The sequence below is a fragment of the Chiloscyllium plagiosum genome, unplaced genomic scaffold (assembly GCF_037043375.1).
Source record: "Chiloscyllium plagiosum isolate Xiang-an unplaced genomic scaffold, Cpla_swu_hap1 HiC_scaffold_33, whole genome shotgun sequence".
Lineage (NCBI taxonomy): Eukaryota > Metazoa > Chordata > Chondrichthyes > Orectolobiformes > Hemiscylliidae > Chiloscyllium > Chiloscyllium plagiosum.
The window spans coordinates 46,222,661-46,366,839 of NW_028270171.1; positions in this window are offsets into that span (position 1 = coordinate 46,222,661).

A 144,179-nucleotide genomic window follows, 5' to 3' on the forward strand; every position below is an offset into this window, starting at 1 on the left:
AGGTTTGGTGATTACAATGTCGGTACGTGATCGGTCTCAATGATTGATCTGAAATAATTGAAGCTCTGTGTCTGGGTGAGCTCGAGCCACCAACATTTCAGCCAAATGCGCTGACCATTTCAGACACAGAACGTGGCAGCAAAATCGGCCCTCTATGTATCCGAAAGCGGTCTGTTCGAATGGATTTGAGGAGGTTTTGGACAGGAGGAGCACTCACTGTTTTCACAGGTAGTCAATACGTTTCTCGCTTTTATCACCGAAAGCACCAGAGGCCTTCGGTGCCACACACATACTGAAATGAATAATATGAGTGCCTGTGTTTGCGGCTCCTAAGGCCTCTGGTCATTTCGGTGAGAAAAGCAAGAAAATTGCTGACGTGTATGTCATGAACCGCTCACATAAATGGCAGAGAGACAATTCCAAAAGGTGCTTCCAAACATCCTGGACATTTAGCGCATTGTCAGTTCCCAGAAATTGCTCAAGTAACAGAAAACAAAACAAAACAACAATGAACCATGAAAAGTGAAGATTTCAAATTCCATTCTTCATTAAATTCGGTCAACAATGGTGCCTCCATCTGATCGAGACAGCCAATAACCAGCCTCCCTCATCAATGCAGTAATGAAGGAAATTAGAGAAGTAAAGCAACGTTTTATAACGCGATTGCCCACCGTTTCGCCACAGCAACAAAAAACAGCGAGCAGATTCAACGCAGCATCTGGCTTCACAACAGCGTGAAAGAACGAACTCCATTCACTTTCATGGAAAAAGGTGTACAACACAAATAGTCTGGAATATGAACACCCAGCACAGGCTGCTTGGGTCCCCTAAACTGCGGCTGCCGTGACTTCCATATGAAAAGAGTGTGTTGGTGGCTGTCCATATGACAGTGACCGGTGTTGCCCTCGCTCTAACGACCATCCTTGATAGTGTAGGGCTTGGTATCCTCACTTTGCACGCGGGAGTTGAGGGTGCAATTCTCTGCGGCAAAAAATCATAGAGTTTTGGAGCAAAAAGATGTGAAGCTCCGGTCCTCGGACTTGTTGTTGTAATTTTCAGCGGAGCTGTGAAGAAGGTTTCCAGCCATTCCTCCCCTTTCTCGATGACATTCTCAGCGCTGCTGAAGCTCCTGTGAAACGCTGCGGTCCTGTGAGTGTTATGAATTGAATTAGTTTCAATCAATCGTTTCCGCTTCCGATAGTTGGGGTTTGAGAACACAAGACCCAATACCCATCAAGTGCAGGACAAAGTATTTGACGAGATTCCACCAAGGGACTGCACGAAACAATATATAGGAGAAAGAGGCTGACAACGTGCGAGCTGCATTCATAAAGTTCATCTAGCCCGTAAATGCCACGGACAGCTGTTCCTCATATCGATATGCAGGACACTGAGTATCTCTGATCCCGGGAGTTGGAACTGGGATTATATGACCGTTTTCAGCACTGGTTACTTCCTTGTGTGAAGTATTTCCTGATGGAACACATGTAAAAGTTTATTGCTCATTGAGAAATACATACAAAATAGTAGCCCAGAGCAGTATTTCTGTTGTGTTTCTGGTGCTGCTCTTGACATGCCCTACAACACTGTACTTATTCTGTGCTTTCTGAAGATTAAGTGAGTGCTTCTATGATCGTATTGTGGGCAGTAATCTGCGTTTTAACTTCAATAACGCGCGTGTGAAGCTTAGATCCACCAATGTCTTTTTTGTCTTTCTCTTTTCATGTGTAATTACAACACAGTAAAGAATCAATTAATATTGGAAGATGACATTCCGAGGATTGCGAAATGCCGAGATTTTATTGATATTTACGCAATGATTAGAGATTGCCTTGATTCAGGAAATAAGGATGTAAAATGTATTTTGTGTCGAGATAAGGAACAATGAGAAAAGAAGTTAGTAGCAGGTGTACTTGACAAGCCCACTCGCAGTAACCAGAGTGAGAAATAAGGTGTACAAGGAAAAGTACAGTGTGTGAGTGCTAAAAGATGGCAGTAATCATGGGTGATCTTTATTTCCCCTCTCTCACTCCCGGTTCTTTTGTAAAGAATGTTTGGAGAACAATAATCAATAAAATATGTATGGCCCATAGATCAAGACAAGCCATATCTTGGTCACCGATTACTTTACAGGCGACTTAGTTTCCGTCTTTTCTTGGAAACCATCTGAACTACACTTTTTTTGGGTTTCTTTCCATATTAATATTAGCTGTCTTTTGATTATTCCTAACAAAGTGCATGACCTCACACTCACAACATGAAACTGCAAGATTTCTCCACTCACTCATACTATCGATATATTTTTGCAGATTTGCACGTCCTCATCAAAATAAGCCCGCTCATTGATTGCGTATCGGCAGCAGAACTAGACACATGTCACTCTGTCACTTCCTTCAAGTCATTAAGACAGATAAATCATTGAAGCCCGATGACTGACCATTCTGGATTTCACTAATTATATGTTTTCAACTTGAAAACTGTTCAATAATCCCAATTCGGTGACTTCTTGTGAGTAGACAGTGGACAGTTAATGCTGATTTCTGACCTAACACCGTGAACTCTCTCAGTGTGCAATGATCTATTATATGGCTCCTAATTGAGTATTTGACAGAAATTCGAACGGACTATACCGAACAGCTCCCTTGATCAGCTCTGCTGGTCATGTTAGCAAAGAAATCTGGCAAATTGGCAAGTGTGATTTTCCTTTCAATAAATAATGTTGAATCAGTTTGAGTGCAAACATCTCTTCCTAACGTTGTGTTTTTACTCATTTTAAATAGTGTCTAGCATTTTCCAAATGACAGCAAAGATAGAAGCAATTTAGCCCATCAAGTCAGCGACAGCTTTCAATGATATCTCGGCTGATTTGTACAATCCCCAACTCTACTTTTCAGCATTATCTCCGTGGCCCTTGATGCGGGCTGACTATATAACTGTCTATCTCAGCCTTGAATGTACCCATTCTTGACAGATCTCTGTTGGATGCATTTCCACAGACTTGCTATCCTCCGAAAGAGAGAATATTTTCCTCACACCTGTCTTACATGTTTGACCCCATCCGCTGTGATAATGCCCACTGGTCCCACATCTTCCCAGGTGTAAATCAGAGCAGAAGAAACACCGGAAGATCGGTCTTCACTATGCAGAACCAACTGTGAGTATTTGAAACATTTTCATATCTTGACCTCAGATGACACAAACAGACATGAATTGCACATTAGATTTGCCAAAAGCGAATCTTCTTCAAGATCACATAGAATCATAGAGTCATAGAGATGCACATCATGGAAACAGACACTTCAGTCCACCCCGTCCATGCTGACCAGATATCCCAACCCAATCTACTCACACCTGCCAGCACCCGGCCCACATCCCTCCAAACCATTTCCATTCATTTGCCCATCAAAATGCCTCTTAAATGTTGCTATTGTACCGGCCTCCACCACATTCTCTGGCAGCTCATTCCATTCACGTACCATCCTCTGCGTGAAAACATTGCTCCATAGGTCTCTTTTATATCTTCCACCTCTAACCCTAAACCTATGCCCTCTTGTTATGGACTCCCCGACCCCAGAAAAAAGACTTTGTCGATGAATCCTATCCATGCCCCTCATAATTTTATAAACCTCGAGAAGGTCACCCCTCAGCCTCCGACGCAGCAGGGAAAATAGCCCCAGCCTGATCAGCCTCTCCCTGCAGTTCAGATCCTCCAACCCTGGTAACATCCTTGTAAATCTATTCTGAACCCTTTCAATCTTCACAACATCTTTCCAATAGGAAGGTGAACAAAATTGCACGCAATATTCTAACATTGGCTTAAACAATGTCCTTTATAGCCGCAACATGACCTCCCAAATCCTGTACTCAGTACTATGTCCAATAAAGGAAAGCATGCCAGACGCCTTGTTCACTATTCCACCTACCTGCGACTCCACTTTCAAGGAGCTACGAACCTGCATTCGAAGGTCTCCTTGTTTACGACACTCTATAGGATCTTACCATTCATGGCATAAGTCCTGCTAAGATTTGCTTTCCCAAAATACAGCACCTCGCATTTAACTCAATTAAATTCCTTATGCTACTTCTCAGCCAATTGACCCATCTGGTACAGATCCTGTTGTAATCTGAGGTAACCCTCAGTAAATCAGCTGGCGATGAAAGCACTGGACCAATACAACAACGTTTTTATTTTTTCGATCCATTGTTATGTTTTTTTGAATCTCTCTGCACATGAAAATGGATCCTTCCCATCCACTTTAATGGATTAAATTCCCTCCAGTGTGGCCCCCTTCGGCCCTACCAGTCCACACCGACCCTCTGAAGATTAACACACCCAGACTCATTTCCCTGTGAGTAATGTACCAAACACTATGGGCAACTTACCACTGCAAATTCACCTGACGAGCACATGTTTGGACTGTGAAAGGAAACCCACGCAGACAGGGGGAGAATGTGCAAACAGCACACAGACAGTGGCCCGACGTTGGAAGCAAACCTGGGACCATGGTGATGCGAGGCAGCAGCGCTAACTGCTGTGCCACAATTAGCTCTCATCAACGCGTGTAATTCAACTTGATCTCCCAGCATCCGACTCCGTTCTGAACCAAGCGAGGAGGACAGCGAATGCTGGGGTCAGGCTGCGGACTGGGCAAGCCAAATACTGGTGTTTCAGGTTGAAAAAATTCATTTCATGAGATGTATTAAGCACAGGAGGTAGATGTGTAGACAGGTCCGAGTGGGAAAGGTGATGGGTTAGATATCCATTGGGACTTCCCCATGCAGTTTCGAATTCTGCCGACTACGTTTTCAATGATTATGAAAGGACGATTTCGCGCTCAAACTTGAAAAAAGAATAATCTCAACAAACCATGCCAGTTGTTCGATTTGATTTTGTATCCTCGAGTTCTTAATCAGAACTGTGCCACGATCAAAACCTTGACCATTTCTCTTCCCACGGATACTGCTGGACGCATCGAATCTCTGCAGTATTCTCTCAATGAACTGTTCAAAAGTGCAACTTTACATTCGATTCCGTTAATCACAGTCCTCTATGTACTGACCCTGGACGGTGGCAAGTTTTCTTCCTGTTCGTCAAAGCGCCCATCCACACCGCTTCCTCCCACATCATTATAAACAGCCGTAGGAAATCTCTGGTTCACCTTCTTCGCCTCTTACCAGCCTCTGGACTCTCTCCTCATAAACGGAATTCTCATCCCCGGACATGGTGCAAGACCGAGAATAGTGAAGAGATTTTGGGGAAATATTGACATTTGAGAGCGGAACAATGTTAAGGAGGCAAAAAATGGAAACCAGTCTCCAGCTTTGTGGATCTTCAGAAACTTTTGTGAAGTGGAATCGGAGGGGAATGAGCAAGGGTGAACTGTCGGACTGAGCAGAAACTGTCAAGACACCTTTCCCCTCTTTAAGGGGACGGGACATTAACTCTGATGTTCTCGGGACATTAACTGATCTGAGACATTGAAAGTTTTCTCGTTTTTGTATATGAGGACTCCAAGACATTGAAAAATCTCGGGCCAACCAAAAACTGAGTGGCTGGAAGCCAGACTGTCCCGATTGTGGGAGAGAGGCTTCCCAGTGACATGGGTACGCCTGCAGTGAGTGGGAACAGACTGTTCCTATGTCTCCATAATGAGCGTCCCAGACTCCAATTTGGAAAAATACATCTGATAGAGGACAGTTGTCATTCTGGGAAGGCAGACTGAAGTTGAGATTCAGTAACCGCGTACTTTGGAGGATCGTGTAATGTGCTGGATTGCACATGTCAGCGCATTAGTCTGCTGAATGAAAGATAGCTGATTCAAGAGCCCCCAGGGCGACAGCGATTGCTGCCCTTAATGCATCTGTTTGCTTTGCTGCACTGTTTCAATTTCTACTGAGGTCAAAAGGTATTCTCCAAGTGGAAACACTATCGTGTGACGAAACACAATGACATTTCCGCATTGCTGTCAAGATTAATGTCAAGAACTGTGACTTGTGGGAATCTGAAACCAAAAAGAAACTGCTGCAGAAACGAGCCAATTTGGGAGTACCTGTGGGAGAACACACAGCGCTGATGACGTTCTGAAACATTGCCTCTTATTGTCTCTCCAGAAATGCTGCTAGACCTGCTGAGGGTTTCTTGCAAGTTCTGTTTTTATTTTAACTGAATTCCCATTTCATCCATCAGGATGATGCAGCCAGCCTCACCCGCACCGAAATTTTACACGTTTGGAAGCAGTGAAATGATTGGATTCAAACAAACCCAATAATGATTTACTCTTCCTCATCTCCACGTGGAAAGATACTTGCAAAGTGAATTGCACAGTGTCGTCCTGGAGGAGTGGTTAAGGCAATGGAATTGAAATTCATATGGCTTACACTATGCAGCCTCGAATCCTACTGATGGAGATGGAGAAATGCCAATAATTGAGAAGGGAAATTGCTCCCTGACTTCGACTTGAATAGTCAGCTTAAAAACAAAAATGGTCAAATTGGGCATGGTGTGAATCTGCAACCCACTGCCTGTCAGGGTGCAGCAAGCAGCAATTTCTAGAGAAATTTGAGACGCATTGATATGTACACTTCTACCACCAACTGCGTTTGAAGCTGTTAGCCAACTGTTGGAAAATGAGACGAGAACAGTCAGGGATTTGTGTTCGACTGGTGCAAACTTGTTCAGCTGAAGTGCATTTTCTGTGCTTCAGAAATCTTTGACATGCTGAGGTGAGGTGGTCGGAGAACTGGCAGATGAGAGCACGTTAAACTGGTCTCATCCTGACATCTCTTCTGCTCTCGGGGGATTTGTCTGTCTGTCCACCTGTGTGGATGAAAATGAGGTTGATTTCCTCAGGTCGATTACCATACGGTCTGACCAGTCAAAGTTCAGTCCTATGATTGTGTCATTTAAAGCACAGGGAGTATCTCATTGAAATTTACCCTGGAAACATCAGAACATGCAAGGTTAAGTGCCTCATGCTGGAAACTGGGACTAGAGGAGATGAATATCTGGTCTCCCGCACTGCAGATAGGCGGAAAGGCCTTTTCCACGCTGAAAGAAATGGAAGAAAGAAGGAAATTGATGTGCAGCTTAAATGATCACAAATGAAAAAATAAAAGGGGATTCATTAAGAAACATGCAGCACCATATTTCAATTTCCCTGGAAGTCTAGTGGTAAGGATTCAGTACTCTTACTGCTGTGGCAAAGGGAGATTTCCTCTGACCGGTTATCTTGTTGACAGCCTTCCCAAAGCAGGGAATGTTGTATGGTGCTGGCAATTGATGGAGTTTTGTCACAAACAGTATTCAGACTAGCGTAAAACAAATAAGTGCGAATCCTGGAAATCTGAATCAACAACAGGAATTGACAGACAAGTTCAGCCGGCCTGACAGCATCCGTGGAGACAAAAAGATTTAATTTTTCATATCGACAGAATCAGGTTACTTGTGCATTTTATTGTTTTTATTCCTGGGTAATTGCCAGTTTCACTTCACGAATCAGCACACATATCAGAATCTCTCATTAGCTGACATACGTCATCTGTAAAATGAAAAATGTCATATCTGCTGTAATGCTGTTGCTGTTCTCCTGAGTTGGTGAAATGCTGGCCTTACTCATTACCTTTATCTTGTCCTTTCTGTCCATGAGCAACAACGTTGAATGGAGAGCTTCTGTTTTCAGTGTCTACCTTCGTATGCTTATCTATTTGTCTCCCTTTGTCTCTCTCTTCCATCTCACTCTCTTCTACATTCTCCCACTCTCTGTCTTTCAATATCCCTCAATTTCTATTCCTACTCTTGGAAAAGTCTGAAATTCGGCGATAGTTTGAGAGTATACCTGTTTCGTGGCTTTCTCCACCTACCCCCCCAACCCGCCCCATCGCCAACCCTCCCCGGCCAGAGTGTGTAGAACTGGGCTCACAGTCTCCAGGTAATATCTCTGTCACTTAGGTCTGCGGTCAGGCGGCATTTCTTCACTAAAAATATGACCATTTACAATTGTAATTAGAATTCCTACCGACCAGAAGAAAAACAGTTTCTCTCCAATTATAGGATTTCAATGACGTCATTGCAGTTTGCCTAAAATTAATGAATGGTGACAGCAGACAATGAGAGCTGTCATCTCGCAATGGATGCTTTATTACCACAACATTTCCTGGCAAGTCTGCAGTGTCTCCTGCCTCACTTCATTATTTCAAAAAAAACTTGCTCTGATAGCTGGAGACTAAAAGTAGAAGAGATGGAGAAATCATTGTTGAACACTGTAAAGAATCTCGGCGTTGAATTCGCAGGATAGAACATTGACGAATGGGTCCACAGCAGGCGGCAGGGCTTGGTATCACGAAATTACAACGGGCTGAGCTCAAACACAAGAAACATGCTGAGCCATTACTGTCGCGATATTGGATCAACAACACGGCTTTTACAATAAGATTATGCAATGAACTTTCAATGTACGGAACATTTCAGAGCATTTGACACCATACTCGTCTGGTTATTACCAGATGCTTTAACTGACAAAGCCACATACGGTGTTCTTCAAATCCGTTTGTGCATAAAATTAACCATTTGATCACAGTAACTCGGTCTTCCTTGCAATACTAAAGCTGCTCGATGAGAATATATATCAACCTGCGCTTATGCAGAAAAGAACAGTTCACAGCTGGTCTTCCTTCACTGAAAATGCACCGAAAGAGGCAATCTCTTCTTGCTTTGCTTTCAAACTATTGCCTTCACCTCTGTAATCTGACAGGATAAAGAGGATGCGTTCATCCTTCGGGGCCTATAAAACGCGTGAATATGCACAGAGGGAATCTTATACCAAAAGATCAGGATAATTGTGGTGAATTTACCACGAGTGGTGTGTGAGCCGGTGTTAACAGTGGGTAGTAAGGGCTAACCCATTAGCACTGACGTTGAGCCTTGCACCAACAGCCCCTCACTCACTTCTTGTCTCACGTCTCCCAGTCATCATTGAATTTCAGTTTATCCTACTCCCCCTTCGAAACTTCTCACTTGTTCCCGAGTACTTTCGGATTTCCACTTCGAAATTGCAGCCGTTTGAAACGAATTTCTGGAGTATTAACGTCACTCTTTGGGATCAGCTTCACTGCCCATCCATAATTACTCCAGAGCTTGCGATCGTAAGTTACTTTACAGAATCGTGGAAGTACTCAGCACAGAGATGCATCCATGATGTCGCGAGGGAGGGAGTTCCCAGAATTAAAACAAACGACATTGAAGGAACAGTGAGATAGTTTCAGCTGAGAAAGGCGAGATCCTTAGAGGCGATTTGTGGTGACAGGTGTCTCGTGTATCTGCCGCAATGATCCTTCTAGTTGGAGGCAATCAATCACTGGATTGATTCTGGCAGATCCGCGTCTGTGCTCTGTGTGGAAGCAGGAAATAGTTTTCATTCAGATAAACCAAAAGAAGAGAAATAAATCTTTATTTCCTGAGTGCGAATTGGATCCAGGTCTGTGCGATTCCAACTCAGACTCTGAAGCAGGGATTCCACTGATGCTGACAATAACCCTTGAACTAACCTGTCCAAACTTTTGTGCCTATTTTCTTTCTCCCCACATTTAGGAACACCAGTCCTTGCCGTGTGTGGTGAAGGAGCGAACTACTCCCTCGCAGATACACAATTGGAGCCAGAGACCCATATATCTGTCCCACAGCGGGCATTGCTTTGCTCCGAACAGACAGGGTTTGCTGTGTGGGACTGAAACTGTGTTCAATCACACACAGACGCGGTGTTACAGCTGCCAGCAGATGTGGAGAAGGTTGGGGCGGATTCAGAAACATTCTGGGGAATAGACTGGACCCGGAATTCAGGGGAGCTTAGTGTCACAGACAGAAGTCTGGAGAATTGGGTCGGGAAAGATATCAGCCATGATCGAATGGTCGGGCAGACTAGATGGGCTGAAAGCTCTAACTGTCCACCGATGCCTTCTGATCCCTGGCCATTCAGAATCTAAGGAAATAGAAAGAGAGTTATTTTTTTCAGTTCGAAGTCCTCCGGTCATAACTGGGTGAGGTGAGAGATGGAACACGTCTGATGTAAGTTTAGAGACTGAGAAAATGTTTGGAGACGAAGTAAAAAAAGAGGATCTGAATATAAATTTGGAAGTCAGGAGATATTCAATGAAAAGGAAGTGTGTGTAAGGCAGAGGGAGATGGACATGGAGAAAGAAGTGTCACTGGTCTTGAAGTCTTAACTCTATTTTCCTTTGCAAGGTTCTACCAGACCTGCTGAGATATCCCCCCAATTTCTTTTGTTGGTACTGAAACAGAAGATGGGAGTGAGTTCCTGGAACCACCAGCTCTCTGTTCTGTGGGCGTTTGAATTCCCCGGTTCGACCAGATCACATCACAGCCACACGAAAACCTCATTATTCCTGCACCACCCCACCCCTGTTACTGACAATAAACTGTTCATTACGTAAACCCACGTGCACGCAACACCATCATTTTCTGAGTGAATTCGGAAAAGTTTAGGGAGAGTTCCATTCGGTTTCATTCAAAGCATTCGAAATCAGTTACTTTTGTTTCAGCACTATTTGACATGGAGCCGTCACTCTCAATCCCCCGAGCATGTGGCCATTCGCATTCCACGGCTCTGGATATTTTGGTTGGTGCATGGTTGGAATGGAACCTCACGTTTTGAAAGGGACATTGTTTACCGTATATTCGGCTGAACTGATAAACGTGTCTCTGGCACCTCCGGTACAGTGGAAACAATTTTCACTTAGAAACCAACACATGATCAAAAACAGTGGTAACAATGTGTCAACAAAATTTGCAACAGCGAGCGAATGCGCTCTTGTGTGGGGTTGCAACATTGCAAATTGAATGGAGAGCTGTGAACCTATTAACAGATAAAAGTTCCTCTACATGAAACTGCATCTGCCAAGACTTCTCCACTCACTCATTCTATTGATATCTGTTTGCAAACTTCCACATCCTTATCACAATATGCTCACCCACCTATTGTGTATCGGCAGCATTTCACTCTGCCACTTCCTCCAAGTGATTCAGTCAGATAAAACATTAAATCCGATGACCGAACAATCTGGATTTCACTAAATATATCTTTCCAACTTGAAAACTGCTCATTAATCTCGATTCGGTGATTTATGTTAAATAGACAATGGACAGACAATGCTGCTTTCTTATCCAACACCGAGAAATGTTTTCTTGTGCAATGGACTTTTACATAGCCCCTTATCGATTGCTTGCTAAAATTCAAATGAACTTTACTGAGCATCATCCTTCACCAAGTCTGCAGGTCATGTTACCAAAGAAATCAGTCAGATTGTCATCGTGTGATTTTCCTTTCAAAAATGATGTTGACTCAGTTTGACTGTAATCATCTCTTCTAAACTGTCTGCTTTTCTTAATTTGCAATGGTGGTTCACATTTTCGAAATGACAACAAAGACATGAGAGCAGATGGAAGCAATTTAACTCATCAAGTCAGCTACAAGTTTCAATGAGCTCACGGCTGATTTGATTAATCCTCAACTCCCCTTTCGGCCTCATCTCTGTGGCCCTAGATTCCCGAAGTGACCAAATTTCTATCTTTCTCAGCCTTGCATCTATGCAGCCTTGACAACCCTCTGTTGCAAACACTTCACAGATTTGCTACCCTCTGAAAGAGAAAATATCCCCCACACCTAAGTCTTACATAATTGGCCCCTTCCGCTGTGAGGAGGCCTTCTGGTGCCACATTATCCCAGGTGTATATCAGAGCAGAAAAAAACCCTCAAGGTCGGTCTCCACTGTCCAGTGCCAGCTCTGAGTGTTTGCAGCATTGTCTTTTTTGACTTTTGAATGAACAAATAGAGCCGAATCTTCTTCAAAAACACTTCATTGGCTGTAATTTCGCTGGCAGTGTGGTGCGCTAGAAAATCGAGTGCTTGATCACAAATATATCACTCTCAACATGTTATCTCTGTTTCTCTATCCACAATTACCGCTAGATCCGTCGGTTTTCTGCAGTATTCTGTGAATTTACTGTGCACAAGTGCTGCATTTCATTAAATTCCTTCAATCACAGTCCTCTGGACACTGACCCTGTTCCGTGACAATACTTCCTCCTGACCGTCAATGTGCCAATCCCCACCGCTCCCTCCCCCATCAAGATAAACAGCTGCAGAACAGGACCTCTCCATCCCCATTAATGACGACCGACTTGACACTGACATTTTTTACAAACCCACCGACTCCCACAGCTACCTGGATTACACCTCTTCCTACCCTACCTCTGGCAAAAATGACATCCCGTATTCCCAATTCCTCCGCCCCCGCCGGATCTGCTCCCAGGAGGACCAGTTCCACCACAGAACACACCAGATGGCCTCCTTCTTTAGAGAACGCAATTTCCCTTCCCACGTGGTTAAAGATGCCCTCTCGTCCACATTCCGCACCTCCGCCCTCAGACCCCATCCCTCCCACCGTAACAAGGACAGAACGCCCCTGGTGCTCACCTTCCACCCTACCAACCTTCGCATAAACCAAATCATCCGCCTCATCTTCCGCCCAGGGAGACTTCAACCCCAGGGCATCAATGTGGACTTCAGCAGGTTCCTCCTTTCCCCTTCCCTCACCTCACCATAGTTCTAAACTTCCAGCTCAGCACTATCCCCATGACTTCTCCGGACTTGTCCTACCTGTCTATCTCCTTTTCCACCTATCCACTCCACCCTCTCCTCCCTGACCTATCACCTTCATCCCCTACCCCACTCACCCATTGTACTCTATGCTACTTTCTCCCCACACCCACCCTCCTCTAGCTTATCTCTCCACACTTCAGGCTCACTGCCTTTCTTCCTGATGAAAGGCCTTTGCCCGAAACGTCGATTTAGAAGTTCCTTGGATGCTGTCTGAACTGCTGTGCACTAATCCAGAATCTGGTTTCCAGCATCTGCAGTCATTGTTTTTACCATCTTCAGTTAACTGTCTTGGCTGCAAAGAAAACCTCGGGAATCTCTCCAAATGCCAGGAAATCTCGACCCTGGACATGATGCAAGGCAGAGGAGTGTTAAAGAGATTTTGGGAAAATATTTTCAATTTGCAGGTGGAAAAAATGTGAAAGAGGCAAACCATATAACCCAGTCTCCAACATTGTGAATCTTCAGAAACTCTGTGAGAAGTGAAATCCAAAATCAGAAACTGCTGACAAAACGTTATCTGGTTTGGCAATACCTGTGGGAGATTATTGAGTTCTGATGAAGTTGTTAAATACTGTCCACGATTCTCTCTGCATGGATGCTGCCAGACCTGCTGAGTTTTGTCGTGGAAAAAGTTTCGAGATTCACCAGGAGACGTCGAGTGTTCTTCAAGAAGTCGGTCTGTTATTTGCAAACGAAAAACCGTGACACCTAGAAAGCAGATTCTCGAATGCTCTCGAACTTCATTGTCCATGTTTGCTTATCAGCATGTTTACTTTGTTTGCTTATCAGCATGTCTAAATATATTAATCAAAGTACCTCACACTCGCTACACAATAAACTAGTGATGTTAGTTCCCATCATCTCTTTAATTGTTCATTCTACTTTACGTTATTCTCATGTGACGGTTACATATTTAATGTCAGCTTTCGCAACAATGGGCGTTCATTCCAGACCCTACTTCATATTTTCCCGATGTCATAATTAGTTATTTATTGTCAATAATATCAATCAGGCTGACTCTATTAACTATTAATTAGATATTTAATGTCATGTCCCAAATAATTATGTTCCCAATCGAGTCATAATGATACTTAACAGGAAGCCTAACTTTACTAACTGTAATCTAATCTCACCATCGAGACATTTCAGTGTCAAACTTTCTTTGCTAATTGGTGTGAGAGAATTCCACTATTCTTATCTCATCCTACATTCTACAGACCCCTTGCAACAGATCGCCAGTGGGGTTCGTGCTTTAAGCCTTCCCTTACTTTCATGCTCTTTATTTTCCATAACAACATTTTGTCATTCTGACCAATGGCAGTAATTCCTGGCACTGGATATACTGACGGTGAAGGGTCAGTGATCAGAGCGGACTGTCCCTGCAGTTCTGCCTCCGACTCTCCACCTCCCGCTCTGTTAGTAACCTCTCAGTCTCCTGGGAAATGCATTGTTCCCAATTTTGCCGGATTCCAGACCTTTAACCTTGGCTGAGCAATGGTCTGAGGAATATCATTCCCAAACGTCTCATGTCCGAGGTAATAACAATTAATAACGATGTCTGTGTATCCTCCTCTAATCTGTGAAAATCATTGTTGCCGACTGTAGGAACATTTATTGACCGAAATTGAGGAGGTTTTGAACCAGATCAAACTCCTATGAGTTACGAAGATTGTCTCGGTCCCTTTTTCTTTTCTCCTGAAGGCAAATGTACGGCAATGCAATTCAATTGGTGAAACTTCCAGGCTTGAACCGAAACACAATTTACTTTCACTATCGTTGTAACACAAACAAAAAACAAAGTGTGTACTAACCCAACTCTATTGGAAAACTTAACGAAATGAAACATCATTTAACTACGAACAGCCAATGTTTGAATATAGTAACATTGAATAAACCATATAAATCTGGTCTTCCTGCTACCGGAATGATATTGTGAAACTTTAAAGGGATTAGGAAAAGTTATAATGTGATGTTTGTAATTCTTAAGCTTCCAAATGGTTTTGAGGGGCGAACGTATTTTAACCTTGAAGAAATTTGGCGCATTTAAACCTCCTTCCCGTCCACGAAAGAAGCTGTTGGATTTGTTCCGAATTTCCAGCGGCTTCTGTAATTGTTAAAGGTTTCTGACGATAGCAATCTCTCACTTTTCGAACAAAACAAAACGAAACTTATGTTGCGAACAATATTCAAATAAGCAATGGGCAGCAGAGAGGAAAGCTTTCGAGCAACGCTGCCCGGATTGTCACGGCAATTATCAGGAACCATCGCCATGAAAACCCGAAAGCAACCTGACAAATCCATTTCGCCACAGAATGCAATGTTTGTGCTCAAGACTTTTCCTTGCAAAACCACAGGAATACCCACAACACTGCCATGGCTGGGAACCAAACCCAGATCAACTGCTTGGAAGGCAGCTATGCTCACCACTACACCACCACCGCGCTAACAAGTCTGTTATCCCTTTTTCCACACACACATAACAAGGCCGTGATAGTCACCAACTGAACTGGGGCTGAAAGGAAAACAAGAAATTGCTTGTAAAACGTCAACAGGTCTGAAAACATCAGAATCAGAAGCCTTCAGCCCTGAAGAACAATCATTGGATCCAAAAGGTTCACTCCCCACAAATGCTGCCGGACCTGCTGAGTTTCCCAGCAATGTTTGTGCTGTCTCTCATATCTGCAACATCTGCAGTTCTTTGTCAGATAGAAAACCAACCTTGACCCATTGAAGGGGATATTTGATCAGTTGATAATCCACTTCATCCACAGACTTAGATGGGATGGAGCATAGGCTCATAAAATTCTTACAGTGTAAAAACAGGTTCTTCGGCTCATCATGCATCCCACCAAGTCTCACCCTCTACGCTATTCCTGTAACCTCGCATTTCTCATGGCTAACCATACAACCAACACTCACCTGGACACTATTGACTATTGAGCGTTGCAAATCCACCCTAACCTGCGCATCTTTGGACTGTGCGAGGAAACTGGAGCACCAGGAGGAAACTCACGCAGACACGGGGAGCATGTGCAAACTCCGCACACACAGTCTTCAATCAGACAGGGATCTGGGTAATTGGAGAGGTTTCAAGAGGGAGTGCAGACTGGTGTATGAATGATGGGCCGAAAGCCTGATCTCAGTGCTGTAAAGGCTCTACAGCAACATGAATCTCTACATCCAGCATTCAACACAGTTTGCATTTTGTTTTAATCCGTCCTGTTATTGACATTATTCTGAGTGAAATGTACAGAGAGCGGTTGTTTGTGCATTCACTCAGATCTCTGTTGTGATGGGTCAGCAGTAACATACAAAACAACAAATGGCGGAGGGAGAATTGAATTCCCCCTCCGAATCTGCCGAGGACATGCAGGACCTGGAACTTCTCTATCACCACTCACTCACTACCCGGTGCCTGGAGGAAGAACGCCTGATCTTCCTCCTCAGGAACCTCCAACATCAGGGCATCAATTGGCCTTTACCATTTGCCTGATTTCCCCCTCCGACCACCTTATCCCAGTTCCATCCTGCCTGCTCGGCACCATCCTCATGGCCTGTCCTACCTGCCAATCTTCCTTCCCACCTATCCGCTCCACCGTCCTCTCCGATCAATCACCTTTAGACCCACCTCCATCCATCAATTGCGCTCTGCGCTCCCTTCTCCGCAGCCCCACTCCCTCCCATTTATCTGTCCACGATGGACACTCGCAGCCTCATTCCCGATGATGGTGTTTTGCCCAAAATGTCGACTCTCCTGCTCCTCGGATGCTACCTGACCTGCTGTGCTTTTCCTGCATTACTCTAATCTTGACACTGATCCCCAGCATCTGCAGTCCTCAATTTCACCTCGCATGACTGAATTCCTGCCCCTTACAGATCGAATTGGGTCTCGTGTTTTCATCATGAATTTCATTATGTTTAACATATTTTATTTTAAAAATCATCACAATATATTGATGCCCTCATGAGCATGTAATGCATTTGGACAGAACAATGCCTCCTTTCTCTGTGAACAAATAGAATTAAAGGAATCGATTTGGAGAATGTTTTCACTCACAGAAACAGGAATAGGGAGTTATAATTCTCTCTGAAATAAACACAGGCCATTCAGAGGAATCTGATAAGGTCATGCAATATCTGCCGAGCGAAGGGAATGATTAGCTCATGTGTTATGAGAGTAGGGGAATGAAGCAGAGCGGTAGGAAGTTAGAAAAGTAATAATTACTGAATAATTGGAATGGGGTTAACGCTGAAGAAAGAATGAGAGGTCTATACAGCCTGTTTAACATGTTCAGTCTGTTCTAGTAGTCAATCCAATCAAAGCTAGACTTAGATTTCATATCCAGTTTCCTGTGCAATCCACATATCCCGTGACTCCCTGAGAAACCAGCAATCTGTGTCTTCCAATCTGAAATGCACTCAATGAGGTTGCATCAACAATCGTCGGGCACAGAGAGTATTAAAGACTCAGAGGCCTTAGAGTTAATCGCTCTCTCTTAATCTCATTCCCAAATAACCTGCCCTTACCCTGAGGGTGTGTCAATAATAACCAAAAGATCTGTAAATGGTGTAAGTTTAACACTGACTTCTCTTCACAGATTCTGTCAGACCTGCTGAGCTTTTCCGCAACTCCTGAGACTGTGTTATCGTGTTTCAGATGCCCAGATCCACAGGATCAATTTCTCACCATCTACCCTCTGAAGACTGTTCAGAATTTGCTGCATTCAAATGAAATCGTATTTCAAATTTCTCGAATATGGGCACAATTTATTCAAAAGCTCAGCATTGGAGCACGTGGGTTCCAAACAGTGACCTTTATTTTGTGGTTCATTAATGTGTTTGGCTCATTGCCGCTGGATTACCGCGTATTACTCAGATATAATTGTTCTGGCGAAGTTGACGATGAGTTAGTGTCTTAAACTGCTGCCATTAATTTTGTCCAGATAAAGACATCATGATGTAAGGGAGGGAGTTCCAGGATTTCCAACTAAAGGCACTTGTGGAACTGAGACCTTTTTCTGAACCAGGGTGGCGAGTGGCTTGATGTGGCACTGTCAACTGGTGTCCTGTGTATCTGCTGTGCTCAGTGTTCCACGCGATAATACCGTGGTTCTGGAAGCTGCTCTGTGAGGAACTTTGGGGAATTTCTACAATGCATCTTGTCAGTGGTATATTCCACTGTTACTGAGTGTGGATGGTGGAGACAGAGAATGTTTGTGACTTTGGTGCTGAGCAAGCTGCACTGCAAGTTAATTCTACCTAATTATGGGGAACATAACTACTTGCCATCATCATCAATCCATTTCACAGCTGGATATCCAGTGATTCCACGGATGTGGTGTACAAATCTGTAAGTTGCCCAAATGACCATGATCTTTTAACTAGATTCACCTTTTCACGGGTATTATGCTGAGAGACCTCACGCGACTGTTCCACTTTCTCATCAACATTTCATCTGTAAAAACTGGGAACGAGCTGACGGGACACAGATTGTGCTGCAGATGGTTAGACACAGCGCAGTGTCAGCTAGTGCACACTGAATCTGTTTGGCTTTATGCATGTGTTTCCCTGAATGTGTGTGTGCATTATCGTGTGTTCCTGTCTTTGTGATTCTGTGTGCGTCTACCCATCTATCTCTGCCTGACTATCTGTGCTTATGTGAGTGTGTTTGTGTCTCATTGTGTGTATTAGTGTGTGTCTCCATGTTTATGTATCTCTGGGTCTGTACCTCTGTGCAACAGGCTCTCTGTTATTTTTGGGACTGTAACAATTGAAATGTGGTTTAAACCCCAATATTTCTGTGCCTCTGACTATTCCTCTTGGGCTTGAAGTGATACATTGCTTTTTGTTATGTTTGAACGTATGTATGTGTGTGTGTGTTTTATGCCTGTCTCTGTGTGTGTGTGACAGACGGAAATACGTACAGATACTCAGACGCAATCACATATACAGAGAGATGTGCAAAGACACATACAGACAGAAGCACACATATCGACTTAAAAAGACACACGTGCACATACAGTCACACAGATATACACACACAAGCGCACAGATGTTGATGGAGACAGCACAAGTGATACAATTAGAATTTCTTGTTCCTAAAACTAAATGAGAAAGTAATAGATTTTTGGATTGTTGACTTTACAGGAAATTTGTCCATAATTTTGTCTGGACAGCTGCGCCTTTAACATGTTTTTGAATGAAATAAGAAAAAGGTGATTTAGTTAGTAGAGTGCGAGGTTAATGTTGAAAGGATGAAAGCAATTTGAATCGATGAATCTATTTTATCATCCCTGCGTTTTCCAGTCATTCCAAAATGGCCGCTGATGATTCTGAATTGGGTCGACGTGCTGTCTTGTTCCAAGATGATGAATTAGGAATTGAGAACCTGGAGGATATTTCTATTAGAATCAATACCGATCATTGGAAAAGTCCTCTTCCATAGGAAAGGGGACTTTGGAATTGCTGTTAGATCTTCAGCACTTCGAAGACCACCCAACAAAGAACAATGAAATACAAAATTAAACAGATTGTAATCCACTGGCCTTCTTTAAAAGTTTCAAATTAACAATACAACATATTTTGATGATGTTGTTTGTTGTAACTATTTTATTATACACATCACTAGGAAACCTAATGTGAATTCAGATATATTGTCCTAAAATACAAATGGTGAAATACGTAAAAGCTTTAAGAAATGTGAAGGTTGCATAACATTGCAAGAAGGGAGAAATAATAAATAGACTGCACTTATTATAAAAATTGTGCATCATCTATTTTGTAAGTAAATGCGTTGTTGAAATGGCATTTTAGTTTTCTCAGGGCGAATACATATAAAAACATTTTTTAAAAAAAGAATTGAGTGTAATTTTGGACTAAAATGTGAAAACAGCGACCTTATAAACAGATCGAAAGTGGAGGATAGCTGCAAGGTTTGACAGCAATTCACCTGGTAGTGACCCAATAATTGAAATGTGATTGGAGATGAACGGAGTTAGACACAGATGCAGCCTTTGTTTGTGACAAGGAGCTCATTGATTATTGGCTACTAGTTCACCACTGACAAAGGCTGTCTGCTACCAGCAACGATGTGATTGGTTCTCAGGCAACTAAACAGCTTGGGACTCTGAACAAGATACAGGGAAGTCTTCAACTGCTTAGGAGCTCTCTCTGTTCGCGGCAGTGATAGGTGCTTTAATCCTGAAGAAACCTGTTTTATTTTTGTTCCAGCTGTTCCTATCAGCTCTGCCTTTTTATGAGTGTGTTAGAGACTGTTTGTAAGTATTAACCAGTCATTCTGCATGGTGTAACTCAATGACAGCCTCCAAGATGCACTGTACAAATTTACCAAGGCTCTAAACAAAGTACATTCCAAAGACATGACAACGAAGAAATGGAAGGGCAGGGCAAGCAGATGAATGGGAGGGTTATGACTTGGAGCCAGTGATCAAACCTGGTTAAATGAAGCGGAGAGGACTTTAATTTATAACGTCAGGAAGTATGGGTTACAGTGAGATTTGGCGATCTGGATTCATAATTGGCTGGCTGACAGAAGGTAGAGAGTGGTTGTAGATGAAAAATATTCTGCATGGAGGACAGTGTTGATTGGGGTCCGGCAGGGCTCTGTTCTTGGGCCTCTGCTCTTTGTAGTTCTTATAAATGACTTGGATGAGGAGGTTGAAGAATGGTTTAGTAAGTTTGCAGATGGCACTAAGGTTGCAGGTATCGTCGACAGTATAAAAGGCTGCAGCGTGACATAGATAGGATGCAGACCTGGGCTGAGACATGGCAGATGGAGTTCAACCTGGATAAACGCGAAGTGATGCATTTTTGAAGGAGGAACACGAATGCTGAATATAAGATTCAAGACAGGATCATTCGCAGTGTGGAGGAGCAGAGGGATCTGGGTATTCAAGTACATAGATCCCTCAAAGTTGCCACCCAAGTGGATAGGGTTGTTAAGAAAGCATATGGAGTGTTGCCTTTCATTAAGGGGGATTGAGGTTAAGAGCTGCGAGGTTTTGCTGCAGCTCTACAAGTCCCTGGTGAAACCACTCTTTGAATATTGTGTCTAGTTCTGGTCGCCCTACTCTCGGAAAATGCAGACGCTTCGGAGAAATCGCAAAGAAGGTTTACCAGGATGCTTCCTGGACTGGAGGGCTTGACTTATGAAGAAAGTTGGAATAAGCTCTGACTTTTCTCTCTGGAGAGAAGGAGGAAGAGAGGAGACCTGATCGAGGTATAGAAAATAATGTGTGGAATAGATACAATCAATAGAAGAGACTTTTCCCCCGGACAGGATTGACTGGTATGAGAAGTCATAGTTTGAAGATATTAGAAGGAAGGTATAAAGGAAATGTCAGAGGGTGGTTCTTTACGCAGAGAGTTGGGAATGCATGGAATCGGTAACCAGCTGTGGTCATGGAAGAAGAATCATTGGGGACATTGGTGCGACTCCTGGACATGCACATGGATAGCAGTGAGTTGAGAGGTGCGTAGGTTAAGTTACTATATTTGACATTAGGATTAAATCTCGTGGGCCAAAGGGCCTGTTCTGTGCTGTACTTTTCTATGTTCTATGTTCTATGAGTGCATACACTTGGTATATCTAAAAGTAAGGTGTCAACCTGGTGAAGCTACGACACAGAAATAGTTGCATGCCAGAAACCATAAGAAGCAACGGATAGACAAGGGTAACTGACTTCAGCACTCACGGATCAGACATAAACTCTGCAATCCTGCCAGCTCCCATCATAAATGATGCGGGACAATATAATAAATCATTTCTTTCACATGAAGGTCGAGGCTAAGGGAGACTAAATAGATCCTTTCGAAATTATGACAGGCATGGAAGTCATGGATAATGGAAGTCTTTTACACAGACCACAGGAGACATAGGTTGAAGGTGTTATCGAGCAGACCAGACCCAGACGTATGGTATGCAGATCGATTTTGCTTGTTTTATGATAGTTATACATTCTGAGAAACAGTAAAGAATATTGTGTTGCATTCTCTCCAGTACAAATCATACCTTACATAAGGACATCAGTTTAATATAGTTCAACAGCTTTTGAACAGGTGCAGAAAAGGATCAACTCTATATATGACAGGTCCATTCATAAGTTTGATAACAGCACGGAAGAAATTGTTCCTGAATCCATTGGTGCGTATTTGCATACATTTGCATCTTCTGTCCGATTGAAGAGGTTGGGAAACAGCAGTGCGGTGGTGGGAGGGGACTTTGATTGTGTTGGCTGCATTCCTGAAGCAGTGGGAATTCAAGACTGAGTCAATGGAAGGAAATATGATTTGCACGATGGATTGTGTTAGGTACACGCATCTCTGCAGTACGGCAAGAGCAGTTACCATACGAAGCGTCTGGATAGAATGTTTTCTGCAGTGCAATATTAAAATTGATCAGAGTCATTGCCAAAATGCTAAATTTTCTTCCCTGTCTGAGGTGGTAGATGCATTGATGTGCTTTCTTGGCTGTAGAGTTGACATGGATAGACTGATTGTTTGTGATATTTATTACTCGGAACTTGAATCTCTCCATCACCTCCAAATCAGCACCAATGACAGAGTCCAATGTGTGTCCTGTAGTCCAATTCCTGAAGTCAATATCCAGTTCCCTTGTTTTGCTGACATTGAGGGAAAGATTCTTGTCTTTACCCCATGTCACTAAGCACTATTTCCTGTAGGAGAAAGTGAGGACTGCAGATGCTGGAGATCAGAGCTGAAAAATGTGTTGCTGGAAAAGCGCAGCAGGTCAGGCAGCATCCAAGGAGCAGGAGAATCGACGTTTTGAGCATAAGCCCTTCTTCATGAATGAGGAGGGTGTGCCAAGCAGGCTAAGAGAAAAGGTAGGGAGGAGGGACATGGGGAGGGGCGTTGGGAATGCGTAGGTGGAAGGAGGTTAAGGTGAGGGTGATAGGCAGGAGAAAGGGTGGGGGCGGAGAGGTCAGGAAGAAGATTGCAGGTCAAGAAGGCAGTGCTGGGTCCGAGGGTTGGCACTGAGATAAGGTGGGGGGAGGGGAAATGAGGAAGCTGGAGATATCTGCATTCATCTCTTGTGGTTGGAGGGTTCCTAGGCGGAAGATGAGGTGCTCTTCCTCCAGGCGTCTGTTGCCATGGTCTGGCGATGCAGAAGGCCAAGGACCTGCATGTTCTTGGCAGTGTGGGAAGGGGAGTTAGAGTGTTCAGCCACAGGGCGGCTGGGTTGTTTGGTGCAGGTGTCCCAGCGTGTTCTCTGAAATGTTCCGCCAGTAAGCGGCCTGTCTCCCCAATGTAGAGGAGGCCACATCCGGTGCAGTGGAAGCAGTAAATGTTGTGTGTGGAGGTGCAGGTGAATTTGTGACGGACATGGGAGGAGCTCTTGGGGCCTTGGAGGGAAGTGAGGGGGAGGTATGGGCGCAAGTTTTGCATTTCTTGATGTTGCAGGGGAACGTGCTGGGAGTAGAGGTTGAGTTGGTGGGGGTTGTGAAACTGACGAGGGAGTCGCGGAGGGAGTGGTATTTCCAGAACGCTGGTAGGGGAGGGGAGGGAAACATGTCCTTGGTGGTGGGGTCTGTTTGGAGGTGGCAGAAATGACGAAGGATGATACGATATCTGGAGGTTGGTGGGGTGGTAGGTGAGGACCAGTGGGGTTCGGTCCTCGTGGCGATTGGAGGGGCGGTGTTCAAGGGCGGAAGAGCGGAAAGTGGAGGAGATGCGGTGGAGAGCATCGTTAACCATGTCTGAGGGGAGATTGAGGACTTTGAAGAAGGAAGCCATCTGGGTTGTTCGGTATTGGAATTGGTCCACCTGGGAGTAGATGCGGTGGAGGTGAAGGAATTGGGAATATGGGATGGCGTTTTTACGGAGGGCAGGGTGGGAGGAGGTGTAATCTAGGTCGGTTTTGAGACCTACCCACTATCGTGGTGTCATTAGTAAATCTGTAAATGGAGTTAGACCTGAATTTGGCGGTACACTCATAAGAGGGCAAGAAATATTGAAGGGGGCTGAGTACACAGTCTTGAAGGGCACCAGTATTGCGTATTATTGAAGAGGAGGAGTTTCCAACTATCCTCATTCATTGTGATCTGCAGGTTAGAAAGTTAAATATCCAGTTCTCGATGTGAGGAAAGTCCTAGGACTCAGAAATGTCGATGAGTCTTGTTGGCATTAGGGTCTTAAAGGCAGAGCTAAAGCCAATATACAGAAGTCTGATGTAGGTGTCCTTGTTATCCAGATGTTCCAGAGATGAATGAAGTGCCAGAGAGATGGGGTCTGCATGGATCGATTACGATCGTGGCGAATTATCGAGGACCTCAGCAATCTGGGAGTTAATGTTTACCATTCCTAACCTCTTAAAGCACTTCATAGATGAGATCGGCCATGATTGTATTAAAAATCGGAGCAGGTTCGAGGAGCCGAATTCCAGACTCATGCTCCTATTTCTTGTGTTCATTTGTTCTGTACAGCTCAGAGGGAAACATGTTAACGAATGGTCCTGGCAGACAATGAAGATCCACACACACAAATCCCATTTCTCGGCTATAAGCCCATCATCCTGAAGGTTTCAGCAATGCATGGGATTATTGAAATACCACACACGTAATATGAATGCTTATGATTCAAACATTCATCCTGGTAATGATAGTGTGTGAGACTTTATGTTCTTCTGGGTGTCTGGTAACCGACTGTAAAATGAACCTCAGCAGGAACTGCAAAGAGGAGTGTATCAGAGTAAGGAGCACAAGCAGTCCAAGAGCTGCAAATGTTGTTAGGAAGAGGGCCACCTGCACAAGAACTACCCAAGACAAGGGAGGGGGGGCCTGGGAGTGAGGGTGTCGATCCAATATTACCAGAAATGTTAACGTGAGTTGATCAATTAATGAATTAATTAAAATTTGATGAAGCAATGTATCTGACTCTCTCTGTCACTGTCTGTCCCTCTTTTTTAAAAAGTGATAAAATGCCGCCCTCTGCTGGCCTCCCAGTGTCACTGTACAAGCAGCAGATTTTTTCTCTCTGGGACAGTTTGCTCCTGTCCCTGTACATTCTTTTATTTCTGACAGTCTCATAATGCCCTGAATGACGCAAAGGCGCAGGCGGCTGCGCAGTGACGTCACAAAAAGAATGGCCACAACCAGCGTGGAAAGTCTGACAACGAGGAAGGGAGAGGAGGCAACAGGTGACTCGTGCCAGGGCCGTGTGGTGAGGGAGAGCGATCCCCTCTGGCCGCTACGAGAGGAACCAGCAACCACTTTCTGAATGAAAGCAACTAGATATTTTTGGAGAATTAGGTCATTTATTCTCATTTCATCATTCCGTAACAAGGCAGCACCACTCCCTGAAATATTTCAATACTATCGTACAGGAAATGTGTAAATGTTAGGAACCACAGAACTATGAAAAAGTTTAACATTGTTGCTTGGACAGAATTTCAGCAGTGGCCCTGTTTTCTGCCTCCCTCCATTTTCAAATCGAAAAGTTACATTTGTTGCTTTCGAGTTTAAATGAACCTTCTTTGAATTTAATCAATGCAGAAAACAAAAGAAGTGGGAGAGCAATAGTGATAAGGGGATTGCATTGTTCGGGCATCAGGCAGATGTCTGTGACAGTGTAGGTGCGACACCAGGTAACACGCTGCCTCCCTGAGTCTGGCATGTCACTGAGTGGCTGAAGGACAGTCTGAAAAGGATACTAGCAAACACAAGATGTGGCAACGGATGGAGCCTTGAAAACAGTGTATAGGAAGCTGTGCGATCAATTGACAACACAGGGTTAAATACAAAGTAAAGTTCCCTCGACGATGCCGAACGAAAAATTTTGAAGATATGTATAATCTGAGAAGTGATAGAAGTTTAACTCACTCTCAACTATCACCACAGAAACACATGTGCATACGCGCGCGCGCACACACACACACATACACACATACACACAGACACACACACACACACACAGACACACACACACACACACAGACACACAGACACACACACACAGACACACACACACACACACACACACACACACACACACACACACACACACACACACACACACACACACACACACACACACACGCAGTAATTCTCTTGTTATCCAAGAGGGTTCCCATTTTCAACGAAAATAGATATATTCCAGAACTAACTCACAGAGTTCTTTACTGGATTGTTTCTGTTCAGTTTGGATTCAAAATTAGATTCCTGATTCGTAACATCCCCATGGACAATTATCCTCAACCCATGGGCTATGTCCTGCTAACAAAAACTGCATTTGATTCCAATACCGTATGTTGTTTGATACAGGAACCTTTCTGTGTCGAGGGGATTGAGTCTTGAGTCCGACCCAGGTGTGTGAATGTCCTGTTTATCTGACATCCAGGATTGTTTAATGAAGCTTTGATGTTTGGAAATCCCGATGTTATTTTTTTTACAGTCCCTTAGTAGAACTGTATTGATTTTCAGTCAAGTACTCCTTTAATCTGGATCTTATTAATTGATTCAACATCATTGTCCACAACCTTGGACACAAATCGGGAGAGTTATAGTGATGGCGTCACCACATATTGGGACAGTTTGGCAATTATGACCAGGACTTGGGCCGAGGGAGATAAAGACGTTTTACTGTGATCGTACAGGAGGTATGGACACCATGAAGCATTTCCAAAATGATAACGGATGAATGTGGCAATTCACAGATATTCTGGGCGAGCAGAGCGAAACAGGCAGACACACTGAATAAGGAACAGAGAGTGACAGAAGGATTTTAAGATTTTCAAAAGGCATCTGCTCAAGTCAGTCTTAATCCAAAAACTGAGTATATTATTGGTGAAACTAGTTTACAAGTAAATTGTGAAGTGGAAGTAAGCTGCTGTCACACAGATCGTTGTAGCAATGGTAAGTTAATGGGCAAAGCCCTGCCTTACAATACAAAGTGGAGAGTGTCAGGGAGAATCGACAGACACTTTAGTTTAAATGGGGAAATGTTATAGGACTCTGACGTAGAGAGGGATCTGTGTGTCCTGGGATATTAAAACACATGAAGTTTTCGTTTGTTCATCGGACGTGAGCATCACTGGCTGGGCTCAGCATTTAGCCCTCATTCCCATCAGCCCTTGAGAAGATGGTAGTGAACTGCCTTATTGAACTGATGTACTCCATAAAACTTTATTTTTGGAGAAACTGCAGCTTTTTGTATTCCCAGTCCCAATTTTAAACTTAACTGTTTGGGTGGCACAGTGACTCAGTGGTTAGCATTGCTGCCTCAGATTTCCAGGGACTCGTGTTTGATTCCAGTATCGTGCGACTGTAAATGGATTTTGTAAGTTCTTCCCGTGTTTGCATGGGGTTCTTTCGGATGGTCTGGTTTGCTTCGATATGTGCAGGTTAAGTAATATTGGCCATGCTAAATTGCCCATAGTGATCAGACATGTGAAGGTTAGGTGCATGAGTCAGGGAAATGTACAGTGATAGGGCAGGGGAATTTCCACCGCAGGGATTATATATTCATTCACTCTAGTCTGAGTGCGAGACTGGAATTCCATGTGTTGTCAGTAAACTGATGTACAGCAGAACAAAGTCTCTAAGCTCATTGACGGGAGCAATTCGTAGAACAGGGAGAGAATAGGGAAAAAACAAATTGCTGAAAAAAGCTCAGCAGTTTTGGCAACATCTGAACAGAGAATCCAGAGTTACCATGTCGTATCCGGTCACCGTTTATCTGAGCCAGACCTGAAACTTTAACGCTGATTTCTCTTCACAGATGCTGCCAGACCTGCTGAGGTTTTTCAGTTACGTTTGGTATTGTTTCTGATTGACAGCATCTGCAGTTCTTTCAGATTGTATTTAGGTAATGAATGGAGTTAAGTTCAGAGTAAAGCTGTTTGTGCACTTCAGCTTTTCTAACTCACAGGCCATGTTCACCGTGGAATTAGATAATGACGAAGTCAACCCCTGTCCCCACACTGTCCCTATCAAATGCACTTATCATAGTTATATCACTGGTTTATAGGCAGAATACATTTCCCTGTACACTTTCTCCACTAAACCGCCCAGGGTCCGAGAAAAATAGGGTTACATACAATGTACAGATGTGTCCACAAACACTCTCGTGTCAGGGGAAGCTCTATGTTAGATGACAGAGTAAAGCTGCCTCTACAGTGTCTATCGCAAACTCTTACATAGCTCATACGCACAGACACACTGTCATGCAGTCACACATGTTCAGTGACACGCACAGTAGAGCATTGCCAACTCCCGATCTCAGAACATCACACTCGAACACAACCTCTCACTCAGCCAATCTCAGCCACCAACTCTCAGTCAATCAGTCACAGACACCTCAAAGCCACACTCGCTCATTCACATACACAGTTACTCTTTCACAAATGTATACTAATGATACACAATCCGAGAGGCTTGCTTAATGGTAAATCAATTTCTTTATTTTTAGAGAACACAAAATTTGAAGACAAATTACGTCAGGCTGGTCCTTGATAAATGCCTGTTATCTGGATAAAATACATCTTACTCCATGCTAAACCTCTGACAGATTCTGAACAAGACCACGGACCTACAATTCAGTAGCTGACCTGTCATATTCCTATCGTATTTTCCTCTTGAAATTTGGAAAGTTAGACAGACTTTTAAAAATCTCAGTGCACGGACATTAAAAGGTTTCTGGAATTTGCATCTTAATCAATGGAAACTTTGAAACAGCGTTCTCCATATCCTGGTTTTACAGTTTAATTTACAAAATAACATTTCTACAATGTAGGAATGTATGAATGAAAAAAAAAGCTTTTCACACATTTGCCCCTCACCTGTGCTGACAGAATTCAGACTCAAACTGAAGCTTCTCTGCTCCTGCATCCAGTTTACCATTGTACCATTTGGTTTAGATTATCCCTCCTCTAACATCGAAATTGCATCGATTCACATCCCAGTTTATTTCATCTGCAGGAGGTCGAGAGATGAAAATGTATAAAGTGTACGATGTGTTTTACTCTGCCAAAGCAGGACAAATGATTCCAAAAGTGTCAGTAGCCATTATAGGTTTGTTTCAGGTCGCCATTCCATGTCAGCACAGCGTTGACAGCGACTTTATAAACAGGAAAAGGCAAGAACGGGTTGGGGACTTGGGAGTCCATTTGCAAAGGAATGCAGCGTAGATTCACAGAACTATAGTTGGACGGCACGGGTTCAATGGCCAAGGAAATGACACAAGCCCAGGGCTATGTCCCTGGAATTCTGAATGCTTTAAAATGATGAAAGTTTGAGAGTCAATGACAGGAACTGCAGGATTAGATAGGGAGAAAATATCGTTGTTGCTTCTGGAGTCTATAACTAGGTTCAATGTCGAGTAATCTAACAATAGACTGGAACTCTTTGAAAACTCAGGGCAGGTTCAGCATGAGGTTAGGTTTTGTTTAAATCACCCGACACTGTCCCCAGCAGTCTCTCACAGAAAAGCATCGGCATAGGGTTAACTATAGATTAAAGCCCAATTACACTGTTCCCATCAACCACTCCCAGGATAGGAACAGCACTGAGTTAGAGAAAGAATAAAGCTCCCTTTACATTTTCCACATCAAACTCTCCCAGGACAGGGACAATACTGTGCCAGATAGTAAACAACACATCGTTCATATAACCAGAAAATGACTGCATTCCATCTGCTGCTGCCTTGCCTTCTGTGAGTCACAGAGTGAGCTCCGAAACATCTCCAGGACAAGCTTATCCTGTACCTGTGTCTGTGGCTCTCTATCTGTGTCTGTAAGTCTCTCTCGGTTTCTGAAATTAGCTCCCATTCCCTCGACAATGCTGAATAATTTTCAAAACCGTTCAATTATCTTTAAAACATTTTAGGATACACTTAAGATATTATTGCAGTGTTTATAAATATCCATCCTCACGTTACTTGCAGATATCCAGTGTAATTCCTCTACATTTATTTGGTCCGTAATTCACAAAGCAAATTAACATCCAGGGTCTGTGAACAATCTGGAAGTTCCATGAAGTGTCTGTCTTTATTCTATGCGATTGGTCATCAACAGTAAGGAAGCGTTCCTATGATTTTTTTTCATTGAGACGCCATCAGGAATCCTGAGGACAACCTTGATTCTCAGACTGACTGTTCATCGTGACTGCAAAGAAAAACATAAATTTTCAAGATGCAGGAAAGTCTCAACGAAAACAACTACTGATGTGCTTCCCCAATGTAATCACTGATACTTTTTAGGATGAGATTTTCAGGAGGACATTTAGCTGACGGAAGCCAGGAGCAGGACGAAGCCATTCAGTCCCTACAGCCTGCTCTCCATTCAATGTGATCATGCCTGATTCCCTATCTCAACGCTATATTCCCACTTGCTCTCCAGAGGTCGTGGTGGAGAATGGTACAATTACAACAATTGGTTCACGTTTGTCGGGGGAATCGAACAGAAATTGAATGATCCCGTTGAAAATGTTGAGAAGTTATTAAACATTATCATTCAGGGGGATATATGGTATCAGAAATTTAACTGACAGTCGAGTAAATAATGTGAAGGACAATTGATAAAGAAGAGTACAGTGCAGGTCCTTCAGCCCTCGATGATGTGCTGATCGGTTAATCTACTTTAATATCAAACTAATCTGCACAACCTATCTTCCATATGCCTATCTAAGAGTCGCGTAAACATCCATAATGCTTCTGATTGAACTACCACCGCCACAGAGTGAGCTTACCTCTCACCTCCCCGAAACCTTTCTCCAATCACCTTTACATTATGGCCCCTAATGAAGATATTTCTGTACTGGGAAGAAGTCTCTGGCTGTTCACTCTATCTGTGGCTCTTATCATCATATACATTCTAATCAATTCACCCTGCATCCTTCTTCACTCTAATGAAAAAGCCCTCGGCCCCTCAATCTTACTTCATAAGAATTGCCCTCCAGTCCAGGAAGCATGGTGGTAAATCTTCTCTGCAGCGTCTCTAAAACTTCTGCCTTCAGGATCAATCTGGTCCGATTGCAGATTTAAAAAATCTGTGACTGATTCTGAATAAGCTTCACGTGGAATTTGCTTAAGAAATCTCAATCCCTCAGGTAGCTGGAGGGATTCCCATGTCAGAGTGTGATTTTGATTAAATACAGGAAATGTCTCTCCCCCACGGTCATTACGTGACTGTTTTGCTCTTTATGACAAACAGAAAGCTCTCGCCTCTCTCGTGTCTATTTCACTGGAATTCTGTGCTTCATATTAATTGGCCACTAACAATAAGGAAGTCTGGCTCTGACGAGTTCATTGTGAGGATCTAAGGAATCCTATGGACCACTTTCATCCTCAGAACGAATAGAAATAACTTATGCATGTGTCCTCCTAAATTCTCTACTCTTCTCTTCCCTGTTTCCTGCATTTTCAATTTGTGTCATCTGCAAATTCTGAAGACATGTCCTGTTTCTGGAGGTTGACAGTGAGTACATTTCGATGTCCACAACAAAGATTCCCAAGCCAAGCGTCAGCATGCTGACATCTCTTGATGCCAGTGACCAAGTCCTCACTGACAAAGTGGGAGTTTGAGATTCAGAAACTAAATAACTGTGACACTCTGTTCTGAACATTGACTCTCCACCCCTCAGTGAAAATCAAATAATGACCTAGTTCCCTGTTAAAAGGGTCGGTTGGAGTCACCGCCATCAGAACTCCAGCAGGGCTCTCCACACAAACACCAAGCGTTGTGTCAACAAAACATATCTCTTACTACACATCTGTTACTTTTGCAGATAATTTCAGCCTGTGTTGTTTCATTCTTGAACCATATATTTGGGGAGCAGTATCTCCCATGGGTCTCATGATTTTTGAAAGTCCCATCAGATTCCCAATCTGAAAAGTTTCATTCTTTCCAATCTATCCCCATGATTGAAGGTGCGGACCCAGGAACAAATGCACACAATATTCCAGTAATCTGTAGTGGTTAAGGAAGTGAGCTTACTCTCTACCACTTTCTCGGGAGGAATAAGTGACAGCACAGACAGTGAAGGCCACATTCGTTCGGAAGGCCTCCCCATCAGAGTTTTCAGGTCCCCAGTTGATTACCACAGAGTCTTTGTCCAGGTTTTTGCAGGGGCCTGAACGCACAGCCAGCCTGTGCTTCTCCAATAAATACCTGACCAATGGAATGATTCCTTTCTGAATGAGTTAATGCAGAGAAATATTGATGTTTTTCATTGTAAATCTCTGGTTGTACAATCGACTAGAATCTGCTGTAAATGATACTCTTCATTAGGTGTTTGGCAGTATGTCAGGTATTCGTACAGTAGATATTCGACCCATTTGAATGGCTGGATTTAACCCAGTGGAAGAGTTCCTGTCCTAAACACACGCAGTTCAATTCACAAGCAAAGTCACTGGGCACAGTTGTTACATCGGTTCCCTTGGAACTGGCTGTCCAAGCTCAGTGTGTAATTGTCAGTGTCCCTCTTTGCAGCCTATAGTGAGGCCCACGGTGACTCCTTCCTGGTCGTGCCTTGCCCCTTGGGGAACACTGAGACATGGAGATTCTAGAAAGGCTACGCTGTGGGGCCTGTCCCCTGTGTCTCATCACCCTGCGGCTGGGTCTCTGACCTCACAATGGGAGATAACCCTCTCTCAACTCGAGCTGGAGATTCAACAACAGCCAATAGTATTGGTCCCTGGAGCACGGCCGTTTAAACGAAGGAAAGGAAATCAGAGAAAGTTGCTCAGATAGAGAGAGTACTGGGGAGAGAAACTGAAGTTCTCACGTGTCCAAAATCAGGTTGGAGTACAGTGACTACAGCGACTCTAGCTGTTTTTTCCCATTTGAACTGAACTGATTGTACTGGAATCTGAAATATGAAAAGTAAATCGATGAAAATACTACGTGTCCATAAGGGGGAAAGTGGACTTTACATTTCAACATCAATAAGTGTTAAGCGTAAATTTTAATGAATCCTAATCATACTTTACTTATTATATTGCAAGTTAACAAATACTCACAATCTGCTGTAGACTCTTACTTTGTCTGAGTTCGAATCTGCTTTCGTCAGAAATTAAAAATGCAGCAATTAAAAGGGTTTCGTGACAAAGAACAAAGAGGGGAACGGGAGGGAATGAAAATAAAATGGAAGTGCAGGAATGATGAGATAACAAAACGATAAGGGTGCAAAACAGAACCTCTGCGTCCCAACCTTCTTGCCCAAAGTTGCTTGGAAGCAGAAAGAAATAGATCGGGAATGGAGTTTGTGGTAGAATTGAGCAAAAGTGCCAAAGTATTACTGGAAGCTATGAAATATTGGGACTAGGATTGGAATCAGGAGGTGTAGCCACATGGGCAGGGTAGGAAAAGTCTTGAATGCAACATTGTCAGAACTGATCAATTAACGATCGGTCAACAGGGGGCGTCGTTCAATCAATGTGGGCAGAGGATGTTCCAGTTCATAGAATGAAGCAATCATATTTAAAGGCTGTTACCTATACTAAAAACAACAGCTCTGGAGAGACATTGGCTACTAACAAACATTTAACATCAATTAGATTCAGGTTTCTCCCTGAATCATTAAAGTTCCTGCAGGTTGTTTGGGCACAGGAACAGTCCCTGTTCTATCAAGGCTGGAGAAGATCAATAAGTCAAAGTGGGCAAGTTCAGGTAGAGATTGCTGAGGTGGTGAGTACGTGTGGGGAACCTGGTTAAGTTGACAAAAAGGGATCAGCGAGCGGACATTTTCTGGAAGGGTTACAAAGTTAAACTGAAGAACTTACATGTGGCCAGAGATGAAAGTGAAATTGAAAGCAAAACACACCATATCCAGCCTTTGCCAAATTCATGGCAGCAGACTGTCCTTCCAAAAGGTCAGGGTAAGGAGGATCCAGTGTGCCCTGACAGGGTAGATCAGCTGCTGACTGCAGTAACTGGATTATGGGGAGTGGTGCTATTTCGGGGGAGTGGGTGTTGGGGGCCTCACAGACACTTCCTGTGACCAACAGCAGCTCCTCATCCACTCTGAAAATTACACCAGAAACCACGCAGAAAGCTCCCAGGTTGTAGGCACCCTCTCGTCCTCAGGCAATCAGAGGAGAGCCAGAATGATCAAAACCAATGGAGAAAACAGATAGCAGCTTGACATCACTTCAGCTGTCGGTGCAGAGGTGCAACATCATAGCACCCGCATTTGTTAAGAAGATCACCTTGAAGACCTTAGATTTCACAAGAATCTACTTTGTTATTACATGTCACCGTGGTGTGTCGCCATTTTCAATTAATTCTGGTGGGATGCATGACAAGTCGATACCGTCAATTTTGCAACCCTCTGGCAGCAGGGAGTCAGTGAACTGTCTACAGAAAGGGGCCATTGACAACAGGGCAAGTAGGGGTCGAGAAGAGCGCAGGCAGGTGAATTGGACCATGACCAAGAGCATCAGGAGCTTAGCTGGTCAGAGGGTTCAGGGCTATGTGAAATTACTGCCCGCAGCATCGAATAATGGACGTCCGCGTTCTCTAATGTGAGACCCTCAGAGAAACATTCAATTTATACAAGGTCTGCCGGCTCATGAGGGCGACTGGGCAAGAGGCTGAAATAATGGCAGCATCAGTCGCAGTGGCAGGTTCAATACTGGAGTTAATGGGTTAGGAGAGTGGCTCTGTTATGCGTAATCCTGAAAACCCTGCAGTGCAGAGGGTCTTGCAACTCCGATAATTTTCCGAGTTGGGAGCCGTAGACGGTTGGACAGACCCAGAATCCACCACAATATAAATGAGCAGCTCACCACCTCCACATCCATTATCGGAATTCCAGACGGGGCGTTTGAGAGACATATTGAGATCGCGTGTGAAAACTCCTACTCACGATAGCTGTAGTTAGTTTCTGGAGCACGGGGGAAGGGATTAGGCACAGTGTAGGCAGCCTGTTGAACCTGCCTCTGTTGTGTGGTGGACTGCTGTCGTGCCTGAGGGGAGACGGAGAGGGTAGATGGCCCTGGGCGACATTGCCTGGACCAGCACTGTGTCACTCAGTGTTCCAAATTCACACTGTTCCAGCACTGCCTTCTTTGAATTGCCCTAGCTTGCTGTACTGGCCTGGTGGTGTCCCTGTGATTGTCAGGTTGTGCGAGCCAGTCGAATGCCCCCGTCCGTTTTGGTGTAGTAAACAGCCCATTCCCGTCCAAGTCACCACGTTAAATTAAAGTGTCCGTCCAGCTCGTCGTTTGTTTGTGCAACATGAAAACGTGAGCATAAGTAAGGTCTGCACGGGCAAGCTTTTCGTTCTCTGCTAATGGAATGCCCGACGAGGAGTCCCCGACCTCCCTAAAGCGGACAATGACATCGAGCAAGTGCTTGGCTGCTCTGCAGACACTGGATAACAGCCCAAATTCGGCGTACAGTCTTGCACTGGCCGTTATTGCATCCTTCACGGTGCTGTCCAGCCATTTTTTCCACTCTGAAGCGGTGTCCCAGTGTTGGATGGGGATTTCAATAACAGGGCTAATGGTCACCCAGTGGGTAAAATGCGCAAGCTGTAATATGGTCTGCACATCTTGGGACAGACAGTTGTGTATACAGGAAATTTCGAGGACCCAATTGTAGAACGGGAGCAGTCAATTCAACGGGCCTGGGGCATCTTGTCGCATGGCCCAGGCCTCTGCGTGGATCCAGGTCTTATACAGAGGAGTGCACCCAATCATGATGCGGGGAAACTGACAGTTGGTGCCCTGTCAATTTCTGCAAGCAGTCGGGCTTCTTGTGAGTCTGGAGTTATCGTTTGTGTTGGGCAGCAGTGGTAATTCATACTGCGCGCCGGTAATGTGTCCCATCGCCGTCTTGCTGTGTAATGCATGGCAAAAAATTGAGCCACTTCATTTAGGCCCAACGGATCTGGCTTTGAAGACAGTATGGGAAATTTTGGGTACTGCGGGGCATAGGGCGGTGTGGCCGGATCTGGAATTATTGGGGACTCAGCGTCGGTTTTATTGCAGCAGTCTTTCGCCTTCACGGCCTGATACTGCTGGGCAACCTGTCGAAACTTTGCAAGACACTTCAGCATGTATAGAGGGTCACAGTAGGCGTCATCGTGCCCTCCCATTATGGCCGTGGTCCAATAATCAAGCTTATCGAATTTAAAGGACCTCCCATAAGGCCAATTTCCTTGTGGCCATGTATAAAGGTCTCCTGTAAAGTGGAGAAAGTGAGGACTGCCGATGCTGGAGATCAGAGCAGAAAATGTGTTGCTGGAAAAGCGCAGCAGATCAGGCAGCATTCAAAGAGGACAGGCCGCCTACTTGCAGAAGATTTCAGAGAACACCTCTGGGACACCCGAACCAACCAACCCAAACACCCCGTGGCTCAACACTTCAACTCGCCCGTCCACTCCATCAAGGACATGCAGGTCCTTGGACTCCTCCATCGCCAGACCATAGCAACACGACGGCTGGAGGTAGAGCGCCTCATCGATCGCCTAGGAACCCTCCAACCACAAGAGATGAACTCAGATTTCTCCAGTTTCATCATTTCCCCTCCCTCCACCTTGTCTCAGTCCCAACCCTTGAAGTCAGCACCGCCTTCGTAACCTGCAATCTTCTTCCTCACCTCTCCGCCCCCAAGCCCACTCTGGCCTATCACCCTCACCTTAACCTCCTTCCACCTATCGCATTTCCAACACCCCTCCCCCAAGTTCCTCCTCCCTACCTTTTATGTTAGCCTGTTGGGCACACTTTCCTCATTCCTGAAGAAGGGCTCATGCCTGAAACGTCGATTCTCCTGCTCCTTGGCTGCTGCCTGACCTGTTGCGCTTTTCCTGTAAGTGGGTAATGTAACCGCCATCCCCTGTGTCTTTCAGCACAGTGTCTGCCAGTGAACCAGGTATAACAAGAGAATTTCCAATCTTTATTTTGAAGTTAACGTATTTGCAAGGCGGCGTGGTTAGCACTGCTACCTCACAGCGCCAGGGTCCCAGGTTCGATTTCAACCTAGGGCGACTGTCTGTGTGCAGTTTGCACATTCTCCCCATGTCTGCGTGGGACTCCTCCGTGTGCTCCGGTTTCCTCACACAATCACAAAGGTGTGCAAGTCAGGTGAAATGGCCGTGCTAAATTTCCCATAGTGTCAGGTGCATTGGCGGGAGGGAAATGGGTTTGCACGGCTTACTCTTCTGAGAGTCGGTGTGGACTGGTTGGGTCGTCGGGCCTGTTTCTCCTCTGTAGGGAATCTAAATTTACATGCCTCCTCAATATCATCTTGGACAATTTCGGTCCTGGGCCGTTCTCACCACATAGTTGGGGTTGCCCAGCTAGCACATCCCAGCTGTGGGTGAAATTCCCTGCCCCCATGGCGTACTGGACGTCCTGCGTTGACTGCTTAGCATTGCACTTCGGCTTTCGAGGAAAGACAGAGGGAGTACTCACAGAACACACAAGCAATGAGTGATTGACAGTTCAAGCAATAAAGGATTATTGAGCGCACAATCGCTCACTGCACTGTAAACAAACACTTGTCTGATGGATAAACACACTTAGACGAGACACCTGAAACTGACAAGACATGCCGTCAGCAACCGCAAAACAAACAGACACATCCAAAGCAAATGATCAGAAACCACAAGACAGAAACAAAAGTGAACTGGTGGAGCCCCTGTCAATTTCCTTCGAACTGAGGAATCTCTTAGGATTGATGCGAAAACATTTATCAGCAGTCTCTCATTCTATTTTGCCAGGCTTCCCTTGCCCGTCCGGCTCTCCCCTGGCTGGATCCAGATTACGGCACAAGGTCTGGACATGATTAATACAATCAAGACACAATCAAGCATCCGGCAGCATTAATCAGTTCTAGAATGGGATCAGGGGGTTCCAGCTCTCTTCGTGGATATGTGAGGATGTCTCTTTCCTTGGCTGTAAGGTGATACCATTGTTGCTCTCCAGAGATGAGCAAGGTATTCTGGTGCGTCCCTGGCTGACCTGAGCTTCATGTGGCTTTGATATCACTGGTATTAGATTACACATCGGCCTTTGGGACAGCTGTGTTTATCGGGTCGAGGAAGCTTATTGGTAGTTTGTCTTGGGAAGTGTATTCCCTGGTTTGTGAATGACTGTGATCATGTATGTTTTCCCTTGTCAGCCTGTTTGGTCAATGCTGAGGCATTTTGGGTGTTCCTTGTATGGCTTGGACAGGCATAATTTTCTGTGTTATTATTGGCCATGCTGTGTGCAGGCAGGTTTACATGTCATTTCCCATACTGTTGAAAAATAAACTTTAAGATCTTCAAAGGTTTTAAATTCAAAATCTTAATTCAACATCAACCTGTTCACATGGGGACAAGCCACTCAGCTGTTCCATGACGGGAAGGTATTCACTCGGGGATCAATCCTAATGGCACGCAAACGACTTCAACAAAGGGAGAGAAAATATGTCTGCTCTGTTTGGTCAGTGATTATCTTCACAACCCCGCCTAATGTCACCCAATCGACATGACACTGGAAAGACACCATTCTTCTGCTCTGTGTATGAAAAAGAATTTATTAAATCAGCAAAGCTTCAGATAAACATGAATGGGCACACTGTAGAGAGGCCTGCACTGAGTGTGAAAAGAGATTCGCCTGGTCATCTCTATTCAGTGAGCACGAGCATATTCACACGAGCGAGAAAAAATTACTTGCTCCTTGCCTGGGAAGTGATTCACTCGGGTCTCCAATCTCAGCAGATATGGACTTGTTCCCACAAATGAGAGAAAATCTTCATGGTCTGACTTTGAAAAGAGCTGAAGGAGTAGCAATGATGTGATGGAACACCAGAAAACACATGAGAATCCCTGCAGTGCAGCAACAGGCCCTTCGGACCAACAAGTCCACACAATCCCTCCAAAGAACACTCAAACCCATTACCCTCCCTTATATTTACCCCAACTATTAACCTACGGTATGGGTAATAGATCATGGCCAATTCGCCTAACCGGCGCACCATTTTGTCTTGTGGGATGAAATTTGTGGACCTGGAGGAAACTCACGCAGACACGTGGAGAACGTGCAAACTCCGCACAGACAGGTCTCCGAGGCTGAAATCGACGCCAGCCCCTCATGCTCTGAGCCAGCAGTGCTAAACACTGAGCCACCATGCATGGAGAGGCAGCTAATTTGCACTGTGGGTAGCAAGGGATTCAATTACTCATTCGCACGCGTGACAGCCCAGACAGGTGCAATCTGTTACGCTCAGTTGGCTGCTTTGTTGGCTTATAAAGCAGTGAGATGCTCGCAGCGTGGTCCCAATTCCTATCAATGGTTTGATGTTAATTTAAAGGTTGTTCCTCACTAAATATTCGCTGACCTGTGGGCTGGTGGTGCTCTGGTTCAATCACCACCAGCCCCTTCTTTCTTAAATGAAGGCAGCAGCCTCTACAGTCTGTTAAGACGGTAATAGTGCAAACAATCCAGTGAGGTCGCATGTGAATGCGATATAGAGTTATTGCATCGAGAATTGAACTGTGTTGATTCTGTCAGCAGGGGTTTACTTCATTGGATGTGTTTAATCTCTTTAATTGATCTGGTGTTTGATTGGTCAGTTTTCAATCACATCAAATTCAAAGACTTTTTCCGCTGATTTCTGTACAATTAGAGGAGACTGGTAGATATCCATAGACTGCCCTGTTCTTGACACTTTTCTTCATTATTAAGTGTGGAATTGTATTTAAAAATATTTCGATGCATTCAGCATTTCTGAATGCTCTTCACATCTACATGAAGACCCTGCGAAGTGTATTCACTTATATCAGAGAAACAACAATCCTACAGTGAGAGCACAAGATTGTGTTCTCATCAGCGTGAACATGTTGATGGGACGTCAATTACTGGAACATTATAAAGCATTTCCCACACTGCGTCATTAAAACAAATTGTTGTCGCTGTGAACCCATTGGTGTATCAGGAGGAAGGCTGGCTGAAGTGCATCCTTTCCCCAATTCAGAACATATGAATGGTCTCTCGCCAATATGAATTCGCTCGTCTTTCAGTAAGTTTGAGAAATGTAAGAGCAGGTGAATGGTCTCTTTCCAGTGTGAACTCTCTTGTATTTCAGCAGATTGCCTGAATCAATTAATGACTTCAAATCACAGCGGACGAATCGTCTCTACTCTGTGTGAACTCACTGGTGTCTCAGCAGACTGAATCACAGTATGAATCCTTTCCTATTCTTCGAACAGGCGAACGGTCGATGTCCACTGAGTTCGCAGATTTAAAGTGAGATCAAATGACGGCCTGAACCCACTCCCTCTGTGAGAACACTTGAATGGTTTCTCATCAACGTGAACACATTGACGGTAAAACAGTTCGTGAAAACCTTTAAAGCCTTTTCCATACTCTGGACAATTAAATAGTTTCTTCTCCGTGTGAACCCACTGGTGAATCAGCAAGTTAGAAAACTGAGCAACTCCCTTTCCACACTCAGAACAATTGAATGGCTTATCTCCGGTGTGGTTGCACTGATGAATTTTCAGGGCAGACAAGTAATTGAATCGTCACCATATTACCGCAGTTTCTCTCCAGCGTCCCTCCAATTATGTCTCGATAGTTCAGATAGTGAATGCTTTCACTCCACTGTGAATGTAACATTCTGCTATCATTTTGAAAGGCCAGTGAGGTTCAGGCTACATGGAACAAAGCAACCCCATCAAATCCTGATGTGATGCTTCGTTTCAGTTTCCCAACAGCAAATCCTCATCTTTAATACCCGTCAAATAAATCCAGAAATATCTCAGTAAGAGAGAACTCCTCAGAACACCAAAGCATATGATTTTCATTCTTCATCGGATGTGGGTATTCCAGAACAGGTCAGCACTTATTGTTCATTCCTGATTTGACTGGACAATGTGGTGATGAGCTGCCTTCTTGAACCATCGTTTCCGTGTGCTGTCGGTAGACCCGAATTATAGGGGAGTGAAATCCACAATTTTGAACCAGTGATTCTGGAGGAACGGCAGTATATTTCTAGAGCAGGATGGTAAATGGGTTGTCTTTCGTATCTATCGACTACCCTTTTCCTTTTAGATGGATGTAGTTGTGAGTTTGTAATGTACTGTTTAAGGATCCTTGGTGAATATCTGCAATGCATCTTTTGGATCGTGCAGACTGCATGTCTCAGCGTTTGGTTGTGATGGGAATGGATGTTGGTCGATGTTTTATTAGTTGTGTGTTGCTGCTCAATTCAGCTGCTCTGTTCTGGACGGTGTTGAGCTTTTCAGTATTGTTGCAACTGCAGTAAGGAATCCTCAAGAAGGTTGTGATTTAAATATCTCTTGCAACTCAGATGCTGACTAATCTGCTGTGTTTCTTCTGTGCATTGTTTCTTTAACACTGCAATCATCCAGGCGAACAGGAACTATCCCATCATGTCTCATTCTGTATTGTAAAGGAGTAAACAGTTGGTCGGGAAGGAAGAAAAGAAAGAGAAGAACATTTGGTCAATGAGGTGAATAACGCTCTTGCTCGGAGAGTGAACAGCTGTTCGTGGAGACTGCCGGTGCCAAATCATAGGTGGCGTGTAGTCGCGAGCTATGTGTTAGACAGGCTTTAGGGAGTCAAGAAAATCTCTGACTATGTCCCGCTCTTGTGGCCACAATGCTATATGGCTGCTAAAGTTAGCTTCTCAAAGAAATTGTGACTTTCACTGCACCAAAGAAGGACTTTCGGCCCATCTTGCAAATGTCCGTCATGAAGCAACGATCCATTCTTATCCCGTGTTTTTCAGAACTTGGTCTGGAATCTTAAGCGCTGTGGAACTCCAAGTGATCAAAGAAGTATTTTCCTAATTCCACCACCTCCAGCGAAATACTGTTACCAAATATATATTCCCCTCCCCGCCCTTGTCCGCCTTCCCCAGGAACCATTCCCTCCGGGGCACTGTGGTGCACTGTGAGTTCTCTCTCAATATTTCCCCCAACAGCCCCATGGAAGCTTTCCCTAAAATCGCGGAATATGTGACTCATCCATTCATAGAACATGAGAACGAGGATCAAGACTATGCCATTCGGGCCTTAGAGACTGCTTCGCCATTCAATAAGATCATGCGTGATCTTTCCACGGATATGCATTCACTTAACCAACCTCTGAAGGTAATCATTGCTTCCTTTATTGTTCAAACAAAACTCAGCCCTAGAAAAAAAAACATTTTTGATGTAGCATCAACTACTTCGTTGGGCAAGCAGGTCCATACAGTAACAACCCTCTGGTTGAACAAATTCCTTATCAATTCAGTCCTAAATCGGCTCATTCTAATCTTGAGGCTGTGCCCTCTTGTCCTAGTTTCATCCGCCAATGGAAGCATGCTCTCTACTTCTATCTCACACATGCCCTTCATAATTTTATATGTTTCCTTTCTAAACAGTGATGTCATATTTGTGTTTTCCAATCAACTGGGACTGACCCTGAGAACAACGAATTTTGTAAAAATACCGCCAGCGCCCTTCATTTTAACACACCATCGTGTTGAATACCCTGCGATGCTTTCTATCACGGCCTGGAGACGTAACCATCCTTTGCTAAATTAGCTCCAACAATCCAACAATAGATCTTTTGTTATAATGACTATTCCCAGGTCGTCACCAACCGGCATCGCTTTGTCAACTACTGGCATGTTATTGATATCCTCCACTGTGAAGACCGACGCAAATGCCTGTTCAATGTCATGGCTATTTCCGCATATCCCATGAGTAAATGCCCCTTCTTATCCACGGAAGTGTCAACGTTTACTTTTGCCACTCTTTTTCATTTTATATTTTAATAGAAACTTCGGCTATCGATCTTTATATTCTGTGCTAATTTTTAATGCCATGTTCTTTCTCACATTTTTTCTGCATTAAATTCCATTTGCCAACTCTCAGCCCAGCTCTGCAGCATACCTGTGTCCCTGTGTAACCTACAATATCCTTCAGAACTATGCACAACTGTACCGAACTTTGTGTCTTCCGTAAATTTACGAACCCATCCTTCTCCGCCCCCATCCAGGTCGTTTCTAAAAAAATGACAAAAAGCAGTGAACCCAAAACAGATCGTCGCAGTACACCAAAAGCAACTGAATTCCAGGATGACGTTTTCCCATCAAGTATCACCCTCTGTCTTTTTTCATCTGGCTAATTTCTGGTCCAAAGCACGAAATACTCCTCAAGCCCATACCTCAGTATTTTGTGCAGTCACCGACCATGGCGGAATTTATCAAACGGCTAGCTGAAATCCAAACGTGCATTACATGAACGGCTTTATCCTCATCTATCTGTTTAGTCACCTGGCGAGTTTTGACAATATTTGTAGCTCAGGTTTAGCTTCCAGATGAAGATTTGCTTGCTGAGCTGGAAGGCTCATTTCCAGACATTTCGTTACCCTCCTGGGTAACATCTTCAGTGGGCTTTCGGGCGACGGACTGCTTATGATTTCTGCTTTCCATTTACATGTTTGGGCTTCTTTGGGTTGGTCACGTCATTTCCTTTAGTGATTTCATTTCATGTTCTTTTTCTCAGTGGGTTGTAGATGGGGTCTACCTCGATGTGCGTTTTGATAGATTTCCGGTTGGAATGACATGCTTCTCGGAATTCTCGTGTCTGTCTCTGTTTCACTTGCGCTCGGAGGAAGGCGTTGTCCAAGTCAAAGTGGTGCCTTTCCATATTTGTATATAAGGATACCAGTGAGACAGGGTCACGTCGTTTTGTGGCTAGTTGATGTTCATATATCCTGGTGTCTCGTGTTCTGCCTATTTGTCCACATGCAAAGCCTGATGACATTTACAAAATACCGTGCAAGAACTGTAACAAACACTACATTAGACAAACACGACAGTGGACTGAGACAACATATCCATCCTAGGACAAGCCAAACAGATACATCCAGAAGAATTCCTCAAGGCATGGCATTCCGACAAGAACTCTACCAACAAACACTTCGAGCTCGACGCCATCGACGACCACCTGAGGAAAAAGAACAGGAATGACATCACTAACGGAAATGACATCATCAACGCAAAGAAACCCAAACATATAAATAGAAAGCAGGAATCATGAACAGTTCTTCGCGGAGACCCACTGAAATTGTTACCTAGTAGGGTGATGAAACGTCTGGAAATGAACTTTCCAATTCAGTGAGCAAACCGACATCTAGTTTAATGACCTACTCAAAGAACTTAATAATGTTTGTGAGTCTCGACCTCCCATTCACAAAACCGGCTTGACTTTGCCTCATAAACTTATTCCAATCGAGATGATTACAAATCTTATCTCTTAGAAATTTTCCAACACTTTAGCCACAACCAACGGATGGGTCAATTGTCTATAATTTCCATGGTTTTTCTCTACTTCCCTTCTTGAATGAGGGAACAACGTTTACTACCCTGTAGTGTTCTGGTACTAGACCTTAGGACAATGACAACATAAAGATCAAAGTCGAAGGCTCAGAAATCAGATTCTTGGTTTCTCAGAGAATCCTAGGATAAATCCCATCCGGCCCACGGGAATTTATATATTTTCACATTTTTAGAGTTTGTAACACCTCGTCCTTGGGGACTTCAATCCGATCTCGTCTCGGAGCCTGTTTCTCAGTATTGTCCTCGACAACATTTTGTTTTTCCAGTGCGAATTCTGACGAAAGATATTGCTTTTGCGCTTCCCCCATGACCTCTGACTCCACGTGCTACTTACCAAGACTGTCCTTCATTGGCCATATTTTATTCCATTCATTGTTTTAATACTTACATACCGATCGAAAGCTTTAGGATTTTCCCTTATCCTATCTGCTAACAAATTCTCAGCTCCCCTCCTGGCTCATCTTCAATCCCTCCTCAGGACTTTCATGTTTAACTTGTAACTCTCAATGGCCTGAACTGAGCATTCACATCTCATGCTAACACAAGCCTTTTTTATCTTAACAAGAGATTCAAATTCCTCAGTAATCATGACTCCCGCGTTTGACAATTTCCTCCCTCTCTGACAGGTACATAGTTATCAAAGAAACACAGAACCTGCTCCTTGAATCAGCTCCACATTTCTATTCTGCCCATTCCCTGCCATTTCCTTGCCCAACCTCTGCATGCGTAATTTTATATAATCGCATTGCAATTTTCTTTCCCCCAGCAGTAACGCTTGCCCTCCGGTGTATTACTGTCCCACTGAAAAGCTCAAGTAAACATAACTGAATTTTGGTAACGATTACCAAAGTGCTCACCTACCGCCAAATCTAACACATTGCCGTGTTTCGTACCCAGTATCAAATCTAATTTGGCCTCTCCCCTTGTTGGCCTGTTCCATTGCACAGTATTTAAGGAGTCTATTGCAGATACTCAATACTCTCCTCGTCAAAGCTACCCTGACTGAGCTGCTTCGACCGATTGACATGTTGTTGAACATCCTGCTTGATAATTGCAATAACATTTTTTCAGGTGTTATTTATGCCTTTGTTTACTGGTCTCCCCAATGTGATCTTAAAATATGGAGGCGGATAGACTCTGACAATCAGTGACATTTTCTTCTTAGATCTTCTAATTTCCTCCAAATGGATTCAAACTTATTCTCCATAGAACGTATATCGCCTGTCAGCATCGGTCTGATTTTGTCCTTGAATGTTTGAGTTACACCACCTTCCTTACCATCCTTTCTGTCCTTCCAAATTGTCTCATGCCCGTGAATATTTACCTCCTAGTCTTGACTATGCTGTCTCCATGCCTCTGCAATGTCTACTAAATCGTATTCGTTCGTGATAATTTATGCCGTTATATCTCCAACCTTCTTCCGAAATGTACGAGCATTCAGGTATAGTGCCTTTATGGTCGCTTTCTTACCCATTTATTAACAACATCTCTAATAATATCTTCTACACTATCCTTTCTTCTTGCTTCTTGCTTCTCCTCACTTGTCCATTTCTGACCTCCCTGCTTAGTACACAAGTGCTCAAATACACCTTCCAGGTGAAGCAACTCTTTCCCTACACTTTGCACAATCCAGTTTAATAGATTCACTGCTCTTATTATGGTTGACACTACCTTGGGAAATGAAGTGTGGACTGAATGACTGTTTTGCAGAATACCAAGTTCTATCGCCAAAAATGTCCCTGAGCTTCAAGTTGACTGGTCCTTTCGCACAGAACCATGTGTCCGAGCCAACATCTCTTTCTCAGGCTTACTGCAGTGTTCCACCATAGCTCAGCGCATGCTGTAAAAGCAACAGACTATTTTCTGCTTGAGGACCCCTCAACCCTCCATATAAATTTCACTCATTTTAGAGGCCTGAAGTCTCCCATGTCCTGGCCCCCGACACCCCCCCCCAGGCCTAGTTAGAGCAAAGCAGCCATTATACACTACCTATGGTTAGTCACAAACAGTCTCCGTGAACAGTTGTTAATGCTCCAAAAAAATCATTATCAATTCCTATGCCCAACTGTTAGTTTCTCTCTTTAGGCTCTATCCCGACATCTTGTTTCCTCCTAATTACTGCGCCCCCACTTATCTTCTGCATGTATGCGAAAATTTTACTGGAAACCATCAGTGCTAAGGACGGCATCACTGGACCGAAAATGTTAACTCCGATTTGTCTTTCCAACATCTTTTGTTCTTGCCCTGAGGAAGCTTGATGCTGGGCTTGTGTAATGACCCCCTGCACATAAGACAGAACTGTGTTAATCCTGAAAAGTTCTCTTGTTGATGAATCCCATTATAATGTGAGCCATTGGCATCGACTTCGGAGATCAATAAATATAGAAATCATGTGCTTGTGATTTGTGCCGCAGTTCTGTTCTGCATATGATAAACAACAGAGAGCAAAATCTCCATCATGTCAGATGGGAACAGATAGGAATCTCCACAAGCGGTGGAATGTAGTGAATGTTTTTCAGTTAGAGAAAATGCAAACCATTTCTCACTGTAATAGCCTGTGGCTATCAAAGCAAAGTGTTTTATTACCACAAAGGCTGAATACAGCGTTTCCGAGTTAAAATATCTGAATGATCTCCGTCCAGTGTGACAGTACAGTTGTGTCAGCAAATGGGATAACTGAGTGAATCACTTTACCTGTTCAGCAAGCGAACATTCCTCTTGTGCTAAGATATAGGGGAAGAATTCAGGAAGAGGGATGGAAAGGTTCTGAAAAAGTTTTACATAGGGACTGAGGAAGTGTTCGTGGTTCTGACCGGCTTGAAGTGGGCATATTCCCAATTCAGGATGGACTTTTATCTTATGTTCCTCTCTGTGACAAGGGAGGAAATTACAGGTGATCTAAGCAATGTTTTACTTTCCTCTTTGGGTTTGTAGTGGATTGGACTAATGCATTCCACTTTTCAGCAAGATTGGGAGAGACAAACCAGAGAATCACACAGCAGTGAGTCTCACATCAGTTGAAGGGAACCTTTTGGAGCAAACCCTGAAGGAGAGAGTTAACTGCCACTTGTCCAGGCAAGGCTTCATCAGGAAGAGTCATTACGGTTTTGTTACAGAATGTCATGCCGAACAGATTGGATTAAATATATTTTATTGGCAAGTGATCGGGTTTTTTAACGAGGATGGTGAAGTTTGTGTGTTGTTTGTGTGGATTTCAACATAGCCTTTAACACGACACCACACTGGGGACTGGTAAGAGGATAAAAGTGAAAAGGGATTTAAGGTCCCCTGGCAAGTTGGATCCAAACTTAATTTGGTGGTGGTAGGAGACACAGGATGGCGATGAAGGCTGTTTGTGTGATTGGAACTGGTATTCAATGGTGTAACACAAGAATGAATGCTGGGTCCCATGTCTTTTGTGAATGTGTGTAAAGAATATAGAACAGGTTAGTGGGAAATGAGAAGCAGAGTTGTCAATGATACGAATATTAGCAAAGTGGTTAATAGACAGGAAGAAGGTCTTAGGATGGAGGAGCTCAGGGATGGATTTGTTAAATGTCAAATTCAGATAGGGGATGTTGAAACTAACCATTAAAAAACATGAAGTGATGCACATTGGAAGAAATACATCAACGGATGACTCAATGAATAGCAGGACACGCGGAAACCCAGAGGAACAGAGAGACTTTGCATGTTGGGCCACATATCCGTCAAGGCAGCAGAACATCGTGACAATCACAACTTTATCAGCCAAGGCAAAATTGATAAAAACCGATAAAGTGGTGTCAGAAGTAGACAAGATGGTGAAGAAAGTACTTGGCACGCTTTTTGTCATTCGTCAGAAAGTCGATTATCCAAGCTGGAATGTCATGTTGAGGCGATATAGAGCATTGGTGAGATCACATTTAGAATACTGATTGCAATTATGGTCAACTTCTACAGGAAGGATTTTGTGAAAATTGAAACTGTCCACGAATGATTTACAGGGATGTTGCGGAGATCTGAGGGCTTGAGTTAAGCGTCGAGATGGAGTAGGCAGGGGCGTTTTAGCTGGAATGTTCCAGGCAGCGCGTAACGTTCTCACCGTTTATAAAATCTTGACGGGTATGGATAGGCAACTGGCCTAAATCGTTTGCGCAGAATGGTGAAGTTCAAAACTAGAGGGCACAGGTTTATGGTGACAGGCACTGAGACACATTAAGTAAGTCATAGAGAGTGAGAGAATGATGGTTGATTTCCAACAGGCATTGCTTCAGCTCAGTCTTCGGTTTTAAAAATAAACATTTCTTTTCGTGAAAGTCGTTTGGTAGTTAAGTCGTGAATTGAACGTTAGGGGTACTAAAATTGAGTGATGTACCAATGAATAAGTGAGTGTGTACAATATTGTCCAATGCACTATGAAATGGAGAATGCCATATTTATAAGGAACAGTCAATAAAGATCATTTAAATTAAATGTGATGTTGCAGGACTCTGAAATACACACCGAACTGGCTGTGCTGGGTTTATGAGTGACATTGACTTTGCTGCAGGAGCATCACTGATTCGGAAGGCAAAATTATATGTTTCATCTGGTCAGCAGTGGCAAAGCCAATATATATTCCTCCTTTCCTATAAGCACTTGACAAGGTGAGCATGCATTGCCTGATCGAAACATTCCAGTTCATGAAACTCTTTTTTACTTTTGAGAAACGGAATGTAGCAGTTATTAAACTGCAGTTTTCTCTTTTCATTTACCAAGGTTAATATTCAAACATTCAGTTGAACTGACAGAATGCTGAATTCTGCAACAATTATTTCTTTTCTCTCAGACATTCAGCCTCTGCAGTTTACTTTTCTTTAGTGATCTGAATTACCTGATATTTATGGGGAAATGAATGTTGCAGTTTGTCTCGCATGCGACAGAAGAATCAACTGAGTGGTGACAGGTGCATCTTAATTTTCCTATGCAGTTGAGCTGAGGTGGTGTCGAGTCAAAAGTGTGGATCCGGAAAAGTACACCTGGTAAGGCAGCATCTTTGGAGTAGGAAAGTCGATGTTTCGAGCATAAGTTCTTCGTCAGGAATGTTGGAAACATTGACACTCCTGGTCCTCCGATGTTGCCTAACCGCTGTGCTTTCTAGCGCCATCCTTCCTGATTCTAATCTCTCACATCTGCAATCCTCGCCTTCTCCTCACGTGTGTGTAGTGTCAGATACAGTTCCTGAGATGTAATAACGTGTTCGTAATGATAGGTTTGATATGCAGTTGGAAGCTCATCATTGATGCAATTCATTCTCTCCCTCCCAATCTGCCAAGCACATGCAGGTCCTGCGCCTCCTTCATTGACATTCCCTGAACACCTGACGCCTGAAAGAAGAAGGCCTCATCTTCCCCTTGGGCCCTTGATGCCACAGGGGATCACCAGTTTCCTCATTCGCCCTTCTCTCACATTATTCTAGTTTCATGATTCCAACTGAGCATTCCTTCATGACCTGCACGTCACCTTTCCAACCTGTCCGCTCCACCTCCTGTCAGGACTAGTATCTTATTCTCCACCTTTATCTACTCCTCGTATTCACAGCTATCACGCCCCCAAACCCCCGAACTTCCCATTTATCTATCAGTCCCCACGGCCACAAACCTCATTCCTGATGAAGGGTTTATGCCCGAATCATCAACTCTCCCACTCCTCGCATGCTGCCTGACCTACTGTGTTTTCTATCACCACACTGTCGGCTCTGAGTTCTCGCATCTGCAGTTCTTACTGTCTCCACGGGGCAGTATAGTTTAAAGGTCACATTAGTGGAAAAGTGCAGTTTATGTGGCTTTCTAACTGGTTAATTTTGTTTGCTCAATCGGCTCTAGCTGGAGTACTGTGTGTCTTTCTGCAATTATCATTATAGCAGGAATGTGATAGCATTGGAAACGGTGCAGAACAGATTTACCAGGATATTGTCTGTTCGAAGAGTTTCACTGATGAAGATAGTTTGGATGGACTGGGCTCTCACAAAGATGTTCTCTCTTTTAAAAAGAAACGGAGCTGTATTTTTTCTCAAGGATAATGTCTCTTGATATCGTTTTTATCAAATGCATTTTAAAACAGTTCGGGCTCCGAATCGGATGAAGTGTTACAGAGATGAAAGTGTTCACTGTGAGGCCTTTCGTTTCTCCGTAAACAGCTGAGGCTTAAGGCCAAGGATTTAATGTTTTAGAAATGAACTGTATAATGGAAAAAGAGTGGTCAATCTGGAAAGTTGAATTCCGGTTTTTAGATCCTGCATCAGTGGTACACGAACTAACAACCTCTCTCCTTCTGCCCTTCTAATTTTTAACTGTAAGCTTCTGTTTCATTTTTACTGTGTTTCAGCTGCTTGTATTTTTAGGATTGTTGCGTATTTTCAGAACAGCATGAGTAAGTCTACTTTGGATAGACTAGGTTCTGTGGGTATCCAATATTCTGTTTTTTTGTTTTTCAATCCGTCATTTTGTGAATAATTTTTGTAAATAGTTTACTCGGGTAATTTTCACTGTACACTTAACGAAAAAAATATAACGTTACGGTCTGGGTTGTCTGCTTAATAACGTTTTGAATGGTTTAGCCTCGTCCATAACAAATTGGGAGGTAGTTGATGGATTAAAAGAGCAACTGATAGGTGCTTGCGTCTTTATTTCGGGTGTTGATTTGGATTGGGGTAGGCAATGCTTGGGAAAGCAATGTCTCATTTAGGTACAAAGAGTTGTCTTGCTATGGACGATGTAAAGTTGGTAGTTTTAAAAAAAATAATTCAGGCCGGGCTTCTGGAATTAGCAGACATACTGGGGTTGTATTTGTCTCTTTCTGTGAGGAAAGGAGAGATCATTCCCGCAGTAGCTCAGCATTTAACTAAGCTGGAAAATCCATGAGAATCTGTAGAAATGGTTAAAATTTATTTGAAAATGAAGCAGCTTGAGTTAGACTCGAGAGATAAGGAAAGGACACCAGATTTGAACCAGTTTGAGTTACGATTCGAAGTAGAAAGAGGGAAGAAGAGAGAGCAGCAGAGCAGAGAGAAAGGGAGACAGGGTTTGAACTTCAAAAATTGGCAGTTATTAAAGGAATTCACCTTAAAGCCCTGGAGATAAAGGCTGAAGATAAGCTTACTCTGGAAGAGCATATTGTTAAAACGACAAGGTTAGCAGCTGAAATGGCTGATTGTTATGAAGTGGTCCATAAAACAAGGATGGGTTTCCAGAATCATTTTAAGTCTGAGGGATCGGAATTGGGGAAAAGAGAAATCCTCACGTGGAAAGGGAAAGTTAAATCTCTGTGAAGATCATCAGGGTAACTTATCACAGGGTAAATAGGAAACTCTTGAAGGGAACAAGATCTGAGGTTTTCATTGCAATAAAGTAGGCCACATGAAATCAGTGTTGCAGAACTTGGGAAAGCACTGGAAAGTCAGATGCAGGGAAAAGAAACAAGCCTGGATGTTTTGTTGGCATGGCAATAGAAAGCACTGTGGAGTGTGGAAAGTTGCATCAGAGTGCACAAGCCGATCAGAGGTTGGTAAGGGGGAAGTGCCACATCTGCTTTAATAATATACCTGCAAAGTTAAAGTTTATTTACCTTGGCCAGGGGTAGCAGATAGAGAGGTAACAATATTGAGGGACACAGGATCGTTCCTGTCTGTGATGCAGAAGGAGAGAGAAGCATGTACTCCTGAAGAACTATGTATACGGGAATTCATGGTGGGATGAAAAATTGCTCAGTTATGTACAGTGAGGCTAGAGTTGGCAGAAAGAGTGGGGAATTTGTGGTGGGAGTTCTGGACAAACTCTCAGCTCCAAGAATACAATTTGTGCTTGCAAATGATATAGCTCAATCACCGGTAAGCGTGCTGCCTACTCCAGTTGAAAAGCCAGTCGAGATGCAGGCAAGTGCAGCAATGCAGGACGTTTATCAAGGAATTTTCCCAGATTGCGTCTTAACGCGATCACAGTGTCACAAGCTGAAGCAGGACAAATCAAAAGGCACGGATAAGGAAGCTGAAATATGATTACATTTTTTTTTTGTCAGGTAAGTGGGACACAGCAGGGTACAAGTGTAATAATGCAAGTATATTCAGCTCTGCTATGCGACTGAGTTACAGCAGAAAGATGAAAAATTAAAGCAGTTTGATCAGAAGACATGTACTTGGAAGGAGAGTGAATGCATCCCCGTGTGATATTACTTAGCAAATGATATGTTAAGGAGGAGATGGAGAGCAACACATATTCAAGCAAGTGAGAATGGGCAGAATTTATTTTTCCAATCGGGTACAGAAATTTGGTGCTGCGAGTGCCACATGTGCCACAAATTGAAGGGTACGTAGGCGTGATGAAAACGGAGGCTAAAATACAAAGACATTTTTACGGCCTGGATTGCAGGGGAATGCATTTGAATTTTGCCAGACGTGTCATACATTTCAACTAATAGGAAAACCATGGGAAATAATAAAGCCTGCACCTTTAATATCTATCCCAGAGTTCGAGGAATCTTTCTTAAGTGTCTTCATTCATTGTGAAGTTTCCCTACATCCAATAAAAGATGGGAATAAGTATTAATTAACAGAAAAAGGATGTATTGATGAGATTTCCAAATGTTGTTCAATCGTGCAATATGAAAGCTAAAAGGATAATGGACGAATTACGGTTTTTTTAAAAAACTAGATTAAGACTACCGCATCACAGATACAATTAGCTCAAGGGTCAAACTTCACATCCAAACTTTTCAAGGAGTGTATAGATAGCTTGGAAAAAAAACGATTCAAATCTAATGTGTACAATCCAGAATCACAGGGTGCTCTGGAGAGGTGACGTCAATTATTAAAGACTATGTTGAGGTTTTATGGTTCGGAGGAGCCAGATTATTTCCATAAGGGAGTTGCGTCAGTGCTGTTTGCGATCTGAGATGTACCAAAAGAATCCACCAAACTAAGTCCATCTGAAACCAATTTTGGGCATAAAGTAAGAGGATCATTAAAATTTATTAAGGAAAACTTAATAAGTCAGATTACAGAGACCACACATTTGGATGATGTGTCAAATTTTAGAGTTGAACTAAACAATGTTGTGGAGTTGTCGAGACAGTATTTAAAAGTATCACAGTAAATGGTGAAGCAGGAAGTGTATGAGAAATCAAAAAAATCACAATTTTGCCGCTGGGAATAATGCAATTATTTAAAATTCATTAATCGGTGAAACTTTAAAGCAAGGTTTAAAAGACCTTATCAAATTTTGAGAAAATTGAGTAAGGTTAGCTACTTGATAGGGACTCCAGTCATGAAGGAATCTCACAGAATGTGCGATGGGAATATGCTTTAACGGTTTTTTGGCAGAGAACGAACGCAAGAGGAGAATGCGTTATTGACTACGACACACTGGGAAGAACCAATGTCAGGGAATTCTGCATTATAAAATTGGACAATGCAAAAGTTGTCCAAAATTGGTAAAGTTATTCAGTTATCTTCCAGAAGAAAATCGAAAGAGTTATTACTCTTGCATGGGGAGATCTGCTGAAATACACTGGGAATTAATAATCTAATTGTAGATGATGTAAATATAGGAGATGCTGTTCTGACTCTGTAACATCCTTGCAGGCATAACCCTTTAAAGTTGTACAAGTTCAAAAGGAGATGTCACGTATGCACCAAAACGGCATAGCCGAAGTGAGTTTCAATGAATGGAGTTCACACAGCATCATGGTGCCAAAGCCAGGTAAGACCCAACAGTTATGTGTGGACTATCACAAAATCAATGTTGTTAGAAAGACTGATGCGTATACATATCTGTAGTTGGAGGACTGTGTGGAAAAGATTGGAGGAGCAATTTACATTTCTAAGTTGGACTTCCTCAAAGGTTACTGATAGTGAACTTTGTCAGAAAGATCAAAGGCAATTTTGTAACGCCAACTGGCCTGCAGAAATTTAAAGTAATGCCGTTTGTACGGAAAACACTTCAGCCAAATTTCAGAGGTTAACTGACAGGGTAATTGCCGAATACGCAACTGATTGGTGTATATTGTGGCTGGTGACTTTCAGTCTCTCGTGGATTGAATATTTACAGCATTTATCGGGCTTGTTTGATCGAATTCGGAAGTCAAACTGGTTTGTAAACCTAGCTGAAAGTGAATCTGCCAAAGCCAAAGTCACCGTCCTGGGATATGTCGTTGAACACGGACAAATAGCCCCACGGGATGCGAAATCGAAAGTTACAGGGAACTTTTGGACATTGCTGACGAAAAGAGCAGTACTACGGTTCCCCGCATTGAGTGGCTTTTACTGAAAGTTTGTGCTGAATGTTGGCAGTGGGACTACTCCACTCACCGAACTGTTAAAAACAGGCAAGAAATTTCAGTGAACACAAGACTTTCAAAATGTTGTTTTTCTCAGAGCAGAGCTGATTGTGAGGAGACATGATTGATGTGTACGAAATAATGAGGAGCAAGGAATTACAGATTGAAGGAAACATTTGCCCTTGATCGATCACCAGGGTTTGTAGGTTTCAGATAAAATGCAGAAAGCTTTGAATAGACTGGTAGGAAACCTTTATCAGTCAGCGGGTGGGAGACTCTGGAACTCACACTCTATAAAAATCAGTTGGACAGATAACCCTTCATTCTTCTCTGATTCCACTGGCCAAAGAATTTTGAAAAATGCTCAAAGCAGTGCATCACCACGAGCAACAGTTATTCGATAGGTGGATTTATGAAAGGAAAGATGCTCATGAGCAACGTGTACGACTATTTGGCTTCCCTCCTGTGATGACGCTGGAACATTGACTCTCATGTTCTCGGGGACATTTCATGAAGGCATTCCAGATCTTGCAAATGAGGAGCTCATACCTTATTTCTGATTCAGAAAAATCAGTTTTTAAGCGGGATTAAAGTCTGCTCTGCTTGCAAGCCAAATAGGATTCGAAACTACAATCTCCGGATTCGTAGTTAGGCACTTATCCATTGCGCCACTGGCCCGATGCACCGACGCAGACCTAAGAACCGTGATGTTAATACGGACACGGTTAATAGCAGTCATGTTGACCAGTTGAACAAGCAATAAAGATAATCACTGTCACTGCTTCAGTCTAATCTTCATCACCTTTGAAAGCAGCGAATTTTCCAAAAAAAAACACGTATGTCCTCATGAAGATTGCATTCACACTCTGTCTGCTCAGTCATTCAATAGAATCACTGCTGACCTGATGAATTTCGAATCCACTTCTTCAGCATAACTGACGTGAATGTGAGCCTAATCGTCACATTGTATATATCAGTTATTTTTCAGAGTTTTCGAGTACAGTAACGACTTTTCCGAGTATGCAGGAAAGTGAATACTGTGAACTGAGCAAAAAAATCCCTTCATGGAAATTAATCCAGTGCAAAGTCAAACATATAAGAACGGCAGATGACTTAATCATTCCTCTGCATCACTCTGCACAGATGCTTCTCCAAGAATTGACTCTTTGCAGAATTCTTCTTTGTAATTTAGACTGTCCCAGTTGTAGATATTCTTTCAATCCACAAACAAGTATCCTGCTGAAAACTACTTACTTAAGATTAAAATAGTTGACTATCTTGCAGGTGAAATTGGAGCTCCCAGCCTGATGTCCCACTGCTTCTTGATGCGTGAGAATTGAAGCCGCTCTCGTTAAGGCGGGAGCTTTTAGCCTCGATAATTCACACGCCTCTGTATCATCAGAGAATGGCATTACGCTCACCGATTGCATTTTCGCAGCCACATGCTCGCGCTGAACGCCATTACCATTTCCAATTAGTTTTGGGTGCACTGCAAATCAATTTCTCTGTTCCACGCCCTTGAACTGGGATTATATGACATGCCATTATATGATTACGTCAATAAGTGAGGAAATTGGTAAAGTAACCGATGTTAAAATACAGTGTTATTGAGAAATACATTTCAGCAATACCCTGCAGTATCCCATGACCCTTTGAAGTTTTGTAGATATCTCGCAAACGTAACATCCTACAACCTCAATGTTGCAAACTCTGCAGTCTCACCGGAGATAGAAGCTATATATTCAACCGAATCTGAGTTCCCACATCTCAGTCACTGTTTGACAAGTATTCCTTTGTGCGTGTGGTTCTGTTCTTGGCATAACCTCTGCCACGATCCTTATTGCTTTTTGCCTCGTGCTTTTCCAGGTGCTGCCAGGATCATGAAATGGTTATTCCTTGGCATTGTCAACACAGCAAGTTCTGCTCGAATCACTGTCACAGCAATCAGCATTTTTACCGTTTTACTCCATGTAATATGTGCTTAGCAAACGCTGAGAAAATCAATCTATGTTTTACATAAAAATACTCGACGTGGTGATAGGTTTCTTTCTTCAAAAACTCGCTATCTCACATCTTTGCGTTTCACATATCATTACCACCCTTTATCGGAGAAATCTCTCCCTCCCACAAGAACTAACTCGCCGAAACGTCCACCCTCCCATTTCACTGAGATATTGCACAATATAATACTCACATTTACACTGTTCATTCTGTACTGCTGCGGTCACTGTTTTGAGTGAAAGTGCTCAAACCCATGGTCGGCATCTTCAAGCAAATCAATCCATTTGGATGCAGCTGTTCTGTAATTAATCCTCGTGGAGCAGCTTCTACTGACACGGACAAGAGATTACTGGAGCATCGGGCTCAGGATACGTGCACAGCGCAGGATTGAGCAAGAGATGTTTTATTGGAGAAGACAAATTTCTGTGGCTTTCTCCAGTCATTTATTTCATTTGTTCATTCGGTTCCCCCGAAATATTGCGTGCAATTCACATTACAGTCGTCATGTAATCACACTGGAAACCGTGCAGAAATTGACCAGGTTGAAAGGTTTCGGTAATGAAGACAGATTTTTTTTGACTGGGGTTGTTTTCTTAAGGCAGAGGAAACTGTGAGGATACATGTTTCATATGCACTAAGTAATGAGCGACATGGACAATGCAGACTAAAAGAAACATTTCCTCTTGACCGATCAACAGGGCCGAAGACTGAAGTTAAGGGGTGGAAAGTCTTCAGGAGATATGCGGAAAAATCTCATCAGCAAGCGGATGGTTGTATCTGGATTCACTGTCTGAAGTGATGCGCAGAGGAGAACCCACACAACCTTCAGAAATACACGGATCTGAACTTGAGTTCTTAATGCATACAAGGCCAAGTGATGAAAATGAATAAAGATAGTCAAGGATTGCATCTGACGAAAGCATGTACAACGACCTTGAGGGCTGTCATTCTACACATACGTGGTATTCGTGTAGCTGTCCATGGTGGGCGAGCAGTTCCATTTTTTCGCTTCCTTCGCTGTGATCCGGCTTTGACTCTCAGTCCGGGAGTTGGGGGTTGTTTCGATCCTGACAGTGACATCAGCAAAAGCAGACCCCCTGCAAGTGGAGTGGTTTTAATACCTTGGATCAATTAATGACGTCGAGAAATGAGAGACGATGTCCCAGCCTCTGAAAGAAGTGGGCGGTACCTCGGCAGTCTCTGCTCAATCAGACAGTTCACTCTCCATTCTCCTCTGATTCCGCTTCCTAAAGGTTTCCCAAAATTGTCAAAGCTGAGACTTGGTTCTGTGTCTTGTTTCCTTGACAATCACAGGTGCCACAGTGAATCTCGGAAAGTTGACAGTTGTAGAGGGCAGCGTGAGCAATGAATTCAGCTTCCTCCCCCCCATGATGACTCTGGGATATTGACTCTGACGTTCGCAGGGGCATTTCGTGAAGGGACTATTGTCCATGCAGCTCAAGGTGCAAACCTCATTTCGGCTTCAGAACAGTCAGTTATAAGTGCACTAAAGTCAGCGCTGCCCGCAAGCCAGGTGGGAATCGAAACTCCACACAGCAGATCTGTAATTAGGCACGTTATCCATGTACCACTGGCCCGTTGTATGTGCTACATTGTGCGGGAGATTAGCTTGTATGTGAATTTGAAGCCTGCCAGTCTTGCTCTTGAATCAAGTCGAAACTTTAACTACCATTTCTGGACCGTAACCAAGCGCATTATCCATTGTGACACTGTGCTCGCAAGTGCTTGAGGTTGGTATTCTGCAGAGTTGTGATCTAAACATGGACATGACCAATCGTACTCATGTTCACAAGTTGAATAACCCGGAAAGATAACCATTGTTACTGCTTCATTCCAATGATCCACTCTTTGTGCAGCGGGACGTTTTGTGACGAAAAGACATTCATCCTCATGAAACTTCCATTCACTTTGTGTCTACTCAGCCACTCAATGGGATCTCCGCTCATCTGATGAATTTCAAATTCACTTTACTGATTTTGCTCCATCACTTTTGATAAACTAATGCATAATCACAGCATCGTATTCAAGCTAATTTTCGAAGTCTGTAAGTACCTTAACGACCTGTGCGAGTTTACAAGAAATTGGATAAAATGAAATGAGCAAAAAATATCCCATCCTGCCCAGAGCAGAGTTAGCCATATGAGAAAGCTCAGAGAGCGAAAACGTTACCTCCGTTTCTCTCAGTGCAGATGTCAATAGAAGCTGCTCCAGGTAAAGTTGGAACTTCCAGCTTAATGTCCTCGTGCTCCCTGCTTCGTGTCAATGGAAGCTGCTGCAGTTGAGCTTGGAGCTCCCAGCCTGATGCGAAGTATACCCCGTCAATAGAAGTTGCTCCACGCGATGTTGGAACGCCCAGTCCCCGGTATTTCAATTCACTCTATACTTTCAGTGAAATACTTCACACTCAATGATTTCATTACTGAACCCATATCTGCTGGCTCATCCCCATCCGCATTTCCAGTTTGATCTTCGCTGCTGCATCACACAGTTTATCGTATTCCAGCCTGAAACCTGGCAATATACGATATTCCACAGCAGTGGTCACTTGCTTTTATGCCGAAATTGGTAAAGTAACTGAAGTTAAACTACATTTCTTTTGCAGAAATACATTCCAGCAATTCCCTGCGCTATTCCCTGACGCTTTCATTTTCTGGAGAACTATATCAATCTTTGCCTCCAACAAACGAAGTGATGAAATATCCATCGGCTCTGGAGATACCGAAGTTCACCATTCAGGCCACAAAGAGTTTGCATGTCTCAGTCACTGTTTGTCAAATATTCCTACTGTTCGTGTCGTCCGGTTCCTAACATATCCTCTGCCACTATCTTTACTGCTGTATGCATCATGCTATTCCATGTGGTTAGCTCTTTGCGTTGTGGCAGCAGAAAGATCATCTCCAATTTGACTTCCAGTATTGTCACTTGTTACCGTTTTATGCAGAGTAAGACATGCTTAACAAAAGCAGGAGCGAATCAATCTTTTTTGACATGAAAATATTGGTCGAGGTGATGATTTTGCTCCTTCAAACCATCGCCCTTTCACATCTCTGTTGTCTATGTATCAGGATTCAAACCCACCCATTCTCGGAGATTTCTCCGCATCCCACGATCAGTAACGCTGCTTTTGGTTCCTCCTCCAATTTCCCTGAGGCATTTGGCAATCAAGTACTCGCATTGACGTTGTTCAATCTGTGCAGCTGCAGTCAATCTGTTGGGCGAATGTGACCCAATCCCACAATTCGGACTTTAAAACCAGTCGATCCATTTACATACTGCTGCTGTGAGATCAGTGCTCATGTAGCAATTTTTACTGACATGTACCGGAGATCACTGGAACATCTGGATCAGGAAAAGGACACAATGTAGTATTCAGAAAAGTGTGTTTTTTTTGGAAACGATTAGTTTCTCTGTTCTAATTTCAATGGAGAAGAGTAGATTGTGAGGAAACATGATTGAAATGTGCAAAACAATGAGAGATATAGGCATGTTCGGCTGAAAGAAATAGTTCCTATCGGTCAAACGCCAAGTGGTTTAGACTAAATGTAAGAGGCAGAAAATTTCAGGAGATAAGCAGTAAAAACTTTATCCACAAGTGGTGGTGGATAAATCTGAAACTCATTGTAATGAAATCAATACAACCTTCAGAGGTATTGAATCTGTATTTGTGATGCTAAGGCATACAAGGCAAAGAGATGGAAATTGGAATGAGGATAGTCAAGCGGTTGTTTCTGCCAAGAACGCGTCCAACACATTTGTGGGCTGTCACTCTACGTGCGTCTGACCGCTGTACTCGTCCCTGGTCGTGTCGTGGTTCTGAATTGGCACTTTTACCACTGCGGCCCGGGTTCAATTCCCAGTAAGGGCTGTTTTGTTCAGCATTAACAGCGTGGGCATCTGTGATAGGATTCCTTTCAATGCTTCGAATCAATCAATGTCTCCACGAACATCAGAGTCAATGTCCCAGCCTCTTAAAGTAGGAGAAGGTGCCTCGGCACTCCATGAACCAACATTAGACAAAGATATTTATTTAGTTTCCTTGCCATTTCGGGGTGCTGCAGCGATTTGATCGTTGGCTCTGTGAAATTGAAAAGTGCCGATTCGCAGTGTGTTGGACTATTTGGCCTTCCTCACTTGAGATGACACTGCGAGATTTACTGTGATGTTCTCCGGGACGTGTACTGAAAGAGATTGTCGTGTCTGCATATCAGGAGCTCAAACTTCATCTCGGCTTCAGAACAATGAGGAAAATTAGGTTGTAAGTGTAATATGTACGTGCGTTAACCTCGAGCTGGAGAGGATTGAAACCTACAATGTTCTGATCTGGAGTCAGGGACGTTAGACTTTGCGCCACTTGTCCCACGTGTTTTTCACGCTATCATGCTTCAGAGTTGTGATGTTAACATGGACAGGAGAAATAGCAGTCATATTCAAAAAATTAACCAGGAAAGAAAATCACCACCACTGCTTCAGTCCAATCTTCCCCACTTTGTGTTTCAGCGCGATTCATAATGAAAACATATCTGTCATGATGAAGCTTCCATTCAGCGTCTTGTATGTTCAGACATTGAATGGGATCATCGTTGATCCTATAAATTTCAACATTAGTTTCCTGCTTTTCCTCCATAAATCAAGATAAACTCGAGCATAATGTCAACATCAAATAGAGTCATAGAGTCAGAGAGATGCACGGCATGGAAACAGACCCTTTGGTCCTACTTGTTCATGCTGACCAGATATCCCAACCCAATCTAGTCCCACCTGCCATCACCCCTTTCATATCCCTCCAAACCATTTCTATTCGTATATCCATCCAAATGCCTCTTAAATGTTGCAATTGTACCAGCCTCCACCACTTCCTCTGGCAGCACATTCCATACACTTATCACTCTCTGTGTGAAAACGTTGCTCAGTCGGTCTCATGTATATCTTTCCCCTTTCACCCTAAAACTATGCCCTCTAATTTTGGACTCACAGACCGCAGGGAAAAGACTTTTTCTATTTACCATATCTTTGACCCTCATAATTTTGAAAACCTCTAACAAGTCACGTCTCAGCCTCCGACGCTCCAGGGGAAACAGCCCCAGTCTGTTCAGCCTCTCCCTATATTACAAATCCTCCAACCATGGCAAAATCCTCATTTTTTTTCTGAAACCTTTCAAATTTCGTAACTTCTTTCCGATACGAAGGAGACCAGATATGCACGCAATATTCCTACAGTGGCCGAATCAATGTCTTGTACAGCCGCAACATGACCTCCCAACTCATGTACGCAATACTCTGACCAATAAAGGAAAGCATACCAAACGCATTCTTCAGTATCCTACCTACCTGCGACTTCACCTTTAAGTAAAATTTCAAATATCAGAATTCTATGACCCTGCACTCCAAGGTCTCTTTGTTCAGCAACACTCCCTCGGACATTACCATTAAGTGTGGAAGTCCTGTTATGGTTTGCTTTCCCAAAATGCAGCACCTCACATTTATCTGAATTAAACTCCATCTGCCACTTCTCAGCCAATTAGTCGAACTGGTCAAGATCCTGTTCTAATCTGTGGTAACTCTCTTCGCTGTCCACTACACCTCCAATTAAATGACAAAAGGTAGAGGACCCAGCACCGATCCTTGTAGCACCCAACTGGTCACGGGATTCCAGTCTGAAAAACAACCGTCCAGCTCCACCCTCTGTCATCTCCCTTTGATCTAGTAATATACCATTAATTTTTGAAAGTTTAGTTTGCTTTAATGACTTGCGTGGGTTTTCAGGAAATTTAATAACATGACACGAGCTGAAAGTCGCTTGCTGCAATTTAACCAAATACGCAGTCAGTCTTATGATAAAAGGCAGAAAAAGAAAATATTACCTGCGTTTCTTTTTGCACAGATTCTCCTCCACGAGCTGAATCTTTGCCACATTTTTCCATATTTTTGCGCGATTTCCCTGGGATAGATATTCACTCAATCTACAAACATGGGTCCTGCGAAGTACTACTTTAATTCAGATTAAAATAACTGAGTATCCTTTCTCCCAACTTGATGTCTCATTGTTCCATATCAATACAATCTGCTCCAGGTGAGGTGGGAATGTCCAGCCTGCTACCACAATTCCCCCTGCTTTATGCCAACAGAAGCTGCTCCATATAAGTTGGAGGTCCCAATCTGATATCACAATGCTCCTTGCTCCATGTCAGCAGAATGTACTACAAGTGAGTGTGGAGTTCCAGCCCCGGCATTTCATGCACTTTTATACCGTCACAGCGGGCTCATCCTCATGCCCATTTCCAGTTTGATATTCGCTGCTGCGCCACTCAGTCTCGCTTAGTTCAGCCCTGGGAACATGAGATTATATGATATTCCGCAACACTGGTTACTTATGCAGAATATCACACTTCTCTGTTTCATAAATCAGAATTCAAACCCAGGCACTTTCAGAGATTTCCCTCCCTTCCATGGTCACTAACCCTCCTTTACATCGCTCCTGCCATTTCACCGAGGCATTCCATAACCTAATGCACACATCGGCACCATTCTGTCTTTGCTGCTGCTGTCACTCTTGATGGGTAAACGTGTCCCATCCCATCATCGGGAACTTGAAACCAGTCGATCCATTTCAATCCCGGTGGTTGTGAAATCAATCATTATGTCGGAGCCTTTACTGGCATGGACCATAGATTACCTGTTTATAATTCGTCTTGATTTGCTGCCTTAGCCAGTATGGCACCTCACTTGCTACGTTTCCATTAATGCCACAGACGTTTATCTTTTCACCAGTTTGCCATTGTAAAATAAACACACACCTTGTCAAAAATACTAGACTAATTCTTGTGCGAGGTGGCTTTCATTCTGACATTAAGCTGACTGGTTTGTGATCTCTACTACCAAGATGCTCTCCCGACGCCATTCCTCCTATTGTGCTGCTCTTGTTTGTCTTGCCATGACTGATCAAAACAGTGCTCTTGAAATCACTTCAAAAATCATTTCGCATTACAATGACACACTACAGTGTAGTTGTAAATGAAAAACCCATTATTCCCACCCTTTTATTTGATCATTATTGAGAGATTAACTGTGTTAGCTCCACTGTATCATGAGGTTTTTCGGGGCTCTGTGGCACTCTTCCAGCAGTGTCACTGCATTTTTTGTTCCTTCGCTGAATTTTTACAGTCGCGTTTGATGTTCATTTTAAAGCATCATTCCTCAGAACTACAATTTGTCATTCGACCAAAATCGCCAGACTTTTCATTTAAAGCCTCCTCCAATGATATCAAAAGGGGAAAAAGTGAGAGTTTTAGCAGCAGATGAACTGAGATTCGGCCGAGTTATCAATTGTCAGCGTGTGGGGCATATGTGATCGAGGTAATGATAAGATTCAACAGCGCAACCCAGCAGCTTTCATGCTAACATTTATTTGGTGTTAGCTGCACAAAATGCCAGCGTCATTCCACTTCATTTCACAATCTGTCTTTTTGTTTTTGGCTTGTCTTTTTCTCCTATAGTACTCCCTGGATGATAGTAACTTTGTCTGACGTTCAAAATTCCTGCCTTTCTTATACCCCAAAAACCAGATTATCTCATTGGTTCGATGTTGGTAGAATAATCAATTCGAAATCGATTGGCTTTTAGTTTAGTGAGACGTAATTGAAACTCGTTGGTTAAATTTGAATTGTCGTCAAAATAGCAACCATTTCAGGTACCTATTACACAGCCAAATGTTATATATTTTCAATATTCCAGTAAACTCTGACACTGCTCTCATACGTTCTCAGTGCAGAACAACATTCTACCTCTTTTAATGGTACAGTGTACACTTTCAACTTCATAACAATCTGGAATTCCACATCTGGCTGTCACTGGCCCACCACACACAATACTAGAAATAAAGACGTCAAATAAAGGACAGTTATAAGTGAATGAGTGAGCAGTTAAATGTGGAGAAAGTGAGGACTGCAGATGCTGGAGATCAGAGCTGAAAATGTGTTGCTGGAAAAGCGCAGCAGGTCAGGCAGCATCCAAGGAACAGGATAATCGACGTTTCGGGCATGAGCCATTCCTGAAGAAGGGCTCATGCCCGAAACGTCAATTCTCCTGCTCCTTGGATGCTGACTGACCTGCTCCGCTTTTCCAGCAACACATTTTCAGCAGTAAAATGTGCCTTGTCACAGTCAAAATGAAACAGGGGATAGAGAAAGATACTGTACTGGCCAGCACACAGAAAGTAGTCAAGAATTTTGCAGGAATCTACATTTTAGGCCAGAGAATGAATTGATCTTTTTTTTACATGACATGATGATGTGGTAGAACGACATGTTAACGCCAAGAGCAGTAGCCTGTAGTGTTTAGTGAACTACAACCCTGCTTCCGACACTTTCATTCAGTGTAAAATCCATATCTGGCAGTGGGGGAGTAGGGAACGTTCGAATACGGAGAGCAGAAGTAGAGAAGTGGGAAGAGCACAGAGGAATGTTGGGCAGGAAGCAGTGGTAGATTAATGGGGTGTAAGACCATGGATGGATTTGACAGCAAATCTGAGAATTGCAAAATCAGTGTAGAGGCATCCTGGGAACCAATGTAGATCATAGAGTTTTATTTAGTCAGAGCAGAAGGAAGTCAAGAAGGAAATGACAGGCAGTTAGCTGAACATCTGTCACAGGAAAGCTTCTCAATATTCTTTTATTAAAGTTGTTGAGCAAGGCATTTAGAGAAAGAAAATCAAGGGTATGATGCAAATTCAAGATACTTTACGAAAGTGTAGTCAGATTTAAACAGATTATTGAAGTTCTTTGTGGAGCTATCATGTACTATGGATAAACTGCCATGTCCTGATCCATTCGTGAGCCTGTCAAACTTCTCTTGACGGCTCCCTCCATCCTCCTCACAATGTACATTCCGATCCAGTTGGTGTCATCAACAAATTTGGAAAAGTTACAAGAGGTCCAAATGTCCAAGTCATGTATAATGGTTGGAACAATTTGTTTCAAGCATTGGACCATAGGATCCCTGCAATGCAGGCGCTGCAATGAGGCCCCAATCTCTCCATATAATGCTGCATGTCGCATGCCCAATCCACCTAGCCTGTACATTCCTGGATATAATGGGCAATTCACCTGAACCCTGAATGTTTGTACTGTGTGCAGAAACAGTAGCATCCGCAGGAATCCCACGCAGGCACTGAGAATGTGTACACTTCATGTAGGCAATCGCGTGAGGCTTAAATTGAACCCCGGTCTCTCGCACTGTGAGGCAGCAGTGCTGTCACTGATCCTTGTGGTACAGTAACAGAAAACCATCCTGAGAAAAGTGCGCTTATTCCTACTCTATGCCTTATAGCTGGTAAACAATCCTTAATGAATGCTGGTACGTTTTCAACAATCAAATTGTATTTCGTGAAGTTGTGCGGGACCTGATAAAACGCCTCCTAACACGCAAAAAAGTGGAGTTCCAACGTGAATTCCACTCCACAGGAGACTTTGCAGAGATCACATAACTTGAAAGATGACTCCCAACGCATTAACATTCTCTCATTGTCTTCCTCTTTCTTCAACATTTTGGGGTGAAGCCTGTCTGGTCTATTTGCCTCAAAGTTTAGTCCACTTAACTTTTGAAGTACGACCTCTTTCCTGTTTTTTTTTTGCCCCTTGTTTCATATTTTTGGACATTTAATATCCTAATGAAGGGCTCATGATTTGATGTTTACTGACGGGCTGTGTTTTTCCAGTACCACATTCTTCGACACTGATTGCAAGCATTTGCAATCCTCACTTTCTCCTTTTCGACAATCCTGACATTTGTAAAGTTTCTCACTGTGCTGATTCGCTTTGCGTCTTGCCAGGCCAGATAATCTCCTAAAGCCTCGCCCACACACACGTGCTCTGTTTATCCTGACTTTGAACGAAGTTTGTACCTTTATGCTCAGAATTCCATATTATTCAGGTTAGGATAGATTATATGACTCCGTCAGACTCTGCTGTATCTTTGATCCAAATTTGCTAATTGCAAATCAATCCTTCTAATACCGTGTAAAATTGATTTGAAGCATATAATTGAGAGAGAACCCATTCAAACATGCTCGGTCAAGTGCCTAAACAACTCTTTATGTGGATCAGTGTCAAGTGTTGCCTTTTCACATTCCTGTGAATCATCTTGTACAGTTTGATAGATGGAAGACGGGATAGAATTATAATCTGATGTGGTTGATTTGGATATCCTTTGCAATTCCTTCATCATTTCCAGGTGTTTAACCTGTGACTCCTCACCTGCAATGATCTGAGACTACGTGCACTACTGGACTGCAGCAGTTCAAGAAGATCATTCATCGACTTCTACATCGACAATTGGAGATTGACAATATCTGCCAGTCTTGCTCAAGAAAGCGCTAGAAAGTGGGGTGAACTAATCTGCTCAGGGAACGAGCATGGCCACGATGCGCCAAATTATATTCTGTTCAAATCATTCGGTAATTGTGACTAAAATTAAAGAAACAAATACTCACACTTTAGTCCCTGGATCTGTTTCTGTATCCACTACTCAGTGAGAAAGCAGCTAATCGTTGGAGCATCTGTACTTTCAGACTCAGTGTTGCGAGAAACACCTGCAAGAAAATAATAGCAAAATACTGCAGCAGCTGAAATATTTAAAAAAAAACAGGATATGCTGGATTAAATTAGCTGGTCGGTTTGTATGTGCAGGGAAAGAAGTCATATGAATGTTTTAGCGTGTGCAGACAGACATCAGGAAATAAAAATGAAGCAGAATTTCTTGATCCTTATGATCTGAGAAGCAGAAGGAAAATGGAGTTGAGTTGTGACAGTCACAGACTCCAGGGATGGTAATTGGTGGAAAACTCATAAAGATACAGTCGACAAGACCTATGGTAAAATAACAAAAAAGGATGTATAAAATTCATCACTGTCAATCCAGTTGAGAAATTCAGAAGACACAAATATACCTTGCTGAAGACGTGTTGCTGGAAAAGCGCAGCAGGTCAGGCAGCATCCAATGAGCAGGAGAAGGGCTCATTCCCTAAACGTCGATTCTCCTGCTCCATGGATGCTGCCTGACCTGCTGCGCGTTTCCAGCAACACATTTTCAGCTCTGATCTCCAGCATCTGCAGTCCTCACTTTCTCAACAAATATACCTTGGTTTGGGTTTGGTGTGTGTTAATGCTCTCCTCTGAACTCACTCTAAATGCACTCATTTTTAGCCGTCCAGGAGAGAAACCCACAATCATTGTGTCCTGGTCAAAGTCTTGTTCCATGTACTCTGCTATACAGTAAAGTTGGCAGACGTTATCCCAAGTCCAAATGGCACTCCGTCAGCGCCTAATAACACCGGATCCAATGCTCACACCACCTAAACATGCTTAAGAGAGGATAAAGCAAACATGACTGATAAGAGAAGTCAGGGAGAGCACAGAAACAAAACCAAAAAAAAACATCTGATGTAGATTAGTGAAACCTAGAGCATTGGGAATACTTTAATAACGAGCACAGAACAGCTGAAATGGCAAGATGAGTTATTAAGATTTAGTACGTAAGTGAGTGAATTGAAATATAAAGAATGTTGCAAGAGTTTGTTCACATATTAAAAAGTTTACAGAGAGAATAGTAAGGTAAAAACAATGACTGCAGATGCTGGAAACCAGATACTGGAGTAGAGTGGTGATGGAAAAGGACAGCAGTTCTGGCTGCATCCAAGAAGCAGGAAAATGCGACGTTTCGGGCAAAAGCCCTTCATCAGGAATACAGGCAGAGCGCCTGAAGGGTGGAGAGATAACAGAGAGAAGGGTGCAAATTGGAGCACTGGAGAAGACGTAATGGGGAACAACGAAATGGTGCAGGTGAGCACGTACATTGCATCAGTTTTCACAGTGGAAGACAACAACAAAATACGTGAATTAAGAGGCGTGTAGGGAAGAAGTGAATGAAATGCCAACACTAACGAGAAGATGCTGGGGAAGCTGCAAGGTCTGAAGGAATTAAATCACTGAGACCAGATGGACTGCATACCCGATTTCAGAAAGAGATTGCTGAGGAGATTGTGGAGGCAAAGGTGGTGATCAGTCAGGAGTCACTGGCGTCAGAGTGGGTCCCAGATGACTGGACATTTTTTAATGCAACACCCCTGCTGAAAGAAAGGGGAGAGGCAGACACAGACCACTGTCGGCCACGCGAACGACAGTGTTGCACAGTACTTGGAAATGGATGGTAAAATAGAGCAAAGTCTGCATGTCTTCATCAATTGGACGGCATGTCTGACAGCTATGCTAGATCTCTTTGAGGAAGTACAAAGCAAGTAAGACAAAGCAGAGCCATTGGACGTGATCTTATTCAATACTCATAAGTCCTGTGATAAGGTGCCATACAGCATACTGCTAAATAAGATAAGAGTGTGCTGTTAGCGACAAGGAGGGGATTGGCTGATAGGCTGAGTGACAACAGAAGGGTCCTTTACAGGATGGCAGCCACTGCCTTCTAAGACGTGCACAGCGATCGGTGTTGAGAGCATAACTGTTCACGTTATACATTAAACATCTGGACAAAGGAGCAGAGTGCGTTGTCGCTGCATTTGCAGTTGACACAAACCAAGTTGGAGAGACAGGTCGTGTCAAGAAACCTGGGAGACGTCATAAGGACCTGGGCAGATGCAGAGAGTGGTCAAAGAATTGGCAAATGGAATACAATATGGGGATGTGTCAGGTTATGCAATATGAGAGGAAGAAGGCAGGCTTCGACTAATTTCTGTTCATGAAAGCCTTTAGAAATCCGAAGCGCAAAGTGATTTGGGAGCCCTAGATCAGGCAGGTTCAGTTGGAATTAAGGAAGGAAAATTCAATTTTATAATTTATATCAAGGCGCCTCGAATTCAAGAACAGAGATGTCCAGTTGGGGATTTATATAGTTGTGGCAAACCGCATTTGGAATATTGCAAGAAGTTAGGCCCGATATCGAAGGGTAGAGTCAGAGTCATACAGCAGTTTAACAGACCATTCACTCCATATATACCATGCAGAACACATTGCCAAATTAAAATAGATCTGCCAGCCTGCATTTGGCCCATATACCTCCAATATATTCCTAATCAGTTACTTATCCAAATGACTTTTAAATAATTTAACTGTACCTGCATCCATCACTTCCTCCAGAGGTTCATTGCACACAGTGACCAAAGTGCGGAAAACATAAGCTGCCCATCATGTCCTTTATAAATCTTCCTTCTCGTACTTTAAAAATATGCCCCTAGATTCGAACTCCCTCACCTTTGATAGTAATCTTATTTATGCTCTTCGTGATTTTACAAATCTCTATAAGGCCATACGTCGAAGTCCTCTGCTCCAGTGAAAAAAACCGCAGCCTATTTTAATAACAGAAGACTTCCATTTATGACATCATCCAGGTAAATACTTTCTGAACCCTTACCAATTTAATAAAATCCTTCTCATAACGAGGAAACCAGAACTGTATACAATACTCCAGAAGATGTGTTGACATTGGAGAGGGTCCGAAGAAGGTTTAAAAGAATGATCCTGGGGGGGAAGAAATGCTTGTCATAAAATGTTGAAAACTCGGGGGCTGTACTCGATGCAGTTTAGAGGTTTGAGGAGGATCTGATTGAAAGTTATACAATACGGAGAGGTTTAAGATGTTTTTCAACTCGCACGATAGACCAGGAGCCGACTGCACAGTCTCAGAGAGAAAGGATGACCATTTTAAGTGAGATGCGGAGGAGTTTCTTCAGCAAGAGGGTAGTCATTCTTTGGAACTCTTTGCCAAGTCATTGCGAATATTCAAGATTGGCATAGATAGGCCCCTGATTGATGAGAGTATCAACAGTTACAGGAGATGGCAAAAAAGCAGAAGAATGAGGTTGAGAAACATTTCAAGCATGACCAAATAATGGAGAGGTCTCGATGGGTTAAATGGCCTAATTCTGCTCCTTTATCTGGTGGCCTTCTCGCTATTGCGTGAGACTTCAATCTGCCCATAGACGGAGCAAGTCAGATGAGTAACAGTACAATGGAGGAGACGTACCTGGTGTATGTCTGAGATGGTTTTTGAGTCGCTACATTAAGGGCACAAATGGAGGACGGAACACCCTCGATTACGTGCTGCTTACTGGCCATTGGTGGATTAATTTATTTGGCTGGTCGACGAGATTACGATGAAGAATGACAGCAACAGCGTGTGCACAGTTCTAGTACTGGCCTCATGAAGTACCCACATTCTCAATCCTGCACCTTGCCTAAGGCACAACGACTCTCAAGTTAAAGCACCATCAGTCAACTCGTGCGATGTCTCTCCGTCTCTAATGAGACAGCAGGCCTGAGAATATGTCAACTTTGATTTCAAAGCTTTATTTGTATATATGACAAAGAATAATTGACAATCTATCTCTATGCTGTCCCTAATGGAAGAGTGAAGTCAGTGAGAGAACTCTTCATTAAGGTGGAGAGAGATAGAGCTGACTGAGATTATGAGCCGAAATCTAAATAGAAGAAATGACACTGATATGAAGCGTGAGCAGGGTACAACGAATTGGGGAACAGATTATAAAGGGAGGACAAGCAATTAAAAAGCATTTGCAGGAACTGCAACTGCTTCTCACTCCTGTCTGACACAAAGAAAACGGGAAACATGGCCATGTCATGGCTAACAAGGGGTATTAGAGCATTGTTCTGCACTCAAGGAGGAGGCTTACAAATCGGCTGAAAATATCAGCAGACATGAAGACTGGGTGCCGTTCAGATATCAGCACAAGATGAAGAAGAATTAATGCAGAGTGAAAATTTCGTTTAACAGTCAGCTTGAGAGAAGCATATAATGAATTGTTAAAGCTCCTGAAGGTACTTGAAGGGAGAAAAATACGATTATTGAAAACAAATCCTTTACAATGAGAAACAGAGGATGTTATAATGTGGGATAAATATATAGCATAGGAAATAAATATGTATATTTATTATGTCCACACAAATGATGACGCAAGTAATATTCCTAAAATGCTGGGAAGAAAAGGAGAGGGAGGAACTGGAGGAAATCAGTATTATCAGGGAGTTGGTTTGTGGAAATAGTTAAGATTAAAAGACAATAAATTCCACCAACTGCGAATCAAACACCAGTGAACTTAAAGCCAACCTAAATGCAGTGAATGCGTTTTGTAACTAGAGTGCGGAGTCTAACTAGAGTAAATTAATTGTCATATTTCAATATTCAATCGAATCTGAAACGATATCTATGGATTGGAGGTCAGTTAATGTGACCCCAATATTTAAAAGAGGAAGTAGCGAGAAAACATGGAATGACAGAAAAGTTAGCCTAACACTAGAAAACAGTAACTGGATTGGACAGAACCAGCATAAATTTACGAAAGTAAACAAGGAAAGGAGATCGCGTCTTCGTGTACACACATCCCTGAACATAAGCATGCAGGCGCAGCAGCAGGTGAGGAAGGCAAACGGTGTGTTCGCCTTTGTCCCGAGAGGATTTGAACAAAGGAGCATTGAAGACTTGCTGAAATTGTGCAGGGTCTTGTTGACACCACATCCTAGAGTGCTGTGTGCACTTATCTGAGAAAGAATATTCTCCATACGGAGAATGCACAACAACGGTTTACCAGACTGATTCATGGGGTGGCAGGACTGACGTGTGAGGATTCGTTAGGATGAAAATCACTCAAGTTTAGAATGATGAAGTAGGATGTCACAGAAAGAATACAATTCTAAATGGTACGAATAAGGTAAATGCAGGAAGGATGCGTTCAATGACCAGGGCGTCCAAACCATAGAGGGTGGGGAGGTGGCTTCACTCCTAATAATATGGGGTAGTCCATTTAAGACTGAGATGAGGGTTTTTTTTTTAATCAAATACTGGTTACTCAGCGAAATTTGCTGCCACAGAAAGTAATTAAAGCCAGAATGTGGAATGTTGACAAGATGAAGATATCTATAGTTTTGAGGGCAAGAGGGATCAAAAGGTGTAGGCCGAAAGAATTTGCAGGTTACAACGCGGAATGATCAGCCAAGATCAGACTGAATTAGGGAGAAGGATCAAACATCACAACAAGCCAGTCCTGTTCTAATTTTTCATCCGTCCATTCTGTTAAAGGGGGGATATAAAAAACAATTGTTTTTAACTGACACAAATATCAGTAACACATTATCTAGATTTTTAAAAATAATCCTGTAAATACTTACCAAACAGCAATCGGGGCGTAATTTTAGCATACGAACTTCAGCAGTTCGAGGAGGTGCAAAGTAATTGTTGAGGTTCGTACACTGATTGTTCTGTATCTCAATTTCATTCCAGTTCTCAAATTACTGAATGTTCTGACAAAAGCGACATAGTATGTATGAATTAAGTAAACGTCTTTAAAATGTTGCTGATACTTGGTGGAGGGAGTGGTAGGAAAGGGTGGGGAAGGGGAGCCGTGAGAAAAACAATGGGTCGGGTTTTTGTTGAGCGATTGGCAACGAACTCCCGCGACCCGCTATGGTGCTCAGGAGTCCTGTCCCTCCACTTGCTGCTCCATTCTTTCCGTCTCTGACAAATTTACAGTAAGGTAAGTGACAGAGGTGTTCATGGGGTACACTTTCCCATCAATCCCAGTCACTAATACACACCCAAGCGTCTCCCAACAACACCACATCCTCATGGACCACCGCAATGATTTCAAACAGTATAATTTATTTTCAGCTCTATTTACACTAAAGATAGATAAACCAACAGTGGCCTGATAAATAAAAAAAAAACAAAATAAAACTGAAACAGGCATAGCGATCGCTGACTGGGGCCTGTTTCTGGGAAGAAGACTCAGGTTCTCTGTGGCTTAATTCGCGACCCCAGATACACTACGTTTGGGTCTAGAATCACATAATGACCAAACATGAAACCTCTAACTGGGGCTATAGCACCTGGCGCTTCGCTCCCCTTTAGCCCTCACTCACCGAATGTCGATTGGAGACAACAACATTTCGTTCCAATGATCGCTCACCGCAACCATGCGCACAGTTCCTATTAACCCTCTGCATGCTGCAGGACCCATCCCAACTGATGACATATAATGTCCAACAGCGAACAGGCGGACCTATAGGACCAAACTGGAGACACTGGTCCTCCAACCAATCAGAGATACCCATGGGCGCGCTGGGGGCTCTGATAAATCAGAGAATGTTGTTGTGTTAAACTAATCTATCCAGAACGTCCACACCCCAACGCTCAAAATTTGCTTGAAACATTCTTCCAATTCAAAACACAATTGTTAATGATAACTCTGTTCCCTTTCCCACACGCGAAAGTGAGGTTTGCACATGCTGGAGATCAGAGTCAGCATTGGAATGGTTCTCAAAAAGCACAGCAGGTCACGCAGCATCCGAGGAGCATGAAAATCGAAGTTTCAGGCAGGCACGCTTCATCAGTAACCTTTCACGCAGCAAATTTATGATCAATATTGCTACTATCCCTTATATTCCTTCATGCCCAGTTTTCATGCACAGCGGTCTCACAGAACTTTTGTCTTTTGTTTCGCCAATCCACATTTATCTGATCGTTTTGGATTAGCATTATCAAGACTTCTTCTTTACTCATCCAAAAAATCGGCAGACAGTTCCCCACAATTTTCTATGAACAGTTCTATTTTAGCTTTCCTGAATAAAACACATATTTCTTCACGTGACACCTCATTTTGTCTGATATGACCGTTTGCAACATGTTGCATACAACTTTAAACGGTTATCCTGTCGGTATTGAATTAATTGACAAGACGTTTATCATGGTAAACTGAAAGCGTGCATACCTTTTAAAGATGAGAAAATGTGTCTGTATGAGTTGTGATTGGACATTAGTTATCGTGAAAACAAAGTAAAGACAATCGGTTTGTGATGGCGTTGATATCTACCACACTTTCAGAAGCTGCCAGACAAGCTGAATACTTCCAGCGTTTTCTTATATATATATATATATATCAGATTGCCAGTATTTGGCTTCTGCACTTGGTCTTGGGAAGAAAGGGATGAAACGTTCTGGGTCGAAAGCAGGAGCAGTCACCTCCTTCAGTCATGCAACTCCCAGCTCTTCCTCTGGTTTTGTCGTTTTGTGAAAACACTAACTGGCTTTAAAATTGAATTTTAATGATAATCTAAGTGTTTACATGTTACTCTTTCCGCTCTAATATGAAATTTAAAAATTACATCAATTTATATCAATTTCACAATTTATGCGTGTATGTCCCGGTCAGATTTCTACTTCTCAGGAGAAGGCAGCATTTCATATTGGTAACAATAAATGCGAACGATTTGCAGGCCATGGCTGTGAGAGCACGGAATCCAAATTATTCGACTTACAGGGACAGTTTCTGTTTCTTTCACCCTGGACACTGTCTGATGCGGCATTACATTCTCCCATCCTTCTGCACATGATGCCTTCAGTTCTGTCTTGGTTTTGTGAAAACTGGTTTCTAATACACAGGCTATCCAATCATCTATTATGTTGCAGTTTCTAAAGAGTGAGAATCCTTCTCTCAGAGCACACTGCCTCCGTAGCTCAAAGCTTAGATAGGGGAGGAACATGAACAGAGGAATGGCTGAATGCTTCCTTTCTTTGCTGTAACCTGAATCTGGTGTTGAAATCTGAAAGGAGACAAAATAAGCCAATTGAGTTAAATCCTACTTTCTGGTTGATCTCTCCTGAGGCCTCAGTCACTTCACCAAAACGTGTCTGTGTGTTTGCCTCTGTAGTTGAAACGAGGGGGTGTGAACACAGGTTATCTATCTTAAACCTCAATCGCATACATTGTAAAACGTGACTGGATCATAGCATTGCGACGAGTGCTTGAAACATTTGAGAATACAAGGGGGCAGGCCAAGTGCTGAAAACTTGGATGATGGGTCTCTAACCATTCTGCAAACAGTCGATGACTTGCTCAAACTTATGTCCTAATAAATAAAACGCCATATGCTTTGGAATTAAGAAGCAGTCCAACAGCTTGGGAGGCTGCGCTGGGGGTGTAATGGTTCAGTGTCAGTGTTTGCTTCACCGCGGCCAGAGTTGGGTGCCTGGTCAGTGAGAGTGACAACAGCGAGAGTGGAGCAGCTCTGATGGGAATGCTTTCAACATCTCAGATCAGCTCGTGCCTCGAGAACATCAGAGTTCATGTCCATGCTCCTTCAAGAAGGGGAAGGTACCTTGACAGTCTCTGCTCAGTCGGTCAGTTCACCCTTCATTCCCCTCCCACAGAGTTTCTAAAGATTTACAGAGTTGAAGCGGGGCTCTGTTTAATTCTTTCCTTTGCACTCCCACGGGTTGCAGGTATTGGTTTGGTTTAAAATTGATAAGGTGCACAAGAGCAGCGTGCGAGACGATTCTATCTTCCCCTCCTCTGACAGCGCTGTGTGGTTGGCTCTGATTTTCTCGGTTGCATTCATCGATCGGAGACATTAATCGGTATATTAAGAAGTGCCACAAATAATTCCAAACAGAATGAAATTCTTTCAAATGTTCTGGCTACAAAGTACTCAGAAACTGCTCATTTTTGAGAGATATTTAGGAAAACCAAGGTTAAGAAGGTAAACAACTTGCTTTGCAAGATGCTTCTAATGAAGACGTCAATTCTTTTGAACGATTCGGTGGAATTTTGTTGATCATTTTTGTAGTTTCTATTACCCCACCGAACTACTCTTTAAAAACGAATCTGTTAAACAAAGAATTGCGGTGTTATCGACGATACTTACAAGTGGACAATAGATTGAAAGTGGGCATGCTCTCATTTCAATAGTTCATAAATCCCAGCATTTCTAAGATTCTTCTTCCTGCAGATAAGGAATTCAAAGCACATCTCGGCTTTGGGACAATGAGTTTGTAAGTGTAATAAAAATCAGCAGCGTTTTTGAGACAGTGAAGAGTCGAATGAACAACCCCCTGACTTGCAAACAAGCAAATTATTAAGCCATTGATTCCAGTGCACATGGTGCAGTTCTGTGATGATATCAGGGACAGGAGAAACAATTGTAACCGTTCACAGGGTGAATAACTAGTAAAAATAATCAACTTCACCACTTCACTCCAATAGACCCCACATTGTGAAGCGGACAATTTCACAAAGAAAACACACTTGTTCTCATGAATCCTTCATTCCCCCTATGTCTGCACAGCCATTCAATGGGATTACCGCTGATCTGATAAAATTTATCTCTACTTTCGTGCTTTTCCTCGATACCTCGTAGCAACTTTAACTGACATGAACCAGAGATTCTTGGAGCACCAGTATGAGGAAACGAGAAGAGTTCGGAGAATTGGCCATGCTAAATTTCGCATCGTGTTCAGGGATGTGTAAGTTAGTCGCATAAGTTAGGGGTAAACACAAAATAAAATGTGAGGAGAATAAGTCTAAGTTGAGTTCTTCTTCGTAAGGTCAGTGTGGACTTGTTGAATTGAACGGCCTATTTGCACACTGTAGGAGTTCCATGGTTCTATGAAAAGGACACAGTACATAACTGAGCAAAATAGAGTTTGTTGGAAAAGTGTTGTGACTTTTTGATCATTTAATTTGCTCATTCGGCTCCAGATGGACTATTGTGTGCAATCTGCAAGTCACTTTACAAAGGAGATGTGATTGCATTGGAAACGGTTTAGAAGAGAATTTTCAGGATGTTGTCTGGGCTGAGCAGTTTCAGTTATAAAGAGAGTTTGGTCTGATATTTTTCTGAAAGCAGAGGGAATTGTAAGGAGACACGATTGAGATGGGGGATATGGAAAGGGTAAACTAAAAGAAACGGTTCTGCTTGCTGAAGAGATCAATCACCAGGGAAGCAGAGATTTAAAAGGCAGAAAGGTTTGCGTATGTGTTTTGGAAAAAAAAACCTTCTCAGCCATCGGTTGTACGGAATATTGAACTCAGTATGGGTCAGAAACACTCATCACTTTAAGAACTATTCAGATGTGAATTTTTGATGCCATCACATAGCTTTGGGGTCAGTGGTTTTAAATGAATTAGGATAGTGAAATAGTTGTTATTGTCCAGTCCCGGCATGGAGGCTGAGGGGCTTCTTTATTTTTCCACAGTAGCCCTGGGTAGTACGTCTGCCTGTCACCGCGTCAATCCACGGTTCAGTTACCCATCGAGAAAAGTGCTTGCCTTTTCAGGCAACTCTGTGGTTAACGCTGTTGTCTCTCTGCGCCAGGAAACGAGTTTTTATTTCAACCTGGAGTGATTGATAATGTGGAGTTTGCACCTTCTCCCGCATGGGTTTCCTTTGGCTGGTTCGGTTACTTCAAATTGTCCAGTGATGAGCATATTAGGTAGATGGTAAATAAAACGTGAAAGAGATGAAAGTACTGTAAATCAGAGACAGAGTTAGGAAATAAAGCATCAGAGAATTCGGAGTTAACATTTCGACGCGAGTGAACCTTCCTCAGAACAGTTCTTCACTGAAGCGTTGACTCTGATTGGTCTCCACTGATGCTGTCAGATCGGCTGAGCATTTCGAGTAATGCTATTTTTGTACTTGCGGGGTTGGAAAGAAAGGGTGGGGGAGTGTGAAGCTCTTCGGATTCATTGTGCAGATTCAATGGGCCGAACGTTCTTTATCTGCAATGTAGTGATTCTATCACTTCTGTCCCTCTGAGGTTTTGTCATTTGTACAGTTTTTTAAATCATTTTTTAACACACCTCCGAAAATGTGACTTGGAGATCTTCACACAAGATTCTAGCTATAGCCGAAAAAAAGGAACAAGTTTAGGAATTGTAAATTGCCCATTTCATTCACAAGCGTGGGTTATTTAAGCATCTGCTTCCATTATCGATGGGACATGTTTCAGGAAGGAAGGTGCTGTATGAGTCAGCGTGGGGAAGGACCGCAGCTCCCGGAGAGACACAGTGTCAGTGAAAGTGCAAACACGTTTGTTCTGTAAGCCGTACGCTGTGCCCCTGTTGGAATGCAAGCCATTTGATACATATGTTCTGAATTTAAATGCTTATTGGAACCAGGAAGCGGTGGAAGGTATACATTCTTTTCCACTTTCACCAAAATCCAATCCCACTGAAGTCCACTCTTTGCCAGCACAATGCAGGACATTTTCTCTCGCGACCCCCTGGTCCAGTATTCCTTGCATTCAGGCAACTGCCCATACAGCACCATTCCATAACATCACAGAAGTTGCGGCTTTATCATCTGGTAGAGCACCACCTGAGGTATTGTATGCAGTTCTGGTCATTGAATTTTGGAATGATGTGGAAGTCTGGAAAGGGTTCAAAGGAGGTTTAGTAGGTTGTTGATTGGTGTGTATCGAAGGTCTCACGAGCAAAGTCTGAGGAAACTGAGATTGTTTGCGTCGGAGAGAAGAAGGTTGACAGGTGACTTCGTCAAGACTTATCTGATTATCAGAAGGTGAGATAGATGGAGAGTGAGAACCTCTTTCCTCAGATGGCGAAGGCCAACACGAGGAGCTATAGCATTAAATTGAATAACGATAGATTTAGGAAAGATAACTGTGTTAATTTCTCCACTCAGAGAGTAGTACGGGCGTGCATCAGCCTGCCTGCAACAGTCGTAGACTCGCTGAGTATAAGGGTATTTCAATGTACGTTGGACATATATATGGATAATAATGTAACGTGAGGTTTAGATGGGCATCACAATTTTTTCACAGGTCAGTGCAAGATCGAGGGCCGCAGGGTCTGCACTGCACTGTAACGTTCTATGTTCTAAGGTATAAGCCCTGCTGGGTTGCCATATCTCTCCTCACTGTGTAACGTTCCAGACACATCTTTCAGTGATTTGTCAGCACTTCATTCAATCCACGCAACTGCATTTCCTCCTCAGAATTTTATTGCTCCACAATGGGGACAGAAAAACAGAGTCAGTGACAAAGCTGAGATCACCAACGTTCTGCATGGAACCAACAAACATTATCTTGATCTTCCAGTCTCCTGTGACGTCAATATTACGCTGTGCTCCCAAGGCATCATTTCAGACTCCGGTCTGCTGCAGTGCTCCTTCAAGGCACAGCACAAGCTGGAAAAACGGCACCTCATTTTCTACTGACAGACTATGTAGTCTTCAGGACGCAGCATCGAGTTCAATCAAGACCCCGTCCGACATCTTCCACATTCTTTTCCCACCCACACGTCCCATTAGACTCGAAGCATTAACTCTCCTTTCTCTCCACAGATGTACAAGAGCTAATGATTTTGTTCAGATATTTTGTCTTTTCTTCAGAGAACGTTTTTCCATTGTAGGCTGCAGGAAGGGTCTGATTCCAGCAGAAGGTGTTCAGAGGAGATGATAAGAATGACAAAGGTAAAACATTCCCGCTGTGAAGGTAGACGAGCCAGCTTGGGGCTGTTCATCTAAGCGCAGAGAAGGCTGTGTGAGAAACTGATTAACGTGCACATATTATGTAGAGGAGAGATATGTGTGACAGAAATAAATATGTTTTTGGATGTAATAATACCCAGTGGCACAGATTAAAAGTAAGAGACAAGGGATCAAGCAGAGAGTTCGGATAAATGTTTTCACCCAGACAGTGTTGCTTGTCTGGAATTCACAATCTGAAAGTATGGAATAGCTAAGTGTTAGCAGACTATTTCAGCAGTATATAGCCAAACACTTGAATAGCCAGAGCACACTTGGATAAGCACCTGGTACTAGAAAGTGTGACGATGGCAGACACATGTGAGATGAGAGTCCCGAGGCAAAGGCAACCCTGTGTGTTGGAAAAGGCTTGCGTGCGCGGCTTTGTGGCGCAATAGAAAACCTGTTGGAATTCTCCATGATTTCTGAAGTTGTTATTCCCAGATCATCGATTCGAGTCCCACCAGAGTCGTGTTTTAGTTCATGGTTTGATGTGTGATCAGACCAGACTCTGCTGCTCTTCTGCAAAACCTACAATATTGGTGCAGTAACCCAATTATCTTGAAACTGAACTTCTTTTCCTCACAAATGAACAATTTCGATGTCTATTGAAGATAGAGCTCGATAAATATGTGTTAGCTAGTCGGCAACAAGATGATGTTGATAGGCTGAAAAGACATTAATATTCTGGCTCAGCCATGATGATATTGAATGGCAGAGCGGGGCAGGAGCGGTGGGAAGAAAGCCCTCCTCATGTTCCTTCCTAACTGTGCTGCTTCTGGCTCAGATGTTTGAACATTAACATAATGAGGACAATGTGAATTTACATGAAGGAATCTTAAGTTCTCATCTCGACCTCGCTGCCCTGCCAGCTGGATTAGACAGCTCCTAGCGCAGCTGTAGATAAGAAAGTGGAGATTTCTCTCAAGTGCTCTGTCAGGATCCTACACATAGGCTTCCAAGTGGACCAATGGAACAAGTGTCCACGTGGATTCTGGAGATTCAGGGCAGATTTGCCCTTTGCAAGGCTGGAGTTCTGGCCAAGGTCATGAATGTGAATTTCTGACATTTTGAATATTACTGTGGATTCTTGCTACTTTGCTCCGTGGCTCACGGGTGGCACGGTGGCTCAGTGGTTAGCACTGCTACCTCACAGCACCAGGGCCCCCGGTTCTATTCCAGTCTGTGTGGAGTTTTCACATTCTCCCTGTGACTGCGTGGGTTTGCTCTTGGTACTCCGGTTACCTCCCTCAATCCAAAGATGTTCAGGTTAATTGATCGTGCTAAATTTCCCACAGTGTTCGGTGTGTCTGTCAAAGGCAAATGGGTCTGGGTAGGTTATTCTTCTAAGTGTGGACCGGTTGGGCCCAAAGGCCTGTTTCCACGCTGGAGGGAACGTAATCCAATCTAAACTGAAATTCAATTTGCCCTTGCATAACATTGCTCTATGTATACTCTTTATACAAACCATGCCACGTGTGCTTGGATGTCGTAATGCTGAAGATTGTTGACGTTGTGTGCAATGTGGGTCATTGTGTCGTATGAACTTTCCAAAGCAACTTGGTGAAGTGTCAGTGAATCGAATTCGGTGACAAATTGAAACTGATGGAAGGAAAATCACAGTGAAGTGGCGACCTAAAATTGCCCGTGATCAACGCAGGAAGCCACAGTAAACTTATATTCAGTAACGTTTGTTTTTCGCCAGGCTTTCTCTGTCCTTTTCCTGAATCTGATGCGACATTATGGATGATCCATTATCAGTACAATCAACTCTGAGCTCGGTTTCATTTCAGATCCACAGCAAAAAAATTGAGTAATTGCAATCCGGCCCTCAGTGGCAAGAACAGGAGCCATTGGACGTCCTCTGATGCCAGCTCCATTGGGACAATTGATCATCTTGCCGTGATTCTAGAAGAGATTAGAAGTGTGTGAGCTGGCGAAGTTGGGAGATTGATCCTCGCCAGGTGCTCATTTCACTGATAGTGACCAGAATGATTGCAACATCAGGCCGAAGATCTGTTTGAGGATCGAATATTACTGTGCAATAAAGGCTGTTTGGCTCTTGATGTTGCACCCAACACGATACTAATCAGAAGTCCACCTTAACGACTTTTTAACATTATAACTCAAAAGATCATCCCCTGATCATTTAAAAGCCCTGAAGGTTGTGGAGTCTACGACTGATGAATGCCAGGCGTTCTGCACCTTTACTATTCACTTCGAACCTAACTCGGCATCTATCAGCCTCAATTTAAAGCTGTATGCCCTTGTGCCAACCATCAGCATTTGAAAAAAATCTCCTTCATTGTCCAGCTTAACAAAACATCTGATCATCTTGCATGTCTCGATTAAATCATCTCTCAAACTTCTTATCTCTAACATAAACAGCGTCAAGTCCCTCAGTCTTTCCTCGTAAGAAGTTCCCTCCACACAAGACAGCATCGTAGTAAATCTGCTCTGCACCCTTTCCAATGCTTGCACATCCATCCTATGATATGGCGACCAGAACTGTACGCAACTCCACAAGTGCGGCCACACCAGAGAAGTTCAGGAGTGCAACATGACCTCATGGCTCTGAAGAACTTGAATCTATGGTCAAGAGGGAGAAGGAGCCTTATGTAAAGATGAGATGTTCAGGCTCAGGTCGTGTGCTTGAGAATTAAAAACTAGCCAGGAAGGGCCGAAATAGAGAGCAACGTCGAGCGAAAAGGGGACACGAGAAGTCTTTGCCTGACAGGATGAAGGAAAACCCTGGAGCTTTTTATTGGCATTTCAGGAATAAATGAATGACTAGGATACGATTAGATCCTGTCAAAAACCGTCGTGGTAAGTTTTCCGTGGAGTCTGAGGAAAGGAAAGGCGCTGGATGAATAATTTTCATCTGTGTCATAAATGAAAAAAGACAATGCTGTCGGGAAGAATACTCAGATACAACCTATGCAAGACGCATACATACTTATCGTGGCCCAATCCCTCTCCCAATAAATCTAACACATCATGCTCCTTCCAAACAAACCTGTCAACACGGGTGGTAACTTTCAGAGTTTTATGCACAGCAGCACGGAGATCTCTCTGCTCATCACAACTTCTAAGAATATTACTTTTAGCACAGAACTCTTTCTTCATGTTGCTCCTTCCAAAGTAAATGATCTCACATTTTCCCAGATTAATCTCTGTTTGCCTCGCATGAGCTCAACTCTGCAGATTATTCATGTCCCACTACAAGCTGCTGCAGCTTTTGGCACTGTTGGCAACTCCATTGAGCTTCGTGTCATTGGCAAATTTACCGACCCATCATTCCATGCCCTAATCCAGGTTATTTATAAAAATGACAAACAGCAGTGGACCGAAAAAAAGTCTCCTGCTATACCATTAGTTTCCCAACTCCAGGACGAACATTTCCCATCAACTACCCACTCTATGTTCTTTCAGCGACCCATTTTCTGATGCAATCCGATAAAAAAAAATCAATCCTTTGCCTACGTATTTAATGCAATAGCCTACCGTGGGGAATATTATCAATGCCTCAGTGAAAACCATATCCACCATTTCAAACACTTCACCCTCATCCACCAATTTGCTCACATTCTCAAAGAGCTTAATAAATTTGTGAAGCACAAACTACACTTTACAAAATCGAATTGACTATCCCGAATCAACTTTTTCCTTATTAGATGATTATAAATCCTATCTCCCATAACTTTTTCAAAACTTTACCTACAACGAAACTAAGGCTCATTGTTCGACAATTACCAATGTTTTCTCTGCTCCTCTTCTTGGAGAAGGGGTCAATATTTGCTAAGTTTGAGTCTTCTCGCACTAATCACATCGACACAGACGACACAAAGTTCAGAGTTAAAAGTTCAGCAATCTCTACCCACGATTCCCAGAGAATCCTAGGACAAATTCCATCAAGCCCAAAGGACAGATCTATGTTCACGCTTTCAAGAATTGCCAACACACATTCCTTACGAACATCAATTTCGTTTACTCTAATATGTTGTATCTGAGTATTCTCCTCGACAGCATTGTCTTTTTTCATTTTTGACACAGATGAAAAATATTCATTCCATTCCTCGGACTCCACGGACACCTTCCCACAACGGTTCGTGACAGGTTCTAATCGTATCCTAGTCATTCATTTATTCCTGAAATGCCAATAAAATGCTTCAGGGTTTTTCTTCATCCTGCCAGGCAAAGACTTCTCATGTCCCATTTTCTCTCGACGTAGCTCTCTATTTCGGCTCTTCGTGGCTAGTTTATAATTTTCAAGCACACGACCTGAGCCTGAACATCTCATCTTTACATAAGCCTCCTTCTCCCTCTTGAACATAGATTCAAGTTCTTCAGTAGACACAGCTCCCTGACTCGACCACATATTCCCTGCATGATATATACATACTTATCAAGGGCACGCAGTGGCTCCCCCCGAACACGCTCCAGATTTCAGTTGTACCCAAACGCTGCAGTTAATTTCTCCATCCTATGCATCCTAACTGTTACCTAATCACCTTGCTCCCAGCAATACTCCTTGCCCTGTAATATATACCTATTCCTATCACCAAAGTGCTCACTTCCCTCCAAATCGAACAGATGGCTTGGTTCATTACCCAGTACCAAAACCAATGTGGCTTTGCTTCTTGTTGGCCTGTCTGTATGGTGTGTCAGGAAACGCTCCATCATACATTGGACAAAACCTTACCGATCAGATTTACTCAAACTATAACTTTTCCAATCAATATTTGGAAAGTTGAAGCTCCCCATGACAGCTACCCCGTTATTTCCGCTCCTATCCAGGATAATCCTTGTAATCTTTACCTCTATATCTCTGGAACGTTTCACTGGGCTATTGAAAACTCCATTCCCCGTGACCTCTCCTTTCCTGAGTCTAATATCAGAACATTCTAGCGCAGTAGACTCCGAAAAGCGCTCATCAATTATCCTTTTCGCTCCCGTAATACTGTCCTTGGCTATTCATCTCCCTCATTAACCACCTTCCTTGTTCTTACTGAAAAATCGAAACTGCGGCACCAGGAACACCCATTCCTTTCACTGCTCAATTCATGTCTCTGAAATGGCCACAACTTCGAAGTCGCATGTTAACAGCCCATGCTATAAGTAAACCTACCTTATTCCAGATGCTCCTGGCGATGAAGTAAACACACTTCAAACCATCTTCATCCTTGCCAGTACACTCTTGCAAACCTGAAAACCTATTTATGTCCTCATAACCCCAAATCTCCTGTTAGCTTGAGCTACAATTCAGGTTCACATTGCGCTGCTCTGTTCGTTTAAACCCTCCTGAAGAGAATTAGCAAATTATCACCCCCACCCCCACCCCCACCCCCACACACCCCGAGCCCAGGATATTGGTTCTCCTGTGGTTCAGGTGAAAACCATCCTATTTGTAGAGGTACCACCTACTCCACAATAAGACCCAATTGTCCAGGTATCCGAATCCCTCCCCCCGTACCATCCCGGTAGCCACATGTTCAAAAGGTTTCTTCCTATTCTTCAACTCTGTACAACGTATCATGGGTAACAAAAAAGAGAGAACAACTCTGTTTGATCGAGATCGAAGATGTCATTCTAGATCACTGAATTTCTGCCTTATATCTACATGCCTTTTCTTACTTATTTTGTTGTTGCATGTGTGGACCATGACTTGGGACTACACCCCCTCTACCTTACGAATCGCAAAAACACGATGTGAGACATCAAAAACCCTGGGAGCTGGGAGGCAACACACCAATCATGAGTGTGTCCCCTATCCACTGAATCTTCAATCTGTTTTCCACACTATAAAGCCTCCAAAAATAATGCTCTCTTCCTCTCTCCCCTACGCTTCTGAGTAACAGGAACAAACTCTGTGCGAGAGACCTGTACCCAATGTTTTACCCCTCGTAAGTCATTCCCCCTCAAAAGTACCAATAACGGTATGCTGTGCTTGTAACCGAGTAGCACGGCCACAGTGGATGCATGCACTGTCTGCCAGTTCCCTCTTCGTTTACCGACTGAAACCCATTGATCTTTTTCTTGTACCTGAGGTTTTAAGACATGCCTATAACTCCTCTCAATTATCTCCTCAGTCTCCCGAATGATCCAACGTCCAGCTCCACTTTCCTTCGACACTTGCAAGAATCTAGAGTTGGGTGCACTTCCCACAGATGCAGATATCTGGGACATTATTGATGACTCTTACCTCCCATATTCTACAGGAAGAACATTCATTTGGCCGACCATCAATTCCCAACCTTCTGAATTCTTACACACACCCACACACACACACATTTACACACACATTTGCACACACACATATATAAATATAAGTGCGTGTGTGCATGCATGCATGTACGTGTGCATATATATTTAAAAGCTGCAAAAGAACGTTGAATAAAGCAGCATTTACTCTGAAGATCTAACTTCTGATTTTGTGGAGTGCTCTGTCCATAGGAAATGCCTCCGTTACTTACGACCACCCAGAATTACTCCCAAGAGCGTATCCAATTTTCAAACGACTTACAGAGGTGACATTTGAGATGCATTCGCTTTCTCATAACGCTGATCCTACACTGTGTTAAATTGTGGAAAAGACTCTTAGCTCGTTTCATGTTATTGCAATTGCTGTAAACTCATACAGGTTATTAAAACAATACAAAAAGAATGATATTTATCTCGGTGGACATTTTCAATGTTGTTGGAAAAACTCGAATCGAAATGATAAAGTATTTTTTAAATAACTGCTGTGAAGTTTCGAGAATTCAAACAGGAATATATTTCGAGACTTGTCACTGGATATTTTGGGGGGAGGTAAGTGAGCAATCTCGCACTCAATCCCTTCTCTGTGATTGCAGCCAAATGACCAATGGAACAGATGAAAAAAAACCTGCGTTTCTCAACAGTTCAGGTCCAACTCACGATGGTATAATTTCCCTTTGATTCTCGCCATCGTCGAATAGAGTAGGTGCGTGGGGATATCAGGATCATAATGGTAAACTGAGATGTTGCGAGAATTAATTGCACACTGTTGGTATCACTTTGTATCTTAAAACAGTTATGCAGTGGACTGAGCTCGCCAGTTTACCTTTAATGCTGAGCTAATGCAAACAGCTCAGTTCTGCTAAAACTTATAGACGTTTACTTAGTTCGAGCTGCTAAACCGTTCATAATAATTTTCACACTTAGTCGTATTCAGTTGTAGGTGTTATACAATTTCTTTCCAAATAACGTTAACACAGTAGACAGTGTGCACTTAACATAACTCCATCCCTCCAGCCCAGACTCTCTGTCCCGGTTAAATTCATTCCTTGTGTGTCTGTACGCGCCTTTCCGCGTTTTAGGGTTACCTTCTGAAATTACCTTTCTCTGAAAAATATCTTTCCCGATTTTAATAACTGTAGAATGAGAAATAAACAACTGTGCTCCAAACTTTTCTTTATCATTCATCACTGGTATCGAAGTTCTAAACTCCAGTAATAGATCCATCTGTCTGAGGGAATTTACTTCCTGATTACTCTCACCAAATTCACATCATCTGGAAAACTTCCATATGGACACCACTCAGTTTTTCCTGGTTTCACGCCACGTGATCTATTGGTCTGTTCCACCTCCCCACCCCCCATGAAAACCCACCTTGTCTTTTCCAATGGATTTATCCCCCAGGACCTCAGTGGCTTCCTTTGCAATGTTTCTGTTTCCAAGTAAACGCTGTTCATTCTTCCTGACGTCTTCAGATTCCAGGCATATCACTCCATATCTTTTGTCAGGTCTTCTTAGCCCAGTAAAGTCCGTCTTCAGAAAGAGTGCTGTATCCAATTCAACACTGGCAACCCCTCTTTAATACTGTATAATGCCATTACCAGTGTAGGGAGGATGGGAGCTATTTCAGTCACAGGTGATTCGGTTGGTTGTCGCATACTGGATTAAACCCTGATGCGTAAGTGACTGTTATTCCTCACTTTTCTCCCTTCTCTGAAAATTATGAGGGTCATGGATAGGGTAAATAGGCAAACTCTTTTCCCAGAGATGGGGGAGTCTAGAACTAGAGGGCATAGGTTTAGGGTGAGAGGGGAAGGATATAAAAGAGGCATAAGGGGCACCTTTTTCACACAAGGGCGGTAGTGTATGGAATGAGCCGCCAGAGGAAGTGGTGGAAGCTGGTACATTTGCAACATTTAACATTTAAGTCACCTTACCTGCAGTCGACGCAGTTGGAGTCAAAGTAGATCTCTGGCGCTGTAAGGCAACAGCGCTAAACAGTGAGCCACTGTGCGGCACTGCAGCAAAATTGCAAGTCGCATGCAAACGCCTGTGAAATGCGATTCATATCAGAGATGCTCTGCTTCTGTTGTTTTCCCTGACAGGAACAATAAATCCTGATTCCCTGACCAGGAAATGAACCCACAACCACAATGGTGGAAGTGCTGATCGATCAGGTTTCACGGCTTGTGCAAATGCACATTCTGTTAACAGAATAGCTTTGTTTTCCTGTGATGAGAAGTTACTTCCAAAAAAAAGGATGTTCGTGTAAGACGTGATTTTACAGCCTAGAATAATGCACGATGTCAGTTCCAGTATCAAACATCCATACGTTCTCATTTCCAGTTTGCAGTGCTTGGCCCGCAGTCTGGCGTCTGAATTGTTCATCTCAATGAGACTTTCCCTGCAAACCATTAACCTCAAATGAAACAATGTATTGCAGTGAAGTCAGATTCGGTTAAATTTGTTCGCGACCTGAAAAAGAACTGAACCTCATTTTTCAGCATAGAGGGAAATATACAAACATATCTCGCGAGAGTGAAAAAGACCTCAGGACAGATTGACTCTATGAGGAATTTCACCATTTGGCTTCATCTTCCTTCACTTTAGACTTTAAAACCCGAGCCTGCTTCGATAAGCAAAGGAGTAAACAGACAGCAGGCTGCTATTCAAGGACAGGCCCAGCCATGAAGAATTGATATATGCTCAAAGTATACTTCCTGAGGCAACCTGGCTTCCTGCGATCTTGCAGCCTCCTGTCTGTTTAATTTGGATTCCCATAGTCATTTAATGAAACAGAAACATTAAGCCGCTTCCCTGTACATTTTCTCCCCAACTGTTTCCCAGTTTCTCTCCAGCATCTGCGGTTTCACGGTATTCTTCCTGCAAAACTGGAACATTCTTCGCGTCAGCTGCTTGTTATTCTCATGTTCATCGAAGTGGAACACAGAAGTGGAATTGCAAACTCAAACAGATTAGCCCTGGAGAGAATGGCTTCACGATTTTTCATCAGAAAGAATTCCGAACAACAGTGAGAAAGCACGTTCGGATGTTTGCTGCAGTACATGTGAGAAAACGCAGCAAAGCCCCAGTGGGACTCGAGCTCATGGCCACTGCCAAATAAGGCTAGAGCTCTGATCACTGAGCTGCGGAGCCATGAGCGAAAGTGGTGCTTTTATACTGACATAACAATGATGACCTCTAGCAGAACAAACTTCATCAACCAAGGTTTGTGATGCAACCTGAGTTTTGTGGTTTAAAATACGACTTGAAACCTACTTGTTTGATCACTTGTTTGATATCACACTTTGTCAGCTTCCCGATATCTCGTTATGCGACGGTGATCAAAATTTGCTTGAACTCTCTTCAGAGGAAAAGCGTTTTTGTTTCCACTATATGAAAGGCATGATGCAGTATTGATACAATTTACAGGCGTTGATTTGAACACGTATCACAATTTTTCTTCATCACTTGGTGAGCAACCCCTTTCCTAACGGCATTATAAGATCTTCTTAATGAATAGATCTCATGCTTTATGGCCTTGATGCATGAAATTTCGGGCGCCAGACAGAAAACGTTTAAAATCGAGCATGATCAAAATGTTTGAATTCGAGGGAATGCAGATATCTGAGACAGCTTTATTTATTAAAAAAAAAACTTGGATGTCGGATTGGCTGGCTGGATTGGCATTTAGTGACCATTTCTAATTGTTCTTGAGTGGGCTGTAGGACATTACAACGATAGATGGAGCGGAGACAGAAAATATTTGAATAAAATGACGAAAACTTTGAGAATTCGCTGAGCTGTGATGGGTGAACAACCACTGATGTGAGTACTCCTACGTGCATCATAGTTGTTCGAAGACCTCAGGATTGCATCATTGGGTGAACAATCCGCAACTCCTTCCCTTCCACCATGTGGGAGCTCGTGTGGGAAGGTAAAGCTACGAAGGCAGCAGCGCACGGTTGGGAACATAGACGGTGCTAAAAACGTCATTCAAATAAGCCACAATAAAACACTGTACAGAGATCAAGTACATGCATGCAGGGAGGCGGAGGACGAGAGGAAATATGAGAGGACGGATGGAAGTGTATTCGGATAGTTTAGTCCAAAGGAATGGAAGAGAGGTTGAGCTGCAGAAGAGCAGGTACGTCGAACTGACGTATGATGTTAATGAGGTGGAAGTGTGCAGACTTGGTGAAGTATCTCACCATGGTTATGACGTGACTGATTCAGACTCAGACCACTGTTAAGGAGAAATCGAGTCAGTGGTGAGGTAATTTCTCCACCACCGTGGCCAATGCAGCCTTCCAGCGCATCTCATCCAATTCCAGCAACTCTGCACTCAAGACGCACCCCTTCAACTATAACGAAGGCAGAATTCCCCTGGTCATCACCTTCCACCCCACTAACTCCGTTGACATCATATCATCTTCCGCCATTTCTGCCACGTGCAAACGGACTCCACCAGCAGATATGTATTTCCCTCCCCACCACTATCCCCTTTCTTTGAAGATCATTCCCTCCGTGACTCCCTTGTCAGGTCCACGCCACCCACCAAACCACCCTCCCCTCCAGGCATCTTCCCATTCCATCACAGGATTTGCAAAGTCCACTCACACCTTCGCCTTCAAATCCGTCTGAAGACTCAAAGGATTCTTCCACATCCATCAGACTTTCACCTGCATTTCCACATATGACATTTCCTCCATCCGTTTCTCCCAATGCAGTCTCCTTTACATTGGAGAGACAGGATGTCTAATTGCAGAGCGCTTCAGCGAACATCTCCGGGACACCCACACCAAACGACATTACTGCCCTGTGGAGGAGCACTTCAACTCTCCCTCCCACTCAGCCAAATACATGCAGGTCCTGGGCATCCACCGTCGCTATACATTTACCACCCGACGCCAGGAGGAAGAGGGCCTCATCTTTCTCTTGGGACCCTCCAACCACACGGCATCAATGTGGAGTTCAATATATTTCTCATTTCCCCTCCGCCATCTTATCCCAGTTCGATCGTTCCAAGTTGGCACTGCTCTCATGAACTTTCCTATCTGTCCATCTTCCTTCTCACCGATCCGCTCCACCCTGCTTTCCGACCTATCACCATCACCCCCACCTCAACCCACTTATCACACTCACAGATATCTTGCCTCTTCCTTTTTGTCTCTCTACCGCCTCGGCTCACAAGCCTCATTCCAAATGAAGGACTCTTGCCTGAAACCTCGATTCTCCTGCTCCTCGGATGCTGGCTGTCCTGCTGTGCTTTTCCAAGACAACACTGTATACTCAGTGGCGAGGCAGTGGATTTGTGTTCGGGACTGAAGGCAGAGGCCGCAGTTTTGCATGATTCAATTGGAGGAAATGTCTGCTCCAACAGGACAGGATGTCAGACAAGTCCGGAAGTTGTTTGACCTCAAGCGGACAGGGAGTTGATGGTGTTAACATCCACCTGTTGACCTGCTGCTTCTCAGTAGTGGAGGCTGTCTGTATGAAAGATTCTTGCAAAATTCAGGTCAAATTGTTGGTGTCTAAATCCCTCAACTTCAATCCCTATCTTCAGGCACAATCCAGAGTCTGTGATAGACTCTTTGTCATTCTCTTGATTTTTAAAAATATATAACATCAATTTCGCAGCATATTAGAAGGGAAAGATTTTTAACAAAGTCACTCCACCGTGATCAGATGAAGTCGCGCATTTTATCCCAAATTGAACTTGATCAGGTTTTGAACATTGAAGGAAAAGGTTCTGTTTACAGTGGGAGAGAATAATTCCCTTGTTGTGTGTATGGACACGGCTTCTGCTATCATCAGAACTCATAAACTACAATTGCAGTCAAACTTAGGTGAGACTGTAGACATGTGAGGATTCGTTTTTCCATCTGAGCTGGAACCCCATGAAAGCAATGACACCTGGAACAAGCTCAGTGTGTGCGAAGGTATACACGCCTTCTCGGTTTTTCCGTGAAACCTGCTCAATCACAATGAGGAGAAATCATTTCAATCTCAGGAATGCGGAAAATGCTTTAAAACGTCCAATGATTGTTTTATTCAACATTTTGCTCATACTAATGAGAAAACTTTTATCTGTCCAGACTTTGGAAAATGTTATCATACCACTGTGTAGTTGATGCATGGAAAATGTGCTCACACGAATGAGAGTCCTTTAAAACTTTTGGGGACCTGACGTCCGATCCACGTGCTCACCCGGACGACAGACATCTTCAATTCCACAACTGACGGACGTGCTGCAAATGTCCGAGCGACATAATGTCCCCACAACATTATTAACACGTCTTTTCAACGCCCAGACCGATGGAAGTGCTAAAAATGTTTCTGTGGACTGACATGTAATCAACGTGTTCACAAAGAAGAGACCTTTTTAATGCTCAGACTGTGAGAATCACTACACAAGTTCCTTGTGATCGTTTTATCATGAACGCCTTCACATTGAAGAGAGACCTGTCAAATATCTAATGTGTGGGATGTGCTCTACAGCCTCTGCGGGATTGATGTTCCGTCGACATTTTCACAAGATGAGAGACATTTCAATTGTTTTCATTGTGGGACGAGGTACAGGCGATCATCTCAACTCTCAGAACACTAGCGAGTTTGCAGTGGGCAGAACGTATTTACCTGCTTCATTTGTTAGCTCACTCATCGATCCTGCTGAGACAGCAGAGAGATCCACTGGGGGAAGGAATTCACTCACTCACCGAACCTGCTGAGAAAGCACAGATCTTGCATACCTCAACTGCGATTGGACTTTGTTGTTCATGACATTCAGGACTGAAAGCAAAGATTTAATATTTTAAATAAATGTCAAACAATTCAATTTTGTATTAAATAACATATGAGAGGTCACTGTAAGAATGGGATTACATATTACTTGAAGCATCAGCACAGTTTCTCAAGGACAAATTCCAGTCCTCTGGTGAGTTGCACTGGTCAGAGGCAAAGTTTCCTCCTGATCATCAACTCTCCCATCCCCACTGCTCCCTCTATCGAAGCTGTTGTGATTGATTTGAAACAAAGCTAAGAATGATGCACTGTCCCTAGCTCCACATGGAGAGACCACTGGCAAAACAGTTCAGCTTCTGCAGTTGCTGCCAAGTGGGTAAGATGATGGGCTTTAAATCCATTACGTTTTTCTCGTGCAGTTTCACATCTTGCTGACTATAATTGAGAGCCGAGAGTAAACTGGAAAAGAGCTTGTTCTCTGCTTTCTTGTTTGGGATTCAAGTCACTGAATAGGGAAAAACGCACATAACCCAGATTAGGAATGTTGGGAATCTGGAACCCATCGCAGGTCAAGGTTGAATAAGCAGAAACCTCTAGACGAAGTGAGACCCATTTAATTTACACATCCATTACTGACTTAATTTGCACCTCTTAAGGGAGTGCTGCAAAATGAGATAAGAACAGTTAGGGGATTACCTGAAACAGGTGCAGACTTTTTGGGCCAAAGCGCAATGTCTGTGCTAGTGATCTCCATGATTAGCCGTGCGGAGCTCAGTTTGTGAAGTAACAGGAAATTTTTTGTAAAATGTCCCAGAGCGATGAAGGGTTTGAACTACTCTCTCCTGACCTGTCTGTCATTCACGGCATCCATTGGGAAATTTCAATAGTTAATAATAGTTAATAACTGGTATTGTGCACATTCCTGGAATCCGTCCACAGGATAACCAGGAAGATAATATCGTGATGTCACATCACACAGCCGTGTGGAAGCCCTTGTGTGTAACATTTCCTGGCTCTGTTTTCGAAATAAAGATTGTCTGCATTATCTGCCTCTGTTTGTATCAAGCAGCTCATTTAGCACGGAGTTGGATGTTCAGAGGAAGCTGGAAGCGTGACATGGACAGAAACAGAAAGAGACGAGACTTGAAAGTGATTCGAGTTTGCGTGTGTCGGTTGTTTTTAGTGGTGAATGTCTGCTGTCCCCTATCCTGTCAGATCTCAGGAGTTGCAGAGACTGTTTGGGTGGAATTTGTAAATTTAAAGTTACACACGAGCAGCGTGTTGGACTATTTCAACTCAGTTTCCATTTCATACCCTAGCTCACCGCAATAGTTCACATGTTCTGGAGAATTGGCTAGTGTTCCACGTGAAGCTTCCTTTTTCCAGAGAAACTTGCAGACGTGAAGCACATAACGCTGAGGTCTCAGTCACTGTCGGGGATGTGCTGCCTTTGTGAGTGAACATGAGAATCAGTTTCCTCAACGGGGTTACAACGGAGTATGACCATGTTAAATTTCAGTCCCATTGATGTGTCATTTAAAATTACAGAGAGATTATCATTGACATTTACCCTGGAAACATCAAAACACGTCAGCTTATGGGCCAAATGCTGCAAACTGGGACTAGAATACGTGGACGTCTGATGCTTTTCTCCCACGCTTTTAAATGTCGAGGACAGAGAGAAATTGATCTGACGAGAAAAACTATTAACAAACTGACATAAACATTTTTACTGTCCACTCTACAACCAATCTTGATGTCACCTGCAAGCTCACTGACCATGCTTTCTACATTTTAATCTAAATCATTTGTAGGAATGAAAAAAAGAAAGTGGGCTCAGCATTGATCCCTGTGGAACACAGCTGGTAACAGTCCTCCAATCTGAAAACTACCCTCCACCACCGTTCCCTGCCTGCTACCATTAAATTAATTTTATATCTAATTGGAAAGCTCACCTTGAATTCTATGTGATGTAACTTTAAAAAAATAATCGCCCAAGTGGAAACTTTTGAAAGGATTAATTCAAGTCCAAGTGAACAATGCCGACCACTTAGTCCTCATCAATATTCTTGGTTACGTCCTCAAAAAACCCAACCATGTTTGTGAGACACAACTGACGTCGCACAAAACCATACCGATAATCCCTGTTCATTACACCACTCTCAAAATGTTTATGAATCCTATCGTTCAGAATTGCTTCCAACAACCTACCCACGACCTTATCCAGCCTCACAGGTATGTGGTTTTCAGTTTTCTCCATTCATTCCTTCCTCAATAAACGTACCCCCCATTTATTCGGCACATCACTCGAAGTAATAGATGATACAAATATTTCTCCCAAGGGCCCAACAGTTTACTTCCCTAATTTCCCACGAAGCCCTGGGTGCACGAGATCAGATCCCAGAGAAATATTCAACTTTATATTTTCCAATTCCTCTACTTTCAAAACATCAATGTTTGTAGCCGCCATTTCGTTTTCCACGGTATAAACTAATGTGAAATGAACATTTAGTATCTCTCCCATCTGCTGAGTTTCAAGACAAATGTGAGCTCTTACATCTTTCAGGGATCCTATTTGGTGTCTAGCTCTGAATGTACTTATAAAACATCTTTAGATTATCCTTAACTTTATGTGCTAAGGCTACCTAATATGCTCCCTTTGCCTTTATGATTTCCTTTGAAGAATGCCCCTCCACGCCTTATTTTGATCAAAACATGGACTTGAGACCGTATGCTTACACAGAAACTGTGACTTTTAAAAAATAAATTCGAAGACGACGAGTCCTTCACCCCTGCGATCAACGTGTTCTAGTAGAATCCCGACAAAGTGGGAACAGGCAATTCAGCCCAAGAAGAACCCATGAAACATGCGAAGATCATTGCACTCAAACTCACACCTCTACTCGATTCCTGTAACTCTGCATTTCCCACAGCCAAATGATGTCAACTACATATCTTTCCTCTGTGGAGGAAACCCAGGCAGACACGAAGAGAATGTCCAAACTGCAGACGGTCCCCTGAGAAGAAATTGAACCGGCGACGCTGAGGCTGGAAGACAGCAGTGCTCTCCACTGACTCAGCTATTTAATCTTCCTATCAACACTCATTACATATCTTCCCTAAGACGTGGCCAAAGTTATTCCCGATGGTACAAATGCGTGTGACGAGAGCCTCTTATCGCGTCAGTTGCAAACCTCTGCGGTTGGTTTTGAACACGTTTGAATGAATGCCGACATTGCATTTACCTTCTGAACAGACAACAGAACCTGCATGTTAAACATAAGAGAAACCATAACTAGATCTCTCAAGTGTCTTTAAACTATAGATCTCTGAAGACTTTTCCCGTCACAAAATAGTCTATGCCTATCATCATTCCATCACTTGATGACCATACACTTTTCCACACAGTGTTCTAACTGCAACCTTTTTTATCCAAGCACTCAGTCCAGCCACGTAATTCTGCAGCCTGTCCGCTTCCTCAATACGATCTGTCCTTCCACCTGTCATTGTGTATTCTGCAAATGGAGCAATAACACTCTCAGTTCCTTTGACTCGATCATACATGCATAACGGGAATAGTTGTTTGACAAAACTGACCCCTCCTGAACTCCATATGTCACGCGCTGCCATCCTGGAAAGGACCCCTTCACTCAACTGTCTGCCTTCCGCCAGTCAGCCAGAACTCAAGCCATGCCAGTACGTTGTCCCTAACACCATAGCCTATCATTTTGCAGCTTCCAATACAGGACCTTGAGAAATGCCTGCTGGAAATTCAAGCTGACCACATTCACAGAACAGACTTTTTTCTCATTTCCTCATTACATCCTCATAGAATTCTTACACATTTGTCCTTGATTAGATTAGATTAGATTACATTACAGTGTGGAAACAGGCCCTTCGGCCCAACAAGTCCACACCGACCCGCCGAAGCGAAACCCACCCATACCCCTACATTTACCCCTTACCTAACACTACGGGCAATTTAGCATGGCCAATTCACCTGACCCTGCACATCTTTGGACTGTGGGAGGAAACCGGAGCACCCGGAGGAAACCCACGCAGACACGGGGAGAACGTGCAAGCTTCAGACAGTCAGTCGCCTGAGGCGGGGACACTAAATTCCACACGACGGAGGAGGTCAGCGTTAGCCAAGCTCCCAGCTCCTTGTGCAGGTACTTGTTAAAAATAACTGCTTGACTCTCCACATCCCATTTTCCATCCTTTGTCCTTGTATGCCGTAAGCAGACAAATTCACATGTGAACACCTCAGAAGGTTATTAGGGTATCTGCTACTTCGACACTGAGAGACAGTGAGTTAATATTCCAAACACTCGCTGTCTGATTAAGTTTTTATTTGCACCCATTCAAACATTCTTGCCTCTTAAATTAAATCTACAGTTCCCTGGTGATTGACGCCTCCATCAAAGCGAAACGTTTTCTTCAATCTGCCAAATTCAAACCCCTCATTTTTTTTGAATTCTCAATCATGTCGCATCTCAATATTCCCTGCTCTCAAGAAAACAACTCCAATCTGTCGAATCTCTTTAGTAACTGAGGAGTTTCTGAGGATTTTGAAGATTGAGATTGTGTATTTGTTTCATTTCCTTGCCAGCCCCTGGATCCGCAGCAATTGAGCAGCTGGGTTTGGTAAATGGAAAGTAGGAAGAACAAACCATTTCAGCTTCCACTTCTGTGGAAACCATGATATACTCAAGGCATTTATGGAAGGGATCCTTGCACTTGCATGTCAGGAATTAAATCCACATTTTAGTCTCACAGCAAATCGTCATCAGTTTGTTAAAGCTGACAGGTCTTGCTGTCGAGCCAAAGAGGATTCCAATCGACAATCTCTTGATCCGTAGACAGCTGCGTTACCCATTGCACCACTGGCCAGGATTTTACAGCATGCATTCATGCTGCAAAGCAGTGCTGTTAACACGAATATGAACAACAACGTTCATGTTCACATGTTGAATAACCAGCAAAGATAATCACCGTCACTGCTTCACACAAAATGGCCCCCACTTTTTGAAGCAACAGACGCAAAGAAAACACGTCTGTCCTCAAGCTGACATTCACCCTATATCCGTGCGACCATTCAATACGCTTACTGCTAAACTGATAAATTTCAATTCTAATTCCCTAATTTTCCTCCATGAATCGAGGTAAACTCGAGTGTAATCACAACAGTGGATTGTCCTGTTAATTTCCGGATCTTTAGATTACTTTAACGATCTCTGCGAATTCGCAGGAAAATCAATAATATGAAACAAGCTAAAACTCGTTTCTGTAAATTTAATTCAGTGCTGAGTCAGCCTATGAGAAAGGTCACAGAGCGTACAAATTGCTTCTGTTTCTCTCTGCACAGATTAGGTTCCCTACAAGCAGGAAACAGGCCATTTGGCCAAACAACTGCACACTGACGGTTGAAAGAGTAACCCACAAGATCCTTTCCCATATGAGTAACAGTATCGGCAATTTTGCATGGTCAATGCAACTGACCATTTTTATATTGTGAGAGGAAACCAGAGAACCCGGATAATCCCGTACATATTCATGGAGAATGTTCAAACTCCACAGAGACAGTCACCCAATGCTGGAATCGAACCTGATCAATGGCGCTTCGAGGTTGCAGAGATAACCACTGAACTCCTCTGCGAGTTGACCCTTTGCAGGATTTCTCTTTATAATTGAGACAATTACCTTGGGAAACATATTCCCTCAATCCTCAAATATGTGTCCTGCTAAAAAAACTATTTCACTTCAGATTAAAATTCCTGAGCATCCTTTCTCTCAGATGTCCCAATGCTCCCTGCTACATATCAATAGAAGCTTCTGGTGTGTTTCAATCTCCAAGCCAGATGTTCAAATGCTCCCTGTTCCATTCCAATAAGAGCTGCACCGGGTGAGGTTGCAACTTACTGCCTGACGTCCCAGTGCTTCCTTCTCAATGTCAGTAAAAACTGCAGCAAGTGAGGTTGGAGCTCCCCGCCTGATATTCCAATACATCCTGCTGCTCCATGTCAAAACAAGTTGGTCCACGTGAGGCTCAACCCCCAGCCTAATGTCACAATAATCCCTGCTCCACAACAATAGAAGATGCTCCGGGTGAGGTTGGAGATCCAAATCTCGGCATTTCACGCGCCTCTGTACCGCCAGAGAAGGACATCATTGGTGGCTTTCTCCATCCCCATTTCCAGCTGGACCTTCGGGTTGCACCACTCACTATAGCCTCACACTCCCCCACTATTTATCTGGATGTCGGCTTGCTCTCTGATTTGGAATGTTCATTTCCATTCGTTTCGTCAATCTACTAACATCTTAAGTGGGCCTTTGGGCAAAGCGCTGCTGCTGAATCAAAGAGGTGTTTCACTGGAACTGCATGTCCCTCCGTTTCCTATTCCTCCCTGTTTAGACGTTTCTGATATGAAGGAAACAAAATTGATACGTAGTCATTCGTAAGAAATACTAGCATTTCCTCAGTTTCAGTTCCAACAAGGCTTAGATTTCAGAGCACCACATGAGAGCGTGAGTCAAGCAGTTCATCTGAGGAAGTAAATCTTTTCATTCCTGTTGCTGACCGAATAAACGGTAAATGGCGAAATAGCTCAAAATGGCGAAAATGTGAATTTCTGCAAATCATGATTAAGTATTTCTGGTTTTCTTTCACAAATGTTGAGGAAAGGCAAACAACGTCCATATCAGGCATTTCACACTCTAGATTTGGATGCAGTTGACAGAGACCATACATCAGAATCCAATGTTCGTTGCGACCCAAGCAAATAAGAGTTCCCCTTGACACTGAACCAGGCCACCTTCGCATGTAAAGCAAATGCGGTATGACTGGTGCAGAAGTGATCAATGCCCGGTAACTGGCTTCACACAGCACGGTCATCCAAGGTGTACAATTCCACTTATAGTTAGGAACAGGGAGGACAGAAACTTAGAAAAGAAAGTGATGCTGAAAAAGCACAGCAGGTCGGAGCAGCAGGAGAATCGACGATTCTGGCTGAAGCCCTTCATCATCTCCAATCCTCTTTCCCCGAGGAGAATAAAACATAACAAAGTTTCACACAGTAATTAATCCGAATTAATTATACTCCTTTGCACCACGGCAGCAGATAAGAGCGTGCAAATTCCAAGACAGTTTTGCTGATGAGAATATCAAACACGGATGCTCTGTTCACGTCAACCCAAAAGGCTACCGTTTGTAAAAATGGAGCAAGGGTGTTTCTGCCTCGTTTTGAACCGGGGATGTCCCGTATCTGATGTGAATTTCGGCTGTTAAGGTTTTCTCTGGGGCACTGACGCGAACGGGAGCTCGTACCTTCCCTCTTGAACAGGATAGCCACAAGTACTGCAGACATCAGTGCACATTCAGGATTGCTGCAGAGACAATTTTTTTTTAAAAAAGGTGTTCATACAGCAATTATTTGCAATTGTGTTCCTTTTCGCCATTAAAGAAGTGATGGGCGTCTAAATCCAATTCGAGGTTTGCTAAAGAGACTGCAATAAATCCCTATCCACCACAATCCGGAAGCCTGTCGCCCATAAGGAAGCAACAACAATGTTCCTGCCCGTCTCTGACCACAGGCACTTTCGCAGAAGCTGATACTTCTTCTCTACAGAATGAATCAGGGCTCGCCGACTGCTCTTTTAAAAATAGTTCCGGTCCGTGGTGGAAATATCCGTGCATATTCAGAACAAGGAAGAATAGATGACGGACACAACAATTAATTGGACTTGTATTCCCTTTCACCACAGCGGCAGGAATGGGCTGGGACAATAAAAGGAAAGTGTACTTGCAAGACCGGCAAGCAATAAGATCGACCAATGTTCAGAAACAAGCCTATCGTTCTTTGCGCAGGACAATTGGAAGCAGGGATAATTCATGTTGGAGGTGAACGTGATAACTGCTCCCCCACAGAAACACAGCGGGGCCAGTGACTTGATCGAACTAACCCCCTCCCCACCCCAACAAAAGTGGTGATTGCCTTGCTCACGGGAGATCGTGTTTGCCGCACTGGCATCATACCAAATTTGGGCACACACAAAAACATTGCAACAAGCTGCCAATATATACTGAGGGGGCCGGGTTCAGACCCACGTTGGAAAACCCACTTGATCCTGAAATCAGATAGAGTAAGAATTGGAGGGAGAAAGCTGGAGAATGGTGTCGAGACGCACATCTGCCATGATCACATGGCGGAGCAGACTAGATGGACTGAAAGGCCTAACCTTCTGGTCTCTGGCCATCAGTTATGTAACGAGACAGAAACAGAGTTATTTATTCAGTTCGAGGACCTTCCGTCAGAGATGCTAAAAATGTTGACATGGGATATGGCTGAAATAATTCTTGTGACTGTCAAAACGGCCGGATACGAAATAATAAAAGAGAAGCTCAGGATAAAGGTAGAAGTCAGGAAATAGTCATTTGAAAGGGAGGGTGTGGAAAGGCAGAGTGAGATGGACATGAAAAAAGAAGCGTCACTGGCCCTGCAATGTTAAATATGCTTTCCATTTTCAAGATTCTGCCGGACAAGCTGATATTTTCAGGCAAATTCTATCTTTGTTACTGAAACAGAACATGAGAGAGTTATCCTCGGCCAATCCGCTCTAACTGCTCATGGAATGATTGACTGCCTCGTTCCTACAGATCACTTTCGTCCAGCACTGAAAACTCACAACCCTGCCCAACCCCACCACATGCCAGTTGCCGAGAATAAGCTGTTTGTTGCGTCAACCCGCATGGACACACAAGAAGATCATTATCCATGTGAATTGTTAGACAGGGAGATTTCCCGAAAGTTTCCATCAGAACTTCTGAATTAGTTAATTTTGGTTCAGCACCATTTGAAATGGAACCATCACTTACAATCTCCCCCAGCAAGTGACCATTTTAATGCACGGTTGGAGGGAAACCTGTACCTTTGAAAGGGACATCATGCATCGTACATTCGCCGACACTCATCGACTTGTCTCAGCTACTTGCAGTGAAATGAAGAGACTTTTCCCTCGGAAACAGACGCATCAAAGAAAGAGTGAGGCTGCCCACAGTAGAAGTGGAATGGAGAGCTGGGATCCAGTAATAAAATGAAAGCACTCATGGTGCAGTTCATGTCCACGACCCAGAGATCAACAGTCGCAAATACTCAAATCAAAACCGTCAGAACACGCGTAGCCCTTTCATATACAAGTGCTGTGAGCAGTTGAGTTGTGATATCGGCAGCAACAACTCGATAGAGACTGGCGCTTAAATTCAGCACCACAGACCGCTTTGCCACGCTACCCCACGAAAGAAGCCCGCCAAATCTGTCAGGACGAGTATTTCAGCATCTCATAACTTTTGTCACTCCCTGCTCCCCAACAGCCTCCAAATAATGCATATTGTTTGGAAATGATTAGCTCAATTGGGTGGACGGTTGATTTGTGATTCAGAGTACCACGAACACCACGCATTCAGTCCCCGTGTCAGCTAAAGTCGCCCTGAAGTTCTCATCTTCTTAACGTGGACCCTTGCTTGAGGCTCAGTGACTTTTAGGGTAAAGCGCCATCAGTCGTTTCTCTCTCTGAAAAGTTAGGTAGTGGTTCTATAGTCTCTGGGGCTACGCCAACTTTAATTACATAACTTTATTTGTGTAATGAGAAGGGAATAATTGGCAATCTAGCTGTGTGAGGTCCCTTGTGGGAGTTTGAAGAATGCAATGATAGAGATATTCGTTAAGATGGAGATGGACAGAGTTGATTCTGAGTCGAGGCGATAAAAGCTGAAGACATGAAATCACGATGGTACAAAGAGGAGAAGGCTAGAATAAATTGGGGAACATAACTTAACTGCATGACAAACATCTATAGATCCCTTTTAGGAATTGCAGCCGTTCGTCTTTCCTATCTGTAACAAAATATAACGGGAAAGGTGACGCTACCATGTCGAAGTAGGGAGATTAGGGATTGTACTTGATCCAAGGGAGAGGCGAAGAAAGTGTCTAAAAAGACTAAAAGACCTGAAGACTGAGTGCATTTCAGATTTCAGCACGATTAAGGAGTGTTTAAGAGGGAAAATAACATATATAAGTAAGCCAGTGAAATAGAACCTAATTGTAGATTCTCCTGACATTAGACGAAGACAAAAAATAAAGATTAATGGAAACAAATCCCTTACAATCAGAAACAGGGGAAGTTATAATGTGGGTTCAAGAGATGGCAGATCAATTAACTATATACTGTATTTTGCTTCTGTCATCACAAAGGATGTCAAATAATATCCCTAAATTGCTATGGGGCACATTAGAGGGAGAATTGAAACGAAACATCAGTATTTGTTGGGGAATGCTGTTGGGGAAGTTTATAGGATTAAAAGCAAAAATATCACAGGAATGCTACTCTCCACCGAAGCATATTTAACAAAATGGCCCAAGAGTGAGTGGATCTAATTGAAACAAGGAGCTTGAACCTAAACAGAGTAATCTGAAGTTTCAACATTCTGTAGAATCTGGAACAATTTCCAATGGATTGGAAGATAGCTGATGTGACTACATATTCTTTTTTAAAAAAAGGTAGGTATGAACCATGGAATTATAGACCAGTTAGCCTAAAACTGGAAACCAATCAAAGGATTGGACAGAGTCAGTCAGCATTGATTTACGAAAGGGGAATGTGAAACTACTCCTGGTGCCTGTGTACGCAAATTACTGAAAGTAAGCATGCAGGTGCAGCAGGAGGTAAAGGGAGGCAAGTGGCATGTTGGCCTTTGTAGCAAGAGGACTTGAGCGAAGGAACAGTGAGGCTTTGTTGAAATTGTACAGTGTCTTGCTGAGGCCATACGTGGAGTGTTATTTGCACGTTTGGCTTGTGGAGTCTGAACAACAAATATTTAACACAGCGATTCTTCAGATGGCAGGACTGAACTTTGGGAACAATTCGAGTTGGTTCGAATGAAATCTACTGATGTTTAGAAGAAAGAAGAAGGACGTCACAGCAACTAATATAATTCTAACATGATTAGCATGTTCAATGTAGGAAGGATTCCCTCATGACCACGGAGTCCAGACCAAGAGTTGTGGGGTTCACAGTTTGAAGATATCGGGCAGGCCATTTAGTTCCCTGAGGCGGGTGACCCTATGGAATGTTCTGCCACAGAAAGGTGTCAAAATCAAACCACGGAATGTTTCCATGAAGAACATATAGTTCTTTTTTCTAAAGGGATTAAACACGATGGGTCTACAGTAATAACAGGCTACTGAATGCAATGACCAGACTTGATCAAAGTGAACATTGCAGCAGGATCAAATACAACAACAATCTACTCCTGTTTCAATTTTCTATGTTTATATAACTTTAAAGGTGATATGCAAAAATAATTGACACATATATCAGAACGGATATCAGATATCATTGGATGGAAGTCCGATAACACCTTTATGAATGGCAATCTGTGATAAGCTTTACCACACGGACTGCATCAGTTCATGTGTCAAGAAGGTGCAGAATCATTTTCAAAGCTTTTGGACTGACTGCTCTGTCTATTGTTTTCGATTCAGTTTTCAAACTGTTGAATATTCTGAGAAATAAACGTAGTATGTCGGAAATAAGTAAACATCTTTGGAAATTTTGTAAGGCAAAGGTGGTTGGGATAGGATGGAGCAAGTGTGTGAAGAGGAGCAATGAGAGGAACAATGAGCTGAGATTTGCAGTGTGTTGGTGTGTGAAGAACAAAATCAATTTCCAAACCCAACACCCCATCTTTCTCAGCTCTATTCCTGTTCCATTCTCTCAGCTTCTTTCACACTGACAGCCTACTCAGATGCACAGATATTCGCGGAGAGTCTTTCCCATCAATCCCAGTCATTGACTTCCACTATGGCGAACAGAGATTGCAGAAACCAGACTTAAATTCAGTGTGGCACAGAAAGAAATAATTCTGCCAATTTTATCATGGTCAATTTTCTGCACAGGAGTGCAGACTCTTCAAATAATCTGTTTCATTGCAGGCAGGCTCAGACAGAGATATGCAGTTATCCAACATTGAAAGATACCCTTCCAAACAACTAGTCTATGCAACAAGAATCGAAAATTGAACTAGTCCCATCTGTCTTTGCTTCGTCCTTATTACTACGAAAAAAATCTTACTCATGTACCTTAATAAAGGCCATATGAAAGCTTTTTCTACTACTCAACTCATTTTCAAATGCTGTAACCATATTCGCATCCACCACTCTCTCAGGAAGTGCATTCCAAACACGAAACACTGTCTTTAGAAAGTAGTCTTTTTAAAAATTCTCTTATGTCTTTTTAAACCTTCCTCCTCTCACCTTAAAAAAGTGTTCACTAATTTTGAAATCCGTCATTCTACCATTCATGTTATCTATACCATTAAAACTTTATAACCTGCTATAAGGTCATCGCTCAATCTCCTACATTCCACTGAAAACGAGTCCCAGACTTTCCAGCTTCTCCACCAAATACAAAACCTCCATTCCTAACAAAAGCTTGTCATATCTTTACTGCACCTTCCCCAGCTTAACAGTATTCTTCCTAAATCACGACCGCGCATACTACTCCTGCCAATGCCTCAATAACGTCATGTGCTCCCAAAAGATGAGATCCCAACTCCTATACTTAACGGAATGAGCATCATGAACATCTCCTTTACCACCCGATCTGTATGTCATGCAAACTTCAAATAATTATGCGCCGGAATTTCTTGGCCTTCTATTCTACAACATCACCCAAATGTGCACTATTAATTGTCTAAGTATTGATCCTCTCATTTATCCTAATTAAACTCAGCCTGCTAATCCTTCGTCGAGTGACCTATTGTAATCTCAGATAACTTTCTTCACAATCGACTCTGCCACCAATTTTGCTGGAATCTGCAAACTTACTTCCCATGCTTTGCATATTTTCATTTAAATAACTTATATAAAAATGAGAAACAGAAGGGGACCCAGCACCGATCCCTGTCATAGACTGTTGCGAACAGTCCTTCATTCTGAAAAAGAAGCAACCGTCACATTCTGTGTCTGTCTCAGGCTATCAGAACAATTTTATATCCAAATGGGAAGTTCACCCTGATTCGCATGTGATCTAACTGTAAAAATAATTCGACCATGTGGAACCTTGTGAAAGGAATTACCAATATCCAAGTGAACAATGTCTACTGCCCTGCCCTCATTAATCTTCTCAGGTATTTTCTCATAAATGCAATCATGTTTGTGAGACATAATTTCCCTCACTCAAAACCATGCTGAATATAACTAACTTTTCTTTAACTCAGAATGCATACAAGTCCTATCTCTTAGAATCGCTTCCAATAACTTACCCACCAACAAAGCCAGACTTACAGTCCAAAAGTTCACAGGTTTCTAGGTGCATCATTTCTGAAATAAATGCACAACATTCGGTAATCCTCAGGTATTTGGCACTTCACCTGTAGTTATAGATAATAAAATTATTACTGAAAGGGGCCCCATATTTTCCTCACAGTCACCCGCAGAGTTGCGGGATACACTAAATCTGATCCCAGAAATATATCCAAAATTTATTTTCAAAGGTCTCCAACACTTCCTCTTTAGAATTGTTAACTGATTTTAAAACATCAGTTTGAGTTCTCAAACATCGACAGTAAAACCTGCGAGACTGTCATGTAGTATCTCTTTCATCTACTGCGATTGGACAGAAAGATAAATATTTTCATCTCTAAAAGGCATTAATTATTCTTTTGCTTGTAATGCTCTTGTAGAATCTCTTTCGATTATCGCGATTGAGCAAATGTATCTCACATCAACTCTGAAATAACCTACATGTCAACATTAACAGAATACTGAACTAGATCTCCCAAATGTTTTTGCATTTCCCATTTCAGAAGCGTCTTCCCTTTCAGAAAATAGGTTATATCTCTACTCTTCGGCCTAATACTTCTGACCACACACTGTTTCATATAGTATTCCACCTGCCAAATCATTATACACTCTCCGAGATTGTCTAAGTCATTCTGCAGCCTTCCCGCTTCGAAATGCGACTCACCTACCCACCATCACTGTCTCATCTGAAAACGTAATTATAACGCCCTCTATTCCTATGAAAAGATCATTCATGCATAACGTGAAAAGTTATGGTTTCAACATAAACACCTGATGAACTCCACGAGTCACCACCTGCCATCCTGTAAAAAAACCCGCTATCCCAACTCCATGTTTTCTGCCACTCAGCTACTCTTCAATCCATGCCAGTACCTTGCTCGTTCACACAATGCATTCTTATTTAACACCTTCCAAAAATGCACATTGTCAAATGCCCTTTGGAAATGCACACAAATCACATCCACTGGCTCTGCTTTGTCTCACCTGCTTTTCGGCTCCTCAAAGTATTCTGCCAGATTTGATGAAGTCCTGCGGACTCTTCATTTACTCTGTGAACACATCCTTACAACGACATGCCACCTTGCGTGTAACACGTAAACATATTGATGGGATATTAGTTCCACAGAACTTGAATAACCCTTCGCACAGACTAGAGACTTGCAAGGTTTCTCATCAATGTGAACACGTTAATGACAAAACAGTCCCCAGTAACTTTTATCGTGATTCCCATAGTAAGAGCCTTGTGAAAATCTCTCGTCAGTGTGAACACGTTGATGGGATTTCAGCTACACAGACTTTCTAAAGGAGTTCCCACTGTTTTAGCAATTGGCAGGTTTCTTCTCAGCGTGCACACGTTGATGACAATTCAGTGCCCGACTGCTTATGCAACACTTCCTGTAGTTTATGCATAGAAAAGATTTCTCCACAGTGTGCACTTCCAGGTGACTCAACAGTTTGGACAAACCATGACTCCCGTCCGTCTCTGGGAGCAGCTGAACGGTCTTTTCCCAATGTAAACCACCTAGTGCTCCATGACATCAAATATTCACCTGAACCCATTTCCACAGAGAGAGCACCTGCATGCTCTCTCCTCAGAGGGAACATGCTGGTGACAGAAAAGGTCCCTGGAGGCGTTGCAACATTTCCTACTGACGGGGCATTTAACAATCTCACTAATGTGAGCACATTTAAGAGGCATCAGATTCCTGGGACTTTTATAGCACTTCCAACATCAAAGCTTAAAAACAGGGACATCATGTCCACAGGCATCTTATGGTACTTTCGACACTTTTGGCATATAAAATGTCTCTCTTTAGTATGAGCATTTTGATGGGACGTCAAGTCCCTGGAGGCTTTACAGCATTTTCCGCACTCTGGGTATTGGAATGGTCTGTGTCAGCGTGAACGAGCTGCTGATGCGGCATATGAGATGACTGAGCGGATCCCTTCCCACACAGCCGACAGGTTTATCTCCGTCAAGAAGGTTCCAGCTCATTTGAGAAAATGATTTTTTCCCCACAATCCCTGCATTTGCACAGTTTCCTCCCGTGTGTAACTGCATTTGTGATTTGTGAGCTCTGATGCTTCACTGAAATTTTGCCCAAACACACATCATGCATAATGTTTCTCTCACGCTGTAAATGGGATGTTTGTTTCCATGTTCCATGTTCACCACGTATCATTTGTGGTGAAATTGACAACCCCATCATATGTTTTGTAAGTCTTTCCCAGTGATATCCCGTGAAATTCATGTCAAACAAAAGATCAAGAGACGTAGAGATAATGTCTCACAAGACTCTGTCTTCCATGTGAAGGCAGCGACTGGAGGAGACGGAATACAGACAAAAACAACTTGACCAGAGCGTTGTCAGAAGGTTTCAAACACTCAGTCTCCACCACCGAGAAACAGCAACAGCAGCGTGGCAGGTTGATGTGAAAACCGTCAGTTCTTAGTTTGATTCGAAATGGTGAGATTCCCTGAAGTGTCGAAACACGCATTTCAGCACAACAAATATGCACCGACCCTCCAAAAAATAACCCACCCAGGTCCATTTGCCTCTGACTAACGCACATAAAATTATGAGCAATTTACTGGACTTGCACATTTCTCCACTGTGGGAGCAAACCGGAGCACCTGGAGAAAAGTCACACAGAGAGGGAAAGAATCTGCAACTCCTCGCAGACAGACACCTGAGGCTGAAATCGCATCTGGGCTTCTACTGCTGTTAGGCAGTAGCATGCTGCTCAGTGGTCTGCAGATTTCTCTCTAGTTTGCACAACATCCTGACTTGTCTGACATCCAATTCGGGTCGACCAAAAATTTCCTTAGCAAAATCATGGCAAAATTGTGGCCTTTTCTTCAAACTCCAACAGAAACTCCAATGCCTCGCCATTGTCTTCATCCGTCTCGCTGGCAATTGTCTGAGTGTGAAACAAATGCGTCATAACCATGGTGAAATACTTCACCGCGAATTGAGTTTTCAACTCGATATCACCACTGCCATCAAGAATGCCCACCTAAGTTACACAACCCGAATTCACTTAGTTTCTGCTCATCTGCTGCTGAAACGCTCGTGAATTCCTTTGTTCGATGTTGACCTAAAACTTAATACACTGAGAATCGTCCTCCCACATTCCCTCTCAGCACTTGTCTGATTTTTGCTGCCTCTTTAAATGAGTTTGCATGATGCAGTTTAATGTTTTGAGGTTTCTTCCATTGTCTGCATCTATTTGTGGTTTTAACCAGTGACCATTCTCACTTTTACCAGCTTTATCTGTTCACACGAGCTCCAACAATGCTGAAAGGGAATGGCATAGGGGTTATTTACTCATCCAAAACTTACACATCATCCAAAACTCTGCTCCTATGTCAGTATTTGCATCAAGTCTGGTTCACCCACCAATACGTATTCGGACAGGTACATTTTAAACTTCACCTCCTAATCACATCTCTTGGTCGGCTGCTCTCGACCCTGACGTGTAATATCCTCGAACATCCAGGCCTCTCTTGTGCAATGAGGCCAGGTAGATAAATACTAACCCAGCCAGCGTTGCGCACATTCCGAGAATGTTTTTTTACAAATACCATTCCATTTGTCTGTGTTGCATGTAATTCTAACCTCCTGAGCATTCTAGATTTTAAGTATTACACCTTTGTTGCCTTAAATCTTCAGCTGTGAAGGCCATGAATTTTGACAAATGTTCACTAAACCTCCCTCTGTCTCAACCTCAGTTTTGCACTTAAAAATACTCAGTATAAACTATGTATTTGGCCAGAAAATATTTTGCGAACCCGCTAATATCTCAGTACATAACTGCTCCGGAAAGTTGTTTTACTGCACCATAACGATGTCATTTAATTGTTATTGATTTGAACACAAATGGCAGGGCCTTCATCATTACTTGGGGAATAACTACTTACATTATGGTTACTACGTCCAATTGTAAAAAAAACTAATCTGGAAAGTCAATGTATTGAATAATCTATATATCTAAGACAGTTGAACGCATTCTTGGAGAAAACGGATGAAAGACCTTGACAGAGAGTTGATCAAAGACAGCAGAGTTCAAACGGAGCAATGGATGGATATTGATTCAGATTCACATTATATGTGGCACAACAGCCAAAGAGACATATAAAGCTTTCACAGATAGCAGAGCACTGCACTAGAAGCTGAACTGCATCGATTACACAACAGGTCTGGTTGCATCTGTGAAGAAAACTCAGACCTAACTTTTTGCTTCCACAGTTCAGCAAAACAGAAACATTAACACTGATTTCTCTTTATAAATACTTCCAGACGTGCTGTGTCTTTACAACAATCTGTGGTTTTATTTCAAATTTGTTGCATTCTATCTTCGTTTGATTTTTATTTCGTGATACTCACTGAGTCGCTGTGATGAGTTACGAGGCCAGCATTTTAGATCCTCAATGTATTTGGTATTTTTCCATACAATGAATCTTTCTGTTTATCTCCTACCAGCATAATCGATCTATATAATGCATGTAATAGAGAATAAAATGTCCCTTGTGTGCTCCAGGGCTGTGATATCACGAAGTGTGACAGTGAGCTACATATTTAACGGTAAAGTCGCCATCTTAATTCTGGACTGTTATTGGAGAGAGACAACTGGCGGTGGTTTACTTTGAGGGACAATACACGGCACTTGAGCAGAGGGGATGCAAAAACGAGTCTTTAGTGGTAGCCTGGCCAATTTAATCCAAACTGATGGCATCATGAGGAAAAGTGGAAAACTGCTCCGAGAATGAGTTTGCTTTTCAGAAATGTCTTCAAACAGGAAAATGTAGCGTTCATGTTCCAACAAACAGCAATGTTTCCTGCCATTCATTAAAGACAGTTTGCAAACTTGCTCCTTTTTCCGGATGTTCTCAGCGACATTAACTGTTCCGAGATATTGATTCCCATAAGATTAACTCAGATTTTGCAGTTGCAACAGTCAGGAATAATAAATATGAATTTTCGCATCTGGATTCGGAACCTGCGAAGTGGTGTTAAAAGCGCCGAATCCTACACAGTGTATGACCAGCGATGGAGGCAAGACAGCCTCCATTGTTAGATAAGGAAACAGCGTTAGGCTTTTATAATATTCAATGGCGATAAGTTTCTCCTCCAATATTTTAGAGTCATCGAGGTTATAAAATACTGACAGCAACCCATCGTTCCGGTTTCCAGCACTTGTCCTGTATACTTGAGTGCTCTGCAGTTCCGAGTGGTCATCACAAGAATATTTCATTTTATACCCAAATGACACAACAAGTTGGACTGAACTTTGAGTTGGGAAACAAATCAGCATTTGCTGAAAAGTTCAGCAGGTTCGGCTGCATCTGAGTGGAGAAATCAGAGCTTTGGTTATGGTTTCGGTGATCCTTCGTCAGAACCAGGTCTTCCATCAACAACTGCTGTTGTCTGACATTGAAAAATAAAAGTGCTCATGCGCCCTCGGGGAACTGAGCCTTATTTTCACTGACATAGAGAGTCATTTAAACAAGTCCCGCCGCGAGTGACAGAGGGCTCAGGGGTGACCAAATTCAGAAAGTAGTCTTTCACCTGCTTGGCTTTTTTGTTCCTATTTCAAGCTGCAACAGTAGAATCTGTTTGCAGCAAAGTTCACCTTTGGATGTTGGATGCAGCAGTTGCACAGAAATTCACACGTGATTTAGGGAGGCGCAAACTCACAATCCCATGCTTACCATAGCAATATTGTAACGACTGTGCCACAGCAGGACACCTGTAAGGTGGGGTTGTCGTGAATTATATACTGCAGCGAATAGCCTATGTATTTGAAATAGGTTGTAACAGAGCAGAAGGAATCATGGGTATAAAGATGTACGAATGCAATGCTGAGTCAGGTCGTGCCCAGTGTGATATCAATAGAGAACTTCCCTGGTTGTTTAATCATTATGATTTAGTGACATGACCTGTTAATGGTTAAGACTTGCAGTAATCAATATGACATACTATCCGTTATTTAGAAGCAGAATGCAGCAGTGTATCAGTCGTAAGTTTTTACACAAGAGAAACGTATCCTTCGGACGTAATTGCCCATGCTGAGCAGATATCCTCAACTAATCTCTCCCATTTGCCAGCACTTGGTCCATATTCCTCTGAACATTTCCTGTTCATATACACATTCGGATGACTTTTTAAATGGTTTGGAGATGCCAGTGTTGAACTGGAGTGTACAAAGTTCAAAACCACACAACAGCAGGTTATAGTCCAACAGGTGTATTTGGATTCACGAGCTGCGTCTTACAATCTTACTCTCCACAATCACCTGATTAAGGCGCAGTGCTCCAAACGCTAATGCATCCAATGGACTTGTAGGACTATAACCTCGTGTAGTGCGATTTTTAACTTTTTAAATAGAGTTATTGTACCTGCAAGCACCATTTCTTTTAACAGCTCATTGCACACACACACCAACCTCTGCGTGAAATATTGACACTTCGATCCCTTTTATTATTTTCCTTCTCACTCTGGATCTGTGAGAGATGACGGTGAGTCCGTTGGTGCCAGGCTCCACGTTGCTGCTGAAGACGTGCCTTCCTGTTTATTTTGGTATACACATCACTCCAGATGTATCAATCACAATGACTGCCTATTCTGTGTTGACCTTTTCAAACCTCAGGGGAAAATGAGGACCACAGATCCTGGATATCAGAGTCGAGAGTGTGGGGCTAGAAAATCACAGCAGGCCAGGCAACTTCCGAGGAGCAGGAGGATTGACGTTTCGGAAATAAGCCCTTCATCATGAATGAAGCTGGTGGGCTGGGGAACTGAGAGATAACTAGCAGGCAGTTTGGGGCTGGGGGCAAGGTTGCTGAGAATACAATAGTTAGATAAAAGCGAGGAGAAGGTGTTAGATTGGAGAGGAGGATTGAACAGATCGATGGGAAAGATGTTGAACAGGGAAAGAGGGCGGTCTCCACTTGAGGCATGGGACTGGCATGAGGTGGGTCAAGGGATTTTTGGACAAAGGTGAAATCCCCGTTAATCCCGTGGGTTTGCAGGGTGCCAAGGCCGATGATGAGGCTTCACTCCTCCAGGAATCAGCCAGCTAGGGTTTGGCGACAGAGGACCCAGAACCTACATTGGAGGGGATAGGGTATTTAAAGTGTTCAGCTAATCGGCAGTGGGATTTGTTTGGTGGCCCAGGTATTTTTCCCTGAAATGATTCGCAAGTTGGCGTCCTATATGGAGGAGACATCATCAGATGCAACGGACACAGTAGATTACTTTTGCAGAGGTGCAAAGGATGCACAAACATAATCACAATATCTGTTGGATCGATTGTTGTCTCCCAAACCTGATCCATTTTCAGGCACGTCTCCATGATACCCACAATAACGTACCTGCCAATTTCAAGCTCGTTTAGCTTTTTTTGTACACTGCTTCTATTCTTTTGCAACACTCTCACTCCTGAAAAGACTTCACCTCTTCTCATAGATGTCCCCTTCCCTGCTGTACCTGAAGTAGATTCCTTATCCTTTGCACGCGCTCTGTCCAATTACTTATTGCGGAAATTTTAAACTGTGCAGAGCCTTCCACTTCTTTGACATTTTCCACAATTTTCTATTCAACTAAAACAAACACACTTTATTTACTTTAAAGTCCTACCGACAGACCAAAGCTTTCAGCTTTTCCAAGGACTTTGGTTCCAGCATCATTCACGTGGAGACTGTCCCACGGGACAGTTCAATCCTTCGCCAGTTCTTCCCTCAAATCAAATGAAATAGCACGCATTTCTCCCACGCCAGTCTTTCATCCTCACAGTTACCTCACCAATCTTGCTGATCTTGTGCCGATTTGTCTCTTGACCAGGTAGTAATCAAGAGATTATTACTTTTTGTGCATGTTTTCTAATTTAGCAGCAACCTAAATTCCATCAACAGGAACTCTTTCTTCTTTCCACCTACATCAATATCTGGATCATTCCTCTCCGACTCCAGGTTCATCTGCAGCCCAGATGAGTAACCTGAAAATGCTCACCAAGAAGACAACAGAGCTTTCGCGACCCTTGAGACGGGCCATAGGGAACAGTCTCTGTTTCCTGGCAGTTACTGTCCCCGATTATACCGATATTTCTCTTTCCTCCCTCCTCTTGAATTACCACCTCAACCATATTTCTGTCCTCTCTTTGCTCATCCTCCCGACAGCAGCATTTTCATCCATACAGAGAGGAAGTAACTCAAACCTGTTGGAGTGGCTGAAGGGCTGAGAGTCCTTCAGTACTACCCTCTGTTTCTCTCTACCTGCCTCATTCCCAGTCACACCCTTCTGTCACTGATTACTGACCGATATGAGGTAGTTAATCTAAGGAGTGTAACTATCTCCTCTGCAATATCAAAATGGCTGTCTCAGATTTATAATTAACAAATAATCCTGTATCCGCTGCTGCTTGCACAAGTGTGTTCCAAACTTCTGACAAACACAGTGTGTTGCATGCTTTGGAAGATGCACCTCGAATGCTTCGAGAAAAAGTCATAATAATATTTTGGTGAACAGCCGAACGTGCTGACTAAACGCACCACAGAGTCTGAGGTGTAAAGAAATCGGCAAGATTCTGAAACCTGTGTAATAGCGAGTTCTAACTTCAGACTGCAGTTACTGAAACCGCAATTGTCTTCGTACAGTTTTACTTTACCAAAATACAGGCTGAGACTTACATTGTGCAGAGACGAGGACAGCCTGATCCCAGTCACTGCAAATTGATCCATGTCACCAGGAAACGATTTTGCATGTGGATACACAAAACGTAATTCTGCAGCCTGGACAATAACAGAAAGATCAGAATGGAACCCAGTCCGTGCTTTCTTTGAAACCCACGCATATTCTTTGTCTCTCGTTGTCGCTGTCCTGAATTCATGCTGTGACGTACAGACTCGAATCAGGCTCCCCAGAGAGAAGTTTAGAGCCGAATCTATGAAGCAGAAGGGGAATGGCCAAGTTGAGTGGAGTTGAGACAATGAATTGTAGAAGGGAGGAATGGGGGAGGCAGAGTAAAAAAGAAACAGACAGAGAGAAGGGTACGGTGATTCAAGGGACAAAGAGACAGAGCGCGAATGATATAGAACAGGCATTCGTTTTTGACCTCGACTGCTGGTCATAATGTAAGATTATCACAGTACGATAACTTCCCTTAATCGATCGCAATAGCAAGAGTGCGGCTGTTGGCTTGTGGAGCGTCTGACTACAGATCAGAAAGTTGCGTGTTCAAACCACCTCAGGCTCGCAGTGCGTTTTGAGTGTTTCCCTCCATGAGTTTTACCTGGCAACAGATTTTGCTGTATGCGATATTCACTGGGCAAAGTGTTTATTTCCAGCTCCTTTCAATCAGAGGAGATGTTTCCCTGGCAGTTATATCTGTGAAAAATACTTCAGGGATGTGGATTACCCATTGTTTGGCTAAATGCTCAGTTCCCCCAGTATGATATGTAAAGCACAAAGTGCTCATCATTGGGTAACACGCATCCACATCCCTCTGGGCAGCCGCCTCATTCAGTTGGAGACAGCGTGGCGTTAGTAACATGTAATGATATTTTATTAATTAACCTACCTAATTTTATGCTTCAATCCATCAGGAAATTCCACCTCCTCCGGTTACACCAGAGGGACAGAGCGAAAGAAATGTTTCGCAGCAACAGCAATTCTTTCCTCTCACTGGGCACAGTTAACGTGATGTTTATCTCAACAACAGGAGCGAAAACCGCAGTCTAGCGGCCCCTCTCCACATTAACGGTGATTCTGAAATTTACACGGTGTTGGTAAAATCCAATGTACGGACAAATACTCGGTTCAGTCCGCGATGTGTTAAATTTAATTGCCCGCCATGACGTGGATGTGTGAAACAGCATGGGGAATTACTGTGTGGAGTCCTGTACATGAAACACATCACAACTGATCTTTTTTTTTGACAAATTCACGAGCTTATTCCTATCTCACAGAAGAGAGGCTGTATGATATAGATCATAGCAGACCGACTGAGAACAGGATAAGGCCATTCAGACCTTCACAAGCGTATCAACTCCTCTGTGCCAACTTCACCAATGTTTTATGCAATATATGTTTGTATCTATTACTAGAAGCACAGCAAATTGCAGTGCTCGTGGAACTGCCACGCCGGAGGAGACGGCGTTGATTCAATGATCACTGGGTTTCACACCTTTAGCTCCGAATGCACCATTACACACACCTCAGGTCAATATCTGTAAAGACAATTCTCAGTGATCGAGAGAATTTTTTTTTCCATCTGGCATGTAGCATGTTACTTTGATCATGATGTTATAATTCCTTCATTGCTGTTATGTAATGTGCTGTTGGGCAAATATACACATTGTCAAACGTCCCACATTCTGTTGTACCAAACCCGATTTCACTCAGAATCACAAAATGTGGCATAGTGCAGTTGGAGGCCAGAGAGCACACCTTCTCTCTGCTGGCTCTCCAGTGCCACTCTTTTGCTCTCTCCATGCAATTCTGAATATTGTTCCTTTCCTTTTCGATTTCCCCTTTTTGTCCATAGAATCTGAATCTTTTTCACTGTCAGACAGTGATTTACGGACATGTGTCACTCCCTGTGCGAATGTATTATTCCTCATGTCAGTTTTACTTCGTTTTCTGAAGACCTTCAATCTCTGCCGAGTCATTCTATGTACTTTTAGGCGTTGGAGCGTTTTCACTCTTTCTTTCTCCTGACTAGAACCTTCATGACTTTGGAAAGGTCAAGCAGATGCTCAATGTGTGGGTCTGGAAAAACACAACTGGTAAGGCAACATCAGGAGCAGGAAAATCTACGTTGCAGAGGTTCGTTCTTCATTACGAATGAGGGGAGGCTTAAAGTGCTGAGAAATAAATAGGTGTGTGGGGGACAGGAGTGGGAATGGACTGGGAAGTTAATCAGTCTATGCAGGCTGCAGGGCGATGGTGATAGGTCAGAGCGGAGTATGGAGCTGCTGGTGGGCTGGACGACTGTCAGATAAGACAGTCAAGAGATACATATCGAGTTGGAGCGTCAGACCTGCGATGGGGGTTTAGGGAGGGCAGATGAGAAAACTGGTGAAATTAACGTTGATGCCGAGTGGTTGGACGGTCCCATACAGAAAGATGAGGTGTTCGTCCCACACTCATCGAGTAGCTTGTATTTGAATGTGGAGGAGGCCCAGGACTTGCATATCTTTGGTTTGGGAGGGGGAGATGAAGTAGTCAGCTACAGTACGATGGGATGTTCTCTGCAACGCTCTAGGCATTAGTGTTCTGTCTCACCAGTGTCAAGGAGACCACGTCAAGAACAACGGACACTGTAGATAAAGTGTTTGTATTTGCAAGAAAATCTCTACTAGACGTGGAAGGATTCTTTGGCGCGACGGACAGAGGTGAGGTGAGTGCTGAGGGCGAAGGTTTTTCACCTCTTGAAGTGGCAACGGATGACCAGCTTTCAGCCTTCTGTTCTCTAAGCAAAACTGCCCCAACTTTCCAATCTATCTTCACGGCTACAATTGCACATACGCTGCACCATTCACATCATCCTGTTCATCGTGTCTTGAATCACTTAATTTCCCCACTTCCTGAAGTTTCACGAGCTGAATTGAGCAATATTGCAGCTGGTAGTTTCATTCAGAGTCGGATTGACTCAGTGAATAATCTGAAACACAGGTTTTCGATTTGACAAAGTGTTTCCCTCATTTGTGTTTGCTGCAATAGCAGCTCTTCTCCATCTCGACTTCAGGCTGTTCAACGTCATTTACAGAGACTGTTTTTTGAGAAATAGATCGATTTCTTTTGTGTAAGTGCAGACAGGACATACGGACCTGTCCGAGATTTGAACCACGTATCTCAACCCTTGAATGCCATGACACTCGATGAGTAATGTGTGGTAGCTTGGTGGCATAGCCCACTGCGCGAGCAGCGGACCTTTTCGCCGTCTGAAATCCATTCCACAACGCTCCTGGAATTCCAAGCAGCGAAGCGTTTCCAGAATGTCTGTTTCCTGTTCTGTATCCCTGCTCACTGATGCTGCTCCTTGCTCCGTATCAAGGATCCACGCTGTCTCCACTGGCGGACAATATAACCATTTTGTTTCTACTTGCCAGATGTGCGTGGAGAGGGCAGAGCCCGTTCGCTTTTCTGCTCAGTGTCAATTACTTGCAGTGAGTAGAAGCAATTACAGCAGAAAATGAGCAACTTTGATTGTGGATTATCTCCGAACGTTTGTTTATCCGAGAAATAGAACGATTCTGAACTGGATATAGAGGAGGAAATAGAGAATGGAGATTATTCCTACAGGTAAACTAATACGAGTTCTATTGTGTGCAGCCTGATTGGTGTTCCGAGTTCGACCTCACACACAAATCATGCAGGAAGTCGAATGCAACACGGGCGTACATTTCTTTCCTGCGACCAGGCAGCAGTTAACATCTGAGCCCCAACTTACCCCGGTGGAGAGAATGCAAGAGAAACGCTTACTCAGTGACAGTCATCACCACGGCCCTGAGTTGCGCCGCTGATGACAGTCCAACACGGAAGGAAGGGTTAAAAAATGAGCCATTCTTTCTCCGTCATCCCAGAGACAGAAGAATCCTTTCACTGCCTCACATCAGCAAATGTCCCCGAAAACAGTCGAAGCAATCTGACACCGCTGTCAGTGGAGAGGAAGCTGAAATAGCCCCACCCTTCATTTGCTTTTGTTACACAAACCCACCGACTGAATCACTGCAGCTCCTGGGAACGGAAAGGAAGCAAACACCAAAACTTAATCTCAGCTTTGTGAACCGTTCAGAACTCTTTCCGAAGCAGAATCAGGAGAATGAAGAGTGAACTGTCCAACTGAACAGAGACAGTCTGGAAATTTCCCCTTCTTTCAGATGGAGCTCTGATGTTCTCGACGGCATTACTTGATTACCGTCATACCGGCTCTGATTTTACTGTTGCAACAGTCTGCAACAACAAATTCGAACTTTCAGATCAGGAACCAGAAGCCGGGCAAAAGTGGTAGAAGCACCAATTCCTATTCACTCTGCCACCGGGGATATAAGCAAGAGCACGTTTCTGATTTGTTTTAAAACAGCTTTAGTCATTGTTTTAAAACAGATTTAGTCATTGTTTTGGTCCTTGGAGATAACTTTCTCGTCCATCTGATGGAGTCAACTAGTTTTTTACTTCACCATTAGGGGCCCATCATCCCAGTTTTCAGCATTTGGCCTTTCACCTTATTTGCACTGAAGTTTCAACTGGTCATCTCAATGATATTTTCACTGGAATATTTTGCACTTCAACGACACAACAATTAGGACTGAAATTTGAGATGGGAAAGAAAAGTAGAAGTTGCTGAAAAAGCTCACCAGTTCTGGTAGTATCTGTGAGATTAAATCAGAGATAAAGTTACGGGTTCGGTGGGAATTCCTCCGAACCAGGTCTTTCAGCAACGTCTGCTTTTGCCTGAGATTGATAAAATGTGTTCATTCTCCGTCGTGGAACCGAGACTCATTTTCACCGACAGAGAGAATCATGCAGTGACATCCCCCCAAGAGTGACATCGGCTTCAGAACTGACCAAATCCAGGAAGTAGGATTTGACCAGCTTTGCATACTTGTCCCTTTTCAGGCTTGAACAACAGAATCCGTTTGCTGCAAAGTACTCCTTTGAATGTTGGATGCGGCAGGTTTGTCAAATTTCACACGTGGCTCAGTGTGGCAGAAACTCACAACCGCAGGCTTACAAAAGCAATGAGTCAACCACTGTGATACGGCAGCGGTATCTGTGCCATGGCATGTTAATGGCTAAGAATTACAGCAATCAATGTGAAATACTGCCTGATATGTTGAAGCAGAATGACGCAGTGGATTCGTCACAGAATCATAGAGATTTACAGAACAGAAACGTATCCTTCAGATCAACTTGTCAATACCGACCAGATATCCGAACCTAATATCGTCTCATTTGCCAGCAATTGACCCATATTTCGCCAAACCCTTCCTACTCATGTGAATATTGAGATGCGTTTTTTTGTTTGGCGTAATTGTACGAGGCTCTACCATTTTCTCTGATCGCTCGTCCCATACACTTACCACCCTCTGCGTGAAAATGTTGCCCCTTAGATCCCTTTTAAATGTTTCCCTAAATCTCTGGCCTCTAATTCTGGACTAGCCCTACCCCAGGGATAAGAACTTATCTACTCTCCATGTGACGGTGGCCAAGTGGAGCCAAGCTCAATGTTGGTGCTGAAGACGGGTTTTTCTTAGGAGGAAAGTGAGGACAGCAGATCCTAGAGATCAAAATCAAAAGTGTGGCTCTGAAAAAGTGCAGCAGGTCAGCCAGCATCCGAGTATCAGGAGAGTCGACTTTTCAGTCATAAGCCCATCGTCACGAATAAAGCTTGTGGGCAGGGGCGCTGAGAGTTAATTGGAAGACGAGTGGGGCTGGAGGCAAGATAGCTGAGAATGCAGAAAGTAGATGAAGTGCGGGAGAAGGTGATGGGTGGAGAGGAGGGTGGAGCAGATAGATGTGAAAGATGTTCAACAGGTGAAAATGGCGGTGTCGAGTTGGAGAATTGGAATAAGTTGCAGGTAGTGGAATTGAGACAACAGGTGAAATCTACGTTAATCCCGTGGGGTTGCAGTGGAGCATCGAAAGATGAGGCTTCTTTCATCCAAGTGTCAGGTAGTTAGTGTTTGGCGATGGAGTCGGCCCAGACTCTGCATGTCCTTGGTGGAGTAGAAAGGGGATTTGAATTGTTCAGTAACGGGGCGGTGTGGTTGGTGTAGGCGTCCCAGGTAGTTAGTGTTTGGCGATGGAGTAGGCCCAGAATATGCATGTCCTTGGTGGAGTAGAAAGGGGATTTGAATTGTTCAATAACGGGGTGCTGTGGTTGGTGCAGGTGTCCCATAATTTTCCCTGTAACGATCCACAATTTGGTGTTCTGTTTGCCGATGTCGGGGAGGCCACATCATGAGCAACAAATGTTATCTACTCGATCAGTTGCACTGGTAGAGGTCTCCCAGGCCTGATCCCCTTGCAGCATCTCCAGCCTCTGCAGTCTTAACTTTCTCCTAGATGATCCCCTTGCAACCAAGTCTCTGAGATACACACAAAAATAACATACCTGCCAGTTTCAAACTGTGCTTCAAACTCGTTTATCTTTTATTCGTATACTGTGTCTGTTTACGTCAACACCCTCAGGCATGCCGTGACTGCTCTTCTCAGAATTGTACCCTGAATTGCTGTTCTGGGAATAGATTCCTAACCCTTTCCATAGTTTCTGTCCTATTACTTGTTGTGGAAAACTTAACCCGTGCAAAACTCTCCACTTATTGAAGTTTTTCACATAATTTTTGATGCAATTGAAACCAACACCCATAGTTTACAGTGCTATAAACCGACCCCAGTTATCAGATTCTCAAGGACTTTGGTCGCAACATTATGCAGGTGGAAACTGTCCCATCCCAACAGTTCCATCCGTCGTCAGTTCTGATCCCAATATCTAAAGAAATAACATGTATTTCTCCCACACCAGTCTTTCAATCACACATTTACCTCGCTAATCTTGCTGATCTCGTGCCGATTTATTTATGGATCTAAAGGTTATACCGATTTGTATCTGTTTTCTAATTTCGCACAAACTAAATTCCATCAGCAGAAACTCGTTACTCTTTCAACCAATGTCAACAACGCTATCGTTCCTCTACCAAAACAAGTTCCTCTGCAGCACAGAAGAATATCCTGAATCCGGGCTTCAGGCAGGCAACACAGCCATCGGGACATTTGATTTAGGAAATGGGCAAGAGTCTCTGTTTCCTGGCATCTGCTATCCTCGATTATACCGATATTTTTCTTCACTCCATCCTCTTGAATCTCCCACCCTACCACATTTGTGTCCTCAGTTCGTTCATCCTCCCTATAGCCAACGTTCTCACAGCCACGAAGAAAGTTGGGTAACTGTTCGAAGGGTGGGAAACAGTTAGTGCATGGATCTCCTGTGATCTTTCCGCTGAAAACAAAAACAAGAATACAGTTTTGGTTAGTGTTCGGGGACAACTTATCAGGGGCATGCAGTAAGTCGTAGGGCTCTGGCGCAGAATCTGCCCCTTTTGCATAGAAATGAAGGTGGGAAAGGAGGAGAGTTTTAGTCATTGGGGACACAATTGTGAGCGGGCCAGTGGGAAGGTTTGTTCGGAAGGAACGAGACTTTTGCTTTGTGTGTTGCATCTGGTGCAATGGTCCGTGTTGTCTCAGATCGTGTCTTTGCCGTCCTCAAGGGTGAGAGTGACCAGCTCCAAATCGGTTCCATGTAAGTACGAAAGACATAGGTTGAAAGTGGGATATGAATGGAAGGCAGAATTTCAGGGAGCTTGGGTGGAAGCTCAGCGCTAGAACAAACAGTGTTGTTATCTTTGGATTGTTACCCCCGCGCCCCCCCCCCATGCCACATGATCGTGAGGCATGGAATAGAGAGATATATAAATTGAAAACGTTGTGAAAGGGATGGTGCAGGAGGGAATGCTTCAGAGAGTGGTAAGTGCGTGGAATGACCTGCCGGCTAATGTAGTCAACTCAGCCATATTAGGGGCATTTAGACAATCCTTGGATAAGCATATCGACGATGCTGGGATAGTGTTGGCGGATGAGCATGGATCAGTTCACAAGTCAGTGCAACATTGAGGGCCAAAGGGCTTGTTCTGCACTGTACTGTTCCATTTGCTATGTTAATCACATAGGGAGCAAGTACCTCAAACTGTTAAGCTGAAGGGCTGAGACACCTTCAGTACTACCCACTGGTTCCTTCTATCTGTCTCACTCACAGTCACACCGTTCTGTCCCTGACCACTGACTGGTTTGAAATAGTTAATCTTCAGAGTGTGACTGTCTCCTCTGCATAAAAACTGTCTATCTCAGATTTATAGATAACAAATCATTCACTTTACACTGCTGAATGTCCAAATGAGCTCCAAACATCTGATAAACTCAGTGTGTCGAAGTCTTTCTGAACATGCACCTTGAGTGGTCTAATCCTAATTCTTAGATAAGGAATCATAGTAAATCACTAATATTTCGGTGGACAGCTTAATGTGATGACGAAATGCACCATAGAGTCTGAGATGTAAAAATGTTCTGTAAGATTCTGAAGCCTGGGTGTCAGCAATTTTCAGCTTCAGACTGCAGTTCCTGAAGTAGCAGTTCTCCTCTATCAGCTTTACTGTACCAAAATAAAGGCTGAGACTTTCATTGTGGAGAGATGGCGACAGCTAGATCCCAGTCCCAGCAAACTCATCCATGTCATCAGCTAATGACCCTTTCTGTTATTACACTCAAAGCAATTCTGCAATCTGTTTGTCATTTCGTTCCTTTCAATTGTCATCGCACTTGTGTCTTTATTAGAAACACGGACAAATCTCGCCTTATGGAGTCTTTCACTACTGTAATCAGGCTAGATTTAAAGCACTGCTTTAAGTATTGTTCGAGCATTTCAGGCACTGGGCTGAACTTCAAATGGGTATCCATCTTGCCAGCATTGTTTCACACCATGTTAAACTTTATGCAAGTGTCCACAGAAATCATTAGTCAACATCTGGAATAAATGCTCCCAAACCTACCTGAGGGATTTTGGGTGATGGGTTTTCCATTTTGTTTGCCTCTCGTCTGTTTCATGTAGAGATATTTCCCCATGTGAGCTGAACAATCAATGCTTCCCGTTGCAGGCCTGCCTGAACCTCAGGGTAGTTTATTTCATAAACTGTCCCCGGGGATTCCAGTTGCAACGTGACCTTATAGGGCATGAGCTGGTCAATGGGACATGAATATGGTTGGTCACGGGTCCCGTGGTACTGGACTATTCAATGGAATGTTTTTAAAACGACAGGAATTTACAGTTGTACATGTCACTCACACATGATTCCGGGACTGGCTTAAGGTTCATCAACTGTTCTGATGGGATATTTTTATTTCTGATATACATGATGGATTTCCTTAGTGAATTTCAAGAACTTTGGTGAAGAAATGGCCGAATGTACTGGTCACTATCGGGAACATGTTTACGAAACCTTGTCCCCCTCTGTTTTACCTCTCACACATTCTTTGTCTCTCGTTGTCTCGGTTGTTGTCTCTGCCCTGAATCCACACTGTGAGGCTCAGACTCGAATCAGTCTCCACAGAGACAAGTTTAGAGCCGAATCAATGAGGCAGGACGGGCATGGTCGAGGAGAGAGACGTTGAAACAATGAATTGCAGAAGGGGGGAATATGGGAGTGTGAGAGTGAAAAAAACACAGACAGGCAGAAGGAGGCGTTGTTTCGAGAAGCAGAGGAGTAGAGATCGAGCGAGACAGTAAAGGCATGTGTTGCTCGTCATAACGTAAAATCGTCGCAGCAAAATAGCGTTACTTTATGGAGCACAGTAATAAGTGTGTGGGTGCCACATCTGACTACAGATCGGAAAGCTGCGTGTTCAAATCACGTCAGGCTCGTGGTGTGTTGTGGATGTTTCCCTCCCTGAGTTTTCCATGTCAACAAACGTGCTGTGTGCGGATATTCATTGGTCAAAATGTTCTTTCCAGCTCCTTTGGATCACACGAGAAGTGTTGCTGTCAGTTTTATTTGTGAATACTATTTCAGGAAGTTGGAATGCCCATCGTTTTGGTAAATGCTCACTTCACCCATTGTGAGAATTAAAAACAAACTTTCAGCATGGGGTATAAACACACAACCACCTCCCTCTGGATAGCCGCTTCGTTCAGTTGGTGACAGGGTAGTGCTTAGTTTTATATACTGACATTTTATTACATAATTTATGGACACCCAATTTTATGTTTGAGAAGGCAATGTTTCCCAGCAACAGCAATTCTTTCCACTCACTGGACAGTAAAAGTGATCTTTATTCAACAGAAGGGCCAGTAGTCTGAGGGCATTCTCCCAAAGAAACCGAAACATATAAATAGAAAGCAGGAATTGTCTGCATTGCTTCGTTTGAGGTCCAGTGAAGGTGTTACCTCGTAAGGTAACGAAATGTCTGGAAATGAACCTTCCAGCTCAGCGAGCAAACCTACATCCAAAAAGGATTTCTCCATATTAACGGTGAGGCTGAATGTCACACTGTGTTGGTAAAATCCAACTACGGACATTGATTTTGTTCAGTCCTGTATTTGTTGCATTTAATCGGCTGGGAGGACGTCGCTGTGTGAAACAAAATAGGAAATTACAGCAGGGCGTGAAACACATCGCAACTGATTTTATTTTTACAATTTCATGACTTTATTCCCATCTCAGTGAAGAGAGGTTGCGTAATTTAGATCATAGCAGACCATCGGAGAACAAAAGAATGGTATTCAGGCATTCACAGGCGTATCACCTCCTCTGTACACATCTCGTCTACTTACTGGAAGCACAGCAAATTGTATTGCTCGCGGAACTGCCACACAGGAGGAGACGGCTTTGATACATTGTCCAATGGGTTGCACACCTTTAAGCTCCAAATGCGCCTCTCCACTCACCTGAGCTTAATAACTGTAAAGAAAGCTCTCAGTGATTCAGAGAAATACTTCGTTTTCCATCTTCATGTAGCATGTAACTTTGAGAATGTAGTCATAATTCCTTCATTGCTTTTGGGCAGAATATAGGCGTTGTCAAATGTCCCACATTCTGTAGTACCAAATGCGATTTCATTCAGAATCACAAAGTTTGTCACAGCGCACAAGGAGGCTGGGCAGCCAACCTTGTATCTGCTGTCATTTTATTGCTCTCTCCACGTAACTCTGAACATTGAGTTCCATTTTGCATCCATGGAAACTCACTCTTTGTCACTCTCAGACAGTGATTTACGGACATGCACCACTCCCTTTGCGAACACATTTTTTCTCGTGTCATTTCTAATTATTTTCCTCGTGACTTTCAATTTCTACCAAGTCTTTCTGGATCGTTTCTGGCGTTGGAGAATTTTCAAGTCATTATTTTCTCTGTCGAGAGCATTCTTGACATGAAAAAGGTCAAGCAGATTAAAATAATGGAGGGCTGGAATAACACAGCTGTTCAGGCAACCTCGGGAGCAGGAAAATCGACATTTCAGACATTGGCCCTTCATCAGGAATGGGGGCTGGAAGGGGACTGAGAGACAAATTGAAAGGTGCATGGGCCGAATCTGAGAGAGTGAAGTTGCGACCAAGGAACTGGGAAGTCAGATAGTAGATACAGGTTGAGGGGAGACAGTGATAGGTCGGAGCAGATTGTAGAGACGATAGGTGGGGGAAGAAAGTTGGACAGGTAGGTCAGTTCAAGAGGGCGGTGACGAGTTGGAGGTTTTGACCTGCAATGGGGGGAGGGGAGAGGAGATGAGGAAACTGGAGAAGCTAAAGTTGATGACGAGTTGTTGGATGATCCCAAAGATGAAGATGAGGTGGTCTTCCTCCACTCATCGTGCAACTTGTATTTGATGTTGGAGGAAGCCCAGGACTTGCATGCCCTTGATGGAATGGGAGCGGAAGATGAAACAGTCGACTACAGTACAGTGGACTGTTTGGTGCGTGCTTTCCAGAGATATCCTCTGCAACGCTCTGCGTAATAGCATCCTGTCTCCCCAAAGTCAAGGAGACCACGACGAGAACAACGCACACAGTAGAACAGATGTTGGCATATGCAGTACCTATGGGGCAATCGACAGAGGTGAGGGAGCTGGTGAGGGTGCAGGTTTTTCACCTCATGCGGTTGTAAGGGAAGACCAGCTTTCAGCTTTCTGTTCTCCAGGACTTGACCCAATTTTCCAATCTATCTTCACAACTGACATTGAACATACACTACACCATTCACTTCAACCTGTTCAGCGCTGTCGCCAATCACTTCACTTCCCCACTTACTGAAGTTTCACGTGCAGAACTGAACAATAATGCAGCTGAAAGATTCACTTAGAGTCGGATTGACACAGAGAAAAATCCGAAACACATGTTTTAACTTTCAATGTGCTTCCATTTGTCGCACTTAACGCAATGCTCGCTCTTCCCCATCCTGACTTCAGGTAGTCCGACGTCATGTAGAGAATCTACTACTTGAGGTTATCGATCGAACATTTTTGCGGAAGTACGGACAGGACATATGGGTCCCTCCGGAATTTGAACGGTATATCTAAACCACTGAAAGCTCAAAAGAAAAATACATCCCTTGAGCAATGAGCCACAGCCTGGTTGCACTGCCCAGTCTGCCAGCAGCTCACTTTTTCTCAGTTTAAATTCCATTCCACATTGCTCCAGAATTCCAAACATCGAAGTGTTTCCAGAGTATCTGCTTCCCATTCTGTCTCCCTGCTCCCTGATTCTGCTGTTTGTCCCGTAAAAAAATGACCGGGCTGTCTCCACTGGTAGACAACATTGTTTCGCTGTGTAAGCTGTGCTGGGTGGGGGGAGAGTCCATTCGCTCTTCTGCTCAGTTTCAATCACTTGCAGTGGAAGGAGAAAATTACACGCCAGGAAGTCAGCAACTTTATTTGTGGATTTTCTCCAAAAGTCTCTTATCCGAGAAATAGAAAGCTGCTGAGCTGGTGGGAAAGGAACAAATTGACACTGGAGATTCTTCCTTCAGGTAAATAATGTGAGTTCCCTTGAGTGCAGCCTGTGTGGTGTTCAGAAGTCTTCTCACAGCAATCCTGCAGAATGTCCAATGCAAAATGGGCGTCTATTTTTTGCTGCGATATCTGAGCCACCACTGTCGCAGATGAGGAGGATCCAAGAGAAATGCTCACTCACTGACATTCATCACAACGGCCCAGAGCTGCGTTGCTGCTGACAGCCCAACGCAGAACGTAGGGTTAAAAATGAGCCATTGTTTCACCCGCTGTCCCAGTGATAGGGCAAGGGACGGCTCAAACACGTGGCGTCATTTCCGCACACACAGAATCTGTGCAACTTGTATCTCTCTGAGATCATTCACAATCGGTTTCATATGTCCTAACATGGAGGAAATGTGTCTGTGTGGTGATGCTGTCTCCCACATGCTGAACGTCATGCCATTCATGTCTGAATCAGCAATGGATAACGCGCCTGACTATGTGTCAGGAGAGTATAGGTTCGACTCGTACATGGCTCGAGAGCAATGTCGGTTTTTATTACACTGACAAACCAATCGTGCATTTTGAACTGAAGCCAAGTAGATGTTTGAACTCCTGATATGCAGGAACTTTATTCAATGCCCCAACATCATCAGAGGAGCGAAAGCTGAAATAGTTAAACACGCTGCTCATGGGCAATTTTCCATTTCCATAACGCACTGACCCAATCACTGCGCCTCCTTGAAATGGCAAGGAAATAAAATGTGTAGCCATATTGCAGCTTTGAGAATCTTTAGAAACTCTGGGTGAAGCGGTTTCAAAGGAGAATGAAGAATGAACTGTCCGATTGATCAGGGATTTCCGAGGCATCTTCCAATTCTTAAACAGGATAGAAGATTGCCTCTGATGTTCTCGAGGACATTAATTGATCCGAGACATTCAACGGACTAACATGACAGACGTTCCGCTTTTGTTGTTGGCGCTGATAGGAGAAAAATAAATTCCCGTCTCCCTGGCTAGGAATCGAAGCCCGACCAAAGTTGTGAAAGCACTGAATGCTGCCCATTACACCAGCAAGTATGACTTCAAGAATCAAGTGCATGTCTGGCGTGATAACTCTTAAGCCCCTTGTAAGCGCTCTTGTCAGAAACAACAACTTGATTATCCTCATCTCACATTCCATTGCTAGGACTTGTATGGCTCAGCATCACAAAATCACATTGAAATACCGGTGAAGGTTATGCGGGTTTCTGCTCCTCTGACCTTTCCACAGAGTGAGATCTAGATTGAAACACTCGTTGGCTGTTTCGGCTTTACTGCATCGCTCCACAACTCTTTTCGCCTTTTACCTTAAATCTATCTCCCGCGGTGATTGATCAAAAGTAAATATTTCTTTCAATCTACCCCACGCATGCCCCTCATTATTTTGTAACTCAATCATGCATTTACAAAATCTACTCTTCTGGAAGAAAAATAACCCCAGTGTGTACATTCTCTCTTCAAAACCTAAAATCCTCAATCAGCCAATCTCCTGTTGAATCTCTTCTGTACCGTTTCCAGTGCTAGATCATCCCTGATGTAATGTGAATTGCAGAACTACACACAATACTCAGTCGACAGCAGAATGAACAAATGGAATAAATGACGCAGAAAGCTACACAAAATGTTCTTTTGCAATAAATTTTCTTTTGCTCAACACTGCGCTGTATCATCTTCCTGAGCATGATACTCCAATAATTTCTGGTCTATGTCATAAATGCTACTATATGACGATTAATCTCACAACCGCGGAAGCTGAATGAATCGACTGGTTTGAAGGTCCCGATGCTCTTTAGGGGCATGTTCACCCAGCTACAGCACCCCAGCAGCACAGACTGCACGGTGTAATGTGAGTGTTAGATTGTGGAATACCTCAGTGAAATCGCAGGAGCAGCGTAAAGGTTGGTTAGTGATTGTAGAGGGAGAGAAATCTCCGAGGAAGGGTGGGTTTGAATCCTGATATCTGAAACTCTGAGATGGAGGAAACGCGTGTTCGAAAGCGCGAAATCATCGCCTCGAAGAGTATTTTCATGGCGTATGTTACTGATTTCTCCCCGCGTTTGCAAAGCACGGAGCAGCAGGAATTATTGTAATATCAGGCTGGGAGCTCCAACCTCACCTACAGCAGTTTTTTTCTGACATTGAGAAGGGAACATTGGGACATCAGGCATTACGTGGCATACAACCGGAAAGATGTATTTAGCCATAACTCAGACCGGAGCTGAACTTGCGGTGGCCACAAGGCAAAGCACGTTCCCGGCGTTACATGTAAAAATACTATTCAATAGCAGTAAGGATAGCGACAGAGGATATATCAGGAACAGCTCCACAGGCACAACAGAAATAGTTGCCAAACAGTGTCTGAGATGTGGGTACTCAGAGTGGCCTGAATCTTTAACTTGGAGTTGTTGAATGCTGAGATTGATGGATTTTTACAAAACTTCTTATTTCCCAATAAGAATGTAGTTTAACATCGGTTTTCTTCACCAATTTGCTCACAAAATCAAGTAAACACTGCTGCGAAATATCATGTAATCCCAGTTCACAGGCCCAGAATCAGAGAAACTAATTGATACGTCCCGAAGATCCAAGTGGAAATTGTGATGGGGAAGAGCACGCACCTGTTGCACCAGTGATGTAATCGATGAGGGCCAGGTCCATCTCTGACGGATCAGAGGTGTGTGAAATGCCGAGGCTGGAAGCTCTAACGTCACTTGGAGCATCTTCTGTTGTTGTGGAGCAGGGAGCACTGTGACACGTGGCTGGGAGTTTGAGCCTCACGTGGAGCAATTTCTTTTGACATGGAGCTGCAGGGATTATTGTAATATCATGCTGGGAGCTCCAACCTCACCTGCAGCAGTTTCTAATGACATTGAGAAGGGAACATTGGGACAACAGGCTGTGAGGTCCAACCGCACCGGGTACAGCTCATGTTGACATGGAGCAGGGAGCATTTTGACATCTGGCTGAGGGGAAGGATGCGAAGCTATTTTAATCTGAAGTGAAATAGATCTTAGCAGTGCACATATTTGAAAATTGAGGGAATATGTTTCCCAAGGTATATATTTCTGTTATATAGAGAAATACTGAGCTGAAAATGTGTTGCTGGAAAAACACAGCAGGTCAGGCAGCATCCAAGGAGATGAGAATTGATTTTTCGGGCATGAGGAGAAAGTGAGGACTGCAGATGCTGGAGATCAGAGATGAAAATGTGTTGCTGGAAGAAGCGCTCATGCTCGAAACGTCGATTCTCCTGCTCCTTGGATGCTACCTGACCTGCTGCGCTTTTCTAGCAACACATATTCAGTTCTGATCTCCAGCATCTGCAGTCCTCACTTCCTCCATAAAGAGAAATGCTGCCAAGTTTCAACTCGTGGAAGTGTTCAGTGGTTATCACTGCACCCTCAGAGAGCCATGAATCGAGTTTGATTCAAGCACCGGACGACTGTCTCTGTGGAGTTTGAGCATACTCGTTGAATATGCATGGCTTTCCTCCGGGTTCTATGATTTTCTCTCACAATTCAAATATTGTCAGTCGTATTGGCGATGCAAAATTGCTGATAGTGTAAGGTGTATTAGTCAGAGGGGGTTGGGTCTTCTGGGTTACTCTTTGAACTGTCGGTGGCCATTTGTTCGGCCAAATGGTCTGTTTCCACCCTGTAAGAAATCTAATCTGTGCAGAGAGAAATGGCGGCAATGTTTTCTCCCTATGACCTTTAACACATGGCTGACTCTGCACTGAGCTAAATTTACAGAAGCGAATTTTAGCTCGTTCATGTTCATCAATTTCCTGCGAAATCTCACAGGTCGTTAAAGTAATCTAAAGCTCCTAAAATTAAGCGGAACATCCATTGTTGTGATTACACTCGAGTTTATCTCGAGTTAACAACGAAAAGGAGGAACCTGGAGTTTAAATTTATCAGATCAGCAGTGATCCCATTGAATGTTTGATCTGACATACAGTGAATGCCAGCATCATCACGACAGATGTGTTTTCTTTGCGAAACTCGCTGCTTCAAAAAGTTGGGGACATTGGCGTTAAATATTAATGGTGATTATCTTTGTTAGTTGTTTGACTTGTGAACATGAATGCTCTTGTTCATATCTGTGTTGACGACACTAATTTGCAGCATGCACACCCAAGGCATGCTCGGGGCCAGTGGCACAATAGATAACGCACCTGACTACGAATCAACAGCAAGGCTTGTAGGCTTTTTCCAAGCCTTTTCCAGTGGCGCAATGGGTCACGCGCCTATCTACAGTTTGGGCAATTGTAGGTTCGAATACTGCTGGGTTCGTCAGCAAGGGCTTTCGGCTTTCACAATCTTATGAAGTGTTTTTGTGAAGCTGAGATAAGAATTCAATTCTATATCGGCAAGAGCAAATATCCCTTCCATAAATGTCCCTGAGGATATCCTATTCAATGTCCCAGGGTCATCACAGAGGTGGAAGCTGGATTAGTCTGACACGCTGCTCACGCACAACCTTCCTATCCCAGCCACCAATTGCTGTGGCTGGAGGGAATGGCAATGAAACGAAACGAATACCAAATCTTAGGTTTTAAAATCCTCAGAAATTCACTGGGAAGCGGAATCTGAGGAGAATTAAGGCTCACCTGACCGACGGAGCAGGGATTATCCAGGCATCTGCCCCTTCTGTCAGAGGCCACTATATTGACTCTGATGTTCTCGGAGTGATTAAGTGATCCGAGGCTTTGCAAGGAATCCTGTCACAGATGCTGTGCGTTTGCTGTTGCCGTTGTCGGGAACAATAAAATTCTCATTCACTGGCAGGGAATCGAAGACGGGACGCGGTGGTAAAAGTGCAAACTCCGAACCAATAGACCACCAACCATGCCTGCAGAATGGGGATGTGCTGGCTGGTTTTCAGTCATCAATGTCATGGTCTGTTAATTGTTACCAATTATGGTAGGTACTAGGAAATGCTGACTGACCTTTAGAAGCAGAATTATGCGTGAACCAGTCAGAATCACTTCCCTCCATGTCACAGATCCACATGCGTAATGTCAGCTACAATTGCCAGACGTGCATTCGGCTCAAAACAAGAACAGAGGAGGCCACCGGAATAAGGAAGGCCGATGGTGGTTTGTTGGAATCGACTATAGGCTAACTGGAGCCAGGATCAATATGTGCCCTGAAGGTTAGTTTTCCTATTTATCCTGGTGTATTGACCAATCCGGATCAATTACCCAATTGACTCTTCTTCGTGTGGTGACCTTTGCAGGTCTCACATCGGTTCAGTGTCACAAGTGGATCCACGCATTTTTAACTTGGCGAACTTTACTCAGATCATCTTTGCAGATTCATATTAACACAGCTATTTTTAGAAGCAGAAAGACACCATTCAAGCCAAGTCTGTTTCACCATGAACTCAGCTCATGTCTGATTTGATAATTCCGAACTGCATAACTAGCCTTTCTTCATAACCCTTCATAACTTTATTGATTACAACTTTGTCTCTCTTAGACTTGAATATACTTAATGAGCTAGACCAGACAGCCTATGCTGTACAGAATTCCACGAAATACAGAACAATAGTGAGTAAACTTGCCAAATAGGAAATAACAGTCAGTCCCACTGGAGTGGGAGAATGGCGAAGTCATGGTGAGAGAGAATGTAACAGTTAAAACTAAAGGAAAGGGAAAGAGTGGGTGTGGTTTCAAAATTACGCCATTGTTCTGCCATTCTCAGATTCCAATCAATTACCTGAACGATTAACATCGTTACTCACACAGCAGGCCACCCCCTCTCCCCACTATTTCACAACCACTGCCACCTCCACACTTCACATCTGCTCTGATGATGATGACTCCAATCTGGAAACACTGACGTCCATACTCAGCATGGATGATTCCTGATCCCCTGTAATTTCCAGGTGTTTTTTTGCCATCAGTACAGATTCCAGAATGTGCAGTCATTTGTTCCGAAATTCTTTCTCATGTCTGTGTTAAACCTGCAAATCCCATTCTGATATGAGGCACTCTGATCTTCGGCTGTCCAAGAAGGAAACCAAACTTTCTGCATGAAGTTAAATCTTTCACGAACGTGTATGCTGAAGTAAGGAGTACTTTTTTTGTTGCAGTACTGAGTCTGAGCAGGCACAGACAATGGATATCACCGATTCCTCCCATTTAATTTTATCAATGCAGTAAAACGCTCATTGAGTCTTTCAGAGCTGCACCATTTGCAGTTTTTAATGTCAGGAATTCATGTTCATTTTTCACACTTTTTATAAGAATGCTCAGTCCGCATTCCTCTCTGAGAATTAAACTCAGGAAATAACAGTGCGAGTGCTGAATCCCAACAACTAGAGCACCAGAGAACGCGCACTCTATGCTTGCAACTTTACATCTAAACACTGCTTATGATTTTTCGTTCAGTTGCAAAATGAGAGACAATCACTGAATTTTCAAAACAATGGCACAGTCCCTTCGCCCCATTATATCAATGACAGTCGTCACACATCGTACTTCTGAACCAAGATTCCAAAACTTGACCTTGTGTGTTCAAACGCGTTTTAAATGTTCATCCAAATAGTAATTCCATGTCTTGAAGGCTGCAGCTGAACAAAAATCCAGCTCCTTTAACCAATAACAGTGAGCGAAGTTGTTTGTTGGAACACACAATCTCAGTTTTCCTCCTTGAAGAAGTTTCTGAAAACCAAACACTTTCTCAGAGCCGATTGCCTGTTTTCCTTATGTCTCCAAAGTGTGGGTTTAAATCCGTCAGCTGACGAGGAAAGACTCTCCTTTACAAAACGTCTGTTCATCTGTTGTGTGATTTCCCTCTTTGTCGATCACCACCAGTTCTCCCTCTGTCTAATAACAATCCAGAATGACTATTTCACATCAGTTTCAATTTAACCAAATAGATTAAATGATGCCCCAATAATTATAACCCAATCGAACGAGACTTAGAATTTTCAATATTTGTTGTTTAATGTTCAGTTTTAGAGATACAGAATCAAACTGATATACTTTAGTTAAATAGTGGAATTCGAGTCGCTCTTTGTCTCTTTTATATGAACAGGTTATGAGACGAGGTGAGATTTTCTATGTGTTTGGTTTTGTTAGCAGAAAGGTTTACCACGGTGTCGTACCATAGAGAAAGATTGCACTCGGTTTGGTCTATCCATGTTTCTAAATAGCGACACAGGTGACACCGTAATTGAAAGGAAGACAATGGCAGACAAACTGCAGAATTACTTTGCATGTATCCGCACACAGGGATGATTCCTCGTAACACAGATGGGTATGCAATGGCTGCGACAAGACTGCCCCCATCTTTCGACAATGAAAGTCCCAGCCTATACTTTGGAAGTGGAATACTGATCGAGGACAACTGATATTTCAGGAAATGCAGTCTAACGCTGGAACACATAATTTTCGGAATCATACATTTTTTGTACACCTCAGACTCTATTTTGCATTTAGTCAGCATGTTCGCCTGTTCACAAAAATACTCCTGCGTTGATAGTGCTCATAATAGAAAATTAGGGCCAGACCATTCAAGATGCATGTTAATAAGCACTTCCAACAACAAATGGCAAAAAGTCGGAAAATGGATTTTGGCGTCCGATTAGCAATGGTATCTTTAGATGTTGGAACAGCATCGAAGGGCTCAATGATCTACTGCTGTTACAAATTTCCTCCAACCTTTACTGTTTCCTTATCATACATCTTAAAGATTCCACTGACTTGTTAATGAGGAAGCATTAATGTCGTTGGCCTCTGGTGGTTAATTTAATTCAGTGATTGGCTCTTAAACAGTTACATGGCCTTGATAAGAGATGTGATTGTAGCTTGTTAGTGTTGTCCATTTGCCAATGTTAGGAGAATAAGCGATTTTAAACATCAGGTCCCAGAGTGTGTGTGTGAGTCCCAGAGTGTGTGTGAGAACCACAGTGTCCCAGTGTGTGTGTGTGTGTGTGTGTGTGTGTGTGTGTGTGTGTGTGTGTGTGTGTGTGTGTGTGTGTCAGAGTTTGTGAGAATCAGTGTCCTAGAGTGTGTTTGTGAAAGAGTCCCGGAGTGTGTGAGAATCACAGTGTCCCAGAGTATGTGTGTGAGGGTCCCAGAGTGAGTGAGAATTACAGTGTCCCAGAGTATGTGTGTGCGAGAGTCCCAGAGTGTGTGTGTGTGAGAGTCCAAGAGTGTGTGCGTGTGTGTGTGAGAGTCCCAGAGTGTGTGTGTGTGAGAATCAGTGTCCCGGCGTGTGTGTCAGAATGAGAGTCCCAGCGTGTGTGTTTGTGTGTGTGTGATTCCCAACGTGTGTGTGTGTGTGCGTGTGCGAGTCCCAGCGTGTGTGTGTGTGAGTCCCAGCGTGTGTGTGTGTGTGTGTGTGTGTGTGTGTGTGTGTGAGCCCCAGCGTGTGTCTGTATGAGTCCCAGAGTGTGTGAGAATCAGTGTCCCAGAATGTGTGTGTGTGTGAGTCGCAGAGTTTGCGTGTGCGTGTGTGTGAGTCCCAGAGTGTGTGTGTGAGTCCCAGAGTATGTGTGTGTGTGTAAGTCCCAGTGTGTGTGTGTGTGTGAGAGAGAGAGAGAGTCCCAGAGTGTATGTGTGAGTCCCAGAGTGTGTGAGAACCACTGTGTCCCTGTGTGTGTGTGTGTGAGAGAGAGAGTCTCAGAGTGTATGAGAATCAGTGTCCCAGAGTGTGTGTGTGTGTGAGTCCAAGTGTGTGTGTGTGTGTGTGAGTCCCAGAGTGTGTGTGTGTGTGTGAGTCCCAGAGTGTGTGAGAATCAGTGCCCTAGAGTGTGTGTGAGTCCCAGAGTGTGTGTAATTCCCAGAGTGTGTATGTGTGTATGTGTGTGTGTGTGTCCGTGTGTGTGAGAGAGAGAAAGAGAGAGTCCCAGAGTGTGTGTGTGAGTCCCAGAGTGTGTGTGAGAACGACACTGTCCCAGAGTGTGTGTGTGTGTGAGTCCCAGAGTGTGTGAGAATCACTGTGACCCAGAGTGTGTGTGAGAGTCCCAAAGTGTGTGAGAATCACAGTGACCCAGAATGTGTGTGTATGAGTCCCAGAGTGTGTGGATGAGCGTCCCAGAGTGTGTGTGTGAGAGTCACAGAGTGTGTGAGAATCACAGTGTCCCAGAGTGTGTGTGTGAGAGAGTCCCAGAGTGAGTGAGAATTACAGTGTCCCAGAGTATGTGGCTGTGTGAGTCCCAGTGTGTGTGTGTGTGTGTGTGAGTCCCAGAATGTGTGCGTGTGTGTGTGAGAATCCCAGTGTGTGTGTGTGAGTCCCAGAGTGTGTGTGAGAATCAGTGTTCCAGCGTGTGCGTCAGAATGAGAGTCCCAGCGTGTGTTTATGTGTTGTGTGAGAGACCCAGAGTGTGTGTGTGTATGTGTGTGTGTATGTGTGTGTGTGTGTGTGAGTCCCAGCGTGTGTGTGTGTGTGTGTGTGAGTCCCAGCGTGTTTGTGTGTGTGTGTGAGTCCCAGAGTGTGTGCATATGTGAGTCACAGAGTGTGTGAGAACCACTGTGTCCCAGAGTGTGTGTGTGAGAGTCCCTGTGTGTGTGTGTGTGTGTGTGAGAGAGAGAGAGAGAGAGTCTCAGAGTGTATGAGAATCAGTGTCCCAGAGTGCGTGTGTGTGAGAGTCCCAGAGTGTGTGTGTGTGTGAGAGAGAGAGAGTCCCAGCGTGTGTGTGTGTGTGTGTGTGTGTGAATCCAAGAGTGTGTGAGAGTCAGTGGCCCAGAGTGTGTGTGTGTGAGTCCCAGAGTGTTTGCATATGTGAGTCACAGAGTGTAAGTCCCACAGAGTGTGTGTGTGAGTCCCAGAGTGTGTATGTGTGTATGTGTGTGTGTGTGTGTCTGTGTGTGTGAGAGAAAGAGAGAGAGTCCCAGAGTGTGGATGTGAGTCCCAGTGTGTGTGTGTGTGTGTGTGAGTACCAGAGTGCGTGTGTGTGTGTGTGTGAGAATCAGTGTCCCAGCGTGTATTGAGAATGAGAGTCCGAGAGTGTGTGTCTGTGTGTATGTGTGAGAGCGTGAGTCCCAGCGTGTGTGTGTGTGTGTGTGTGTGTCCAGCGTGTGTGTGTGTGAGTCCCAGCGTGTGTGTGTGAGAGAGAGAGAGAGAGAGTCCCAGAGAGTGTGTGTGTGAGAGTCGGAGAATGTGTGAGAATCAGTGTCCCTGTGTGTGTGTGTGTGTGTGTGTGTGTGTGTGTGTGTGACTCCCAGAGTGTGTGTGTGCGTGTGAGTGAGTCCCAAGGTGTGTGTGTGTGTGTGTGTGTGAGTCCCCGAGTGTGTGAGAATCAGTATCCCAGTGTGTATGCGGGTGAGTCCCAGAGAGTGTGTGTGTGTGTGTGTCCCAGAGTGTGTATGAGAACCACAGTGTCCCAGTGTGTGTGTGTGAGTCCCAGAGTGTGTGTGTGAGTCCCAGAGTGTGATAGAATCACAGTGACCCAGAGTGTGTGTGTAAGTCCCAGTGTGTGTGTGAGAGAGTCCAAGAGTGTGTGAGAATCAGTGTCCCAGAGTGCGTGTGTGTGTGAGTCCCAGAATATGTGTGTGTGTGTGTGTGTGTGAATCCCAGAGTGTGTGTGTGTGTGTGTGAGTCCCAGAGTTTGTGTCTGAGTCCCAGAGTGTGTGAGAGCCACAGTGTCCCAGAGTGTGTGTGAGAGTCCCAGAGTGTGTGAGAATCACAGTGACCCAGGGTGTGTGTGTGTGACTCCCAGAGTGTGTGTGTGAGAGTCCCACAGTGTGTGGGAATCACAGTGTCCCAGAGTGTGAGTGCGTGTGTTTGTGTGAGAGTTCCAGAAATGTGTGAGAATCAGTGTCCTAGAGTGTGTGTGTGAGTCCCAGAGTGTGTGAGAATCACAGTGTCCAAGAGTGTGTGTGAGAGTCCCAGAGTGAGTGAGAATCACAGTGTCCTAGAGTGTGTGTGCGAAAGAGTCCCAGAGTGAGTGAGAATCACAGTGTCCCAGAGTATGTGTGTGAGGGTCCCAGAGTGAGTGAGAATTACAGTGTCCCAGAGTATGTGTGTGTGAGAGTCCAAGAGTGTGTGCGTGTGTGTGTGAGAGTCCCAGAGAGTGTGTTTGTGAGAATCAGTGTCCCAGCGTGTGTGTCAGAATGAGAGTCCCAGCGTGTGTGTTTGTGTGTGTGTGATTCCCAGCGTGTGTGTGTGTGTGTGAGTCCCAGAGTGTTTGCATATGTGAGTCACAGAGTGTAAGTCCCAGAGTGTGTGTGTGTGTGAGTCCCAGAGTGTGTATGTGTGTATGTGTGTGTGTGTGTGTGCGCGCGTGTGTGAGAGAAAGAGAGAGAGAGTCGCAGAGTGTGTGTGTGAGTCCCAGAGTGTGTGTGTGTGTGTGTGAGTACCAGAGTGCGTGTGTGTGTGTGTGTGAGAATCAGTGTCCCAGCGTGTATTGAGAATGAGAGTCCAAGCGTGTGTGTGTGTCCCAGAGTGTGCGTGTGTGAGTCCCAGCGTGTGTGTGTGTGTGTGTGAGAGAGAGAGAGAGAGAGAGAGAGAGAGAGTCCCAGAGAGTGTGTGTGTGAGAGTCAGAGAATGTGTGAGAATCAGTGTCCCTGTGTGTGTGTGTGTGTGTGTGTGTGTCCCCGAGTGTGTGAGAATCAGTGTCCCAGTGTGTATGCGGGTGAGTCCCAGAGAGTGTGTGTGTGTGAGTCCCAGAGTGTGTATGAGAACCACAGTGTCCCAGAGTGTGTGTGTGTGTGTGTGTGTGTGTGTGTGTGTGAGTCCCAGTGTGTGTGTGTGTGTGTGTGTGTGTGAGTCCCAGAGTGTGTGAGAATCACAGTGACCCAGTGTGTGTGTGTGAGAGTCCAAGAGTGTGTGAGAATCAGTGTCCCAGAGTGCGTGTGTATGTGAGTCCCAGAATATGTGTGTGTGTGTGTGTGTGTGTGTGAATCCCACAGTGTGTGTGTGAGAGTCCCAGAGTGAGTGAGAATCACAGTGTCCCAGAGTGTGTGTGTGTGAGAGTCCCAGTGTGTGTGCGTCCAAGAGAGTGTGTGTGAGTCCCAGAGTGTGTATGAGAACCACAGTGTCCCAGAGTGTGTGTGTGTGTGTGAGTCCCAGTGTGTGTGTGTGTGTGTGTGTGTGTGTGAGTCCCAGAGTGTGTGAGAATCACAGTGACCCAGTGCGTGTGTGTGTGAGTCCCAGAATATGTGTGTGTGTGTGTGTGTGTGTGTGAATCCCAGAGTGTGTGTGTGTGAGTCCCAGAGTTTGTGTCTGAGTCCCAGAGTGTGTGAGAGCCACAGTGTCCCAGAGTGTGTGTGAGAGTCCCAGAGTGTGTGAGAATCACAGTGACCCAGGGTGTGTGTGTGTGAGTCCCAGTGTGTGTGTGTGAAAGTCCCAGAGTGTGTGGGAATCACAGTGTCCCAGAGTGTGAGTGTGTGTGTGTGTGTGTGAGTCCCAGAAATGTGTGAGAATCAGTGTCCTAGAGTGAGTGTGTGAGTCCCAGAGTGTGTGAGAATCACAGTGTCCAAGAGTGTGTGTGAGAGTCCCAGAGTAAGTGAGAATCACAGTGTCCTAGAGTGTGTGTGTGAAAGAGTCCCAGAGTGGGTGAGAATCACAGTGTCCCAGAGTATGTGTGTGAGGGTCCCAGAGTGAGTGAGAATTACAGTGTCCCAGAGTATGTGTGTGTGAGAGTCCAAGAGTGTGTGCGTGTGTGTGTGAGAGTCCCAGAGTTTGTGTGTATGAGAATCAGTGTCCCAGCGTGTGTGTCAGAATGAGAGTCCCAGCGTGTGTGTTTGTGTGTGTGTGATTCCCAGCGTGTTTGTGTGTGTGCGTGTGTGTGTGTGTGTGCGTGTGTGAGTCCCAGCGTGTGTGTGTGTGTGTGAGAGGCCCAGCGTGTGTCTGTATGAGTCCCAACGTGTGAGAGAATCAGTGTCTCAGAGTGTGTGTGTGTGTGTGTGAGTCGCAGAGTTTGCGTGTGCGTGTGTGTGAGTCCCAGAGTGTGTGTGTGAGTCCCAGAGTATGTGTGTTTGTGTGCGAGTCCCAGTGTGTGTGTGTGTCTGTGTGAGAGAGAGAGTCTCAGAGTGTATGAGAATCAGTGTCCCAGAGTGCGTGTGTGTGAGTCCCAGAGTGTGTGTGTGTGAGAGTCCCAGCGTGTGTGTGTGTGTGAGTCCCAGAGTGTTTGCATATGTGAGTCACAGAGTGTAAGTCCCAGAGTGTGTGTGTGTGAGTCCCAGAGTGTGTATGTGTGTATGTGTGTGTGTGCATGTGCGCGTGTGTCTGTGTGTGTGAGAGAGAAAGAGAGAGAGAGTCGCAGAGTGTGTGTGTGAGTCCCAGAGTGTGTGTGTGTGTGTGAGTACCAGAGTGCGTGTGTGTGTGTGCGTGTGTATGTGTGAGAATCAGTGTCCCAGCGTGTATTGAGAATGAGAGTCCCAGAGTGTGTGTTTGTGTGTGTGTGTGTGAGAGAGCGTGAGTCCCAGCGTGTGTGTGTGTTTGTGTGTGTGTGTGTGTCCCAGCGTGTGTGTGTGTGTGAGTCCCAGCGTGTGTGTGTGTGTGTGTGAGAGAGAGAGAGTCCCAGAGAGGGTGTTTGTGAGAGTCGGAGAATATGTGAGAATCAGTGTCCCTGTGTGTGTGTGTGTGTGTGTGTGTGTGTGTGTGAGTCCCAGAGAGTGTGTGTGTGTGTGTGTGTGAGTGAGTCCCAGAGTGTGTGTGTGTGTGTGTGTGTGTGTGAGAGAGTCCCCGAGTGTGTATGAGAACCACACTGTCCCACTGTGTGTGTGTCCCAGAGTGTGTATGAGAACCACAGTGTCCCACTATGTGTGTGTGTGTGGGAGAGTCCCAGAGTGTGTGTGTGTGAGTCCCAGAGTGTGTGAGAATCACAGTGACCCAGAGTGTGTGTGTAAGTCCCAGTGTGTGTGTGTGTGAGTCCAAGAGTGTGTGAGAATCATTGTCCCAGAGTGCGTGTGTGTGTGAGTCCCAGAGCATGTGTGTGTGTGTGTGTGAATCCCAGAGTGTGTGTGTGTGTGTGAGCCCCAGAGTTTGTGTCTGAGTCCCAGAGTGTGTGAGAGCCACAGTGTCCCAGAGTGTGTGTGAGAGTCCCAGAGTGTGTGAGAATCACAGTGACCCAGGGTGTGTGTGTGTGAGTCCCAGTGTGTGTGTGTGAAAGTCCCAGAGTGTGTGGGAATCACAGTGTCCCAGAGTGTGAGTGTGTGTGTGTGTGTGTGAGTCCCAGAAATGTGTGAGAATCAGTGTCCTAGAGTGAGTGTGTGAGTCCCAGAGTGTGTGAGAATCACAGTGTCCAAGAGTGTGTGTGAGAGTCCCAGAGTAAGTGAGAATCACAGTGTCCTAGAGTGTGTGTGTGAAAGAGTCCCAGAGTGGGTGAGAATCACAGTGTCCCAGAGTATGTGTGTGAGGGTCCCAGAGTGAGTGAGAATTACAGTGTCCCAGAGTATGTGTGTGTGAGAGTCCAAGAGTGTGTGCGTGTGTGTGTGAGAGTCCCAGAGTTTGTGTGTATGAGAATCAGTGTCCCAGCGTGTGTGTCAGAATGAGAGTCCCAGCGTGTGTGTTTGTGTGTGTGTGATTCCCAGCGTGTTTGTGTGTGTGCGTGTGTGTGTGTGTGTGCGTGTGTGAGTCCCAGCGTGTGTGTGTGTGTGTGAGAGGCCCAGCGTGTGTCTGTATGAGTCCCAGAGTGTGAGAGAATCAGTGTCTCAGAGTGTGTGTGTGTGTGTGTGAGTCGCAGAGTTTGCGTGTGCGTGTGTGTGAGTCCCAGAGTGTGTGTGTGAGTCCCAGAGTATGTGTGTTTGTGTGCGAGTCCCAGTGTGTGTGTGTGTCTGTGTGAGAGAGAGAGTCTCAGAGTGTATGAGAATCAGTGTCCCAGAGTGCGTGTGTGTGAGTCCCAGAGTGTGTGTGTGTGTGAGAGTCCCAGCGTGTGTGTGTGTGAGTCCCAGAGTGTTTGCATATGTGAGTCACAGAGTGTAAGTCCCAGAGTGTGTGTGTGAGAGTCCCAGTGTGTGTGTGTGTGAGTCCCAGAGTGTTTGCATATGTGAGTCACAGAGTGTAAGTCCCAGAGTGTGTGTGTGTGAGTCCCAGAGTGTGTATGTGTGTATGTGTGTGTGTGCATGTGCGCGTGTGTCTGTGTGTGTGTGAGAGAAAGAGAGAGAGAGTCGCAGAGTGTGTGTGTGAGTCCCAGAGTGTGTGTGTGTGTGTGAGTACCAGAGTGCGTGTGTGTGTGTGCGTGTGTATGTGTGAGAATCAGTGTCCCAGCGTGTATTGAGAATGAGAGTCCCAGAGTGTGTGTTTGTGTGTGTGTGTGAGAGAGCGTGAGTCCCAGCGTGTGTGTGTGTTTGTGTGTGTGTGTGTGTCCCAGCGTGTGTGTGTGTGTGTGTGAGTCCCAGCGTGTGTGTGTGTGTGTGTGAGAGAGAGAGAGTCCCAGAGAGGGTGTTTGTGAGAGTCGGAGAATATGTGAGAATCAGTGTCCCTGTGTGTGTGTGTGTGTGTGTGTGTGTGTGTGTGTGTGTGTGTGAGTCCCAGAGAGTGTGTGTGTGTGTGTGTGTGTGAGTGAGTCCCAGAGTGTGTGTGTGTGTGTGTGTGTGTGAGAGAGTCCCCGAGTGTGTATGAGAACCACACTGTCCCACTGTGTGTGTGTGTGTGTGTGAGTCCCAGAGTGTGTATGAGAACCACAGTGTCCCACTATGTGTGTGTGTGTGGGAGAGTCCCAGAGTGTGTGTGTGTGTGTGTGAGTCCCAGAGTGTGTGAGAATCACAGTGACCCAGAGTGTGTGTGTAAGTCCCAGTGTGTGTGTGTGTGAGTCCAAGAGTGTGTGAGAATCATTGTCCCAGAGTGCGTGTGTGTGGAGTCCCAGAGCATGTGTGTGTGTGTGTGTGAATCCCAGAGTGTGTGTGTGTGTGTGAGCCCCAGAGTTTGTGTCTGAGTCCCAGAGTGTGTGAGACCCACAGTGTCCCAGAGTGTATGTGAGAGTCCCAGAGTGTGTGAGAATCACAGTGACCCAGGGTATGTGTGTGTGAGTCCCAGAGTGTGTGTGTGAGAGTCACAGAGTGTATGGGAATCACGGTGTCCCAGAGTGTGAGTGTGTGTGTGAGTCCCAGAAATGTGTGAGAATCAGTGTCCTAGAGTGTGTGCGTGAGTCCCAGAGTGTGTGAGAATCACAGTGTCCAAGAGTGTGTGTGAGAGTCCCAGAGTGAGTGAGAATCACAGTGTCCCAGAGTGTGTGTGTGTGAGTCCCAGTGTGTGTGCGTCCCAGAGAGTGTGTGTGTGAGTACCAAAGTGTGTGTGAGAATCAGTGTCCCAGCGTGTGTGTCAGAATGAGACCCCCAGCGTGTGTGTTTGTGTGTGTGTGTGTGTGTCCCAGCGTGTGTGGGTGTGAGTCCCAGCGTACGCGTGTGTGTGTGAGAGAGAACGTCCCAGAATGTGTGTGTGCGTCCCAGAGTGTGTGTGTGTGAGAGTCCCAGAGTGAGTGTGTGTGAGAGAGAGAGAGAGAGTCCCAGAGTGTGTGTGTGTGAGTCGCAGAATGTGTGAGAATCAGTGTCCCAGTGTGTGTGTGTGTGTGTATGTGTGTGTGAGTCCCAGAGTGTGTGTGTGTGTGAGTCCCAGAGTGTGTGTGTGTGTGTGTGTGTGTGTGAGAGAGAGCGAGTCCACGAGTGTGTGAGAACCACAGTGTCCCAGAGTGAA